Genomic DNA, 144179 nt, shown 5'->3' on the forward strand with positions numbered 1-144179 from the left:
CCCCCTCCTCTCTCACTGCCTAGTCTCTGCGCTTTCTGCTTACACACACATACACGCACACACACTCTCCTCCCTTAGCCTATATAAGCAGACAGCAGCTGAGCTGACCCCCTCCACCCTGCATACTCTCCTTTATTAAACACACAAAAGATATTTGTGCATCTTTAAAATACACGTTGATATCTTTGTCTATTTGAAAGTGAAACTTTAAGTAAAAGAGGATCTCTTTTCCACAGACAGAGTGAGCAATGTGAGTAGAAAGCCCCGCATTGTAGAGAGAAAGGGCTGAGTAGAGCAGAGAGCTGCTGCTTCCCATCCCCCACATTCACATAGCAAAGTTCTGCTGCTTTTGCAAGCGGTGATGGTGCGTTCAGGTGCTCCAGCCGAGGCTCGTGAACGCACACTGTCGCAGCACTCAAGTCCTTTCTGCTCTGAAATTGAACACTTTAATCCCTCATATGTGTTGGAATATGTTCCCTCATGGTGAAGCCTTTTTCTTCTTTCATTTTAAAGTTGATTTACGAAAATAAATCAAACAGAGGAGCAAGACAGCACACTATCTCTGCATGAATTAAGTGAACACTACTTTATGTATGCCTTTCCATGCAATCCCTTGCGTATCAAGAAACATGATGATGTTTGTATAAATATGGAATATATTCAACACTTTCCTGTATTTTGTTGAACTTGTATTATCTTATTCTGGAACATATCATGTGTGTTTACACCTCTGTTCCACTGAACCCCCATTAATCCACATGGTGATACTTTAATCAGTCTTCTGCACATGTTTTCATATTCCATTGTTGTTTGCTGCTGAAGTAGATCATATCCCTGTTCACCTACTGAGGCAATGAAGTGTTGCCTCTCACCTTACATCAGTGTGCCTCGTGTTATTTGTGTGTTTTGATGAATACTCCACACCCTGAACTGAGAAGAAATATTAGATTTATAATGTTTTATAAGGCCTGGTGTACATGTAAGTTTGTCCATAGGTGTTTCGTTTCTGACTCTGATTGTGATACTGGAAATTCCGACGGAACTTGAAGGCAGCACAAAGGCTGCTGCTGCTAGGAGAGCGCGAGGCAGGCAGGCAGAGAGCACGAAGAAAGGGGGTGGGGGGGAGAGAGAGAGAGAGAGAGAGAGAGAGAGAGAGAGAGAGAGAGAGAGAGAGAGAGAGAGAGAGAGAGAGAGAGAGAGAGAGAGAGAGAGAGAGTGTCTGTTCCTATTAGTTCTATACAGGGACTTTATGCTTCCCCCAAATCTCTTCTCGTTCTCGTGTGTTTGAACGAGATTTGACTTTTAACTGATAATATCGTGTGGCCCATTCAGTGTCACTTTTCTACCATCATTGTTTCTCTTTTTGTAGGCTATCCTTACTTCCTGCTCTGTGACTGGCTCAGTCCATCCCCCATCCTTCTTCCTTTTCTGTCCTCTCTCTCTCACACTCACACACACACTCACACACACACACACACACTGTTACACACACACAGACACACACACACACACACACACACAGACACACACACACACACACACACACACACACATACACAAGCACACCCACTGCACAGACATGTACAGGTTGTGATTTCATGCTTTCCTCTGCTGTACTCTCTCCTCTCATGTGCAGCACAGAAACAGTCACATACACATTCGCTCACTCCAACAGCAGAAGCTTATTTAGCTTCCGTCCTTTAACGAGCTAATAAGATAAAGTGCACACATTAATGTTACAAAGAGGAGCACACAACTCATGCATGAAGCGATTTTTGTAATCGGGATGGTTGAATAGTTACGGATGACTTCAAGGCACAGGAGTATGGTTAAGGAAAGGACATTTTAATGCTGTTAAAGTATGGCCACAATGCTGTTAGATGGAAGTTTTGTGTGTTATCACGAATAGTAAAATGTTGTTGTTAAGGCCAGAGATAGAAACTGAGGTGCATCCTTTTGTATTCCACTGCACAAAGCTTTAATAAGATGTATGAAGCATTCAGCCTCAAAGGTCTTAAATGAGTGACTAAGAAAAGCCTATTTTAAAAATATCAGGATACACAATTTTAAATCTAAATTTCTGTTTCAACCAATTTCTGTATTTCTTCTTACAGTTTTCTACGACTGCATAAACACTCAAATCAAAAGTATGACACAATTATCAAAACCTTACGCTGAAGGAGCAAAACATTGGCTCAGATCTGCACCACTATAAGCAAAATGTCAGCCTCACACTTTTTGCAAAACAACACACACACAGTGATTTATAAAACACTAAACTCATGTGTATACATTAGACACAGAAGTATATCACGATGTCACTTCCTTGCAATTCCAAAGCACTGAGGCTGTTTTCGAAACCTCCTACTATACTAGCAGTACGTACTGATTTGGCCAAAATTCAGTATGTAGTATGTGAACAAGAGCAAAATCTGCAGTATGCCAAAACTATCCAGATGTCTACTGATTCAGGAAAACTTCATAGTATGCATCGGATAAGCCTGCATCGCGTACTGTTTCCCACAATGCACAGCGTTCTCCTTTTTCTTTTTTATTCTTTTTGACGGTGGAACTCAGTTTTTAGATGCTGTAAAAATCACTAAATTCCATATAAACCACTTTCTAACTTTTTAAATCATGAGTGAAGCTAAAGAAGCAGTTTATCAGCTATCAGCTTGGTTGTTGTTTACTTCCGCTTTCTGAAACCGGAAATCCAGTGACGTCTGGCCCAGCATCCTGCAGACCAGATCCAACAGAACAGTCAGACTATACTAAATTCAAACGCAGTATGTAGTAGGCAGTAGGTACTGGTTTGTTGAAACAGAAATTTAGATTTAGAAGTGTGTATCCTGATATTTTTAAAATAAGTTTTTCTTGGTCATTCCTTTAATCGAAAAAAACAAACTGTAAGCATAATGCTTTCATTGCTCTGCAGTGATTAATCAGTCTCAAAATCACCAATACTTTATGTTTAAATCAATACTTGTAACTGTGTGAGCTCACTTTCATGCACATTAGATCCTCTATAAAGTATGGTGGCCCTGAAGGACGAAACAAATTTACAAAAGATGAAACACTTTTACAAAGTTGGTGACAAATTTACATTTTTGAAAACATTTTTACATTTTATAAATCAAAATTACATCAGCAAAACACTTTGACTAAGGCCAAAACAAATTTACATTTAGGGAAACAGATTTACAAAAGATGAAACACTTTTACAAAGGTTGAGACCACTTTACAAACAACGGAACACTTTTACCGTTAAGTCTGACTCCTTTTAGCTTGACTCTGTTTAGCCTGAGGCTATGTGGTCTGAGGCCGTTTCATCTGGATTCTGACACATGATGAAGGTTTTGTGGAGATATGATGGAGCTTTTCCGGAGACATGATGCTTTTTCAGCTGAGGTCTGACACCTCTATCTGAGACCCCAGGATGTCCTAATATGTAAACCATGTCCATCTCCGTTTGGTTTCTCTCCATCAAAGCAAACTAGATGACCCCTCACCCTGTCACTCCCGGATCTCTTCGGGTATTTGGTACATTCCCTTTCAGTAAAAATGAAATTTTAATTTGTTTCAGAAATGGTAAAAGTGTTCTGTCATTTGTAAAATTGTCTCCAATTTTGTAAAAGTGTTTCATCTATTGTACATTTGTTTCCTTAAATGTAAATTTGTTTTGGCTGATGTAAATTTGTTTTCCTAAATGTAAAAATGTTTTCCAAAATGTAAAAATGTTTTCCAAAATGTAAAAATGTTTTCCAAAATGTAAAAATGTTTTGCTGATGTAAATTTGTTTTCCTAAATGTAAAAATGTTTTCCGAAATGTAAAAATGTTTTCCAAAATGTAAAAATGTTTTCCGAAATGTAAAAATGTTTTCCGAAATGTAAAAATGTTTTCCAAAATGTAAAAATGTTTTCCAAAATGTAAATTTGTCTCCAACTTTGTAGAAGTGTTTCATCTATTGTATATTTGTTTCCTTAAATGTAAATTAGTTTTGGCCTTGGTGAAAGTGTGTTGCTGATGTAATTTTGTTTTCCAAAATATAAAAATATTTTCAAAAATGTAAATTTGTCTCCAACTTTGTAAAAGTGTTTCATCTTTTGTAAATTTGTTTCCTTAAATGTAAATTAGTTTTGGCCTTGGTCAAAGTGTTTTGCTAATGTCATTTTGTTTTTTAAAATGTAAAAATGTTTTCCAAAATGTAAATTTGTCTCCAACTTTGTCAAAGTGTTTCATCTTTTGTAAATGTGTTTTGTCCTTCAGGGCCACCGTAATAAAGGCTGTCCATGAGTATAAACAATGTTGTTATTAGACAGTCAGCTCAGTCCGGATCCAGTTTTCTCTGTGGAATCCAGTCCGGGTTTTTGTTTTCGCGCGACAGGTCGGTAAGATGGCTGTGTCTCGCGGAGCCTCGTGCTGGTTTGGTTGATTTCTAGCTCGCGCTCTCGTTCTGTAACAGAAGCCCCCTCCAACACACACACATACACACACACACACACACTCACACACACTCTTCTGTGGGTGAAATTCACTTCCCTCGCTCTGTATTTATATATTTTTGCTTCTTCAAACTTTCCCCTCTCTGTTTTAACTTTAAACGGAGTCGCGGTGGATTACCGGATACCGGTCCGGGCGGAGGGCAAAGGGGGGGATGAACCGGGACAGCGGGTACGTTGTTTTACATTTAATTGTATTTATATTCAATGGTTTTTCAGAGTTTGATTGTGAGTGAGTCGCCGTGCTGAGAGAGAGAGGCAGAGAAAGAGTGGAGGAGAGAGAGAGAGGGAGATCATGGCCGCTCAGGTTGCCAGCGTCGCCACTCTCAACACTAGCCCGCCATCCGAACTCAAAAAGCCGGATCGGGACCCCCAGGAGGAGTCGGTACCGGGAGAGAAACAGCATGAAAATAAGGAACCGGGACCTGACGGCGGATCTCCTGGACAGAAGGATCTGCAGGACGGGAGCGATGCTGGGAACACTGGGGGAGGAGGGGAGCCTGATCTGAAGAACGGGAACGGGAATCTGCCGGCCCGGGTTAATAATAATAGTAATCAGAATGAGACCGGCGGGCCCGAGGGGAACAACCATCCCGGGATGGGACACCACCACCAGGGCCCCTTTCCTCCTCCTCCTTACGGTTACAACCAGCACTACAGCCGGGCCCCTTTTCATCAACATGGCGGACAACAAAGCCCTGGCATGGCAGCTGCATCGGGGCCGGGCATGATGGACCCGTACCCCCCTAATTCACACGAACACGGCTACCCAAACCATTATAACAACTACAGCCCTTTCCAGAGCAGGACTCCTTATCAGGGCCAGGGGTACGGGGCCATGAATTCCCCGCGTAACAACCAGCCTCCGGCGGCTGGGGGGCAGCCAGGCAAGCAGCAGCCAGCAGGAGGAACCACAGCTATGGCTGCCTCTTACAATAATCAGAGGTATAACATGGGGACCCAACAACCCACCTCTACGCCTACTTTAAATCAGCTTCTGACATCCCCCAGCTCTGCCAGGAGCTACCCGAATTACCCCCAAGGAGACTATAACAATCAGGAAGGGGCCAATAAGGGACCAGGAGATATGGGTAGCAGTCAGTATGGTGGGGTCCATCCGGGTTGGCAACAAAGGAGCCACCATCCGCCTCCCATGAGCCCGGGAAACACTGGACAACCTCCCAACAGAAACCAGGTAAACTCCCCTCACTGCACTGACACACTTTGCAGAGTTACAGTCAGCCTGTAGTCCACAAACTGCTCTGTAGAGTTGCATATTGCATTGGACCAGCCATTGTCTATGTAGCAAGAGCTCTAAAATGGCTGCCTCTCTCTTTCTCCCAACACCACCCCCTGCAAGAGTATAAGACACAGAAACAGGCTGCAGACTCGCTCCAGAACTACTTTGTGAGTGCTGGGTAGCTGTGTGTGTCCCTGCTGGGTGCAGGGCAAGAGTTTGACTAAGTAGAGCAAGAGTTTGTCAGGAGAAAGTGTGTGTGCATGTGTGTGTGTGTGTGCATGCAGAGGGAGATATGGTGATATGTGCAGGCTTCTTCTTCTTCTTCAGCCTCACTGTAGATGAAAGTGCTGGTTTGTGTGAGGACCTGCAGCTCGCTATCAGAGTTGTGTCAGAGGCTGTCAGGGCTGTAAACAAGATGCAAATGACAGCGGTACCCGTTAGACAGTATTTGCATAATCATTAAGAAAAGACGTGTGTGTGTGTGTGTGTGTGTGTGTCGGGGAAATGCTGCACGCACAGAGAGGTGTACATGTGTCTCACAGTCCAGTGCATGGCAACAATTACCTCCTCTAAGTGTGTACTCGGATCAAAGTGTGATTGATTCATCCTGACGGAGGGGTTTCATTCATTGTGGCTCGGTTCGGCTCTCCTCCTCCTCCTCTTCCTCCTCCTCCCTGTTCCTCTCCTGCATGTGCCGCCTTGTAAACACGGCCCCGCTGGTTGGAGTTGGCAAAGTGCAGATTGCCTTTGCTTTGGGATTTGAATTATGGAGGTAAAATCCTGCTGTCAGAGCCAGGAGACAGTTGGTCTTAGGTTGACATGCGAGCCGAGATCTGATTGGCTCCCCATCCCTCCGCTCTCGGCCATTTATAATTGCATCTAATGGAAAGGCTGCAGAAAAACAGCCCCCCTCTGCCCGCACACATCCTCTGCTGTGTCCACAAAACAGTCTTTTAATGCTTTTTTCCTCTTTTTGAACATTAGAACAATATTACCTATAAATAAATATATTTTTTAAATTCATGCAATCATGCTTTTATCTTAAAATCCTCTTCAATTGAAGAAAAAGGACATTATTTCACAGTATTTGGATGTGTAGCTGAATATCTTCATGCACTGAAACCAGTGAGGACACATCATGTTCCCCGCTGCAGTAATTTGCATGTTGCCTGTAAACATGCAGCTCCACCACTGCCTTCACGTCTCTGATCAAACCTTCACCTCACATGTGCCGAGCAGCATCCTCTCACTCATTCAGAGTAGCCGTCCTCTCACACGCACCTGAAGTTTTTTTGTTCCTACTCTGAAGGTACAGCTCGTTCGAGCCCAGCTGACTCTGGTACAGCAGATAGAGTAGGTGTGGTCTTGTAGCCCGTTGTACGACTGTGCTTTCCACTGTTTCCAGATCAGGACTTGCAGAGACGCGTGTGCCAGATCGTCTCGTGGCCACGTGAGCGAGTTGGACTGGCTACTGCTGCTGTTGTGTTTACAAGCAACCAAGGTGTCAGCCTAGTGTCACTGTGTTTTTTACAGCAGGTTCATAATAGCCTCATTTACTTCCTCATGCAGAGAGAGTAACCATGTCAACAGTGCTTACCTGCACCTCTCTCTCTCTCTCCCTCTCTCTCTCGCTCAGTGATAACAGCCACATGGTTTGTGTTTTCACTCTACAGGTAATTGTCATGCACCTCAGGTAATAGGTCTGGATTCACAGTGAGAGACGCTTCATTTTGAGGCATGTGTCAATTTAATGAAACGTGGCATGTTGATCCTTTTTACTCTTTATCCCTAAAGATCAACGTTTTTAAGGAAATACTGATATATGATTCTAAAGACCGATACTGAAGCTGAATGTAGAGGTGAAAACATCCTGGATTATTAACTTGGTTGTGGATTAATTGAATATTTAAGCTGGAATGAAAACAAATATTATAATACTGATATATATATATACTGATCTGACTTTGTTACGGCTCGCATATGGATGCTTTTTAAAACAACAAAAACATGTTTTTTTAAATAAATAGTTTATAATACAGGCGCAAAGTGCATTCAGCTACAAAATGCATGTTTTTCTGATTTAACAAGATATTTATCTCTGGATTAAAAGACACATTTTTAAAAGAATCTGCTGTTCTATTAAATTAACAACAAACTTTCTACTCATTTCAGTCACCTGAAGCAGGGGTTCCCAAAGTGTGGGTCGGGTCCACACAGTGGGTCACAAGCATAGACTGTATAAAATATAGACGTAGTATCCGTGATGTCACCCATCTGTTTCTGAAGCGCTGTTTTGAGACCAATCGTCTGCAGCAGCCATATTGCTGCTGTGGAGCGATTGTGACGTAAAGAGGCGGGCTTTGAGCCTCCTAGCCAACAGCTGCAGTGTTCCTGCCTGTCAATCAAGTCAGCTGTACCTCTCATAATGGAAGACCCTTAATCTCAATATCTTTGAAATTGCAGCGTTAGAAAAATATTCACCCCCAGTACAGTGTGTGCTGATCAAGAGATGATCTATCCAGTCTACACTCGTCTTTTGTACCAGACTGTAAACATGTTTATTTCTGCTGTAAAGATCGTCTTCTTTGAATTGGTGTGTATGTGGTTTCTGGTACTTCCAGAGCCAGCCTCAAGTGGATCCTCGATGAACTGCAGTTTTTAACACTTCCGCATTGGACTCGTATTTTTAGACCGGAGGTTGCCGCTTGGTTGCGAGATGCCTCCCAGAATGTCACCGTTTTTTAAAGTAATCTAAAAAAGCATATTTTTGAATACAAAAAACGTCATTAGTTTTCTAGGGTCAGGGTTAACAGTTAGCATCAGGCTAATACATAACAGCACAGGAAACAGACACACGTGCATGTAGGTAGGCTCATTTTCTGCAGACGAGCTAATTGAAGTATGAAGTACGGGGTTGTGAGTCTTTGGGACTTTAATTTTGGGGGTCGCAGGCTTTAAAGTTTGGGAACCCTTGGCCTATAAGAGCAGTCATGCCCTCACTGTTCATTTGAACTCATTATTATGAGGTTTGAGGCACACACGTCTCTAAATAACATGATATCGTTAATGTTTGGTATTAGCTTGTTGATTTTTGCACATGCAGATTTGCAGACGTAGACCTCATTCTGATCTAACTGGATGTTATAGTTTGTGCTGCATGATTTAGTGACATTATAGTGCACAGTATTAACATTTGTGATATATTAATGGTGTTCTATGTCAGGGGTTCCCAAACTTTTCAGCACCCTAAATATAGGTGCCAAAGACTCGTGACCCCCACTGTCCCTCAAAGTGATTTAATGTGGCTTCATTTAGCTGGTCTGCAGAAAATGACCCTACCTATATGAGCATGTGTCTGTGTTTCCTGTGATGCTACTGATGCTTTTGATGATTAACTGTTCACTAACCCTAAACTTAGGAGTCATCTGGAAACAAAGAAAGGCAGAAAACTCATTACATTTTCTATTTTCAAGGTTTTATGTAAAGTTTAGCTGCTATTTTTGTCTATTTTTTACTATAATGGGTAAAATGTGCTATTTTTAGATCACTTTTGTCATTCAACTTTTTTTTCTTGCATTTTTTCAGTATTTCTTTGTTCACCACAAGTTATCAAATGATATAGAAGTAATCTGAAGTGCATTCACACTGACTACACTGTGACTTAAGGCACAATTATGCAAATACTATAAATATAGGAGAGCGACCAATAGAGGACAGGTGGGGCGCCATATCTCGCAAACGTTCTCGTAATGTTAATTCAGAAAACATGTTTTTTTCCCTCTGAAGTGGATGCAACACATAGATAATCATGATCTGCCCACCAATATTAACAATGACACATTTGAAACCAGCCAATGCTTCATGTTTCAAGAAGTTTGATGATGGCACAGTGCAGGAAACACAAGTGCTGATACTAATGCACCGTGTTTAGCAAACACCAGCCTGAAATCCAGCAGACCAACGTATCGGTCAAAGACTCCCTCCACAGATCAAACCTGGCTTGTGTGTTCAGTGAAATTTAGCATGAAGCATCTCGGACGCAGTGTTTGCTCCTTGCGTTTTAAGAAAGTCGATGCATTGTGTTTGAGTTCCTGGTTTGGATGAAGCCATAGACGGCCCATTAAGGACAAACTGTTCATCCAAAGGAGCGATTCCTCCACCACCTGTTGCTTGACGGTTTAAGGTGCAAGCCTTCACACATTTTGATTGCCACTTTGGTGCATCACAGCGGGGTAAATTGCTTCACAGAGCAACTTGGCACATCCATAGCTCTGTTTCAACGTCGGGAGAAGGTTTCAGATCAAAGCGTTTAGCACTAATGTCCAGATATTCTACAATCCACATCAGCTGCTGCAAATGTGTGATTTTCTACGTCAATCACAACCATCCTGTTATTCTTTATCATCATTTGCAGGAAGTGATAAGAGACGTCTATGTTTTTGGAATGCTGCTTCGCCCGTTTTTGTTTCAATCTGTCACTTTCTGTGTGCGGAGAAGTGTCGAACCCAAGGGCAGCTTCAACTTTTGGCGAACCGGGTGAATAGACAGCATCTCACTTAGTGTGGATGGGGAGCTTTTCACAGCTTCAGCTCATTTTTGGGCACCAAGACAGACATCTTTTTACAGTCAGTGTTTAGTCAAGCTGCAGAAATGTATTTTAATGCTCCAACTTTGTGTGTAAAGAAGGGAACTATCCTACACTTCTGAGTCTTTAAAGATAACCAGATATCCTCATTTATTCCACATGACTTATTTCAATCACTTCATTTGATGACTATATAAGTCAGGTAGAGGCATGTTGTATTATCATACATAAAGATGTCCTATTACAAGTCAGGGATGGGCATTTCAAGCCAAAATACTATTCGATAATCATTAGGGATGCAATGGTATCAAAGTCTCACGGTACGATATTGTCACTGTATTAAGGCCATAGTACTCAAATGTTCTAATCACATTTATTACCACCAACAGGGATTTTCAAGTGCAAAGAACAGTGCAGGCACATCCAGTGTTTCAAGTAACAAGCAAATCAAAAAAAACTTTTGGTTGAGTGTCTTTAAACTGACTGGAATTTTGTACCTTGGCTCAAGCGCGTTCACCAACCTTTTAAATCCCTCATTGTCCACCACTGAAAACTGCTGCAGGGGGATGATTCATCAAGTGTCTTCTCATATTACTTGTATTCCCCGACTCGTAGACGATCGCGGTCTGGCAGTGTCTGCAAACAGTTTTTTGCATGTCCGTCATGTTTTCTCCTCGATCGTTTTTGTTTACTGCAAAACCAAAATGCGTCCATACTTCTGATTTAAACCTGCAGGAGCTTCCACTAGTTTAAGTTTTTCCACCATCTCTTCCTGCACTGCGCAGGGGATCATGGGAGATGATGTTTGCTTCTCAGACCAGCCCACTCAATGGCGCCAGAAAAAAACTACACTAGCGGTAGTAGTGTCCATGTTTGATACCGTCGTATGGCACGGCATTATTGTGAGAATTTTTTAAACCGAAATACTGCAACATTTACAATACCTTTACATCCCTAATAATCATTGGCATCTATTCCACGATTACACACACACACATCTGTCCAGTTAAAGGCCGGTTTGTCTGGCAGTCATGTTAACCAGCAGCAGGATGAGGTGCTGCTAGTAGCGGGCACTGACGGCGTCTGTCTCAACCTTTACGTCGGTGTTTCTGTGACGCGCCACGGCGTGGCGTGTGTTTACAGTTTACAGCCATGCTCAGTCTCTGGAAATACGTGTGTAGTAGTGTGAGATCCAGAAACAGAAAATCACTGCGACTGTTGATTATGTTTTCTTCTTCTTTTGCTATTTAATGCAGTTAGCATTCTTCTTCTTCTGTTATTTAATGTAGTTAGCATTCTTCTTCTTCTGTTATTTAATGCAGTTAGCATTCTTCTTCTTCTGTTATTTAATGCAGTTAGCATTCTTCTTCTTCTGTTATTTAATGCAGTTAGCATTCTTCTTCTTCTTCTGTTATTTAATGCAGTTAGCATTCTTCTACTTCTGCTATTTAATGCAGTTAGCACTCTTCTTCTTCTGTTATTGAATGCAGTTAGCGTTCTTCTTCTGTTATTGAATGCAGTTAGCATTCTTCTTCTTCTGTTATTTAATGCAGTTAGCATTCTTCTTCTTCAGTTATTTAATGCAGTTAGCATTCTTCTTCTGTTATTTAATGCAGTTAGCACTCTTCTTCTTCTGTTATTGAATGCAGTTAGCATTCTTCTTCTTCTGTTATTTAATGCAGTTAGCATTCTTCTTCTGTTATTTAATGCAGTTAGCACTCTTCTGTTATTGAATGCAGTTAGCATTCTTCTTCTGTTATATAATGCAGTTAGCATTCTTCTTCTGTTATTGAATGCAGTTAGCATTCTTCTTCTGTTATATAATGCAGTTAGCATTCTTCTTCTGTTATTTAACGTGGTTAGGAAACAGCTTTAAGACGCTCTGTAGCCACCGTCTGGCGGGAATACTGTATTACAGTTAGGCACCGGTAAAAACGATGAAAAATTGTACTTTTACTTTCATGAGAAAATATTTGAACGTAACTCTTCCATTTTTACCAAGTGAACTAATATTTGAATATTCATATATTCAAATATCATTGCCCATTCCTATTGCACGTGTGATGTTTTTTACAGTCAGTCGTGCAGCTTCATTCATTTTTATTTATTTATTTATCATCTTGTTCAAATTTTAGTCACTTTTATTCTATTTTACTTATTTTATTTATTAAGTATATCATCTTATTTTCTTTAATGGTTTAATATTTTAGTGTGTTATTATTTTAGACATGATTATATTTTATTTTGGTGAGTTTAATTTCCTGTGTTGAGTTTTAACATCTTATTTTACCTCCAGTGTTTCCTCATTAAGATATAATGAGAGCGTTTCCTCAGTTCGTTCAGCAACTTCTTTTTTTATTGTTTTTTTATTATTGTTGCATATATTGTGTTCTTAGGGTCGTAGTGATTAGGGTCTTTTTAAAAATATCTTTTTCTTAGTTTATTCTATTTTAAGTTGTTTTTATGAACAGCACTTTGTGTTACAATGTCATTATAAATAAAGTCTGATTGATTGATTGATTCAGACGTACCGGTCATTAAAAAGTGCATCAGCGTTGAATCGTTGTTTGTTGTTTGAAAACAAAAAGAGAAGTGAAATGTTTTGGGTGTTAAATTAAAGGTACACACGGTGAGAAGGTGTCTTATCTGAGAGTCTCAGGGTAAGAAGTCTGTTGCCTGGTGGAGCTGTGGCTGCAGAGCCTGCTTCAGGTGTTGGATTACGATGGTGACAGAACTGTTTTACCTTTAAACACAAGCGGAGGAGAAGTCTGCTTTTAATTCATGTTTTAACACCTTATGCTTTTATTTCTTTTCAACTACAAACTCTTGACGCTTTCAGGTTTCTCATACTGACTCATGAGCTTTCAGAGTGGACATCTCCTCAGTCTAAGAGCAGTGTCCTCGGAGGTGATTGAAAGTCTCGGTCGTGAAGCACAATTAAAGAAAGTAGACTCTGTGTTTTGCAGAAGACAAACTGTCTGTGTTTGGGAGGAATAAGACTACATTGAAACTCGAGCAGGAGTTTTTCACTCTTTGTTTCAGAGGTGCAGGTGCAGAGAACACATTATCTTAATGGATATAATCCCAGACACGGTACCTGGAGGACCGGAGCTCTTACAAGGGTAAAAGATGACCTGATGGTTTCCTTTTTTGGAACCTGGGCTGTCCTCCACCAAGCGCTCGTTGTGATCAGACGAAGAGCTGACTGTGTGTAGAGCTGGGCGATATAGAAAATGATATTATCACAATACAATGTCAAATCAGTCTATCCATGATTAACACGACAAATATCAAATCATTATTTCATTTAGATTTAAAGGCAGATTTTTGCTCCTTAGTTTGTGTCTGGATTTAGTTTTCTGATGAGCTTCTTGAATCCATCATTTGTGACGGTGCTAACAGGAAGCAGGTCTTTAATGTAAAATGAGATTTTTGTGAAGTTTTAGTTTGATTCTTATTTTTCTCAGGTTAAGATTATTTGTATAATTTGATTTAAATTTACAACAAAGAATATATTAAATTGTGTTCTGTGTATCAGTTTATAGAGTATTGTTTTGAGTTGTGCTCTCCCCTTTAAGATTACTAAGGGTTACAGGCAGAGTGATGCTATTTCCCACAGTGCAGTGAATGCATCACGGTCGTTCGGTGTTCAGTTGTCCTATGGTCACGGTGGACATTAAACGTGTCTGAAATGCATAGCAGAAGTTTTCTCTGTGCTCTTCCTTTACCCACATCCTGAAAGTAGATTTAATGAAGTGTATGAAGTTAATAGTTAACACAGAGTCGACTCAGTGTCAGACTAACGACTCAGCTTTGAGCTGCTAGGTTTTCAGTTTTCTTCAGTGTCGCTGTCGCTCGTTTCAGCTGTGTAAACTTACATTCTGCTCCAAACGTCTTTAAGCCCCGCCTACCTCTCACCCTGAGACATGATTGGCTGTTCAACGCCGTCTTCTTCTTCTGTCTAATGTAATGTCAACCAGCGTTCAAGGCACATTAGCGCCCCCCCTCTCTTTCCAGTTGGGGGTGTAACTACAGGTTTAAATATATCAAATTTGTATCTAACATGTATCATATTTATTTTGAGAAAAATGATATCATGTTAATTATCGTTATGGAATTATCGCCCAGCCCTAACTGGGGGTGAGAAAACAAAGATTTTGATTTGGATGTTTTTCCCTTTTATTGATAGTGAAACTAACGAGAGACAGGAAGTAGGAGACATGCAGCAGGGAGTCGAACCAGGGACTCTGTACATGGGGCGCACTCTAAAACAGCAAGGCGTTATGATTTAATGTTCTGTGCCAAACATTTGATGATTTTCACCGTAATATACAACGTCATAAACACACCATTATCCTGACGTATCATGGGATACGATTATCACACAGGTGGCACCAAATACTGTGGTTAGGGTATCAAGTAACACGGGTTCCCAAACTTTTCAGCCCAGGACCCCCAAAATAACGGTGCCAGAGACTCGGGACTCACGCTGCTACTTAGGTTGGTTAAACATTGCTCACAGCCATGGGCAAGCACTCATAGGCCAATCCAAAAACAGACATTAAAACTGAAATACCATCATTTTATTTAATAGTTATTTTAAAAATGTTGAAAGCAGAATGTTAGTAAACTCCATGTTTTTTAGTCTGTAGCATCGATACGATATACAGGTTCTGATTTGCATTCATTTTTACTGATATCTTTATTTATATTTTTATAATAATGGATCAAATATACAGTTTTAGATATTCAGAAGAGAAAAAAAGGTTTTAAAGGAACAACTTTTTTGGATAGGATCTTGTGATAACCCCTGGGATAAAACACATTTGGTTGTTGGATCTTTATTTTCAGAGTTGAATTATTATAACCTGATAGTTTATATTAAATTGAAGCGTCTGTGTTGTGTTATTTACCACACAGCACTGTAGATTTTAGAGTTTATTAAATGTGTCTTCTCTCCGTTCATTGACAGCGACATGATGGTCCTTTTACTTTTTGTATAAAACACCAGTGATGCTTTCAATGGTTGATTCTGTACGTGGGCTGCTCACCTGCATCGGCCACCTGCTGACGATGAATTAATGTGTTAATTGACAGTTGGGTGAGAGCTCATATTATGGGCTCTCATAAACCGACACTCTGAGTTGTAGCGTGGTTGTTCTGGATGCTTTAACGCCAGGTGTTTCCCTCCGCCTCACACGTGGGAACGAGCCATCGGGGATGCCCTCTCAGCTCTGCAAGACTGACTTCCCAAATTGAGTTTGAATGAAATCATAATCGAAGACACTTTGTAAATATTTTGTTTGCGGAGGTCGTCCCACAGTTGAAGACATAATGAAAACACCAAAGCAGGGCTGTTAAATTGACTGCTGCTAATAAACGCAGGGCTCTGCGGCTGATATACGAGGGAAGCCCCTTTGCAAATTGGAAAGTGGTGTACAAATAAACAGATTCACAGCAGCTTCACTGTGTCAGAACTCCAGCACGACAGAAACATGGAAATCATCTAGTATTGAAGGGAGGAAAACGTCCCTCTATGCTCCCCTTTAAAGCTAATTAAAGCTCCAAACAGACTGCTGTGCTCTGATTTGGTGCAGCCTGAGTGAAGTGTGTCACTTCAGTTTGGTGACTCTAGAAACAGGGTTAAAGATCATTCTGGACATGTTAAAAGTTCATCACAAAGCATGTGTCTGACAGGCTGAAGCAGGGTTTTCACTGTAAACACAAGTAATGATTACTTCTGTGATTGAGTGATCTCACCTTTTCTCTGTTTGTTATTGTTGGAGTTAGGGGTGGGAATCGAAAACCGGATCCAACTTAGAACCGGTACCAATTGATCAATTCCATCGGAATTGTACACCTCAAACGTTATTGATTCTTCTTAACCATTCATTTCCCAGCATGACGTCATGTCACGTCACGCTATGTTGCATGACGTCACACACTGCGACGCAGAACTCTGAGAGATACCTCAAATATGCTGAAGCATTTGTCAACTCGGCCTCAAAGCTTGGTGTTCGCGTTATGCCGAAGTGGAGAGGGGTTCCATGTGAACATGTTTGTGTCGGGGACGCCTACCTCTCCCCGTTCAGAGTCAGGGCGCTTTCCCTCAGGTTGAGGGGCCATGTCCGGACTCAAGCGGCCGAAAATGAGGCACAGAGAGCGGGTAAAATACCTCCGTGATCACCCCTGGAGGAAAACCGTTTTTCCTCTCCAAATTCAAAGTCTCTCCCTCCAGGCTCGAGGGGCCACATCCGGACTCACACGGTCAATAATGAGGTCAACCTATTGTCCAGTATGTTCAAGTTGAATATGTTCATGTTCAGTCTTGTGCAGATATCATTTTGGAAAAATAAAAAGGTTCCTTTTGGTGTGGAGACTGTGTAGAACGACTTTTTCCCCCTCAATAAAATACTCAGGAATCGTTAGGAGAATTGATAAGGAATTGGATTGATAAGCAGAATCAACAATGGCATTGACATTGATAAAATCTTAGCAATTCCCACCACTAGTTGTAGTGGCTATTTGACTTGGTCAACTTTACAAAACTCTAAGAAAAAAAACAGCACGGGGCACGGGTAGAGTGGATAGTACACGGTGTCCAAAGTTAGCCCATGTCCAGCCAAGTATTCAGTATTTTGGTGGTTTATTGTACAACACAAAAAAGGCTCCTCTCAAACTAAAGGGAATGTCTTTGCCTTCAAATCTCCCGGTAAAAAAAACATTCATCTTCCCCGGTGTCCGCCCCTCCTATCTTACCTGCCCATCCATGTACACGTCACCCGGTGCAAAACTATCAACCAATAAAAGTGAGTAACGGAATATATTGATAACACCGAAGGCATCAAAGTTAATCCTAGAACTACCTTGAATGAAATAATAATAAGTAACTTGTTAAGGAGCATTTGTTGACAAATACCTGAAAATACCCCCGAGGGATGCAGCGATTTGAGATTTTGATGGTTTTTAGCTTGAGAAATAATCAGGATGATGAAGATTATTAAGTACTCATAATTTCACAGCATCCTTTAGAATTATTAGTTTTTTATATCTACCCTTTGAAACAGCAATAACACCGTGATTAGACGATACACTACAAAATCTGATCAGAAATACTCTTTAGTCGTCCTCTTGACTTTAAATTACTCCCCTCACTGTGTTATCAATAACTGAATTGCAGGTCATTATATTCCTGTGATCCTCCAGATGCTGCTTCATGTTTCAATCAATCAAACTTTATTTATATAGCGCCAAATCCCAACAAATGTTCTCCTCAGACTCTTTCCAAACAGAGCAGATCTAGACCACTCTATGTTCTATTATTAACAAAGACCCAACATCAAGACAGGATCAGATCCAGTCCCCTCTTCCAGACAGGACTCAGTCTGATCTCATCTTAATCCACCATGAGCAGAGCACTTTGCAGCATTTAGCAAGTTACAGTGGCAAGGACCAACTTCCTTTAACAGGCAGAAACCTCCAGCAGGACCAGACTCATGTTAGACACACATCTGCTGAGACTGTATGTTGCTTTTGACCCTTCAGGTTTTGCAGACCGGTGATCCGTCGTCTCTTATAACTCTCTGGTCATTCTTCATGTTCCTTAAATGCTCCATCATTGCAGACTTCCTTTGTTTCTTTAACATCACTGCTTGTTGGTCCCTCTGCCTTAGTTAGGCTGATGACGACAGAACACTAACTGTGCACGGAGTCTTTTTGATGAAATAAGCGTGACATGTTGATGCATGGTTAATAGTGAAACCGGTTAATTGCTGCGTCTCGCCTGGTCTCACTTATCAGAATAGTTGCAGTTTTGAAGTGACACAAAGTTCTCGTGTCAAACTACGACCTGAAGATGACTTTACCTAAAACATTAGCTTCAACAGATAAACACATCATGAATTAGCAACACATTCAACCTTAGTTTAATGAATGTAATCCACTTGTAAAGATTATAACACGTGGACTGATCCTGGTCTGTGCTTGAAGATGGATCTGAACTTTAGGACCCACAGAAAGTGATGCCCTTTTGGTTGACAGCCGGCCTCACATTCGGTGGATTGTTCAGTGAAAACAACGTTTCTAAGAAAACATCCAGCATGACTTCCAGCTTGTGCTCGGGCGCTGTTTGTTGGGGGTTGGTGCCGCGGAGAGAAGAGGAAGCCCAGGCGTTCAAAAAGGAAGTTCACTCTCAGCTCTTTAGCGTGCACTGCTGAGTAATGATTCTCCACAGGCCACATGGACAGCATGCTGCCTCCCGGCAACTGTGTGTGTGTGAGAGAGAGAGAGAGGGGATGGTTTGTGTGTGTATGAGGGAGAAACGGTGTCAGTGATACCCAGGGGAAGGGGGGGTGGGTGTTTTGTGAATGATCTTCGTCTGCCCCTGACAGCTGTGTGTATTTGTGTATAAAGTGCAGCAGTTACTTGGTAGTCGTTGGGAGTGTGTGTTTGTGTGTGTGTGTATGTGTGTCACTGCCTCAGGAGCCTCTCTGACCTGCTCTTACTCCTTGTGTCACCAGCCATCCGTCGTAGTGTAGTAACATCATCCCGCTCACAGCGACAGACAGGAGAACATTTAATCTTTCTGCTGTAAACTTTAACTTTTCTCTCTGAGATATTCTCCTGAAGAGTCCGGATTTATCCCGTCGAGGAGAAAACAACAGCGTGATAAAACAACAATGAAATATTTATCGACGTGATGAAAACCACTTGACACTTTTTAACCAATATGTATGGATCTACTGCCTGTCAGCAGCTTTTAGCCTGAACGCTGGACCATCAAACCTTAGCCATGGCCTCCTTGCTTTCTTTTCTACTCCTGACACTTTACATTTAATTTCAAACTAACATTTTAAAGACAAGAGGGAACCATTAAACACAGAAATGTCTTTCCTATGTGTTTAAAAAGATAATCTGCGTCCATATGACGATTTGTAAACATGATCTGCGTGCACACAGAACATAAACTGTACTGTAATGGATGTAGTATCTGTGACGTCACCCATCGGTTTCTGAGCGCTGTTTTAAAGCTGGTCATGTCATATTGGAAATGCTGAAAATGGTAAATGGACTTGTACTTATATAGTGCTTTTCTAGTCTTTCTGACCACTCAAAGCGCTTTTACACTACTCGTCAAATTCACCCATTCATACCCATTCACTCACTGATGGTAGAGGCTGCTACAGTGAGGGACCATTAGTAGCTAATCTCATTCATTCACATTCACACACCTCTGAACAACAGAGGGAGCAATTCAGGGTTCAGTGTCTTTCTCAAGGACACTTCGGCATGTGACTGCTGGGATCGAACCGCCAACCTTCAGATTGATAGACGACCGACTCTACCCACTGATCCACAGCCGCCCCAAACTGTCTAGCTAGTGTGAGGTAAAGAGGCGGGCCTTTTAGCCTGTTTGCGAACAGCTAAAGTGTTCTTGCCTGTCAATCAAGTCAGCTGTGCCCTTATTTGGGCAAAACTCGTAAGTCTAACATCTTAAAAATATAACGAGTTATAAATAAATCCATCCCTGTACAGTGTGTGCAGATAGAGAAATGAGCTCTTCAGACCTAAACTGTTTTTAGAACCAGGCTGTAAACATGTTTATTTCTGCTGTTAAGATCGTCTTCTTTGAATGGGTGTGTATGTGGTTTCAGGTGTTTCTGCAGTCAGCCTCAAGTGGACGCTGAATGAACTGCAGTTTATAACACTTCCACATGGGCTTCATATTTTAAGACTGGAGGTTGCCGCGTGATGCAGACCTGAGGAAAACTGAATGAATGCCAGGCAAGCGGCAACCTCCGGTCTAAAAATATGAGTCCCATGCGGAAGTGCTAAAAACTGCAGTTCATCGAAGATCCGCTTGAGGCTGGCCACATACACACCAATTCAAAAAAGACGATCTTTACAGCAGAAATAAACATGTTTACATGATTTTTTAAAACTTTTAATAACCCAGGTTGATTGGCTTTAGAGAGGAAGAGACCTCTGCAGGTAATGGAGACAGCATACTAACCTGTAGACTGGTCCTGTTGCAGCTCAGCATGCAGCCCTCTGGTCCTGTCTGCTGATTTCTCACAGATTGGTTTGAACTGGTTTGACTTTTGTTACCTGTGAAGCCTCCAAATGTTAAAAAGTAGAGTATTAAGCTCATGTTTTGTGATATTTCTGAAATTAAAGTTAATTCTCGCCCCCTTAAAGTGAAATCTATAAACTCACATAACTATATGCACATTGATGCACATTAAAGGAACTCTGAGCGAGACACAAGTTGCTCTCTGGACAAATGTCAGCGTTGGGCTCATGCATCAGGGCGTGCAGGAATGTAAAGGTAATTCATTTCTTTTGACATTTGCCTTCCAAAATGCTCCAGATTAGCATAGTAATATCCTCCTGCGAGCCCGCGTCAGACCACAGACTTCATTTACATGACGTATGGTGTGTGCGTTTTTATGGAATAAAGTGGTTAACCTTTGAATCGGTGCAGTTGTTGATGCTAGGAGGTAGAGAGTGATGCTTCGCCCCTGCTCTCATGCAGCAGCACTCACCTTTGCTCTCTGCAGGAGGAAACGGCTCGTGTATATAAAGAGGAGGCAGGAAGCGTGAGCATCTGAGGAACAGCTGGTTTGGCCTCTTTACGTCTTTCGTGGAACTCAATCATGTTGTCTGTTTTCGTAGGTCGTGCCTTCTAGTCATAGTTGTGCTTTTTTCTTTTTGCCTAACGCGCTAGTCCTGCTTTTTGTTTTTGATGAAGCCAAAGCTGTGGAGTGGGAAAGAGGCCGTGCAGACTCCTGCAGGCTGGTGGATCAATACACACATCTTGAATCCAGTGCACGTCTCAGGTTAGATCTTAATTCAAGAAGAACTGAATCATTTAAAGAATTCATGATGGATATAACTAAGGTGAAGGTGAGGATGGGAAATGCATTTTAAGTTATGATATGATACCAGATACACATTAGTGTTACTACACTCAATGTGATGATCAATCAATCCATCTTTATTTAAGACTCTTTCCAAACAGAACAGGTCTAGACCGTACTCTATGTTCTATTATTAACAAAGACCCAAAAACAACAAACCTCCAGCAGGACCAGACTCATGTTAGACACACATCTGCTGAGACCGTGTTGGAGAGAGGGATAGAGGGAGATGAAGAGAAAGAGAGATGATAGTGGTGAGACCATAGACTGTATAAAATATGGATGTAGTATCTGTGACGTCACCCATCTGTTTCTGAAGAGCTGTTTTGAGACCAATTCATGGCGGAAGCCATATTGCTTCTGTCGAGCCAGTGTGACGTAAAGAGGCGGAGTTTGAGCCTCCGAGCCAACAGCTGCAGTGTTCCCACAGGCAGCTGTGCCTCTCATTGGAAGACTAGTAATCTCAATATCTTCTAAATTGCTGCGTTAGAAAAAAAATCACCCCCCTCACTGTGAGAGGACGTCGTAAAAGGAGCTATCCAGACTACACTCGTCTTTTGTACCAGGATGTTCATCAACATCGTCTTTTTCCCATTCATGTGTATGTGACTTCTGGTACTTCCGGAGCCAGCCTCAAGCAGATCCTCGATGAACTGCAGCTTTTAACACTCCCGCATTGGACTCATATTTTTAGACCAGAGGTTGCCGCTTGGGTGAGACGGATAGTAGTTGTTGTAGCAGCTGGAGTCTGGCACGTCCACAGCAGCAGAGATCAAGAGGAACCTATGGTACAAGGGAGCTCAGGGCCTCCAGAAAGGTCTATGGTTAGTAACTTTAATGGGACAGGGAGAGTTAAAGTAAGTGACAGGCAGACAGAGGAGAGAGAGAGAGAGAGAGTCCAAGCCTACAGCAGCATAACTTAAGAGCTGGTCCAAGCCTGATCCAGCTCTAACTATAAGCTTTATCAAAAAGGAAAGTTTGAAGCCTGCTCTTAAAAGTAGAGAGGGTGTCTGCCTCCTGGACCCTGACTGGTAGATGATTCAAAAGGAGAGGGGTCTGATAACTGAAGGTTCTACCTCTCATACAAGACTGTAGGTACGATGAGCAGGCCTGCATGTCTGATTAACAGAAGAATGCAAATACCCTAAAAGGGGAAGTGCAGCATTAATACATGTTAATACACAAGTTCAAAGTGAGAGGTGCATATTTGATGTATCACTTGAGCATCTGTATCCGCCAATATCTGCAAATGATGTGCCGTGAACTGATGTCAGTAGCCAATGCAAAGTTGTACACCTAACGGTGGATTCAGAGAAGAGGTTACGTGTTGGTAGTTTTCAGTCACGTGACCAGCGTGAAGCCTGGAGGTCATAAAGAGTAAAATGACGTCTTCCATTGAACGCTCTGTGGAGCTGCAGCCCGTTAATCGTCCATCTCTTCAGAATAAGACATATTTATTTCACCTGTGAATATTTTCTTATTTTATAAGTAAAATTTTTCATTGTTTCTACATGTGCCTGGTTGTAACCATAGACTGTATAAATAATGGACGTAGTATCCGTGACGTCACCCATCTGTTCCTGAGAGCTGTTTTGAAGCCAATCAACGGCAGCAGCCATATTGGAAATGCTGAACTCAACCAGTCAGAGAGTGACGTAAAGAGGCGAGGTTTGAGCCTCCTAGCCAACAGCTATGTGTTCCTGATCGGGAGTCAAGTCAGTCATGTCCTTATTTGGGCAAAAACTCATAATCTTAATATCTTCTGAACCGTTGCGTTAGAAAAAAATTAGCTACGTAGACTAAAGCCGTTTTTTGAAGCAGGCTGTAAACATGTTTATTTCTGCTTTAAAGGCACTGTGAGGAGTTTTGAACTGGCTGAGAAACAGACTGAAACTGATACTGATGCCTCTTCATAACCTTTAAGAGCAAACAAGACCATCAGCAACAACACTGATGCCTGCTCTGTTGACATTTTCAATGCTTGAAACCGCTGTGAGGGGGTAGGTGTCAGACCGGATGATTGACATCTCACTTTAGAAACAGCATTTATTGACTGTTTTCATGGAAAATAATCAAATTGTGTGATAAATTTGACTGTTGGAAGTCAACAGGATAATGTTTTTGTACAAAACACTACTTTTGCATGTACAGGACAAGAGATAAGAGGTATCACTTTCAATCAATCAATCAAGCTTTATTTATATAGCACCTTTCATACAAATCAAATGCAACCCAAAGTGCTTTACAGCGATTGAAAACAAGAAAGAAGCAGAAATGAAACAATGCTAAGACATTTTAGTGGAAGATAATAATAATGATAATAATAAAACTAATAAAAATACAAATTAAAAATAAGAACAACATAAAAATAAAATAAAATAGAGACCAATGCACACCAAAATAAAATATGTGTAATTAAAATAAGTTAAAGCATCAAAATTAAGAAGTAAAAATAGTTAAAATAAATAGATTTAAAAGGTAAGGATAAGAGTTGAAAAATAAAACTAAGGCTGAAAAATATCAATAAAACTGAGTAGATAAATAAAATTAAATAAATGAATGAATAAATACATAAAAATAGAATAAGATAACAGTTAAAATTACTAAAATAATAAAGCAACATTTAAATCAATATTATAGTAAAAGGTAGGTAATAAATTGTTAAACCCTACATAAAAGCCAGACTGAATAAATACGTTTTTAGTTTACGTTTAAAAGTCTCAATATCTCCATCAGCTCCTCTCAGATCCTCTTTGTCCACAGGGGGCGCCAAAATCAATACAAATCAAAAGTTCCTCACAACAGCTTTAAAGATCGTCTTCTTTGGATGGGTGTGTATGTGGTTTCTGGTGTTTCTGCAGCCGGCCTCAAGTGGATTCTTAATGAATTGCAGTTTATAACACTTCCGCATGGGCCACATAGTTTGAGACCAGAGGTTGCCGCTTGGTTGTAATACGGTATTCCCGCCAGACGGTGGCTATAGAGCGTCTCAAAGCTGCTTGCTAACCGCATTAAATAGCAAAAGAAGAAGAAAAAGTTTGTGGCAGTTAGCATTCTTCTTCTTGTGTTATTTAATGCAGTTAGTAAACAGGTTGAAGACGCTCTAAAGCCACCGTCTGGTGGGAGTACCGTATTACATCCAAGCACCGGTGAAAACGCTGAAAAATTGTACTTTTAAAATAAGAAAATATTCAAAGTAACTCTTCGATTTTTACTAAGTGAACGAATATTCGAATATAATATAATCAGTGCATGTTTGAATGGAACAGTTTGTGCTTTGCAGACATGCAGACATGTTATTTAAAGAATTAGTCGTCAGATTAATGTATAATAGTACAAACCTGTGTTGGGTTTATTTGATTAAAGGTAATTAAAGGTCAGAAGTATGAATGTGGACTTCTTTACCTTGAGTTGGGTGTGACTCTGACTCCTGGAGCTCTTTAAAAGACCCCATCTATATTCTGAGCTGGCGTAAATAACTACTGTACATTATTTCAGAGGAGCAGGCCCATGTTTTACAGCAGCTTAAATGCCACCTCTCTGTGTACAGCAGTGTACCAGGCAGCCTGTCAGCAGCAGCAGCCCGTTTGATACAGAGCCATTGTTTTGTTTTGATTTGATCGGCTCATGGTTAAAATAAGAGCCGGCCGTGGTCAGCAGGGACAAAGTTACTCTGACAAAAGCCACATCAGAAAGGCTGCTCGGCGTCATTGTTTCTGGCCCGTGCGGCAGGTGACAGTGATTTATGCACCACAGACATATTTGAACTGTATCTGCTGCCTGACTGATGCAAAGTCGGGACTGGTTTTGTTGATGCTTGAAAGTGTGGCTGCAGAAACGGCGGTAACTGTTGTTGGCATGTTCCTCTCTTCCCCCGCTCTCTTGATGATTTGCATGGCCAGGCTCCAGTTCACCTGTTTAGTCTGTGAGAGCGCACAAATTAACAATCCCCACGGTCTCTCCGGTCCAGTTCAATCTATCGCTCATTTGTTTTTCACTGAGGCCTGAAACATCTCAGAAAAAGTGCCAAGTCCTTCCCTGCTGTAGTTAAAATGGAAAGTGGACAGCCCTGCAACAAAGCGTAAACTCCATCCTCCAAATAAATTACAACTTCATGATTCAGATAATCACGAGACATGTTTCCTCCGGCTGTGTGTGTGTGTGTGTGTGTGTGTGTGTGTGTGTGTGTGCGTGTGTCTTGACTATGTGTGCAGAGCAGTGTGTCTGACGTAAGTGTTGGAGTTGTGACTCGAACCATGAGGCACGCAGTGACCCAGCCAGGTCCTTAAGTGGCTTCGCCTCATTCAGTAGCCAGGGTATTTTTGGCATAGTAGTGAGTGACACACTTATCGTAATGGGTCGTCCAGGGTGCCAATGGTCAGCCTGAATAAGCATCCTTCCCGGCAGCCCTGCCCGAGCCTCGGCAACATGATGTAACCGATCACTGTCTTGCCTCCAATCCTGACAGGGGAGTCGCTGCCCGCTCACACATCAAGTGGCTTATCTCTGAGCGGGAGTGCAGGGCACAGAGCGCTCTGTTTACCTGAGCGGCCAGGTGAAGTGTTCATGTAACCCGAGCAGCACGGCCTTCCCCGCGCTGTACTCGCACTGCTTCCTTAAATAATCCACACTGCTCAGTCTTATAAAAGGATGTCGGCTAAGCGTGGCTGTGAGCGACACCCTGTGAAGGCTGGGTGTGGGGTTTTAGTTAGGATCATTCAAGCACTGCTTTGTCAACAGTATGATTGAATTTCCATAAAGGGAAGAAGAATCATTTGTTTTTGACTCCAGATGAAGAAGTCAGACTTTAGCATAGTGATGGGCGATGTTATCACGATAGAATATTTCATATCAGTCGATATTGATAAGTATCACCATAAATATCAAATCAGTATTCCATTAAAAATTAAAAAACAGTTTGTTAGTTTGTATCTGGATTTAGTTTCTGATGAACTTCTGGAATCCATCATTTGTGACGGTGCTAACAGGAAGCAGGTCTTTAATGTTAGGTGAGATTTATGTGAAGTTTTAGTTTGTAGATTCTTATTTTTCTCAGGTTGAGGTTATTTTCATAATTTGATTTCAATTTAAAACAAATATATATCAGATTATATTCTGTGTATTGGTTTATAGAGTATTGTTTTGAGTTGTTCTCTCCCCTTTAAGATTACTAAGGGGAACAGGCAGAGTGATGTTGTTTCCCACAGTGCAGTGAATGCATCACGGTTATTCAGTGTTCAGTTGTCCTACGGTCACAGTGGACATTAAACGTGTTTTCAGAAGTAGTCTCTGTGCTCTTCTTTTACCCACATCCTGAAAGTGTATTGAATGAAGTGTGTGAAGTTAATAGTTAATGTAGATAATAACGTAGCAGTAATCCAGATTTCTGTAAGCTGTGCTCTCATTTGTTCTCTGTGCTGTTGACGTCTCAGTGTGGACTTGATACCTAGCTGTAGTTTTTACCTCAACATCAGTGTGCTTTAATGTCTGCTTCATTTCAACGCCGCACTGATTACCTCCACCACACAGTGTCAGAGAAACCCTCTGAGTTTCTGTTGTGTCTGCTGGTTCAGCATACAGCATTTCCAGTTCAGTATTCCTCCTCCTGTGTTGGAGGATGAACATCTGGTCCGTGCTCCACCATTTCTCACCACATCGTGCAGCGTGTGCCTGCTGGCCATACTCGCCTCGTCTCACTGCCGGGAATCAGCCTCTGTCACCTGGAAATATAAGTCTGGCCTGACAGGTTGACAGCCTGCAGTCAGGGTGAATGTTCACTCTCATGTACTTCCAACCTCAACATCACACTGACAGGCCGGGCGGCAGCAGGCACCACTCTATTTTTTTTTTATCAGGCAATAACTGGACAGCCTCAGCAAGCTGCTCTGATCTACCTAAGAGGGTATATTTCTCTGGACCTGTCAGGACATCGCTGGAAACCAGTTAACACTCAGCAGATATGTTGTTACTCCTCTGTTAAAACTGGGGTTCTATTTATATGAATCCATCAGGTGCAGTCTTCATGAAGCAGTGAGTTATCTTAGATTATCATCTACAGAACAACAAATATTCTAGTTTAAGATGCAAGTCATCTGGAATCTGTGTTTGGGATCATTTTCTCCAACTAAACAAACATTTTAAAATTGAGGTGAACAATCTCCTTTTTCGAGGTGGTCCTTACATGATGTTATTCTTACTTGAGGTTTAATTTAGATCATTTTAGTTGTTTTAATGATCTGAATTTTTTTTTTTTTTTGAAAAGTTCAAAGGGTATAGAAAGTTTTCTGTGTGACAAATATACAAACATTAATTCATAAAAGAAATGTTTGTCCTTTCACCCTTCTCATCTTCTCCCACCGTCAGACTGAGACATGTCCCAAAACTTTATACAGGGGGAGAAATATTTACAAAGGTTTACACCGAAATTTAAATTCCAGCGAACCGACCGGTCTTCAGATGAGAAGACACTCAGAAAATAAACTGAGCACAATTCATTTAATTATAATAATAGTAATTATAATTATAATAATAGTAATTTGATTCATTGAGCACTTTTCAAAAGCCAGGTTACAAGGTGCTTTACATGGGCAGCCAAATAAAACAAGCAGGTCATAAATCACACAAGATCAAGAAATGGAATATATTTTAAAATGAATAAAATTCCTTAAACATAACTCTTAAGGAATACAGTTATTTTAAAATATATTCTAAAATAAAAAAAATCCTCTAAAAGAACTCTTAAGGAATAAATTATTTGTATAATTTATTATTTCAATAATAATAATGATTAGAATAAAAGAACATAAACATATAAATAAAATAAAATGATAATGATGAAATCAGCGTGTTTTTTTTTCAAACTTTATCCATCGAAAATTTTAAACATTTTAGACAGACAGTGTGAGACACAACATGAAGTTTAAAAATATAGAATAAACATCAATTGTCACATTTGAACGTCCACTCCCTTCCCCACCCACTACCCATTACAAGGCCATTCAACAACTACAACAAAATAATTAATAATTATAATTATATTAAATACAAACCAAAAAACTCATAGATAAATAAATGAAATCAAATACAATAAAAATAAACTATATAAATGTATATATAAATAAATGAATAAATAGTAAATAGTAAAAGTAAAATATAATAATATTATTATATCGCCCTGTGATAGGTTGGCAACCTGTTCAGGGTGTACCCCTAATGGGATAAGCTGTCAAGATAATGGATGGATGGATAATAATAATAAAGATATTAATAATAATAAACAACCAAAAAAAGCAATACATAAATGAAAAAAATAAAATAATTTTATTTATATATATATATATACACACACACATACACATACACAAACAAAATGTATTAATTAAGTAATTAAAATCCTATAAAATAATAATGATGAAATGGACGTGCCTTTGATCAGTCTGCAGAGGATGCATGTTCTCCTCTGTGGTTAATGTTTCTGTAACTTTGCTGAAGTGACGCTGTGAAATGTAAACTCTGTTCCTCTGCGCTCAGATTGAACAAACCTGTATCTTTTGCATTTGTCAGATCTCCCGTTGGCTGCTGATAATTGGGCGCTGGTTTTATCCCCCGTGCTTCACGTCTCTGAATCTTTGCAGGTGCAGAAAAAGGTTTTTGTGTAGCTCTGGTTCTTGTTTCTGTTGTTCTTATCAACCTCAAATAGCCCTGAAAAAAGAATCATGTTCTCCAGCATCTGGAGAGATGTGAAAGCTGATTTTGTCATCAGAGTGTGTGAGTTCCCCTCCTCCTCCTCCTCCCCCTCCCCCTCTTCCCTAAACATCTTTTGAATTCTTCTGAACAGCTGGGTGAACATCTGGGTGAGTAGGGTGCCGTTTCCTCTGCTCGGTGAGGATGATAGCACCGGCAGGCGCTGACTGCCGCTCCCTCTACCCAACCTGGTCCTCATTGCTTTCATCCAAAGTCATGCAGCGGTCAGCCTGAAGTTTGAACTCCTCAGGTTGATTCAGCAGGAAGGCAGACTAATTGCTTAATTGGGAAAACATGTCCTTTTTGCTTGTTTTTTCCCCCTCGCCTCTTAGCTCCTTGTTTACTCTAGCTCTCAGGGACAGATCTGGCTGTACTCTAGCTTCCTTTAAAAGCTTATTTAAACAAGTAATCTGGATTGTTTTAATGCTTTACGGCTACAGTCAGAGAACCACACTGCTGTTGGCTGAAGAGGAAGTCTTTGTGTTCTTAAATCTGAGCCCTACCTCTTTACTTTGCTTTATTCTCCCATATCTCGGGGTCTGAACGACTCATAAACTCCTAAATATGTTTGCATTTCTTGCATAGATTGCTTCAGCCAACAGCCTTAAAGGGGCTTTAAAGGTTGCAGCGTAATCCCTGTTGGCAAATGTGCCTGATCAAAGTGCATCCACTAGTAGTGTTTTTTTTCTTGCCATGGAACGGCTCATATTATAAAGAGTGAAACAACACCACACAAAGGATCACTTCAGACAAGTGACAGAAAACCTTCATCAAGCAGACGCAGCGGTTACATCACTCCCTTCAAAACCTTCTATAAAAGTCATTACACCTTGCAGGAGTCAGTCGTCACCGGCTGCCTCCACCACTTCGTTTGTGACGTTGATTGGAAAATGTTAAATTAAATCCAGCACAGTGACGCTGCATTGCAAACGAATACAAAAACTGATCAATCACTGCAGAGCTCAAGAAGCAGCTGCTTTGAAGTTTGGATTTGAAGAGTACAGTCAGAACTTTGAGGAGAGTTACGACCAAATTCCACCAGATCCGTGTCCGGTCTGTCTCTGATCCGTCACAGCACTTGATCAGGTTTCTATTCTAGTCAGTGTGTTAACTTCCACTGGATCCGCTCCATTCTGTCCGGCTGTGTCTCTGATCCGGCAGGTCGGAGCCCTCCGGATCAGATACACAAGACTTCTATTTTTGCTGGATGCCGGAGCTTAACACATCAATGTCAACAGAGCAGATGGAGCAGGACAGGAAGTCAGGCACCACAACAAAATGAAAACATCCGGTTAATTTTCAGAATAAAACACTCTGTGTTATAACCAGATTGTATTTCACTTAACTACAACAACAAACCATCATGATGAGCGGAGTCAGGCCTGGAGTCAACAGGTCAGAGGTTTTCAGAGGACCAGAAAGACAACATGAGGAGAGGAGGAGGAGGAGAATCCTTGCTGCGTTCTTAAAACGCAACCAGTGGGTGTTGACGGACAAGAGAGCACGGAGCCGGACCACAGCGGACAGACACTGAGCGGACACGGATCTGGTGGAAGTCCCGTATAATGTAGCGTCTGTTTCTTGCATAAAGATTTGCACCTTCATCAAGATCTAAATCCTAATCTGTAATGTCATCCACAGGGATTAAACCTGAGACTATTCGTCATTTAGACCCCAAAGTCTTTGGAAGTATTTGAGAAATATCCCAAATAATCAGGATGGTGTTCAGACGTTTCTGCAGCACTTTGATTTAAATACAGAGTTTCTATCTTCTATTGCTTTATAAATAAACATGCATTAGATCGCCTGAAGACGTTTTCATTTAGCAGAAAACATTGTTGTGATATTATTATGCTTCTGTTTCTTCATTTGTAAACTAGAAAATGATCCATGCATTAATTTGCAGAATAAATCATCTGGATTTGACTAAATGTGGGGTTTAAAACTCAGAGCTGATGGTTGTTTTGGTCTCTGAAGACGACTCCCTCCCTTTAAAGTCCATGTGCTTTATAGTCTGTGGAGAAAGTGGACGAGGAACCCTGTTGCTCTTCCTCGGGTAAAGTACTTAACCCCTCTCTTCCTCAGTGGAAGTGTTCAGTGCTTACACAGCGAGCGACTGGTCACACTGGGCCGCTCTCACTGTGATGTGAGAGTGCACGGATTCCCTTGAATCTCACCTCGTAAAGTTGACATTGGTTTTTAAAGGGGAGGTTATCCTGCCCCTCTCCCCGACATGTGATGTGTGTGACTCCACCACCATATGAGGGCGGCCTTAGCCGGCGTGTGTGAGCGCCGCTGCGTTGCGTGTCAAAGGGCTTTAACGCAGAACAATGGTGTGTGTGCCGAGCGAGGCCATGTGGCCGTGTGGCGGATTAAATTAGCAGCAGTTGTTTATCGTCTGCCCCCCCCCCCGGTCCATCTGCTCTGCTCGGCCCCGTAGACTCCAGCTCTGCTCTCAGGCACTGCTCCAGATCCCCCTCCCAATCCCACCCTCCCCTACCCCTTACAAATCCCTATCCCATCCCCACGTCACACACACACACACACACTCTTACACACACAGACTCTTGAATAGTTGCAATATCCACCAGCAGCCAGTCATGACACAATATACTCAGTGCAACCTCTTCTGCCAAGAGTGCTCTGGCTCTCCTCTATGCAGATTAGCCATGTGCTAATTGTGCTTATTTATTTATTTTTCTATGGAAGAGAGAAAAAAGGGGAGGGGAAGAGTTCCCTCCAGAAATTGATTAGATGACTGAGCAGGAAAAAAAAGCAGCGCTGTGTTGTGATAGTGCACGTTTCAGACTGTGCTGCCATGAGGTCGTCTTTAATCTTCAGGCTGTTGTGTGAGGAACAGACTCGTCAGGAGTTTAGAGGCCTTTAAATGAGATCAGATCGGCTTCTGAGGAGAGCTTCTTCATAAGAGTGGGTTACATCTTTTGTTTGGAAGCAGTGTTCATTTTGGCGGCTATTTTAGATGTAGTCTTAGACTGTGGACAAAGTGCCTGTGAGTTTTAGTCACATTTTAGTCTTTTCAGCCCTTTTTAGTTTTAGTCTAGTTTTAGTCGACGGAAACTCAAAACATTTAAGTCTTTGATTTTTGCCAGAACATTTCCTCTTTTTAAATAATCCATGTAGTCGATCTGATATCGGTATCAGGGTTGTACCGAGGGTTGCCAACTTAGATTTGTGAAAAAAGGGACACTCGACCAATTACCAGTTCAGACTGACCAAAAGAACATCAAATTTGATAAAACTGGTAAGCTCTGCTACTCCAGTCTTCTTCTGGTGAACCTTTTTGGTCCTAAAAGTTGCGATGGCTGCCTGTTTTTGTTTGTTCGATTCCTCAGCTCGATGCTTTTTTGTCTTTGCATGGATTTCCAATGTGTTTTTCCCTTCAGATTTTACAGAGATTTTCAACCAGACACAAAACGCATATGGCGGAGAAATAGTCTCCCTGGGTCGGCCGTACCCATACAAACTCTGACAGTGTGGCCCAGTCAGGATTGGAACTAGTGTATGATTTTTGTCATGCTGGAGGCTTGCATGCATTTGCTCCATCTCCTTCCTCGTCAGTCGTCTCTCCTCCTATTTCAAATGGAGATGTCAAAAGTTGGTGAATAGAAGACCTCAGCATGGAGTACGTCGGTCAATTCAGCTTGCTGTCTCTCTTCGGTCAAGTTTCCCTCCCTGCTCGAGCTGCTTTGAGCGCTAGGGCGCACATGTGACGTGTGTACGCATAGACAGGAAGAAAACAGACAATTTTAAATAGCCGCAGAAGCACGGGGGACCTTTCTAGACTACAGAACGAAGGAAATCAAATAAGGTTTTTGCATTTTCCCCAAAAAACGGGACAAATTGTGTCCCAGGAGAGATTTTTATTTTCCCGGGACAGCTGGTGAAAATAGAGAACAATTCTGGTACAAATATTAAAATTGTCAACATTTCACTCCTTTAACACTTTTGTTTGTGTAATATCTGAAGTGAAATAATTCAGCCTGTCCCTGCTAAAAAGGCAAAAGCAAACATTCTTGATGTGACCACTGTGACTGTATTTTGATTCTCTTGACTCAGGTACACATGCACCTGCAGTGACAGGCGCACTTGACAGACAATCAGTTCACGGCACTCTGAAATGCATCTGCATCTCTGATGACGAGGAGTCGATACAAGCTTACTGAATGTGTCTGATGTATCACCAAACTGGATTAAATCAAGCTGTAGACGCAGAGCTTTTTACAGTAATGGTTGCAAAAACGTCAAACATCAAATATTAAACAGACGTCCCCCGGTTGTGTCTTTGTCACTAACACACACCGGGTGGTAAAAATCCTCAATGAAGATGAGACAGATGCATGGAGGTGAGGAGAGCTGGTTCATAAAGCACACCTGCTGCAGGTAGAGACCAAGCTAACACTGAGCCCCTCAGATAATAACTCAGCCTGTCACAGGAAGTCATCACGCCATCTTTAAAGACGCACAGCGGGGGAAACATGGATTCTTAATGTCTGACGGTCCGCCACTAACGATTTTGTCTCGTTAACGAAATCAAAACATATGTTTGTCTTTTTTTTCGAGTTTTTATTATCAGTGAAGCACTTTAGCTCGTCATAGTCTCGTATTCGTCATAAGAAATGAGTCTTAGACGAACATTTATCGTCATAATTCTCGTTAACGAAATGAACACTGTTTGGACGAGAGTCTACTCTTTGTTTCAAAATGACTTTTATGAGGTTCGCTTCAACCAGGAGACGCGGTGCCTCAATCAAAGCATTACCAGGATCCACATAGACGGCTGTAGGACCTCTCTCTTCCTCTGATCCCCTGCAGAGCATGCATCAGGTGGTGATCAGACTCAAACAACAGTAAAGAGAGATGGTTAATTGATTATGAATGGCAGTAAAAATAAAAATGTAGGCCTCAAAATGTTTGATTAGCCCGCCCCGGTATCGCCTGTGAGGGGAACACTGCTGAAAAAGGAAGAAACAAACACGCCTGGTTTTGTTTGCGTCATATCACACTATGAGAGATTTGATTTAACATCTTTTTCTGTGTTTAAGTTTGTAAAGTGATGAGTCTGGTGACAACCAACCACGAGAAGCTACCATGAGCTATAGGTTTCAGTAGTCCAGGTCATGCTGTAGAGGCACAAACCCCTGAGAGTACCAGACTGAGCGAGAGTCAGATTATAGCAGGCGATTTCAAGTTTTGATCAGTGAGTAAGTAATGAGCTGTCTCTGCTCTCTGAAGTTGTTGTTTCACTTTGATGTCACACAGAAACTTCTGCTTTTGCGCATCGAATTGATCCGTCACTCCAGGAATGATTGTGATTGGTCGTTTCAAGGCAGTGCGATTCCCTGTAACTTTTAAAGGACTGAACAATGCTCAACGTTCTCTTGATGGTTATCAGATGGTGGGAGTTCCTCCTCATTCACCCATGAAAAATCAACTACAGTAGTACTATAGTTTGCCTAATGTGCTGTGGTTGTCTACACTGGCTGTTTGATTTAAAACAAAGAAGATCAGAGCCTAGAGGAAACATTTGTCCAGTTCTCCTCAGAGGGGTCTAGCTCATGGCTTGTTTCTGAAGTTTTTATCCTGCACGTTTACAGCTTGTTGTGTCGGGCCTTGATTGTTGTAGTTTGTGTTTGTTTGTTTTCATAAGCACAAGGACTCAGACTCACACTCTGCCCAAAAGTGCTGCATGCCTTATCATATTTCAACGCTGCTTATCTCTCCCTCACGACCTCTAACCCTGTTTTTTTTACTCTGTAGCATCAGAGACAAATCAGCTGCTGTGTGAGACCCTCAACACAGTAACACCAGGCTGATGTTGACACCAGCTTGGGGTTGTTAAAAAAAACAAAAGATATATAAGAACCAACTGTTCCCTTAAAGTGATATCAACAAGGCTCTTTGATTTCATTCTGATTACATTTAAAGCACCAACCATGTGTTGACCATAGACTGTATGATAAATGGACGTATCTGTGACGTCCCTCATCTGTTCCTGAGCGCTGTTGTGAAGCCAATCGTCGGCTGGTGCCATATTGGAAATGCAGAACTTAACCTAACTTCCTCTGAACTAGTGTGAGATAAAGAGGCGGGCTTTTAGCCTCCTCGCTAACAGCTACAGGGTGCCCGCTTGTCAATCAAGTCAGCCATGCCCTTATTTGGGCAAAACTTGTAAGTTTAATATCTTCAAAAATACACAGTTATAATAAAATGCACCCCTCGTACAGTGTGTGCTGATAGAGAAATCAGCTATTCAGACACAAGCTGTTGAACCAGGCTGTAAACATGTTTATTTCTGCAGTAAAGATTTTCTTGTTTGAATGGGTGTGTATGTGGTTGCAGGTGTTTCTGCAGCCAGCCTCCAGCTGAGCGTCTCTGCTGTGTGTAACACCTTCAGTCAGCTGATTCACATTGAAACATGCTTTAAATGTAAAACACCTCCCTGATAACTGAGCAACATGAGCCCACATGATGATTGTTCCACATGATAGAAAATCAAAACAAATAAAAATGTGTTTGAGTAAGTTCTTAACATGTTGACATCCGGAGTCCACCTCACATCTACAGATGCCACCATAGGCTGTGCTCAACCCGGTAACGAGCAGGAAGTGTGCAAAGGAAGTCTTCACACAAAAAGACTGCATCTTATTTAACAGTGCCACTTCTATTCTGTCTATTTTGAAAAGTAGTGTCTGATATTCCTGAAGACACAGAAGTGTTACCAAGCGGCAACCTCGGAGTCCAATGAGGAAGTGTTAAAAACTGCAGTTCATCTAGGATCTGCTTGAGGCTAGCTCCAGAAGTACCAGAAACCACATACACACCAATTCAAAGGAGATGATCTTTACAGCAGAAATAAACATGTTTACAGTCTGGTTCAAAAGATGAGTGTAGTCTGGATAGATCATTTCTGGATCAGCACACACTGTATGGGGGATGAATTATTTTCTAACGCAGCAATTTCAAAGATATTGAGATTACAAGTCTTCCAATGAGAGGCGCAGCTGAGAACACTGTAGCTGTTGGCTAGGAGGCTCAAAGCCCGCCTCTTTTTTTTTTTTTTTTAAACCAGATTCTTGGAAAACTGTCAGCCTGAAAGAAAAACCACATGCAAGAAATCAGAGTATTAAAAGTGATCTTTTTATGCAATCAGAGCAGTTCTGCTTTATTTTGGTTTGAGTTCCCGTCACATTATTAACAAATCACTTTTTTTATGCATCCTGCAAAAAGGAACACATGTTAACCAATATTGGTAGAAACATGAAATCTATTCTCATCATTGTTTGATTTTATTAGTCAGACAGTATTCTGAGAATTGTGATAAAGGGTATTTAAAGAGTCGTACAGCAGATTTTTAAAATAAGGTTTTAAAAAATCTTACTTTTATTATGTCAGAGTACTGAGACATGTCTACATACTTTATCAGATCTTCAGTGTTGTCTAGTAAGAGTTATATTAGGGGTGTAACGATTCTTTTTTTATTTTTATTTTTTTTATATATTTTTGGGGCTTTTTTTACACCTTTATTGATAGAGGGAGAGGACAGTGGATAGTGTAGGCAACTGGGAGAGAGTGGGGGAATGACATGCAGGAAAGGAGCCACAGGCTGGATTTTAGCCCGGGCCGCCTGCTACATGGGCGCACAACTTAACCAGTAGGCCAAGTCTGCGCCCGTAACGATTCTTTTTAACAAAGATTCGATTCCTATCATAATTCGTGGTTACCGATACGATTAAAGGACGATATTAGTTCATTTAGAACGATACGATCCAAAACGCTTCAGTGACCTGAAATCGATTCAGTAACTTTTTAGCCAAAAATTCAACCAGTGTCACTGTGACATAAAGACCTTGATACTGGACAGTCCTAGATTCCTGTTGTTGCCGTGATGTTTTTCACCCGAGCCGAGTTTTGTCCTCGTCTCTGACTAAACATGCTGGAGAGGCCTGAGGCTTCTGCAGAGCTGATATGACTGTGGCTCAGTGAGTCGGTCGTCTATCAATCGGTAGGTTGAGGGTTCGATCCCAGCTCTGGCAGTCACATGCTGAAGTGTCCTTGAGCAAGACTCCGAACCCCAAATTGCTCCCTCTGTTAATGTGAGAATGTGAAGGAATGAGATTAGCTAACAGTGATGGTCTCTCACTACATCGCAGCCTCTACCATCAGTGAGTGAACGGGTATGAATGGGTGAATGTGACGAGTAGTATGTAAAAGTGCTATATAAGTACAAGTCCATTTACCTTGTGCTGCTGCAGCAGGAGGAACATGCCTGGACGGTCGGCGTTGTGTGAAACCCCATGGCGCCTTAGTAGGTGGTTGGATAGATTTGTGGTGTTGCCGTGGTAACTTTACTTAACCTTTACATATCCTACAAACAGCGAGCGACTTATTTAGAACATCTCCGTCTTTGTAAAAGCCAAAGTGTTTCCACACTAGGGCTGTCAAAATTGCTCCAAAATGACGTTCGAATATTCAATCTAAAAAATCCCATAGGTTTGAACCATTCGAATATCTATATTTGCGCATTATGTCAATCACAGGTGGACAAACTAATACAAGGAGACATAACTACTTGTATATGTGTTTTTATTTAAGATATAACATGCCTAAAACATACCTACACTTACAAAACAAGTAAATGACCTAATGGTTTATTCCGTAACACTTTGAAGACCGTAGACCTCTCGCTCGCCCCCCCCTCTCTGTGCGTAATGCGCTGAGTGAGTGCTGAACAAGACTTGTGCGAGCAATTAAAGGTCCCGACTCTTGTCCCTAATATAGGCAGGCTTCATTCAGTGATTCAAGCAAATATTAACATTAACTGAAGTTAAAGTTAAAAATGAAAAAGTAGTCCACTTACATTCTTGACGCTAGTATGAAAAAAAAAAGAGGAAAAACGGCATTTTATCCCAGGGTCACTGATTGTCAGGCTCTTTTAGTCCACTGTCAATGTAGGGTCTTAGGCCTGACAGGTTGTTTGCCAAAACACAAACAGTCCACACGTGAAGAGGCCAGTGCCGATCTCTTTTTATTCACTATATTCCCAGCGGAGGAAAAGACGCGTTCAGAGCGCACTGAGGATCTGGGGACGGAAGGATTTCTCTCTGCCGTCTGCTTCACGCTGTGCATGTGGGACTCCTGTGACCTGTCCCTGACCCGTCATGCAGTGCGCCCACTCGCAAAGCAGCCACTGATGTGTTTTTTTCATCAATCGAATATTAATTTTCAGAATCGAATCTCCGTTTTTTTAAAATATTCGAATATATATTCGAATTTAGAATATTCGTTGACAGCCCTAGCTGGACCACAATGATGGATTGATCATTCCTGGCTCGCCGGTTTCTCCTCTGCCGTCCGCCATGCTGTGTTTTGTTGTCTTCTGGCGCGTGGTGATGACGTCACAGACAGGCAGCCTGAATTGAGTAACGTTTAACGTCTTTATTGTTAAAATTGAAAAAAAAAACCACATCCATATAAAGTCTGTGAGCTTAAATCCAATGTGTTATTTCCTAGTATGGATACAATCGATTTATTACCTTTAAAACGATGTTAGATCAATATATGTCGTCTGGAAGGCCAACTTGCCGAGCACAGATCGATGTAGTCGGATCATAGGAATATAAATCAATACATCGATGTAGATGAATCGTTCCATCCCAATCGTTCCATCCCCGAACAAGATGAGCAAACGTTAAAGGCCACTTGGCTTTAAGATGAAAAGTACAGTGATTTAGAGGCGAGTTGTGATATATTTGAAGAAAGCTTCAACGTGACATGTTTGGTTATGTACCTGAAACCTGTGTTAACTACCTTTAATTCTGCTCCTGCTATTCTTTATTTGTCTGGGTCTTGAAAGTCCTGAATTTCATTTTATAAAAAACGTGCAGTGACCCTGAATATTTTCTGACCCCTTTCATTCCTGTTTGCGTTCACCGATCTATTAAACCTTCATCCTCTCAGTCTTGTTCCTGTCATTTTTTCATCGCTACATTTTATTTGTAATTTTATTGGTTGAATCCTCAAATCGTGGGAAAATCAATTCTGAAGCTCAAGGTCTTTATTCAGCAGCAGCAGCCGAGCTTCAGCCTTGGTGTCGCCCTTTAAAAGAACCACTCTTTTTTTAACTAAGAGAAAGAGGAACGGAGCCTTCTATGGCAGTTCCTGACCTCTACACACACACACACACACACACACACACACACACACACACACACACACACACATATACTCTCAAAGGCCTCAGCCGACGCTCTCTGGGATCTTGCTGGATGTGTAATGGTGTGTCAGATGTGGACAACTTAAGCAATGCGAGGGAAAATGCTGGTAAACAGATCAATGGAGGCCCGAGCGCTGGAGTCGACTGCTCCAATGTGCAACAAACAGATGTGTTGACATGATCAAACGAGGTAGAGGAGTAAAAATGAAGACATCTGGCGCAGGTTTAACGTCCTGGATTCCCCAGATTTACACTTGGCAGCAGACCACATACTTTTAAAGCCATTGTGACATGTTGTGAATGTCATTACATAATATTGAGCATGTTTTTGGCAGGATGTGCACCAGTTTGTTCTGCACATATTGCTGTTTTATTGAATTCTGGATTTATTCCACAGTAATGTTGTAGGGGTTTTAGTAAATGGAGTGACAGAGCTTACAAATAAACAGGAGCAGCCGTGCACACACCTGAAAGGATCTTTCTTATTTACCAAAGTCTGGTGAAAGACTGTTTTTAAACTGAAAGGATGAGGTGATGGATAAAACAATGACAGTATGATTACAACAAACATTTATTATTGTTTAGTAATTGCTGATTTTTTTACATCTTGTTTTTTTAAGTAATATTTTTACAGAAGTATAAATTCAGACTAACTAAGACTAGCCTTAATTAGAGCTGGGCGATATTGAAAATGATATCATGATAAAATATTTCATATGAGTCAATATAGATAATTATCACGATAACTATCAAATCATGATTTCATTTTCATTTTAAGGCAGATTTTTGGTCCTTAAGTGAAAGTTGAAGACAGTTTGTCAGTTTGTATCTGGATTTAGTTTCTGATGAGCTTCTTGAATCCATCATTTCTGACGGTGCTAACAGGAAGCAGGTCTTTAATGTAAGATGAGATTTTTGTGAAGTTTTAGTTTGTAATTCTTATTTTTCTCAGATTGAGGTTATTTGTATAATTTGATTTAAATTTAAAACAAACACAAATTGTATTCTGTGTATCAGTTTATAGAGTATTGTTTTGAGTTGTTCACTCCTCTTTAAGATTACTAAGGGCTACAGGCAGAGTGATGTTATTTCCCACAGTGCAGTGAATGCGTCACGGTCAAGCGATGTTCAGTTATCCTACGGTCGCGGTGGACATTAAATGTGTTTGAAATGAACAGCAGAAGTAGTCTCTGTGCTCTTCCTTTACCCACATCCTGAAAGTATATTTAATGAAGTGTATGAAGTTAATAGTTAACACAGAGTCGACTCAGTGTCAGACTAACGACTCTGCTTTGAGCTGCTAGGTTTTCAGTTTTCTTCCGTGTCGCTGTCGCTCGTTTCAGCTGTGTTTACATTCTGCTCTGAACGCCTTTAAGCCCCGCCTCTCTCTCACCCTGCGACATGATTGGCTTTTCAATGCAGTCCTCTTCTGTCTAATGTTGGGTGGCAACTAGTGTGTTGCTCATTAGCGCCCCCTCGGGATATAATTACTTTTTATTCATATCAAATTTTTATCAAGCATTTTTTATATTTATATCGAGAAAAATTGTATCACAATAATTCTGGTTATGGAATTATCGCCCAGCACTAGTCTTGATGTAAGAAAACACTCAAAACTCAACCCAATTTATTCAACCCGGCTAATCACAGGACCGCACAGTCTGCAGGAAATCAATGGAGTGCTGATTCCTCACTGCTGAGAGTTAATCCAGACTCAGCCTACACACAACTTTATCTCCATTTTCTAGATCAACATACTTCCAAAGTGCACTGTGGTACGAGGTGCCATCCAGGTGGTAGAGCATTATAGCATTACAGCATTAGCCGGAGCTACAGCCCAAAGCTAGTCAGTCTGCTAAACCAGAACATCCCTTCTTCGAACACGCTTATCTCTGCTGAGACGCTCTAGCTCACAAGCTGACTTCAATCCTTCATCATTGCAAAATAAGTGACTCGATTTGAAACAATAACAAAGTAGTTGCAGACGGCTGGTGCTTAGTATAAACTCTGATAATCATGAGTCTTCTAGGGGAAACACAGGACTCATGATGCAAGTTAAGGTCAAGCAAAGAGAGTCAAGTCTTCATACTGAACAGGACTGAGGTACCCCTTTTCAACCGAGGCAGTTTCAGGGCCGGTTCAGAGCCGGCGCTCAATTAAGAACTGTTTTTTGGTGTTTCAACTGTGAGTGAACCGGCTCCTGGCTGGGAAAACCGGTTCCAGAGCGGCCCCAACTCTTTGCTGGTCTAGAACCGTGAACCGCTTACGTCAGGGGAGAGGGGCGGGGTTGCTGTGATCAAAAACACAAACCAAACGTGTTTCCTTCATTGTCCTGCAGCGAAAAAATAAAAGAGACTAATGGATTCCAAGACAAACCAGTGGTCGGTAGAGGATGCTGTTATCCACCATCGTTGGATGGTGGATAATGTTGGTTCGTGAGCTCAACCAGCTCTGAACCAGCGCGAGCACCAGCCCAGAAATACAACCCGGTACACGTTGGTCAAAAAGAGGTCAGAGAGGTGAGCCAGGTGAAGCCCTTCTTTCTGATCATCTTGTCCTATAACAGTGTTTGTCGTGAGATGCATCAGAGGAACATTTCAGGAACATCAATCCTGACTTTTCACGGGGCGCATAGAGTTAAACTCTGAACGTAGTGGAGCTGTACTCTCTCTCTGTGCTGAGCCGAGCTGTCAGACTCTTTAATGGAAAAGCGGGTGTAGAAATATTCTCACCGCAGCGAAATATCGACTGAAATTGGTGAGGGGAAAAAAAGGTTGATTGTTTTATGGCCCCGGTCATCGCGGGGAGATTTTGTCTAAATGAGAAATAGATTTTACCTTTAGTGATGCTGCTCTGTAGTTTGTTAGCATGCTAGTCATTTTTCATGTGGATGGGAGGACGTTAGTGGGTGATTCAGGCCTCGGTGGCACACTTTCCAGATGACACAGGAGGCTCCGTCTAACTGCTTAAGAAGCTCATTAGGAAAGAGATATAGCTTATTTCTGTCCAGCGGACGAAGTCGCTGCAGCTTCGTTTAGTTCCTGCTGTAATTGGACGAATGCACCTGTATTCTGTATTCTCATGTCGCCATGTTTAGGCTGAGCAGTGTGTCATCAATCAATCAAGCTTTATTTATATCGCACCTTTCACACAAATCAAAGGCAACCCAAAGAGCTTTACAGTGATTGAAAACAAGAAAGAAGCAGAAGTTCAATAATGGCAAGACATGTTAAAAAACAAAAAAGGATTTTAAAATAGAGACTAATGCACAACGACAACAATGAATTATGTGTAATTAAAATAAGTTAAAGCATCAGATTAATATTAAGAATATCAACAGTTAAAATAAATACATTTTAAAAGGGTAAGGATAAGAGTTGAAAATAAAATGAAGGCTAAAAATATCAATAAAATTGAGCAGATAAATTAAAATAAATACATAAATGAATGAATAAAATAAAATAAAATTAAGGACAAAAATATCAATAAAACTGGGTAGATAAATTAAAATAAATGAAATAAAATAAAAGCTAAAAATATCAATAAAATTGAGTAGATAATTTAAAATAAATAAAATAAAATGAAAGCTAAAAATATCAATAAAATTGAGTTGATAATTTAAGATAAATAAAATAAAATGAAAGCTAAAAATATCAATAAAATTGAGTTGATAATTTAGGATAAATAAAATAAAATGAAAGCTAAAAATATCAATAAAATTGAGTAGATAATTTAAAATAAATAAAATAAAATGATGGTTAAAAATATAAATAAAACGGAGCAGATAAATTCAAATAAATACATAAAAGAATGGATAAAATAAAATAAATTAAGGACAAAAATATCAATAAAACTGGGTAGATAAATTAAGATAAATGAATGATTAAAAATAGAGTAAAATTAATAAAATAATAAAGCAACATTTACATCAATATAACAGTAAAAAGTAAGTAATAAAATTGTTAAACCCTGAATAAAAGCCCGACTGAATAAATCTGTTTTTAGTTTAAGTTTAAAAGTCTCTATCTCTGTCAGCTCCTCTCAGATCCTCTGGCAGGCTGTTCCATAGTTTAGGAGCGTAGTGGCTGAAAGCAGCGTCAGTGTGTTAGCGTGGTGTTAGCGTGGTGTCAGGTGTGTGTGTGTGTGTGTGTCTGAATGCCTGATGAGATGTGATATTGGCACGTTGTGTGGTGTCCTTCCTTTAACACTGGGGTTAAAAGTGCATGAGAGGTCATAGGAGATGGTCTACCCGTGCCTCTTTCCTCGTCCCCCTACGGTGCGGTCGGTAATGACCCTGGGGAACATAGTAACACCCCCCCTTCCTTTCCTCTACACACATATACAACAAAACACACACACTCCTGAACCTGAAGGAGCTCAGGAGAGTGTGGCCTGGGGGAGGCTGGAGGGAAAACCTGGAGTGGAATCTGTTATCTTGCATAATGTTGGTTGACCGCCTCGACAGCCTGTTGATCCCCACACCCCCTCTCCCCCTGCGCCTCCAACACCTACAGGATCCCCCACACACATGTATTTTTACACACACACACACCAGTCTCCTGCTGAGCCCCCCCCTCACCCACCCACCCGACCTCCTCTTTCCCATTGCAGCACTGTCATTCATAGAGTGCCAAAGCCTGCTGCTTTATTAAAGCCCAGGAAGAGCAAGGCCTGGCCCAGGTTCAAACAGCAGTGCAGCTGGGACCTGTTACATTTTCGGCAGACTGCCCTCTCCGTCTCGCTTGCTATAAATAGCCCTGGTGGTTGTCTCCCTTAACCAAGGAAAAGAGGTTTTTTAAGGGGAGGGGAGGAAAAACACACACACAGATTAATAACCGTGGGAAGCAATGAAAGCTTTGTGTCTGCTGCCCGAGGTCAGCAGGCCAGGAGGTGTTGCTACTTCAAAGCCTCCATTGTGGCTCGTACTTTCAGACGCTGCTGCAGAGGGTTTGATGGGAGCACAAAGGGGGCTGCCAGTGGTGTGATGAGTGGATGGCAGAGGACTGTGCCAACCAGCCAGCTACCCACACAGCCCTGGAGTTTTTGTTTACTTGTTTGTTTGTTGTTGCGTTTTTTAACATTTACAAGAGTGCAGTGTCTTACAGGAACTTGAATATGGATGGGCAATGATTTTTTAAATATTCAAATCATCTTTGACTTTGTGAAAATTGAAGAGATACTTTGAATAATTTCTCATTTTAAAAGTACAATTTTCATTGTTTTTACCGGTGCCTGGTTGTTATACAGTATTCCTGCCAGATGCTGGCTATAGAGCGACTTAAAGCTGTAAGAGGAGAAGAAGAAGGATGCTAACTGCATAAAGCAAAAGAAGAAAACGTTAGCGACAGTAGCATCGATCTTCTCCGTTTCTGACGTTTCACACTACTACTCAAGTATTTCCAGAGACTGAACATGGCTGTGACATGTAAACACACACGCTACACTGCGTCACAGAAACACCGACATAAAGATCGAGACAGACGCTGTCAGTGCCGATACTAGCAGCAGGGTGATTATTTGATTAATCGTTCACTTAGTAAAAATCAAAGAGTTACTTTGAATATTTTCTCATTTTAAAAGTAAAGTTTTTCATCGTTTTATCAGTGCCTGGCTGTAATACGATATTCCCGCCAGACGGTGGCTATAGAGCATCTTAAAGCTGTCTGCAGAACAGAAGAAGAAGAATGCTAACTGCATTAAATAACAGAAGAAGAAAACATAACGGACATTCTTCTCAGTTTCTGAATCTCACACTACTACACACACATTTCCAGAGACTGAGCATGGCTGTAAAATGTAAACACACGCTGCGTCACAGAAACACCGACATAAATATCGAGACAGACGCTGTCAGCGCCCGCTACTAGCAGCACCTCGTCCTGCTGCTGGTTAATGAGACTGCCACATAAAGGGGCTGTTAATGGGACAGGTGTGTGTGTGTGTGTGTGTGTGTGTGTGTGTGTTGGGGGGGATTATTCAAATAATCGTTGAATAGATGCCAATGATAATCGAATAGTGTTTTGGCTTGAAATGCCCATCCCTAAACTTGAAGAGTAATCAAGATCTTGAAAGTAGGCGAACATGGTCTGGTGCTTGTATAGGTGCAGTCTTAGCTAGCAGAGTGTTTGTGCATGTGAGTAGGCAGGTATTCAATTAGCGCCGCAGACGGCCGGTTGAGGAATCACTTATCATATCGACTTTTACAGAGCTTCATGTATCCGTTAGTACTCGTCTCTGTTTTTGAGTGCTGTGAGGACGATCAGAGAGTTTGCAGTGATAATTCTAACACATGTGAGCGTCAGGACAAATCGCCTATACTTGCTTTAACTGTGTTTTTGTTGCAGTGGAGTGTGTTTTGGGGAGATTCCAACCATCTCATCTCTTATGTACACACAGCCTCAGACACTTTATGACCTTGGCTCCAGCTGTTGACAGGCAGGGTTACCTCATGTCAACCCCCCCCCCTCCCTCCCTCCCTCCCTCTTCCACTGTTCCCTGCCTGGCTCCCTGTCCAGAAAGGCCGTCTGGTAGAGTAACACGGCCTGCCCGGGCCAAGCCAAGGTCAGCCCCTCCAACACCAGCACCCCGGCCCCCGTCCTGACGTGGCGCCAGCTGAGGGGTGGGCCTTGCTCCAGCCTCCGCAGACACTTCCACTTCCTTAAGCTTATTTTCATAGAAACCCTCCCCGACGTCTCTGCCGTAACAGTATCCACCCACTGGCACAATGATCTCCTGGGCAGGGAAACGCTCCTGGCGGATGTAGTGGGCTCATTCATTCATTCATGGCCAATTTTTTCCTTTTCTAGTAGGAAAGTAAATCCACTACTGTTTTTTTTCCTCCCCCTTCTGCTTTTTTGTTCTATATTTGCTTGATTATACTCTGACTGCTTTCTGAGATGATGCGTGCACGACACACTCAAACAGTGGAGTCATTATTTGGGTTGGTTGCTGAGTAATGCTTTTTCAAGAAGAGCCACAAAAAAGCTTCCAAAATAACCGTGGCTATATTTGAACCGGGATCTTTTCCTGTCACATCACTGGAGTCTGAACAATGTCCCATCAGTTGCATCATTATAGAGCTTGTTAGAGCCTATTTGGGTGTGCGACTGCACAGTCTGATAGAGGCACACCATAACCCTCCAATCCAATCCATGAGTGACTGATAGACAATTATCTCTCAAGTCAAAGCATCTCTTCATTTATTCTGCAGCTCATCCAAACTTTCCAATTTCTCCCATGTGTCCTCTAGCCTCCAAGCCCGATGGACCAGGTGGGGAAAATGCGTGGCCAGCCATACGGAGGACCTAACCCGTACTCTCAGCAGCAGCAGCAGCAGCAACAACAACAGCAGCAGCAGCAGCAGCAGCAACAGCAGCAGCAGGGACCTCCAACAGGGCCCGGACCCCAACAGGGAGGCTCCTACCCAGGTCAGGGCTACGGACCTCCAGGCCCTCAGAGGTATCCTATGGGGATGCAGAGCCGAACACCTGGTTCCATGGGCGGCATGCAGTACGGACAGCAGGTCAGTAGTTCTGCTTTTAGGAAACTTTAGTACTCTCCAGGTTGTTTAGATCAGGGGTTCCCAAAGTGGGTCGGGACTAAGGATGTCAACAATTAATGGAATATCAATTATTTGATTGTTAAGAAATTACTCGAAACACGCAATTTTGTTATCAATTTTCTATCACGTGGAAGAAACATCATGTGGTCTCATATTTGGTTCAGTTATCAGGGAGGTGTTTTAACTTTAAAGCATGTTTCATGTGAATCAGCTGACTGAAGGTGTTGCTCACAGCGGAGACGCTGGGGGCTGCGGCTGAGTGACAGGTCTCCACGAGCGCTTTTTTTCTCTGCCGCCGGACTGATTATGACCCGGTTGCGCTCCCGGCTGACACCTGACCGCGTTCACATGCTTATTTTTCTCAATAAGAACGAGTAGACAAAAAAACTGGACACTGTGAGTCTGAAATATGTTTCTGTTCAGTTCCCTTGTTGAAGTCTGAGCCTTCACTTTTATGACTGTATGTCCACAGAGATTATGAACCTGCTCCACACGCTGATATTCAGTGTTTAACATTTTGAACACCTCAATACGATCCATAGATATTCAATACTGTCAGTTATAAACATTGTGTTGTGAGGGAAAATGTGATTTAGGGGAAAAAAAGCATTTAGCAGTATTTTTGACATGGAAAACATTATGTTTTTTTTAATGATTAATCCATAGTTGGATGTTAACATTTCCAAAGATTGATCATGGGAAATACTTGAAATTTACATCCCTGGTCGGGACCCCCTGGGGGGTCGCAAGACACAAATAGGGGTTGGTGAGATGTCTTCCAGGATGGGTTTTTTTTTGTAGTTATCTAAAAATAGTACATTTTACCCATTATAGTGAAATATTGACAAAAATAGTATCTAAACCTGAAATAAAACCTTGAAAATATTAAATGTAATGAGTTTTCTGCCTGTCTTGTTTCCTGATGACTCCTAAGTTTAGGGTTAGTGAACAGTTAATTATCAAAAGCATCAGTAGCAGCAGGTTAATTCATAACAGCACAGGAAACACAGACACGTGCTCATATAGGTCGGGTCATTTTCTGCAGACCAACAAATGAAGACACATTAAATCACTTTGAGGGCTGAAAAGTTTGGGAACCCCTGGTTTAGATCAATAAACCATGAAGTCAACGAAGGTATCAAACAAGGCCTAGATGAAAAATAATCTGACCTCACGTTTAATCAGATCTTTGCTAAATAAGCTCTCAAAACAGATTCAAGTCTAAAGGTCCAGACACGTCCAGAGTCAACTCCACTCTGTAGCAGTTTTCCTTTTTAAAGATATGCTCATTTTTTCAGCACATGGCAAACATACGACTTTGATGACTGAGATCCTCCACAGACAAGCTCCTGTAACAGTCCCTTTAAAGTTCAAAGTGCAGCATGTGACCAGGGTTCAGTCTGGGTTCAGAGATAAGTTGGCCAAGTTTCAAAAGATTGTGTCATGTTCAGACAGTCCAACCAGTCTGAAGGATCATGCACATGAGGTTTGAAATCACCCAAACATGAAGTCACCGTCTGCTGGGTGTGAGCTGAGGATCATAAACTGCTGTTGTGCTTTGAGACATCTAAACACACTGTTATTCTTCCTGCTTGTGTTAGTGAGGATTATTGTCAAACATTGACAGGGTGGCACCTCAGCCGCTGGTGCTAAAGGTGAGCTGGGAGACTGGCCTGCATCACCAGACCGAGGGTACAAGTTTGAGTTATGACAAGTTTCAAACAGGTCACCACAGAGTGAGACTTCCTGTCTCAAGGAGGACACCAACAGGGCGCTCAGAGAGCCTCTGGTACTTGGTCATGGTTTGAAGTCTGGACTAGTTAATAGGATTTTTACATCCCTGTTAGTTTAGGCAGTGGAGCGTTTATCTAAGCTGTGACTCAATGTTACAGGAATGGAGGCAGCATACAGTAGATACACTGACTGAACAGAGCAGTACACGGACGGACGTGTGCAAGAGTTCAGAGACGGTGATAATTACGACCCTGCATGAAAGCAGCATTGTCTTAAAGATTACTTAGTGCAGATTAGGGCTGCACGATATTAGCAGAAACATGCAATAACGTTGTTGAATACTGCGATGATGATATTACTTGCGATAAGTAAACAAATACTTAAGTATGCAATGTTAAATAGGGATGTATGGATACATTCAAACCAAGCCATTTATTAGCAGACACTTGAAGCTAGTTTGTATAGCAGTTTGAACTAGGGGTGTGCGGTAAACCGGTATCGTCACAGTCACCGGTATAATATGTTGCCAGGAAATGGATTTTGCAATACCATAATTACCGCGGTAAAGCGTTCTTTTCACATAATTTGGGCCAAGTAGTTGTATGTGGGAGATTTACTCAAAAGTGAACGCGCATACACTTTTAGTGTTTAATATTTTTATTGAGATTTGAATAACATACAACAATATACATCAGCAAAAAGAGGGAAATAAAATCCCCCAGCCCCCCCAGAACCAAACACCCCTTATCCCACTGTCACAAAAAGAAAAATGTCTGTAAAACACAGACATGTACAGTATATACAGACCATCAGTGTAGGAGTCCGCCAGAACATGAAGATAAGGATTCATTCTTGTACCCTTGTTGACGGTTTGTTAAAGAAATGTAAAAAAGGCTTCCAAACCTGATGAAACTTTCTTTCAGAGCCCTTCATTACATATCTAATTTTCTCAAGTTTCAGATGAAAAAGCACATCGTTAACCCAGTGTGATTTTGTAGGGGGTGCCGCATCTTTCCATTTCCGAAGGATCGAACGCGCATACACTTTTGAGGCCGGTGACACCGAGTCACTGACGTCGCTTACTAGAGGAAGTAAACATTTACCGGCGTGCAGAAAGCGAAACAGCGAGCCAAAACACTGCTGATCTGTGGTCCGTCCAGCCGCACCACCGCGCCAGCCTCACAATGCACTATGTTGATAATGACTGGACTCTACGCAGCACATGCCTCCTAACATATTTTTTCCCCGACGAACACACAGGTGAAATAGTTGCTCCGATCCTGGCTCCGATTCATTCATTCCTCAGCCTCTCTTTTTCCTTCTCTCTGCTCTGTCACTCACTCACACACTCACAAACACACGCACCTCCCTCACCCAATCACAAACCTGCTATCCTGGTCAGCACATTCAATGACATCACGTAAAACTGAACATCAACTAATTAACCAACATCATAACTAATTAATAACTAACTGTAGCAAACACCAAACAACCAATCGGTTACAATACAGAGCTGAACAGTTCCTAAATGACTTCTCTGTCAGGTGACATGCTTTTAGCAAATTCTGCCAACATACTGTGAACTGGAAATGTAAAAATAAGTGTGATGACCACTTGTCATCCAAAAGCCATGTGAAAAACAGTGTTGCATCAATACATTTAAGGATTTCATTAACGGACATTTTATTCACTGACACAAGAAGCACACACTATATGGTGGTAAAATAAGTGTAAAGGGTAAAAAACGGAATTTGGAAAAAAAAAATTGGATTTCATAGGGCACCAGGCATTAAGTGGTGAATTTAATTGCTCAACCTTTAATGATTATACACCATAGTTTTATTACTTAATTTGTTAATTCTGTCTTTGCCTGGTTCTACTTGACTTGAAAGACTAAATGAATAAATGGTTTTTGCTTGCGTCATCACAGCATTCTGTTTCAGACGTGTTGTTTCAGTGATAAAAGTCTTTTTTTTCGGTGGCCGAATTTTCGTTGCATCCCTAATGTAAACATAGTTTCAACCCAACTGCAATGTCTGTCATTGCAATTGTCTAAACATTTCTTTTCCCGCCAAGGGTATGAGGGTGTGGCAGTATTAGGGGGACAAGGTGTTTAAGTGGAGTACAAAACCTTTTTGGAGCCAACTTGACGAAGTTCGGACCTGTGTTAATTTTGGCGGCTATTTTAGATGTAGTCTTAATCTTTAGACCAAAGTGCCTGTTAGTTTTAGTCACATTTTAGTCTTTTCAGCCCTTTATAGTTTTAGTCGACGAAAAATCCAAACATTTCAGTCTAGTTTTAGTCACATTTTAGTCTTTGATTTTTAAAGAAACATTTTCTCTCTTTAAAATAATTCATGTAGTCGATCAGATAGCGGTATTGGGGCTACCAAGTGTTCAAATAGTCAATATTTCACTCCTTTAACATCGATGAGTAAAGGTAATAAGTTACCCCAAAAAATAGTACTCAAGTAAAGCAGTAGTTTTTCATGCTTTGTTTCTTTTACTGCATAAGTTAAGGAATATAAAGTTGCATGTACAGGTAGAGTTAAAACAACGTTCTGACAGGGTTAGGGTTAGAGTACACCTGAAGTCTGGTAGCCGCAGCTACTCGTGCATAATCAGAGTGAACTCCCTCAGCCAGGCGCTTCGCCCTTACACAGATGCATGCAGGGAATCCCACAGAGTCGAGTCTTTTCTTCACGTCCTCAGTCTGTGGTCTTGTGCCCATTGTGTGGTGTGATTATCTCATATTGGCCTGCCTGGTGTCTGACCGTGGACTTGATAAATGCCCTGCAGAGAGAAAACAGCTCCTCTCCTTTTGTCATGAATCCTCAGCACAGTGCAGCCACTTATCGTTGTTTTAAATGTCGGCACTATCTCTTGTTTTCTTTGAATCGGTGAGTAGCTGAGAACCTCCCAGAACAACACGTGGCTTTTTTTTCTCTTCCCTCTTCTCTTTTTATTACTGAGTTTCCTCACAAGGTCAGGGTTTTCTCCTTCTATGCTCCTTGAGGGTAATGAAACGCAAACGCTGTATTGAAAGGCTTTGGGCGCACAGGATCGGGGAGAATATGAAAAGCCTCGCATTGAAGTTCAAGGAGATGAAGTCAGAACTCAATTTTTATTTTCACGGCTGTAATTTAAAGCGATGCACCGCTGAATTCCTGCACTTAGTTGCTTTTCTCATGTGCTTTGAGTGATCAGTTTATAGCAGGAGCACGCGCTCTCTCTCTCTCTCTCTCTCTCTCTCTCTCTCTCTCTCTCACACACACACACAGAACAGTTGTCTTTCCCTTTTAATCTGAGTGAGATGAAGAGAGTCTGTGATTACTCCTCTGAGAGTGAATGGAAAAAGAATTCAAAGCGGTGACTTATTTGGTTTTTATTTATATATTTTACACTTTTCGAGAGGATCCTGTCAGAGCAAAGACTGTGTTCAGGTAGTGATTGATATTCCTCTGAGGAGCTCAGGATAGTAAACCTCAAATTACGGTGAAATCTTAGTTCAGCTGAAGAAAGCTGCAAGTGTTCACGTGCAGTTCATGTGTGCTCGGTTTGACTTACTCGGAAAATATAACCACAATGATCATTTCTCTGTGACTGTTACAGATATTTATCTGGGCGTCTAATATCAGAATGCTGCCAGCTTCAGGAGTTTCCTGATAATAATTATTTAAAGGCCCTGAAAATGTAAATGGAATATTTAAAATTCACATAGAATATCAAAATGTAATGTGTAATCAAGCTTCAACAAAAATCTGAGTGAAAATAAATATCCACAACACGGAGCATTTCTCAGGACAGTGAGGGCGTGGCCTAACTCTTTGATTGACAGGTCAAGAGAGAGTTCACAGCCTGCATGTTTGAGCCGTCTGACTCTGAATCTAAAGACATCAAAACTCCAGAATCTGAAAATGATTCATTTCCAATGGTCTCTGAGTGCTGAGTCACAAAATACTTCAGAATCAGGACTTCTATCATTTATTAGTTTTATCACTCCGTAGTCTCCGGGGCATCAGGACCATGGGACGCCCGGAGCAGAGGAGGCTGAAGTGTAGTATGTGCACGCCCGGAGCAGAGGAGGCTGAAGTGTGGTATGTGCACGCAGAGGAGCTCGGCTCCGGGTGTCAGACGGAGCTGTTTGTCTAAACTCTGAGCTGTTCAGGGAAAGTTAGTGGACCGGTCCTGGGGAAAGTTAGTGGACCGGTCCTGGGGAAAGTTAGTGGACCGGTCCTGGGGAAAGTTAGTGGACCGGTCCTGGGGAAAGTTAGTGAACCGGTCCTGGGGATAGTTAGTGAACCGGTCCTGAGAAAAGTAAGTGGACCAGTCCTGGGGAAAGTTAGTGGACTGGTCCTGGGGAAAGTTAGTGAACCGGTCCTGGGGATAGTTAGTGAACCGGTCCTGAGGAAAGTTAGTGAACCAGTCCTGGGGAAAGTTTGTGGACCGGTCCTGAGGAAAGTTAGTGAACCAGTCCTGGGGAAAGTTAGTGGACCGGTCCTGAGGAAAGTTAGTGGACCAGTCCAGGGGAAAGATAGTGGACCGGTCCTGGGGAAAGTTAGTGAACCTGCTTTAGCCACTCGGCCGCGGCTCAACTCAACCGTGTCCCAAAATTTCCCCAAATCCACCGCAGTTATGAAAATAGAAGAATGACATCAAGCTGTCATCTTCAGCGGTGGATGTGCAGACAGGGACACACGAGCACAGCTGTGCAAAGAGCAGAGAGACAGCTATACAGACAGATTACAGGCAGTAGGTGATTAGCAAACAAGCTAACAGCTAAGACAACACTGAGGGGAGCTGGCCAAGACTTCAGGAGACGGTCTGAGCAGGAGCGGAGTAGTTTTGTTGAACATGTGTGCACGTGACTCAGTGTTTCATTTCTGATTGGTTGGACATTTATTATGTAATAAATATCAGGTTAAACCAGCCCCCTTAAAACCCAATGTGAAAAGGTGTAAAAAAAAACTTAATTGAACATATTTGAAAAATGGATCGAAGTTGAGTACTAATATTTTTACATAGTTTTTAGTTTTCACATATGGTCTGAAATATTATAGGTAGAATGTTTTTGTTGATTTGGGTTCCCAGGGCCTTTAACACGTTTGAAGAGTGTGTTTATTTACACACATCTATAAGGCAGTGTCCTTTTTAAAGGTAAAATCAAACCTGTTAAATGTTCTTCTGCAGACACCATGAGGGGCTGTGAACCAAGCTGCCTCTGTTTTTAATCTGGGACTCTTCAGACCTCATTGTTGAAGATGATCCCCACATCTCTCCGTCCGTCTGAAGCAAACGAGCCATTCATTTCAGTCCATAAAACAGTGAATAATATGGTCATGTTAGAAATGGTTCTTCAGGGGCTGCTTGCTGAGCTGCTGCTAACTTCAGCTGTACTTGTTTTTCTTTTGAAGGGATAGTTCTGTCTTTCCGTCGTGAGGTTGAATATGTACTAATGAATAGTAAGTGTATTTACACAGGGGATCCCAGTCAGCTTGGCCCTTTTGTTTAGACGGAGGAACATATGTGTCTCGCCTTTGAACAGTGCAAACACATACGCTTTCTGAAGTGTTGAAAAATGTCTCAATGTTTACCTTTTATTTAAACTCAATGATCATCGAGGGTCGGCTCTCATTTAAAGTCGAGCAAGAGAAGAAACGGAGCGTGTATCATTCTTGAGCAGAGATTTGAAAATACAGAGGCGGACCAAAGTGTTCGTGTTTACAATGCATGGTGCATAAAAACAAAACGCATAGCTGGAGCGAACACTCGCAGACATCAGTGTTCGAGTCAGAGCTTCGAAGTGGTAGAGTTGACTCGGTTGATAGCCTAGCTTCCGTTCAGTTCCAGTCAGTTTCTCCTCGAAGGGGCCAAGCTGACCCAGATCCTCTGAGGGTGACAAATACAAACACCCAAAAAAATGACGACAACGATTATCTTCCAGATGTCTAATTCACCCTTTTAATTCCTGAACTTTGTCGCCTCGCTCTCCTTTGTGTGACCTGTTGTTGATCCAAACCATCATGTCTGTCCTCTTGTCTAGATGTCGGCCTACGGACAGCAGGGACCTGGCGGCTACAGCCAGCAGGGCCAAGGCTACTATGGTCAGCATGGACCTCCCCCTCATGCCGGCCAGCCGCAGCAGCAACCGCAGCAGCAGCAGCAGCAGCAGCCTCCATACGCCGGCCAACCCCCGGGCAGCTCTGGAACTTCTTACCCCCAACAGGGCCACCCGACACAGCCTGCAGGCCAACACGGGCAGTCAGGACCCCCATACCAACAATCCCAAGGCCCCCACGGCCCTGCTCAAGGTCAGCCTCCCTACAGCCAGCCCCCACAGTCTCAGCCAGGGCAACCGGCCTACGTCTCACCCCAGCAGCAGCAACCTCAACAGCAGCAGGGACCAGGTCCTCAAAGTCAGCAAGGCCCACAGGGCCAGCCTGGCTATCCACAAACCCCAGGACCAGGGCAGCCGCCACCGCAGCAGCAAACTCCACAGCAGCCGCAGCCGCAGCCGCAGCAGCAGCAAGGGCCCCCACAACCACAGCAGCAACAACAACAACCACAACAACAACCAGGAGGGCCTCCTCCTCAGGCCCAGCAACCCCCAGGACACGGCCAGCAGGGTCAGCCATCACCTTACTCGCAGACGCCTCCCCTGCAACAACAGCAACAACAGCAACAACAACAACAACAACAACAACAACAACAGCAGCAGCAGCAGCAGCAGCAGCAACAACAACAACAACAACAACAACAACAACAACAGCAACAGCAGCAACAACAACAACAACAACAACAACAGCAACAACAGCAACAACAACAACAACAGCAACAGCAGCAGTCACCATATCAGAGGTTCCCACCTCCTCCACAGGTAATATCAACACACGCTTCAGATCCCAGCTGGACTGACTCTGATGAACCTGGACTCTGACTCCAGGTTCATCCATTCTGTGATCTGTGTCTGTATCATCACCTCCTTTATGTTTCTATAACAGGAACTCTCCCAGGATTCCTTTAGCTCCCAGTCCAGCGCTCCTCCTTCCAACCAGCCCATGGCTTCCAACAAGAGCAGTCAAGATGACAGCATGCAGGGCCGGCCATCCAGTCTCCCGGTGAGCGTACTGTCCTTTCTTTTTACGTCACACTTGTGCTTTTCAAAACATTTTACAAAGACCAGAGGCAGACACGCAGGTTTCCTAGATGAAGCATTACAGGGACTTAAGTTTATTTCCATTTTTAGACATTTACTTTTATAATTTTTGACAACCAATGTGTGAACTCATCCTACTGCCATTACTTCCACCTTCTAACACCTATATACGCACAGATTATTTCACCAGAACAGATTTTCCAGATCTCGTTCAAGTTTGGTTTTGAGTGGCATTCTGTGTCATTCAAACATATTTTAATTTGTACAAAACAAACTGCTCCTGGGTTTGGACTTAAAACAGCCAAGTACCTAAAGTAACTGCAGTTATCAGTAACTCATTCTCATAGCAGTCAATACTAAACTAACATAAAGGACCAGTGAGGATAAGCTGGAGGGCTGGAAGTCTTTAAATTTGAGTCAGAGTGATAAGAGATTAAGACCAATACTGATACTGTTGTTGTGTCTGTCATGATGACCTTTAAGTTGAAATCATAAACTGACTTGAAGACGTGGATTGTGCTCTGCTAGGTGACAAAGCTCTGCTTCCTTAAACTAATCACTTTAAAAATATTCACTTTATTTTACACTGAAACTAATTCTCATGTGACCTGTTGTCTAAGTACGTTGAATTGTCTGTTTCCTGTGCTTTCAACTGAGCTACGGGTATCGTGAATCATGGATTAGAGATGCACCGACACTGAAAGTCAGGGTGGGGACAAATACCGGTGTTTATACCGGTGTAAAAAAGCTCATAACTGGCTCCAATATCCTTTTTTGTATTTGTATTTCTTCTTTGTTATTATTTTGCTGATTTTCAAAGAAGGTTTCACTTTCAGCAATGTGCAGTTTCTCTGCAGATGTATAGCTCTCTCCACCAGAACCATCTATTTGGTATTTGAGCTCAGCCTGCGGTAGCATTGAAAGTTGTGAGGTAAAGATGGACTCTGCCATTTCTGATACTGTACCTGCCCACGACCAATCAGCTGAGACTTGTTTCAACCAATGGAAACCTCCAGTCTAAAAATATGAGTCCAATGTGAAAGTGCTAAAAACTGCAGTTCATTGAGGATCCTCTTGAGGCTGGCTGCAGAAGTACTGGAAACCACATACACACCAATTGAAAGAAGCTGATCTTTACAGCAGAAATAAACATGTTTACAGCCTGGTTCAAAAGACCAGTGTAGTCTGGATAGCTCATTTCTCGATCAGCACACACTGTATGGGGGTGAATTTTTTTCTAACGCGGCAATTTCGAAGATATTAAGATTAACTACCAATGAGAGGCACAGCTGACTTGATTAACAGGTGGGAACACTGTAGCTATTGGCTAGGAGGCTCAAAGCCCGCCTCTTTACGTCACAATCACTCGACAGCAGCAATATGGCTCTCGCTGACGATCAGCCTCAAAACAGCGCTTGGGTGACATCACGGATCCTACGTCCATATTTATACAGTCTGTGGTTTTAACCCCCTTTGAGAAGTCAATCAAACCAGCACCTCATTTTCTTTATTTACTTAAAGTGCACCACTGTTTGCTTTAAATGCTCGATTATGACCTTAACGAGGGAGAATAGTGTTTAAAAGTGGCGCTGCTGGACTCATGCCTCCAGCAATTGGTTGCATCTTCTGGGTATAATATCATAACACGATATAACACCTCTCTCTGTGTTTAAACTGCTGTATTGGTGCCACTGATGTGCAGGAAGCAGCTCACTTTATAGATGAACTAAAGGTATTAAAAGTGTGTCTCATGCAGTGATTCCAGCCTCCTCCTGTGTCTGTCAGGCTGGACTTTAATATGCAGCATACATATCAAGAGTATAAATGTGCCATCTCTTGATTTGCCTCTTCTAAACACACACAACAAAGTGATGCCAAGGATGAGTTCAGTGAGCTCCAGCAGTGCAGGTTTCGAAAGATGTGTTAGAAAAAAGTGTGAGAGGGCAAAAAACGAGCGTTTCTGCCAGGAAGAGGATTGTTGAAAGTGAAGCAAATCTGGCTCCTGATAGCCCTCTGGCTAAGATAAAGGTGAGAGAACCCCTTTCCCTCCCTCCCCACCTCACCTCACCCCCCCCCATCCTCCTGTTAAAGAGGTGTCTCTCTCAAACACGTTGCAGTTTCCATGGCACTGTTTATAGGTCAGACTGCGGAGCTAACCTCATTCTGGGCCTCAGGGAAGGAGAGTGAGAAATGAGATCATTAATGAGAGAGAATGAAAGTGAGGGAGCGAAGTCTGCGGCGAAGGGAGGGCTTTGAGGGGGGGGGGGGGGGGGGGGGATTGAGGGATTGAGGGAGCGCAAGCAAATAACTTCAAATAGTGTGAGTGATTGGTTGGAGTGGGAGACGCTGAGAAGGAGAGAGAGAGGGAGGGATGAGAGGCAGTGCTGTCTATGCCAGTAGGGGATGCCCTCAGGATGTGTTTCCCTCCTCTTTTATTTATTTCTCTTATTTATTTATACATCTCTCTGCGGGCTCCACCATTGGCCGAGCAGGCCAGGCTGGGGCTATTTTTATTTATTTTCCTCCGACTTCTCGGGGATTCCCCATCGGTGCTTTGTGATTGGCTGTGCGAGGCTGTAATCTCGTTTAGGTGGAGATGAACTTTCTTCTTATCCTCCCTCCTCTTCGCCCTGTGCACATGACACCGTGTGCAGATGAGACCGTGCTGGATAAGAGCGTAACCCTGACAGACGACTGGACTCCTACAGGTGTCATGAGCAGATAGGCAGGGCAAGGCAAGTTTATTTAAAAAGCAGCATTCATACAAAGAACAATTCAAAGTGCTTTACAGAGTTAGGAACAATCAACAAAAACATACAGCAAACACTTCAAACATTTACATTTATATGCAGACAGTTATGTTTGATCTACTCTCTCTCTCTCTCTGTACTTCTGTAACTTAACATACATAGTAAATAGTGTTATTTATTTATTATTTATTTAAATTAGGAGGGATTATTATAAATAATCAGCCCCCCCTTCACTGCTCTGAAGTCCGTAACTTGCAGAGTCTTACTGTCCAGCCGGACACAGAACCACAACTGATCTTGTCTTAACAGAAATGAACCTTTAATCATTCGATTCATCTCAGAACTTCTTCCCAAGGATTAAGACTCACACATTGAATCTTTTCTGTGTCAAGTCGCAGCCTAAAGCTGGCTGAGACCTCCTGACGCCCCCGCAGGGTCCCTGTATGCCCAACATCTTATAGATCCAATATCAGGTTCATTCCATAAAGCCATACCTTGTCAGAAAATATCCAATTTAAAATATGACATTAAACAAACATAAGCATGAAAACATCAAATATTTTAATATATAAGATCAAATAAGAAAAAAAGGAAAATTAGTTTAAAAATGTCATAAAAAGGCTTGCTTGTTCAAATAAATTAAAAGTTTGTAGTAACAGAAATAAAAATGATGGTTGAAAGATGAGTTTGAATCATTTAAGGGGTGGAGTATGCAGCTAACAAGAGGAATGTTTTTTAGTCTGTTGGGTCTGTTTTTTAATTGTATATAATACACACCCATGTTAACTGTGGCACCTGAAAATGAAGACTTAAGTTTTGTATTATATTATCACACATAGAGGATCCATGCTTAATGAAACCTAACTGTATTGTAACAAACAACTGTCTGATGTCAGAAGTTCATATTCATCCAACATGTCTCCTTATTCTTCAGATTCAGAAGCACCTCTTTGTTCAGTTTGTTCTGCTAATTCCACAGTTTTCATTTTAAAATCGCTGTAAGCATTCAGAGCTCCTGAAACTGAGACTCGTGGAAATGCTGCTGACCGTGTTTCACTCTGAGATGTTGATGCAAACGCTCACATTTGCCTTCCAACAGGCCAACATCATTCAACATGTGCTCTTAGTCTTTTCTAATGCGCCCGTGTCTGTAACCTCCAGAAAATTCAAACGCTTTGGCTTTCAGACATCATCACAAAACATAGACGGTGTGTGTAATTCTGAATGACTCCAGGAATAAAATGTGCTTCACAAAGAGCTCTGAGAGCAACTCGCTGAGGGAGTGTAGTGTCTGAATTTGCATGAAGGTGTGTTGGAAGTGATATAAAAACTGTTACATTTGTGAACATGGAAATGTTTCCATCTCATGGCAGATTTCAAAACTTTAGCTGATTTGGATTACCCTGCAGTATTGTTCCTCCAGTGTGACTCAATATGAGTTTTATTTAACAGATTAAAGCTGGGGTTGGTAATCAGATTTAGATCCACTTTTTGTTATACTGGTTAAAATGATCTTTATGTCCTGATGGCAATCATTACTGTAAGGGCCGAGTTACATTCATACATGTTAAAAGTAAATAAATAATCAGTATAATTTAGGGTTGAAAGTCAATCTTTATTTTCATTGTGTAAGTTAAGTTATAAAATGTGTTAAAAGACAGCTAAAAGTAATTTGATTTAATTCATCTGAATTTTCCATAAAGTTAAAAGCAGTATGGTATTGCTGTGACTTAGGTTACTGTCACTGAGAGAGAGAGAGACAGAGAGAGACAGAGAGCTCTTTAGTGTTGTGGTAGGGTGAGGACTGTGGCAGAGAGTTGAGGATCAATTAAGGACCGAGCCACATGGTTTGTTACTGTAGTATAGTTCATTGTCTAGGAAAACTTGACTTTGAATAATCCAGTAAGATCGCTTAACAAAACTGTGGATTAAAGGAATTTGTTATTAGTTTTACTTCGAAGTCCTGTGGGAGTTTTTCCTCTTCAAGTGAACATAGACGAGTAAATCCAAGGCCTTTTGATCTTCAACCTACCACAAATACATAAAGTGTTCTTAAAAAAGAGGTAAAAAAAGCTGCAATCTACAGCCGGATTAACCCTGGTAACCCTGGGAAAACACCAACCAATCACTGCCATCAGGAGCCAAATGATGAAACCAATCAAATGCCCTCCTCCTGCACCGAGGAGGCGGGCTCCAAGCTCCAAGGGGAGGGGGGGGAGGGGTTAGATGGAGTCCTGAGGAAATGCTACATTCAAATACATGCTAGTTTTCCAGGACTACCAACCCTAGCTTTATTTAATTCATCTGAATTTTCCATAAAGTTAAAAGCAGTATGGTATTGCTGTGACTTAGGTTACTGTCACTGAGAGAGTGACAGAGAGAGAGAGACAGAGACAGAGAGAGACAGAGAGCTCTTTAGTGTTGTGGTAGGGTGAGACTGTGGCAGAGAGTTGAGGATCAATTAAGGACCGAGCCACATGGTTTCGTTACTGTAGTATAGTTCATTGTTTAGGAAAACTTGACTTTGAATCATCCAGTAAGATTGCTTAACAAAACTGTGGATTAAAGGAATTTGTTTATTAGTTTTACTTCTTCAAGTGAACTCAGACGAGTAAATCCAAGGCCTTTTGATCTTCAACCCACCACAAATACATAATGTGTTCTTAAAAAAGAGGTAAAAAAAAGCTGCTATCTACAGCCGGAGTAACCCTGGGAAAACACCAACCAATCACTGCAATCAGGAGCCAAATGATGAAACCAATCAAATCCCGCCCTTCCGTTCTGCCAGCCTCCTGCACCGAGGAGGCGGGCTCCAAGCACCAAGCTCCAAGGGGAGGGGGGGAGGGGTTCAATGGAGTCCTGAGGAAATGCTACATTCAAATACATGCTAGTTTTCCAGGACTACCAACTCTAGCTTTAAGAAGTTGTATTTCTTTAGTTTGACTCCAGAGAAAAAATAACATCAGAATAAAAACTTGAATAATGTGTGACAGTGGTTGAGGTACTGACCTCAGACTTTAGACTGGCTGTGCAAAAAATTGAGTCGCTCACCAGCAAGCTTATTGTCTGATTCAAAAGTAACTGCAGCACAAAGAAATGCAATTATGTAGCTAATTACATTTACATATTTGTATTATTTTACCGTCCTCCGTTTACTGCTGGTTTGTAAAAACAGCCGATTACACTTTTTCCTGTTAATTCAGAAAGAAGGTGTCCTGTTCTTGTGCTGGTGCATTGTCACGGATGATAGGGAAGTCTAGTTTTGAATAAGAGCCATGCTTTCCAGATTAAGATACAGCTGACGATAGGTAAGTGCAGAAAGAGCTCTTTAGGTTTCATTTGAGGGAGGAAAAAGGTGTTTATTTTGTAAGAACCTGCAGAGATTTGCACAGACTCCTTTGACTTAATCTGGCTTGGAACGCGTTTGAATCCCGATCCAACAGCGGCTGAGAGGTAAGCACTATTTAGCTACTTTAGTAGCTTTCACACGGAGCCAGCCAGACATCACCTCATCCAGAGCACAGATGGGTCTGTTTGAGCCAGGTGCTGAAAGCCCAGCGTCTGTTAGGCCGCTGTTGAGGTGGGAATAAAGGAGTACAGGAGGCTCAGCGCCTGCTGGAAGGCGCAGGTAGGAAAGCAACAGTCAGTTTGAGAAACAGGGCTGCGGAGGAGGAGGAGGAGGAGGAGGAGGAAGAGGAGGAGGGAGGGGAAGCACAGGCAGCCGTAGTGGAACAAGCTGAGCAGGTTGAGCTGGTTCCTGGCTCCAGGACACACATGCACAGTTTAACCGCTGAGTATTTACCATGCTGACGGTTCCCTCTAACTGATGCTGTCTTCATGGAAGTGTCTGTACACCTTCACAGTGCAGGCATGTAGCTGATGAGAATCTAGAGCAACCAGCAGTGAGTACAGCAACAGGAAAACAGTCGTCTTTGTGCTCAAATATTCCTCTCTCTTTATCAGAGAATGTCTCTCTAGGAAAGGAAGTGAGCCGAGAGGAAGGAGGGATTGAAGGAGTCTTTTGTATTTCCTTTATCACAACTCAAACATTGTATCTTATGAAAGGGACGCTTCATCTGTGTTGTAAGGTTACTCCTCTGAAGACACTTCCTCGCGCGCTACTAGCAGCACCTCGTCCTGCTGCTGGTTAACGAGACTGCCACACATACGGGCTGTTAATGGGATGTGTGTGTGTGTGTGTCTATAGATGTGTGTGTGTGGGGGGGATGATTATTCAAATAATCGTTGAATAGATGCCAATGATGACACCAAGGTTCCTGACAGAAGGGCGACAGGGAGACACCAAATTACCAAAAACACTGTGCCGTCCAGCAGATCAGGTTCACCAAAAACAATCATTTCAGTTTTCTTCTCATTAACACTCAAAAAGTTTAACTCCATTTATGATCTCACATCTCTGAGATCAATGAGGCTTTCATGGAGTCATTTGTTTTTCAAAACAGATACATTTGCAAATCATCTGCAAAACAATGTAAAGAGATCGTGTCGTGTTTTTTAACCCTCCTGTTACCCTCAAATGTACTAACATCTTTTATCCTTTATTTAAAGCAATTTAAACCTCCAGAAACTGATTGTGACCCAGGTTTATGTGTCAGATACTTTATATTTCTTTGTTGACTACCTAAATAGCCTTTAAATAAAACATATTTTAAGCATAAACACAATTTAAAGCATTCAGAAGGACTTTATTTTTAAAACAGAACATCAAACTGCTGCGAGTTTGTCACACTCTCCTCCGCCCTGCCTTGTTTCTATGTTATCAAAACGTATGACACAGGACTCATCATTGAATGTCTTTAGACACATGGTGGCTGGAAATATTATATCTCAATCTAAATGTTGGCGGTTCAATCCCAGCTCCTGCAGTTGCATGAAGAAGTGTCCTTGGTTATAGTGACCTCAGTATCATCCAAAACAACCAAAACAAATGTGTGTAAAATGTTGATATTTCTTATGTTATATACAGCTAAAACAGCCTGGGGTCAAATTGACCCCAAGGAACACCGATACTTACATTTTTACAGGAAACATATCAACATCTTAATATTATGTTTCACAGTTGTCCCCATTAAATTAGAACAAGTCATGAAATATGAAGCCAAAAAACGAGGTTAGTCATTAATTTAGAGATGTTAAACATTGAATGGGGTCCAATTGACCCCAAGGATAATAGGAGGGTTACAGATGGACCCCAGTGGAAGCATATATAAAGAAAACAGTACTGGCCCCAAAATAGAGCCTTGAGGGACCCCACAAACTAGAGGGGCCTCTGCTGAAGAGTGTTGGCCAAGGTGGACAGAGAAGGTTGGAACCATTTCAGGACATTACCTTTAATACCTAAACAAAGCTTGAGAAGAATCTGGTGATCAACTGTATGATAAAAGCAGTGCTAAATGTCTGGAAGAGCCCTTTAATAATCAAACTCAAAGTGACATGGTTGCTCAGCCAACAGATGAATATCAGGGAGTGAACTGATGTCTTAATCGTGTGGTCCATCATGTCTCCAGCAGACCTCTCTTTGCAGGCTCTGCTGTCATTGTCCGGCTCTTAAAGTCTCTGGAAGTGACACTTCCTGTCCACGTCAGCTCATGAGAACCACTCTGAGACCACCACCACCACCACCCCCACCCCTCTCCTCCCTCCCTCTCTCCCTCTCTGTACCACCTTCTCAAATCTCCTTGTCCGCGCTCCCACGTCTTTTGTACACCCCCTTTCTACGCTGTGGGACTAATCCCACTCAGGACCGCCCCCCGGTTGTGATGCTCCTCTTTTCTGATGTGTCTGAATGTGCTCCAGACTCGAGAGGAAGGTCACATGTTGGTCACACACTCGCAGTGGAGTTTGTTTTTTCTGTCCTCGAGTCTCCAGCCCCCCGCCCCCCCCCCCCCTCGCCATTTCCAAATAAGAGGTTTCATCTGGAGGGCTTTTATCTTGAAGGAAGGGCTGACTCTCTTTATTTTGTATATCTGTTAACATGATGTGATGAAGTAGAATCTTTTATTTATCAGCTTTAAATCCACTGCTGAGGAGTCCAGTATGAAGGAGTGTTCGGTGAGGGGCCTCGAACTGCAGAGGATCATCTTCCTTTCTCGATCTGGTCCTCGTCTCCCACCTTTAAATCCACCTCAACATTATTAGACCCCACCCTTTGCATGAATCCAGTCTTACCCAGCCCAGGGACCACCCACATTACAACAGCAGACCCCCCCCCCCCCTCCCTTTAATGACCTTTAATGTTATGTACCAAGCCTCCTGATCTGGAACCGAGGGATCCTCCAGCCCTGGTGCTGATCAACTCTGAGTCCCCCCTCCTGCAATCCCCATTCCCTGCTCAGCCCAGCCCCGCTCTGCTCTCCTCCTGCAGCTAAGCTTGTTTTTGCGACATAGCTCTGGAGCAATCAGCCTGACAAGGCCGGCCCACTTTTTTCCCTTCTCCTCTCCCCAGCCCAGCCCCCTCCTCCTCCTCCTCCTCCTCCTCCTCCTCCTCCTCCTCCTCCTCCTCCTCCTCCTCGCCTTCTTCAATATGAAACTGTTTTTTGCAGCATTTCTCTCCTTCTCTCTGTTTTTTTATATATATTTCAGTCTCTCTTGTTCCTCTTTCTATCTAAATTCTCTTTCGCTGCCTGCGCCCTCCACCCCTCCTCCTCCTCCTCCTCTTCCCTTCCTCGTTCTCTCTCTTCTCTCAGTAAATCAGCTTTCATAACGCTGTGCAGCGCAGCCTTGTTTTGCGAGGCTCTGACGCTGCCAGTATTCAGAGTCCGGGGCCGGTTTCCTGTTGCTATTCTGGGGCCCTTGCTTCCTGTGAGGACATGTCTTATTCAGATTCCAGGGCGCCTCTCACTCGCTCTCACTCGCTCTCACCCTCCCTCCTCCCCCCTCCCTCCTCCCTGCTCTCAGCTCGTCTGTTTCTCTCCCCCGCTCCCTCTTGCTCTCACCCTCTTTCTCTTCCTTCTATGTGATTTTTAATTAATGTTCTTGAGAAAATTCAATCTGCTGACAAAGTGTGTTGTTTTTGCGTTTGCTTCAGTGAATTGTTTCTCAGCTCTTCTCAAACCCAGAGCTCTGTTTTTCCTCTTTAACACACACACACACACACACACACACACACACACACACACACACACACACACACACACACACACACACACACACACACACACACACACACAGAGCACTCTCCCTCTCCCTCTTTCGCTCTCTCCGCTCGCTCACACACTCTCACACTCTCCCATGCCCCTCCCCTCTGCCTCCATTTCTGCTGGGCTGAGCTAGTTTTGCAGCACAAAGACTGTGGCTGACTGCAGCACTGTCTGTGCTCTCTCGCTCTCACTGGAACAAGCTGCTGAGGCTGGATGGATGAAGCCGGCCTCACAATGAAATTAACCCTCACTCTATGAAATAACCTCCATATTATTTCTCTCTCCCCTCCCCACAGTTAATTCTCTGTCGGTTGCTTTGGTGGCGCCCTCTAGACAAGCTGTGTGTATGTGTGTGTGTGTGTGTGTGACAGTGGAGGGGAGGGGCGCTGCTGCTGCTCTAGAGAACAGGCAGACTGGCTATAGGGGTCTGGAGTCCCCCCTCCCTCCCCCTCACCCCGAGGCCCCTCCAGCCCCCTCGCTCTCTGCATCCCAGCACCCCTCACCTCGGGCTGGGCAGCTGCCTGCCTCACTCGGGCATCTGTGCGCTGCCCTGGGACTCCCTGCTACTATTGTGATCTCTACAAAAGGCCCCCCCCATACACACACCATCTCCCCATTATTCACAGCAATCAGACCCCCCCTCCCCTCCCTCCCTCCCTCCACTGCCTCCCTTCATCTTGCTACGCACAGACTGCAGCAGTGTTTGTGTGTCTTGCACCCCCCTTTTTTTTTGTGTTCCCCCCACAGAGAAGCTCAATTAGGCAAATGTGGAGCGTTTAAAACAGAACTCTGTGCTCATTGATTAAGATTCATTGTTGGCCTTCCTTTTCTCTCTCCAGTCCCGTATCACTCAGGAATGCTCAAGCAGAGCACTATTGATCAGTGTCACATGTATTTTTGATTCTCTGGCAGACTTTTGGATTCTGCTGCTTCACTCTTTCATCTAGCACCCGTGTGTTTTTGTGTCCGTGTTATTATCCGCCCCACGTGGCTGCGGGTGATAAAGCAGCAGAGTAATGGTGATCTCTGGAGAGCTGGAGGTAGTAGACAATGTGTCTGTGGCACTGATACTCCACACTGGATACCCGACCCCAGGAGGGTGCTCCCTCCCGGCTCTGCTGACGTGATGACGTTTGTTGTCGCCTACATCTTGGAGAATTAAAAACTGAGCTGAGACGTTTCTGCTCCATCAGTTGAGCAGCTTTTGGACGATCTTCTCCACGGTTCACCAACGTGAGGATGGGCTCATGGGTGTGTGGTGCGCCTATAGGTGGCTCAAACTCTACACAGAGTTTGTCTTCAGTCTGAGCTGCATGTGAAACCCTGTAATGGCTGCTGCTGCTGCTGTATGAGGCAGGGGCCTGCCTTGCTTCTCCTCCTCTCTCCAGTTCTTCCCTCATAGTGGGATGGGAGTGCCCCCTTATGGTTGAGCTCAGCCCTGCAAACCTGGAGCTGGGGCTGTAGCTGCCTGTCTTCTTGCCTTCTGTGGACTTTAAAGAAGCTCCTTGTAGCTCCAGGATGCAGCTGGGACACTCCGGGCGGAAGCTGGGAGGTCAGGGAAACCTACCTGTCCGTCTTCTTCCTCAACACTCACCTTCCCCTGCCTTTATGTGGCGAAGCTGCCGCGTGGAGTCGTCACAGGTGGTTCCACAGCTTTGACAGGCTGAAGTTGAGTCTGTGTGAACACCTGAAGTCTGTCTGTTGTCGGAGCGAGCGGATTCAACACTTTGATTGCAGATAATGTGCCTCAGTGAAATCACGTTCAGAGGCTGCGCGAGAGAAAGAAGAAGAGAGACCCCTCTTAGAAAGTGTGCGGAGGAAATTTCACTTGATCTCCAGCTTAAAAGAGAAGAGATGACTTTTCCCATGACCCTGTTTCAGAAATCAAAAGCCCACTCTGCCCTGAATGAATGAGTGGTAAAAGCGCAGCGCTGAAGTGTTCTCAGTGACGAGATCCACGGCGTATAAACATCAACATCAGGGACTCGGGAAAGACGGCGAGGAAGCTCAGGGTTTGGATGTTTTGTGTTTGTCCACTCTCCATGTGTCTCCCAGGCCTCCTCCTCTTCCTCCGACCTGCAGGCTGTAATTAAAGCAGGGGGGGGAGGAGCACTGCTTTGGTGCGTCTGCGTTTCCTGTAACAATGACAGGCTGCTTCTTTTGTAGTAGCTGACTGCACCGTGACCCTGCCAGGCTCACAGGGAGGCCGCCGGGAGAGGGAGACAGACAGACAGAGGGATGGCAGCAACAGGGGGGAGTGAGTGAGGGAGGGAGGGAGGGAGGGAGGCTGTGTCGACTCCAATGTGTCAAACACGTGCATCACAGTAACCATGGCAGCCCTTGAGATGCAGCCATTTTTTCCTCCTCCTCCTCCTCCTCCTCCTCCCCTTCTTACTCCTCAGCTATCACCTCACCACAGAGGGATGTGTGAGCGTGTGTCTGGAGTGAGTGAGCTCTTTTCTTCCCTCCTGTATATTGTGTTCAGCATCTGGAGGCCTGAGAACGAGGAAGCCTGCCAACTAGGCGGCGGTTGGTGAAACCCTGAGGTATGAGGATGACAGAAGACTGGGTCAGGGAGAGTGTGTGACTGAGGGATGAACTCTGCACCCCTCCTCCTCCGCCTCCTGCTCCTCTTCTCTCCTTCCTTACCACCACTACCAGCAGATCTAGTTACACTACTGGCCAGGGTCACACCATCCAGATATGTTTCATTATCTCAAGCTGCTTCTTCTTCTTCTTCTTCTCTTCTCTCTGTTTCTCATGAGGTGCAAAAAAAGAAAAAGCAGCAGAAGAAGAAATCGGCTGGCTTGGCAGACTAATGGCTCTGGTCGGGCTTGATTGATTCAGTGAAGTAATCTGCAAATGGAATACATTAGAGCAGAGCAGATGACTCAGAGCAGAGAATATGGGAATAATGGGAGTAGTAAAGACTCTCTTCCTTTTTTCACCTTCAGGAGTCAGAAATGTGTTTTTGAAGGATTCTCAGGTGAATTTTTCAAAGCAGACTTTGTTTAAATCTGCAGTTTTAGCTCTTTCTAACCCTTAAAAACGACAACCAGTGCTCTGCAGCCTTCTCTCAGCTCTGAAGTTCCATGTTAGGCAGTGCTGTGAAAACACAAAATGGCTGCCATAGAGAGGAGCTTGTGGAGCTCCACAGAAAGAGTTGCAGCTCTCTGCTTCTCTCCACAGCACAGCTCGCACGTCCTCCCTCTGCCTGCACGCACAAACACGCCGTGCTGTTGTACGTTCTCGTGCTATCAGCTGTTTTAATTGTCGTGGTTTAATACTGCGTCCCCCTCCCCAAGCTCACAAACAACCCCCTCCTCTCAACACACACACACACATACACACACACACACACACATACACACACTCCAACTGTCCCTCAGCTCCTCCTCATGCCTGATCCATGTCCCCTTCATCATTCACCCTCTAATGATGAGCGTGTTGAATAGCAGAGCCACAGCAACATCCGTATCATCAGCCTCCCCTCCCCCCTCCCCCTTTCCCCCCTCCTCCTCCTCCTCCTCCCTCCTCTTCCTCTCCTCTCGCTGTCCGGCTTGTGCAGTCAGCAGAACAGGCTGGTGCTGTGCAGTATTGAGTCGGGAAAAATCAATGACTGCAGAGTGGGAGTAGGTAGGAGCTGGTGTGTGTGTGTGTGTGAGAGAGTGTGTGTACAATGTTTCTGCTTACCCAGGCTGAAGGATCCGAGCTGTCAGCTGCCAGATATTTACAGAGTTTGCCCTCTATGCTGCATACATACATTCATGTGTGGCGGATGCATATCAGAATAATTTAGTATGAACCCTCATTGTTGAAATGATTCCCCGTCAGCGGCTCGGAGGACGTTTGGGCTTCAACAGAAAGATTCAGGAAGTCTCTGAACTCTCTTTTTTGATTCTTTCAACCTCTGACTCTTTTGTTCTCACACTTTGTCAAAGTTTCTCAGTTTGTGCACATTTTTGTGTCATTAACTTTTCCAGTAGGCTGCTTCACCGTGCAGCCAAGTGTTTCCTCTTTAGCACAGGTTCCCAAACTTTTCAACCTACGACCCCCAAAATATTGGTGCCATAGACTCCCAACCCCCACTGTCCCTCAAATACCCCTTTTGGACAGAGGCAGTTTCAGGGCCGGTTCGGAGCCGGCGCTCAATTGAGAACCGGTTTACCGTGTTTCGACTCTGAGTTAACCCGGGAAAACCGGTTCCAGAGCGGCTCCAACTCTTTGCTGGTCTAGAACCACAAACCGCTTTCGTCAGGGGCGAGGGCTGGGGGAGCGGGGTTGCCGGGATTAAAAACACAAACCAAACATGTTTCCACCATTGTCCTGCAGCAAAAAAAATCAAAGACTAATGGATTCCAAGGCAAAGCAGCGGTCAGCCGAGGAGACAAGCTGCCGTTGTCCGCCATCGTTGTTATTGTGAGGGAAAGTTTGCGCTAGGGCTGCTGGGAAAAGCGGTCACGTAAATCTGACGTCATGACGTGCCTCTTCCACGGGCTCGAGCAAGCAGAAAAACAAACAGCCTTTTAAGAGATTCATGACTAGTATGCATTTGTAAATGATACATTTACAGATCTGTGTACAGGTGTGTGGATTCATGTACACATCTGTCAATCATTACCGTAGTTGTAGATATGTTTACACATTTGTAGATGTGTGTATGCCTTTGTGGATCATAATACACAGGTACAAATACTTTTGCAACAATAATAGCTCCATATGCAAGCATGTCTGAGTGTGTGTGAGAGCTCTCTCTAGCGTGGTCTCAAGTCATGCCTCGTACTTCTACAGTGACGTAACACGACGTAGAATCACACGCTGGGAACGAATGTTAAAGCATCTTGGATTCAGTGTGAAGCACAGAGGCGTAGTGGGGCAGATCTTTGTGTCAGTGTGAGTAGGTCTGAAGTTTGGGCTCAGGTCTCTAGCCACAGATGTTGCCCATGTCCCTTTTGAGGTTGAGTTATGTCAGCTGATGTCTGATTAGATTTGAGGATAAGCTCATGATATAACAATCGTTAGCTCCCCAAAAGTCTGTGCAGTACCTCAGATTCTTGGTGCAGTTTTTCCTCCCGGTGTATGGACACTCTGCAGTTTGTGTGTCCTCTGAAGTCATCCAGACTCCCCGGCATAACACCAGGACTTGACCCCTGACCCTCCTGCTCTATGGTCCGGGTCAAGGCCAGGGTTGTGCATTGATCTGCAGCATTTATGTGTGGCTGCTGCTGAGGTGGTCATCCTGGCGTCTGTTCCTGGAGCCTTCAGACGGAGCGCTCCCGTCAGATGACCGGTCTTGTGATGTCTGAGTGGAGGTGGGACGGTGCTGGTCGGGGAGAGGGGGGTATGTAGGTCAGCTGACAATGCTGCCTTCTGAAAAAAAGATCCCGCCATGGTTGTTTAAACAAGGAATGTGATGCTGTTTGATCTCTGCTCTCTGCTCCTGAGCGCTAAGATGTGAGCGCGCCTTGTCATGGCTGCGTCTTGTTCTGACCTCTTTTTACGTCTGTGAACATTAATGAGAATCAGGGAATGAAACAGTGAATGTTTCTCACCATGTGGAGCCTCCTGCTGCGTTCACGTGGACTTGGTGTATTTCCTGTGTGGGTCAGAAAGGCGTGCGTTCGTGCAGGCAGGAAGAGATGGAGGGAGGGCAGAGGGAACAGGATGGGGGAGGATTGTAGGGGTGAGTTCTGAATCAGCGTTCTCCTCCTGTCACTCCCTCTGGGGTTCCTCCATCAGGTCACGTCCCAAAAATAGCAACGGGCGCTGTTTCAAGTGCAAAACCGCCGGCTTTGGGGCTGCAGCCAGCCTGCGAGTGTGAGATTTCTATGGGAATAGTTGGCCACCTTCCAATGAGTGCTTTTTTTCCTCCCTCCTTCCCTCCCTCTCATTTTTTTCCCTCCTCCTCCGATGTGACTGGCAGATGAGCTTGCATTTCTGAGCGAGCACATGGGTTGCACGTGAGTGGCCAGTGTGTAAACATTCACCTCCTCACAAACATAATAATCTCCGGCTGCCTCCCTACCTTCCCGCCTGCCCGCCTGCCTGTCTTTGTGTGACAGCCAGCGCGGCTCGGTAACAACACCACATGGCATCAGAGCCGGTGCCCAGCACCAATTATTTCCACCGCTTCCCCAGATGACTTGCTTCAAAAATGTTTCCCTCCACTTTCTCTGTGCGAGCCGAACAAACGGAGCCCTCCCTGCCAAGACGGATCATTATCGGCGCTAAAGGATTTGAAAAGATGTAAAAATAGTTCACTGTACCCGGACATGTGTTCGTAACATAATAGGCCTGGCAGGCATGTATAAGAGAACAACAGACTCCCTGGGCTGTGAGGCCTCAGTGCATCTCTGCGGTCTTCATTTGACTTTAACGTGACTCTGACATCAGGAGCTTTCTTTATGATCACATCCTCATGGTTCACATTCCCCACATTTCTCTGCTGCTCTTGCATATCAATCAATCTTTATTTGTATAGCGCCAAATCACAACAAACGTTATCTCAAGAGGCTTTTACAAACATAGGAGGTCTAAAGCAGGGGTTCACAAACTTTTCAGCCCGCGACCCCCAAAATATAGGTGCCAAAGACTTGTGACCCCCACTGTCCCTCAAAGTGATTCAATGTGGCTTCATTTAGCTGGTCTGCAGAGAATGAGCCTACCTATATGAGCATGTGTCTGTGTTTCCTGTGCTGTTATGAATTAACCTACTGCTACTGATGCTTTAGATAATTAACTGTTCACTAACCCTAAACTTAGGAGTCATCTGGAAACAAAGAAAGACAGAAAACTCATTACAATTTCTATTTTCAAGGTTTTATTTCAAGTTTAGCTACTATTTTTGTCAACATTTTTATTATAATGGGTAAAATGTGCTATTTTTAGATAACTTTAAAAAAAAAAGACCCATTCTATTTGTGTCTCGCAATCACCCAGTGGGTCCCGACCCACACTTTGGGAACCTCTGGTCGATAGACCACTTTATGTAAAATTATCAACAGAGACCCAACACCAAGACAGGGAAAGACTCAGTCTGACCCCACCTTAATCCACCATGAGCATTGCACCTCGCAGTATTTAGACAGTTACAGCGGAGAGGAAAAACTTCCTTTAACAGGCAGAAACCTCCAGCAGAACCAGACTCATGTTAGACACACATCTGCCTTTCTCATATCTGAGAGTCTGATCCAAACTGGTCTTTATTTGTGCAGGAAGACAGCCTTGTGTTTGTCATATATCATGTTTCTTTCCTCATCCTGACCCGATCTTCCTCAAGCTGCAGAGGACGGATCTCTTTAGTCTTAAATCATCTCTCATGATAAAGAAGTCTGACAACTCTCACTGAGTGTCAGAGCCAAGAGCATTTAGCTTCACATTAAAATCAATGATGTCACTGTCTTTCTCTTGTGCACTGATTGTCATCTTTCCACCTTCAGGGATCAAGATTATGAAAAAAGCTGAGCCCAATTGAATCTTTCTGCACGTCTCTCTTCTTGTTCCAGGATCTGTCGGGCTCCATCGATGACCTGCCGACTGGTACGGAGGGGGCTCTGAGCCCAGGCGTCAGCACCTCGGGGGTGTCCAGCAGCCAGGGTGAGCAGAGCAATCCCGCCCAGTCGCCCTTCTCTCCACACACGTCGCCCCACCTGCCGGGCATACGTGGACCCTCGCCATCACCTGTGGGCTCTCCTGCCAGCGTCACCCCTTCCCGCACCGGCCCTCTGTCCCCTGCTGCTGTGCCAGGTAAACACAGAACACGAACCTGAACATGAAGTTGTTCTTTTGAATGGAAGCTGTTGTCTAAAAGTCACATGACTCAGCTTCATCTCTGTATTTCTGTGATTTCATAATTCAGCCCTTTAATTTAAATATTAATCAGAGGTTTTTTCAAAGTCCAGAATCATGCAACATAACTTATAAGAGGCTGTGTCCACTGACTCTGTATTTTGAGCTGGCAGCGCTCGTGACCTGAATTTCAAGGCGCTTCTTTCAGGCGCTTACTGTTGCTTGGTTACGCAACTTGTCCTGCGGCACTTCCGCTTCCGTTTGTAGTGACTGTAGAGTTTGTTTTCAAACGATGTGTGCCTCTTATTATCTCTCTTCAGCAAGAGGAAAATATGAACACAAGTGAGAGGAATTGACATTGCCGCCATTGTTGTTATATCAGAAGCCCCGCCCCCTTCTTAGCTTTGATGTCACTGATCAGGTCCAGTCCAAAAATGAAAAAAAAAAGGCTTCACACATCACCTTCGGAGGACAGAAGTGAGAAGAAGCTCACAGAATCCAAATTGCAAGAATCCCGCACACTGTCTGATGAAGGTCGATCAGCAAAACGCTGCCATCCATCTTCCATCTTATCCGGGGTCGGGTCGAGGAGGTAACAGTCTAAGCCAATTGACCCAGACATCTCTCTCCCCAGCAACACTTTCCAGCTCCTCCTAAAAAATCCTGAGGCAATCCCAGACCAGGCAGGAGATATAATCCCTCCAACGAGTTCTGGGTCTACCCTGGGGCCTTCTCCCGGTATGACATGCCTTGAACACCTCTAAAGGGAGGCGTCCAGGAGGCATCCTTATCAAATACCCAAACAATCTCAGCTGACTCCTCTCAATGCGAAGGAGCAACGGCTCTACTCCGAGCTCCCTCCGGATGTCTGAACTCCTGACCCTCTCTCTAACGGCTAAATATCACCAGATCCGTCTCCGGTCTGTCTTCGATCCGTCAGAGCTCCAGATCTGAGAGGTTTCTATTCTTGTCAATGTGTTAACTTCAACTGGATCCGCTCCGTTGCGTTCCGGCTGCTGATCAGGCAGGTCGGAATGCAACGGATTAGATACACAAGACTTCTATAAGACGCATCAATCTCAACAGAGCAGAAGGAGCGGGACAGGAAGTCAGGTTTCACTAAAACAAAATGAAAACATCTGGTTAATTTTCAGAATCAAACACTCTGTGTTATCACCAGATCGTATTTCACTTAACTACAACAACAAACTGTCATGATGAGCGGAGCCAGGCCTGGAGTCAACAGGTCAGAGGTTTTCAGAGGACCAGAAAGACAACATGGATGAGGAGAGGAGGAGGAGAATCCTTGTTTAAAGTGATTACCGTGGGAAAACCTCGGTCACATGACTCCAGCTGTCCGGCGGTCCTGCTCCGTGCTGCGTTCTGCAAACACAACCGGTGGGTGTTGACGGACAAGAAAACACGGACACGGACCAGACACAGATCTCGTGGAAGTCCTGTGTACGGCTGAGCCCAGACACCCTTTAGAGGAAACTCATTTCAGCCGCTTGTATCCAAGATCTTATCCTTTTGGGTCAAGACCCACACCTCATGACCATAGATGAGGGTTGGAACGCAGACCGACTGGTAAATTGAAAGCTTTGCTTTCCGCCTCGACTCCTTCTTCACCACAGCGGTTCTGCAGACGCTGCACCAATCAGCCTGTCAGTCTCACGCTCTATTTTACCCCGAGATACTTAAACTCCTCCACTTGGGGCAAAGATTCGCCCCCACCGCAGCTGATCAGGAAGTGACTTCTACGAGTGCAGCAGGTTATGAAGAGCGCTGAGAGCACAAATCAGCTGATGAGGCTGAACAGAACTTGGTTGAAACGAGGTGCTGCCAGTGGAAACAACGTTAATGGACACGGGCCCTTAGACAGCACTTGATGGATCATAGTTCTAATATTTAATGTGATGAGGTGAGAAGATGAAGAGGTTTAAGATCTTACTATGACCATGGACTCAGAAACAGAGGGTCAAAGAGCATGAGAACTTTAACCTCCACTTATGGAAGAACAATTGTTTCCAGAGATCTTCTGTTTCTTCCACCAAAGAGTGCAAACTGTGAGTGATACTCCGTCTGAAAACACCTAATGAGGAGGAATAATCTGAGTATCTGCTCGATGTGGAGACTTAGATGCTGTAAATCATCTGGTGAACATAAGAGATTTAGATTTTTAATTTAGCACTCTCTCCCTCTCACAAATACAACGGCTCACATTCATAATTGATGAAATGAGTTGCCAGATGGGAACATTTCTCTCCTGACATGATGCTAGTAAACCATCCCGAGCCGGAGAGAAACAGAAGCTCTGTCACTCAGTGTGGAGAGGAGTTAGACAAGACGCCACCAGGACGCTGTCGTAGTCTGTCTTCATTATTATAACTCCACTGTTTCATTCAGATGTGATAGCTTTATTATTTAAGGGTGAGTATGTCAGAATTCAAAAGACTGAACGTGTCAGATTATAGATTATCTGTGGGGTCTCATCCTGATCTGTGGTGTTGCTGTCTCCTGCAGGTAATCAGATGCCTCCCCGGCCGCCCAGCGTCCAGTCGGACAGCATCATGCACCCTTCCATGAACCAGTCAGCAATGGGCCAGGACAGGGGTGAGTCATGAGTCCCACTCTGCCGCCTGGTCAGATAAGGTGCTTCAAAAAGAGAAAAATGAACCGGTCTTCAGCACGGTGTGAGAAGTGCGCCTCGTTCTCAGGAGGTTTATGAGGAGAGTGTTTGCATTTGTATGCATTCCTCGCTCCTGTAAACACGGCCTGGAGCGGGAGCTTTAAATAAGAATGTGCTCCGAGTCAGGTCAAACCAGGGAACCGGGAGACAGACACTAAGTCCTGCTGCATGTTGGAGGAAGGTAGAGCGAGGGTCTTCACTCAGCGTGGTCATGGATTATGTATCTGAACATTTAGACTAGGGATGTAAATTTCAAGTATTTTCAGTGATCGACTTTTGGAAATGTTAACGATCAATTATCGATTTTATCATTGAAAAACAGTATTATCCTTACGTCAAAAACAAGGCCAATTATGTTTTTTTCCCCTAAATGATATTTTCTACAGCAACAAAATGCATTTAAATGACAGTATTGAATACGTTTACATGTTTAACACTGATTATCAACGATCAGGCTCATAAGAATATTCTCTGAGGACATAGTCTTATAATGTGAAGGCTCATAATACTAACAGAAACATATTTCACACTCACAGTGTCCAGTTTTCTGTCTACTCATTCTTATTGAGAAAAATAAACATGTGTTCAGGTGTCAGCCGGGAGGACAAACGGGTCATCATCAGTCCAGCTGCAGGAAAGCTCAGCCGGCTCTGATGTTGCTGCTCTGCAAACATAGTGTACTAACAATTCCCACCAGTCTGTTGGCTTTATATCCAAAGGTGTATCCACTGTAGTGATGGGTACCTTTCACATTTGAACCGATACGGTACCGATACCCGGTACCTGGGAATCGGTATCGGTACTCAACGGTACCAATCTTCGGTACTTTTGTGTGTTAACGGTAATGTTAATTAAAAAAAAAAAATCTAAAATTTGTTTAATTTAACATATTTATTTAATTTAAAATGAAAAGAACAGAAACAGGATTATATAGGTGATTAGATATATTAGCTGACACGTGCTCGTGGCGTCTAATTGTTCTTTCGGGAGTTTATCAATGAACACACGTGAATGTCTATGAACGGGAAAAGTCAGTTCTCACTCTCTTTCTAATAACAGGACACACAACTTACTTGTTGGGCATTCACGCACACAGGAACGGTTATAAACAGGGCAGGTAGTCGGGGCGAGAGGGTCAGTCTCAACCATAGACTGTAGAAAATAAACTTAATCCTCCTGCAGTTCTGCCTCACGGTGAGTGCGCGCACCCGTCAGCTGCAGGATCCGTTTGGCGCGCTACCACGCAGATGCAGAGAGCAGAGACGTCCACCCGGTCAGTCTCTGACTTTATTACAGGGTGAAAGTATGGAAAATCGCCTCCTCTTCCACTCCCTCTGAGTCACAGGGATGCGTTTAGGTACCGAAACATGGTACCGTTTGATTTTACGTGAGTCGGTACTCGGTAGTACCGACGGAATTCGGTCGGTACCTATAAAAGTACTGAATTCGGTACCCATCCCTAATCCACTGTCCTGTTTAAGTTTTCAACCTTTGTGTTCATGTCATTGTTGGCAGCAGTTGCGCATTGATCCTCTTTAAAAAGCACACGTGGAGACCTGACACATCGCCGCAGCCGCCAGCTGATTCACTTTGAAACATGCTTTAAACTTAAAACTCCCTGATAGCTGAACAAAGTATGAGACCACATGATGTTTGTTCCACTTGATGGAAAATTGAAAACAAAAATACGTGTTTCAAGTAATTTCTTAACATTCAATTTAGGGATGTAATCAATTAATCAAGTATCGATTAATTGATTATTAAGAACGTATTCAAGCACATTTTTGTTTTCAATTTTCCATCATGTGGAACAAACATCATGTGGTCTCATATTTGGTTCAGCTATCAGGGAAGTGTTTTAAGTTTAAAGCATGTTTAATGTAAATCAGCTGGTTAAAGGTGTTTTAAGTTTAAAGCATGTTTAATGTAAATCAGCTGGTTAAAGGTGTTTTAAGTTTAAAGCATGTTTAATGTAAATCAGCTGGTTAAAGGTGTTTTAAGTTTAAAGCATGTTTAATGTGAATCAGCTGGTTAAAGGTGTTTTAAGTTTAAAGCATGTTTAATGTAAATCAGCTGGTTAAAGGTGTTGCGCACAGCAGAGACGCTCAGCTGCACGTCTCCACAAGCGCTTTTTAAAGAGGATCAAGAGGATCAATTAAAGAGGTGGGAATTGCTAGTACACTATGTGTGCAGAACAGGAACATCAGAGCCGTTTGAGCTTTTCTGCTGCTGGACTGTTGTGTTTGTTGCGCTCCCGGGTGACACCTGACCGCGTACACATGCTCATTATTATACATTAGACCAGGTAGTCAGAAAACTGGACACTGGGAGTCTGAAGTACTTTCCTGTTCAGTTGTCTCATTGCAGCAAAAACACAATTAGTAGTCTGAGCCTTCACTTTCTAAGATATGTCCGCTGAGATTGTTTCCAAGAGCCTGATTGTTGATTATCAGCGTGTTAAACATGTTACCTGTATTCAGTACTGTCAGTTATATGCATGTTGTTGCTGTGGAAAATATAATTTAGCACAAAAACAATGTATTCAGCATTGTTTTTGACTGAAGAAATCTCAATGATTTTTTATTGGTCAATCAATAATTGATCGTTAACACTTCCAAAGATCAATCACAAAGAATACTTAAAATTGACATCCCTAAATCAATTAACTGATACTCTATTAAATGCTTGCATCCCTAATTTAGATGCATGTTTACTTTCAGTGATGTTGTTTCAGAGTTGTTTTGATGTTTAAGTAAGATACTTCTTCACAATCTAACTTCTTACTTAATAATCAGATATTTGTGCTCTGATGATAAAACACTTAATACAACATCTTTCAGATGTTTGGATATTTAAGTCCTGAATGCAGAATGTTTTGTGCCTCTGATAATGCTCCCTCTCATCTTCCCTTCAGTGTACATGCGTACCCCTCAGATGCCTCCTTACGGGTCCCCTGGACAACCTGGCTCTGCCTTATCTCCACGCCAGTCTTCAGGAGGCCAGATCCACAGTGGGATGGGACCATATCCCCAGAACAACTCCATGGGAAACTACGGTCCTCAGGGGAGCCAGTACGGTCCACAAGGTGAGTCTTCTGCTAAAGACTCTGGGTAGAAAGGAGAGCACAGTTTCAGTGCTTCGTCATCTCACGCAGGGTTTCTTCGTCTTCTTCAAACTCTGAGAAATATTATGAATGAGTGTACAGTTGTCCTCCTGCGAGCACCACAGTTTCATAGATAACCCAGATTTTAAAAAAGGGCTTTGAAGTTTCCTCTTCCTTCATATATTTATGAAATTATATCACTTGGCTTTGAAGTCTCAGATGGTTTCTGTGGGCTTTGAAGAAGTTCTGCAATGAGTCATAGCAGCGAGCAGCGAGGGCCAGATAAAGCTCCGCTTCATCCGGCTGCTTGTCAGAACAGGCAGCGGCGAGGTAAATTTAGAGCCGGACCGCTGAAATCTCGTCAGGGAGAGATGAGTAGAAGTCCTTTCACACATTTTTTAGTTTTAGACCAAAACACAGTTGAAAGACGGAGTAGGATGTGTGTCAGATGACTGATAGATACCAGGCTGAACGAGTGATTCATAAACACGGGTACCATGGGTGGCACATAGACTGCTTTAAGATGTCCTCAGAGTGGTTTAAGGCTAGGGTTGGTAGCTACAGAAAACTAGCATGAATTTGAATGTAGCATTTCCTCAGGACTCCGTCTAACCCCCCCCCCCCCCACCCCCCCCTCGGTGCACCTCCAAAACAACGCCCCCGCTCACATGCACGAGTGCCACTGATTAGCGACCATATGATGGTGACTGATTCAAAACCGGTCCTCAGCACATGGTTTGTGTTTTGCACTACGACAACTCATGTCTCACTCAGTGGTAAGAAAACACCAAAACATTCTCAAAGTGAAAGTTAAAAACACAAACAAACATGAAATGTACGCTCTGCAGGAGGCGGGCAGAACGGCAGGATGGGATTTGATTGGTTTCATCATTTGGCTCCTGATGGCAGGGATTGGTTGGTGTTTTCCCAGGTTTACTCCAGCTGTAGATAGCAGCTTTTTTTACCTCTTTTTTAAGAACACATTATGTATTGATTACCATCATGACATAAAGATCATTTTAACCAGTATAACAAAAAGTGGATCTAAATCTGACTACCAACCCCAGCTTTAAGTCTTTAACCAAATCCATAACATTTTTTTTAGACGCCTCTGTTCTGATTATCAAACGGGATCAGATTCACTAAAAGTCCTCAGACAAGACTTTTAAGACCTCTGAGGATGTGAGTCACAGACCAGCTGTTTCTCACCACTGCCATGCTGTTAACATACTCCAGCACATCCTACCAAGGATCCGTTAGCCAGTGGATAATGACTCAGATGTGTTGAAGACTGGAGGTACCAGAGCATCATAATGGGCGCTGTGTTTTGGTAGACTCCAGTCACAAAGGCGGCTGCCAGCGATGACGTTGCCAATGTTTTATTTCCTAATTTAAACCGGCGATATATCACCATCAAACGTTTATTTTAGTACAAAATGATCCGAGGATACACAGCTGCCAGCAGCAGAGCAGCTCGCTCTCCTCTCTCTGCACAAACACGCTGTGTCTGTCCCTCTGACACTTTCTTCCACGTCTTCTTCCTGCTGTTGAGTAGTGTGATTTAAACAAGCGGTAACCTAAGGTCTTAAAATATGAGTCCAATGCAGAAGTACCAAAAACTGCAGTTCATCGAGGATCCGCTTGAGGCTGGCTCTGGAAGTACCGGAAACCACATACACACCAATTCAAAAAAGAATTGTGGCCTCGCAGTCAGACACGTCAACATGAGCTTCTTAATCAGACAGGAAGGACGTTGATTGTAACAGAGTATTTCTCTGCAGCGGGGGAGGTGTTTGGATACCTGGATGATGTAACAGGAAGTCTGGGTCTCTGTGGTTAAACCTAAATCTGTGCACCTTTCAGGTTATCCACGGCAGCCAGGCTACACAGGGATGCCCAATGCCAACTACCCCACTGGTCCCGGCATGGGCGGCTCCATGAACCCGATGCCTGGTCAGGGCAGCGGAGCTCCTTATGGAAGCATCCCACCTGGCAGGATAGTCCCGGGGCAGATGGGCACTCGGCCCTACGGTCCTGCGATGGCCACGAACATGGGAGGCATGCCCCCTCAGGTGGCCTCAGGCATGTGTCCCCCTCCAGGCATGAACAGGAAGGACGGTGGCCCCATGGTGCACCATGGACCAACTAACTCCATACATAACAGGTGGGTGAACGAGACTCTGGCTGCATCAGAGAATTTAAACATGTTCTCATCGCAGTTTGCTTGATTCTGATTCATGAATGAGAAAAGTCTGAAACATGTCTGTAAATCAAACCTGTATGGGTACGATGTGGTCGATGTTATTGTTGTGTCGCCTAGTTCAGGGTAAAAGTGATCATTGAGTGTTTGAATGCTAAAGAAATGAGTTAGACAAAACAACACAAAGCAATAAGAGAGACAAAATGATGGGAGAGATATTCATTTAGTAAAGAGGACATTTTTTGGCAAGTGGCTTTTTCTTGTTTTTGCCAAAGAGCATCAGAGAGACGCTGATATTTTTGGACCGAGTCCGTTTGATTCTGTTATTTCTGGTATAGATCAGAGTGTGTTGGTTTTGGAGAGAACAAGACTTCTGCAGATTGTTATGCTCCCAATCAAAACATTATGAATGATAACTGAAGGGAGTTCAAATGGATTTTAAAAAGTGGAGCACCACAGAAAAGAACAAGGCTAATGTTAGCGGATCAGAGCTCCCCTGACGGCCAAATTCCACCAGATCCGTGTCCAGTCCGTCTCCGATCCGTCACAGGAGAGGTTTCTATTCTAGTCAATGTGTTAACTTCCTCTGGATCAGCTCAGTTGCGTTCTGGCAGCGTCTCTGATCCAGCAGGTTGGAGCCCTCCGCATCAGCTCCTATTCGGATGCCGGAACGCGACGCATCAATCTCTGGATAATCCCAGAGCGACAGTCGCTGGAAATACGTGTGTAGTGCTGTGAGATTCAGAAACGGAGAAAATCCAGTCTGGTCCTGCTGGAGGTTTCTGCCTATTAAAGGAAGTTTGTCCTTGCCACTGTAACTTGCTAAATGCTGCAAAGTGCTCTGCTCATGGTTGATTAAGATGAGATCAGACTTGGACCAGCTCTTAGTTATGCTGCTATAGGCTTAGACTGTCGGGGGAACTGACACACTGGGATCCAGTCTTTCCCTCTCTGTCCTCTCTGTCTGTCACTTACTTTAACTCTCCCTGTCCCGTTAAAGTTACTAACCATAGACCTTTCTGGAGTCCCTGAGCTCCCTTGTCTCGTAGGTTCCTCTGGATCTCTGCTGCTGTGGACGTGCCAGACTCCAGCTGCTACAACTACTACTCCCCAATATCATCTCTCTCTCTCTTCATCTCCCTCTATCCCTCTCTCCAACTCGGTATCAGCAGATGTGTGTCTAACATGAGTCTGGTCCTGCTGGAGGTTTCTGCCTGTTAAAGGAAGTTTGTCCTTGCCACTGTAACTTGCTAAATGCTGCAAAGTGCTCTGCTCATGGTGGATTAAGATGAGATCAGACTGAGTCCTGTCTGTAAGATGGGCCTGGATCTGATCCTGTCTTGATGTTGGGTCTTTGTTAATAATAGAACATAGAGTACGGTCTAGACCTGCTCTGTTTGGGAAGCGTCTTGAGATAACATTTGTTGGGATTTGGCGCCATACAAATAAAGGTTGATTGATTATCGCAGAGACTGAGCATGGCTGTAACACACCGACATAAAGGTGGAGACAGACGCTGACTGTGCATGCTACCATCAGCACCTCGTCCTGCTCTATGACGGATAATCACAGAATAGATGATGATTAACGAATAGTAGTGTGTTCCTACTGACGATACTCATCTTGTTACAACGCTCTGGTGTTTGCCATCACACATGAAAAGTTCCCCGAAAGGAGGGGAGCCTGATCCTTTATTTGAGGCCGTATCAGACGCTCTTCTGATATCGGCGTAGGTATCAAACTGACTCTAAGTGTCTTAATGAGACACAAGGGAGCAGCTGACTGTTTCAGGTCAGAAAGGCACTTTTGATTAAGACTCCAGAGCCTGAAGGAACTCTCTCCGTCATCCAGCTGAATGTGTGCGTGTCTGTTCCTGCTTCTACATGCCGGTTGTGCGACCATGAAAAATGATTGGTTCATCCCACGTGCAAGCCGGTGTGTGTTGTGTTTTGGTGCCTCGGTGTGCTGCAGAGTAGATGGCAGCGGACCAAACACTCATCTGTGAGAGAAAAGGAAAAAGTGGAGCGATAGAGAGAGCAGGAGATGCTCCCTGACATCAGTGAATCACATCTCTCCCCAGTGAGGATGCCAGCTCAGCCCACTGAGAGGCACTGGTGGGCTCAGACATGCTGGAGCCATATGACGTAAATTGCTTTCCTACAGAATGAGCTGAAACAAGACGAAGATATAAGGAGAGATTTATTACAGAATCAAAATGAAAGAAAAGAAAATAACTCTTGAACTAAACTCTCAAAGATTATTTTTTGTCTCAGTGTTTCACTAAACCATCCTTCTCTTCCACAGGCCTCCTACCTACTCTAACATGTCGCAGGGGATGATGGGGACAGGCTCTCCATACGGCCCGGGTATGAACAGCATGCATGGTATGATGAACCAGGGAGGACCGGGTCCGTACCCGATGGGAGCAAACATGGCTAACAACACACCTGGTGAGTGAAAGCTGCACGCAGACTGGAAGTCAGCCATTAAACAACGCTATAGACGAGTGATTTCTGATTTCTCATCCTCTTTTCTTCAAGGAATGGCTCCCAGCTCAGAGTTCGGCATGGAGAAAATGAATCCAGCTCCGAAGGTGAACAACAAAGTGGAAGGGACTCCCAAGCCGGAATCCAAAAAGGTTCGAAATCATCTTCATATGAGCGTGCACAGGAAACACACACTGCTTGAGACACTATGAATAATTAGATGCACATTAGCAGCATTTTGTCAATGAGATGAAGCCTCAGATAAGTTCAAGAGGAGGGAGGAGCATGGTGTATCTGAATGACGAGGTCTTGCTCCATTTGGTTTTGTTTGGTAGAGAAAAATTGGGTCAAATTGAGAAGTGATGGAGCAATTAACAAAACACACGGCAAGAAAATACAATCAGCTGACAGGCTATTTTAACTCTGCCATCCTCGGTCAAGGTGTTCAAAAGAAACCTGAGAGTGCAGGAAATTTAAAGAGATTGGATGCGTATTTGTGCAAAACACAAGCACAGACTTCTACACAAATAAAACGATCAGAGCATGAAGACATCAATCAAACTCTATTTATATAGCACCAAATCACCACAAACGTTATCTCAAGACTCTTTTACAAACAGAGCAGGTCTAGACCACCCCATGTCAAATTATGAACAGAGACCCAACACCAAGACAGGATAAGACTCAGTCTGACCCCACCTTAATCCACCATGAGCATTGCACCTCACAGTATTTAGCTAGTTACAGTGGAGAGGAAAAACATTCTTTAACAGGCAGAAACCTCGAGCAGAACCAGACTCATGTTAGACAGTCATCTGCTGAGACCGAGTTGTGTCTGGAAAGACGGATAGAGGAGAATAAGAGAGAGAGGGAGCGGTGATAGTGACAACAAAGGACAGTTAAAGGCTGATTTATACTTCTGCGTCGAATCGACAGCGTAGCCTACGCCGGAGGTACCTACGCAGAGGCCTACCCACGTAGCCGACGTGCACCTCCTTCAAAATAAAACTACGCATTGACGCAGACCACAAGCCCTGTGATTGGACCGCTCATCAGCTGTGTATTTCATCTCCTCCTCTCTATTCTTCATGTAATCATGTCTGTATGATAAACAGCAACATGTATCAGCTGTAGATTAACATAACACGCTCTGAAACTCTGTGGAAAAGGAAACAGAGATCGTAGCGGGGCGGGAACTATCCAACTTTCAGATACCCCTTTTGGACCGAGGCAGTTTCAGGCGCTCAATCGAGAACTGGGTTTTCGTGTTTCGACTGTCAAGAAACACGAAAAAAAACGGAGCGGCTCCAACTCTTTGCTGGTCTCAAACCGCTCATGCGAGGGACAGGGTTGTCGTGATCAAAAACACAAACCAAACGTGTTTCCTCCATTGTCCTGCAGCGAAAAAATAAAAGAGACTAATAGATTCCAAGGGAAAGCAGTGGACAGCCGAGGAGACAACCTGCCGTTGTCTGCCATCATTGTTGTTGTGAGGGAAAGTTTGCGCTAGCGCTGCTGGGAAAAGTGGTCACGTAAATCTGACGTCATGACGTGCGTCTTCCACGGGCTCGAGCGGGCGGAGAAACAAACAGGTGTTGGTTCGCGAGTTCAACCAGCTCTGAAGCAGTGTGAGCACAAGCCCGGAAATACAACCTGGTTCGCGTTTGTCAAAAAGAAATAACTGAGACCACACTGCCCTCAAGTGTTTTGGCCGAGAATTGCTGCGAGTCACGTACACTGTTTCTGGTGCTCATGTCCGCGTCAACCACTGCTGCGTAGGGGCGATGCAGAAGTATAAACATGACATGCACTAGTATATTACATCTGTTGATTTGATTTGATTTGGTTACTGAGGGATGTTTTTGTTAAAGACCTTGCGGTGAAAAAGAAAGATTTTAAATTATTTTTGATCTTGAGAAATTGAGTTCCTGTAAAAAAAAATGCCAAGCAGCACAGAGACAGATACTGTATGCTTTAATATCTTCTTTTGCACATCCCAGACTCTCCTTTCATGCAAGCATAACGTCCACATGATGAGGATTTGTTGCTCTTCAAAGCTTTTTTCCTTCTCATCATTTCATCCCATTGTGTCCTGCAGAAGTCAAGTTCTTCCACCATCACCAACGAGAAGATTACTCGTCTGTATGAGCTCGGCCCGGAGCCGGAGAGGAAGATGTGGGTTGACCGATTCCTGGCCTTCGCTGAAGAGAAGGCCATGGGCATGAACAACCTGCCCGCTGTCGGACGCAAGCCTCTGGATCTCTTCAGACTCTACGTGTCCGTGAAAGAGATCGGTGGCCTCACACAGGTAGTCATGACCTCCGCCTGGTTTTTATTTGAAAGTCAGAGTTTTTAAAAGCAGTGTATGTAAATCCCTATCAGGCTGTTTGTTCTGTGCAGCTCTGTGAGCCTCCTCCTTCCTCTGTCGCCCACCAGGTGAACAAGAACAAGAAGTGGAGGGAGCTGGCCACCAACCTGAATGTGGGCACGTCGAGCAGTGCGGCCAGTTCGCTCAAGAAGCAGTACATCCAGTGTTTGTACGCCTTCGAGTGCAAGATCGAGCGCGGTGAAGACCCGCCCCCAGACTTCTTCAACACCGACACCAAAAAGAACCAGCCCAAGATCCAGCCCCCCAGCCCAGGTGAGCATTGTGCCGTCCTCTGTCTCATCAGAGATTTGTATCAGTTTAACCCCGCTGCCCTTATATGGTCTTCAAAGACCGGCTGTTACTACATAATTACTTTAAGGATTCAACGAAGCGATGAACAACTACGAGCCAAGACGTCCTTTTCCGTGGGCTGCGTGTGATTAGCAACTTGAGCTCAGATCAAAAGGGAGCTAAAGTCGCTCCTCCAAAAGTATCTGCAAAATAAATGAAGTCATTCCTTGCTGCCCTTAAATCCACCGTAGAAGCACTCGTTCATCTGTTTCTGATGAGTCTCAGTTTCACTGTAAACAGGAAGTTACACATAGGGTTCAATATGGCTTATTTCAGCGGTGTGACCCCCAAAAAGAAAACATTTACTTTTAATTTAATTGTCAGTAACAAGATTTTTGTGAAGTTTTAGTTTGTGGATTCTTATTTTTCTCAGGTTGAGCTTATTTTTATAATTTGATTTAAATGTACAACAAAGATATATCAATTTTTATTCTGTGTATCAGTTTATAGAGTATAGTGTTTGGAGTTGTGCTCTTGAGTGATATTGTTTCCCACAGTACAGTGAATGCATCACAGCTGTTCCGTGTTCAGTTGTCCTACAGTTGCGGTGGACATTAAACGTGTCTGAAATGCACAGTTGAAGTAGTCTCTGTGCTCTTCCTTTACCCACATCCTGAAAGTATATTTAATGAAGTGTATTAAGTTAATAGTTAACGCAGAGTCGACTCAGTGTCAGACTAATGACTCTGCTTTGAGCTGCTAGGTTTTCAGTTTTCTTCAGTGTCGCTGTCGCTCGTTTCAGCTGTCATTCTGCTCCAAACATCTTTAAGCCCCGCCTACCTCTCACCCTGCGACATGATTGGCTGTTCAATGCAGTCTTCTTCTTCTGTCTAATGTTGGGTTGATAATTATCATTATCGAATTATCGCCCATCCCTACGTCAGATTATCACTGACAGGAGTCAGGATGTTATTCCTGCATGGATAAAAGTTTCTTGTACCAAAGTCTGACACGTTGTCTATGTAAAGATGAACTGTAGGCTGAACTGAAAGTTTAAAAGATTATGAACCAATGTTTAAAGTTTGAAAACAAAGGGATATGCTACCTCGAAGCTAGCATGAGCTGGGGCTCAGAAAGGAAACAGTTATTTAAAAGGAGTTCAATCTTAAAAACTAAATTTCACACGAGACAAATGAGACAATTTAGACTTTTTTCAGTTTCTCTGCAGTTCATCACCTTTTCTGTCTGCCTCATGTTACCTGTCCTATAAATCAGGGGTCCCCAAAGTGTGGGTCGGGACCCCCTGGGGGGTCCCGAGACACAAATGGAGGGTCATGAGATGTCTTCCAGAATAGATATTTTTTTAATCATCTAAAAATATTTTACCCATAATAGTAAAGATATCAACAAAGATAGTAGCTAAACTTGAAATAAACCTTGAAAACAGAAAATGTAATGAGTTTTCTGCCTTTCAATTTACCAGATGACTCCTAAGTTTAGGGTTAGTGAACAGTTAATTATCAAAGCATCAGCGCATCACCACATGCTCATCCCATAGTTTGGGAACCCCTGCTATAAATGACTATATTTTATTGTACCTTATTAATTACAGAGTTAAAAGCCGATCTTTAAACGGTTATGTTTCAGTGTTATTACATCAGAGGAGCTGTAAATGATGGCACTGTAGCTATAAGTCACAGAAGAGCACCAGATCATCCTCTGGACAGATCCACAAACACATCTCTACAGGGAATACTCTGGCATTTGCACGCAGCATTACGACAGACTCCCTCCGGTCGGTTTCTGTGTGAACGACGGCATGCCAAATCTTCCAATGAACTCTGAATGTTGGGTAAAAGTCAGTGTGTGAACTGGCAGTCAGTCAGAGGTTCAGAGGGGGAGGGGGGGGGATCTCAGGACGATGCGTCGCCTGGAAGCTGTTTGTTTTGGAGGGACTCTGGTTTTAGCTGCCAGGAGCAGCCACACCAGGAGCAGGACCACGTGTTGCTCCAGTCTGGCTGAGACCCAGGCTGTCAGACACGGGGCAGTGAGTCAACGGCGGGGTGTTGTTACAGGAGACATCAGGGTTCTTGTCAGCTGGCATTAGCCCCTCTAGTTAGAACGAAGGAAGAGCAGGAGGGGGAGGGGGGAGGGAGGGGGGTGTGGTGGCGTGGGGCGGGAGGTGATTTGGCGATAGTGATGCCCCGTCAGTGGTGTGTCCTCGCAGCCTGGTGCCTGGCCCAGGGCTACAGAGGCAAGGCAACACTCCCTGGAGATTAGTGCTGAGCCAGAAATGATGAATGGGGGGGAGAGGCTTGTGTGTGTGTGTGTGTGTGTGTGTGTGTGTGTGTGTGTGTGTGTGTGAGTGTGAGTGTGTGTAAAAGTCTGACTCTGTTTCTACCATGCTTTTTTTTTTCCATCCTCACGAGATATCCCCCTCCCCTCCCCTTTCCTCCCTTCATCTTCAGTGGAGGGAAATCCCTGCCCAGAGGGAGGAGGAGGAGGAGGGGGAGGGGGAGGTGGAGTCAGATAATGTGTGTGTGTGTGTGAGAGAGAGAGAGAGAGAGAGAGTGAGAGAGGCGAGAGGGTGATGTGAGAAAATGTGAATAACTGTGACCTGCCAGTGACCCTGCTGTTGTGTGTGTAAGTGTGTGTGTGTGCCAGTTTAATGAATGGGAACCTGTGAGTCATCAGACTGGCGTGCTAATAGTGAGAAGTCCTGAACCGGAGTTAAGGACGACTGCTGCTCTGTCACACACACACACACACACACACACACACACACACACACACACACACACACACACACACACACACAACATAAACAAACAATCACTCACACTCTTACACACACACAGACATACACACATGTCTTGCTGGCTCTTGTCTCTGCAGGTCAGGCTGTAATCTGTCACAGTCAGGGTTTAGATCATTGTTTCCTGGTGACTTCAAGACAAGCGGCAGTGGGTGAAGAGGAGGGCGATGGGAGATGAAGGGTGGGGGATTGGCGTGTTGAGATGAGCAGGAAGATTCCGTATTTTTCTGCTGGCTCGGCTCTCAAAAAGAGACACAAACTGTGTTCCTCTGTGCGGCGCTCAGGAATTTCTTAATGGGATTTAGGATTGCCAAAAGCAGCATGTGTTTCTGAAAGCCCCCCCAGCAGTGCTCAGCCTAACCACAAGACTCTCCCGCCTCACAATCAGACATCAACTTTTACTCCTGCAGTGAAGAGAAGAGGAGGAGGAGGAGGAGGAGAAGGAGGAAGCCATGTGCTAAAATCTTTAAACATAACAAACCTGAGGACTCTCATGTTCCCCCCTGTGCTCACTCAGTGTGTGTATCTTTGTTTTGCAGCTGGTTCTGGATCCCTGCAAGGACCCCAGACTCCTCAATCCACCAGTAGTTCCATGGCCGAGGGGGGAGACCTGAAGCCCCCCACCCCAGCCTCCACCCCGCACACACAAATGCCTCCGATGCCTGGCGTCAGGTACGAGTTGGAAGCCACTGTATTGTGTTTCTTAAGGTGCATTTCTACCAAGAGTTCCGGGGTCTTTCAGCCCCCAGAACTACTTTCCCCTGAACTAAAAGGTTCCTGTGCCCTCATTGTTGTCTGTGTTTTGACCGTGGGCTGAAGTCCTGGGTAGATTGTGCAAATCAGACCAGTGAAGTATGTAGAAAAAAAAAAAAGTAAATGCACTACACCACCAGACCAGTAGAGGGCAGTAAAACAAAGACGAATGCCATTCATCACAGATGACACCATAGAAGCAGACGGACAGGCAGGTATCATTATGAGCAACACAACAGTTAGCCTGTTAGCATGAAGAGACTCAGCTGGTGCTGTTTTAGATGGTGCTATATTTCATCACAGATGGATTCACTGAATCAACACGTGAGAGGAGATAAGCGCGAGTAGCAAAGACGTTTCAACACCACTTTAAAATCCTTTTGAACTCAAAAAGCCGTGGCAGAGATCGGCCGGTGTTTCGGTTTAAACAGCGACCCTGTTAACTGGAGACTCTCAGCCGGATGCATCCCTCATAAACGTCTTGAGACGATCATTAAATATCTGATGAGGATATTTTGAAATCTTAATAAAAACTAAACTAGTTTGCATTCCCAGGAACTCCCTCTGTGTTTCAACAGCTGTGTAAACTCCACAAACACTGACACGTTCAGCTGAAGGTCTCCACTTTACAGGGTCACTTTTAAAACCGTAACACGGTTAGAGACGCTTTCACGGTGGGCTGAGAGAAGACTACTGTTACAAGCTGCTAAATCAAGAGAATCACAGCTTCTTCTTTTGAAAAGTACACACACATACAAAAAAGATAGAACAAATCAAAACTAATGAAAGAAAGAGAAATCAAGTGAATCACAGATGAAAACACTGTGGTTAATCTACCAATCAGACATGTTCAGCATTGCAGGCCCTGCCCCCCGAAAGTCTTGGGACCTTTAAAAAGTACTACCCCCCAAGCAGGGGCTTTTTATGGGGGGATTATCTACCCTGAACTAAATTTAGACCCTGGGTCCACCGGTCGAAACGCACTTGGTTCCGGGATAAAGTTCCTCTGCTCGAAAAACTTCTTTTAATGTTAACAGCATCAGGAGTCGTCGCAGCGAAGGGGAAGCGATCCCTCTGGCGAAACTCGATCCCTCAGACAGGAAATAGAAATAAATACAACAAAAATAATGCTTTGGTTATGTAAGAGTGGGTCATGTTAATGCTGGGATCACACGGTCAGGCAGATGGTTGACAGGAAACCGGATATCATTCATTGGCAGAGAGCAGGTCAGGGAAGAAAGGCGAGGATAGCATGTTGTCCAAGTCCTCTCCATGTGACACAATTTACCTCCAAATCTCACCTACAGCAAACAGGCCCATACTCTGACGAAAGTGCAGATCTCCATCCACTGAGCATGCTTAAGATGAAACCACGTTCATTTAAAAGACTTTGAAATGTGCTGTCTCACTAGAATGATGACACAAATTCATATTCTAAATATTTTTCATATGAAATTTACTCTACTCAAACAATACAACACCACCATTGCAACATATGGTCTTGTGTGTTTTGTTTTGCAGTAATGCCATTCAGTCCGACTGTTTTTGTTTTCTCTATGCTGTTCAGGAGGTGTTGTCTGTTCACCATCTGCCTGAATCCATGTGAATGCAGTAAAACATAAACAACCAGCTGGATAATAAGTGTTAAAGAGGAGTACAGAGAGGAAGAAAGCATCAAAACAATTGCAGTTATGTTTCTCTTAGCTTTGCAATGAGACTGGAGTGAAGATGCACGGGGAAAAGAAGACAACTAACGTGAATTTCAAAACCAAAGTTGTGTGAATATTCTTTATAATGTAAAGTATAAAAGACAGAGAAGTAAACATTTACTGATACGAGCTGATTACAAATCCCAACGTCAAAGGTCAGAGTGCTCCGGTCTGCTGCACTTTGGATCGGTATAGATGTCATGATGCAGTTCAAGGCTCGGTTGACTGAAGGTTTGCTGTGTTTCTCTGCAAACTCTACGGTGGCCCTGAAGGCCAATAGTAATAGATATTTCAAAAGCACAAAATATGTTTCACACAACAAAAATACATTTCACAAGATACATTTAAAAGATCACAAATACATTTCAGAGATCAAAAGATACATTTCAAATAACCAAAATACATTTCAGAAAACACAAAAACATTTCACAGATCACAAAATACATTTCATGTAACCGGAGAGGGCAGGACCATTGTACTTGTTTGTGATTGGCTAAACCCAAGTCTGTCCGGCATCAGTCATTTATCATTTCCTGTTTACACTGGATATCACAATAGCAGAGCCAATGCGAGATTTCAAGTGTTTACCAGGATGGAAGAGGAGCTTGAGTTGATATATCATCAGCCATATCATCAGAGCTGCTGGGACCTGGACAACTGTTTGGATCACACTATATGTATGTCCCCTGCTGAAGTATTGCACTATCAACCCAGGCTCCTCTTCCATCCTGGTAAACACTTGAAATGTTGCACTTGCTCTGCTATAGTGATATCCAGTGTAAACAGGAAATGATGAATGACTGATGCTGGACAGACTTGGGTTTAGCAAATCACAAACAAGTACCATGGTCCTGCCCTTTCCGGTTTTGTGAAATGTATTTGTGTTTTCTGAAATGTTTTTGAGTTTTGTGAAATGTTTTTTTGTTCTGTGAAATATATTTTGCGTCTTTGAAATATGTATTACTATTGGCCTTTAGGGCCACCGTAAAACTCAGATCAGCAACATCAGTCTCATGAGACTCCAACGTAGACCTTGTACCTTTCACAGCTAGCTTAGTTAACTTAGGTAGCTGGTCAGGTCCTGTTGGTTAGCTCACAAGGAAAGAACATCAACGTAGAGATTTAGTCTACACCTCAGAAATGAAGTCATGTGGACTTCATATGAAAAAAGTCTGCAGTGTGGCTGCATGACCAATTACACATGACTAGACCCTGAGATGTTACCCGTGCTAAGGTTGTAGCATTAGCAAGCAGCAGCATGGACAGTCCTCAATATTAAACACGTTTCCTAGCTTAGACCGAACTGAATCAAATTAAGGGTTGGAATCAGGTCGGATCATGTTGTGAGGGAGAGATTTACGATCTGTCACTAACCCATCTCCTGCCTTCCCTCAGGAGTAGCGTCAATCTGCAGGATCCTTTTGCTGACGGTGGAGATCCGGCGTTCTCCAGAAGAAACGCCATGACTCCCAACTCACAGGGCTACCAGCCTGGGATGGGCGGCCCAGAGATGATGGGTCGGATGGGTCCCTATGAGTCGAATAAAGACCCCTTTGGTGGTATGAGGAAAGGTAATTCACAAAAAAAAAGCACTTCGGATGATGTGGTGGTTTATCTACAGCTGAGACTAACCATCGTTTGTGTGTTTCTTGAAGCTGGAGAGCAGTTCATGCAACCCGGACCCAACAGTGGGATGGGAGAGCAGTACAACAGAGGCCCGCCGGGTCCTATGGGCAACATGCAGATGGGTCAGAGGCAACAGTACCCTTACGGATACGACAGAAGGTAAACATTCTGCAGAGTTATTGACGAATCTGTGAAACCTACAAAGAAGTGTTTCAAAGGAAGGCTAAGATCAGACTAATGTTCGTCTATGTTAATCAGAAAGTGTCCAGAGGGTTCTTCAGCTTATGAGATTTAGATATAGAATAAAAACATGTGACTCAGTTGCATTATTTTTAAAAGAGAAGACGATTGAAAATTAAAAAAAAGTGAATTCACAAGTAAAAGTCAAATTTCTTTAATGCTGCTCATCATACTTGTCTGGATTTCTGCAGCTTGAGAAGCTTCTATGGGAGGATATGTTTTAATTTTTATGTTCAATCCTCAAGTTGTTCCTACTGGGATTGAAAAATACACGATATCCTTCTGACAGAGTAGTCAAAACTCTGAATATAGCAATTAATCTGTTTAAGATATCAATAAAAACAGTCTTCTCAGTTCATTGTTCTTAAACAGACGAGTTACTTAGTGCCTGGTTAGATCGGAATCCGGACAGTATAATCTAAATGTCCTTTCACACACCCAGTGAAGTCCAATCAGCTCATAAGTGTTTGTTTGTCTGTGGGGTTAACAGACAGGAGCCTGGTATGGGCCCTGATGGCAGTATGGGACCAGGAGCCCCTCAGCCCAACATGATGCCTTCAGGAGCCGACACAGGGATGTACTCGCCAAGCCGCCCTCCACAACAGCAACGGTCAGTTCCACTCTGAGCTCTTCACGCTCAAATCTCCACATTGATTCGTACATTTCCTGTAAATACAGTGAGCGAAATGTAACGCTGTGAATGTTTGTTGTTGTTTTCAGGCATGACTCCTATACCAATCAGTTCCCTGGCCAAGGGGCTCCCCCTGGTGGCCCGTACTCGAATCAACAGCCAGGAATGTATCCACAGCAGCAGCCGGTGAGAACATTTTGTTCAGCCTGTGCAGTTCTCTTCATCAAACTGTATTCTCGTTTTGATAACATGTCCCTGTTCAGAGATAGTTCTCCACAGTGTAATTATTAAAGTAAACTTCCTCAGCTGTGTTGGCACCTTGGTGAACAGGTGCATGTGTTTAATCCTTGGGTGATGATTGGATGAAGACGTTGTGTCGCTGATTTTAAAGCTGGCTGTGTTTCTTTGACAGAACTACAAGCGTCCTGTCGAAGGAGGATATGGTCCTCCAGCCAAGCGCCATGAGGGAGAAATGTACAATGTCCCCTACAGCGGTCAGCAACAGCCCGGACCCCAGTCCTCAGGGCCCCAGGGCCAGCAGGAAATGTATAACCAGTATAATGCATACCCAGGAGGAGACCGCAGACCACCGGGCCCACAGAACCAGTTCCCCTTCCCCTTCGGCCGGGACCGAGGACCAACTTCTGCAGGTCCCAACTCTCAGTCGATGCCTCCTCAGATGATGACGAGCTCCATGCCTTCGGGTCCTGATGGTCCCCAGGGCCCAATGTGGCAGGGCCGCAATGAGATGGGCTACCCCAACTACCCCAATCGGCAGGGCCCTCCTGTACCGGGTCAGGGCCCCGGGTACCACGGCATGAACCGCTCAGAAGAGATGATGTCGTCAGATCAACGCATGAACCATGAGGGGCAGTGGCCCGGTCACGTCAACCAGCGGCAGCCGCCCTTTGGCCCCGGGGGATCTGGACCTCCCATGACCAGACCCCTACCATCCACCTACCAGACTTCCCAGAACCACATTCCTCAGGTGTCGAGCCCAGCACCCATGCCCCGGCCCATGGAAAGCAGAACATCGCCCAGCAAGTCACCCTACATGCACCCGGGCATCAAGGTGCAGAAAGCCGGACCCCCTGTACCTGCCTCCCATATTGGCCAGGCCCCCGTGCAGCAACCCATGATCAGGCGAGATGTGGCCTTCCCTCCTGGCTCTGTTGAGGCCTCCCAACCCCTCCTGAAGCCCCGCAGACGGCTCACCATGAAAGATATCGGTATGAAGCTTTTCTATTGTTGCTTTCTGGGTCACGGTGTTTCTAAGAGAGCAGGATCAGCCGTGATCCTGATGAACCCGGTCCTCCTCAGTCGGCTCATATTTATTCTGTTTCATGGTCTCACAGGAACTCCTGAGGCTTGGAGAGTGATGATGTCACTAAAGTCTGGTTTACTAGCTGAGAGCACCTGGGCCCTGGACACCGTCAACATCTTATTGTACGATGACAACAGCATCACTACTTTCAACCTGTGTCAGGTAAGATCCACTAAACCAACATCTGTTGAGTGAACGTCACGTGGTGTCAAAGTTTAAAGGATTTGTGGTGACTTTCTTCTTCTTCTGTGGTTTTCTCAGCTGCCTGGGTTCCTGGAGCTGGTGGTGGAGTACTTCAGACGCTGCCTTATCGAGATCTTCGGCATCTTAAAGGAGTATGAAGTCGGAGACCACGGCCAACGCACCCTCATAGATCCCAACGCTGCCGAGGACTCTGAGGATGACATCCCCATGCCTGAGGGCGAGGACATGAATCTGGATGAAGATGATGAAGAGGATGAGGAGGTTGAGGACTCAAAGTCTAACCCTGATGCCCTCCTCCTGGTCCAGGTGAAACAGGAGGATGAGAGCTCACAGAAACACAAGTCTTCAGAGGATGAGGAAGAGGAGAAGGAAAGGGAGTCTTCTAACAAGGAGCCCAATACCTCTACCTCAGGGTCGTCCCAGGACCCAAACCTCCTCTCTGAGAAGCCTAAGCAGGCCAGCAAGTTTGATAAACTTCCCATCAAGGTGGTGAGGAAGAAGAACCCTTTCCTGGTGAACCACTCGTCCAAGCTTGGGCAGCGGCAGAGCTTTGACAGCGGCCTGATACACTGGAGCATCGGTGGTGGTGACACTACTGAACACATCCAGACCCACTTTGAGAGCCGGATGGAGGTTCTGAAGCAGAGGAAACACACGCAGACAGGATCTGAGAGCCGCAAGAAGGTCCAGGTGACCGAAACTGTCCCAGAGAACTCCGAGAAATCCAAGTCCAATGGGGAGGAGAAACCTCAGCAGCAGCAGCAGCCCCAGTCCTCCGAACCTCAGAAGTCTCCAGAGGAGAAGACCCCTCCTCCGCCTCTTCCCATCGGCGCCCCGGTCACTGCTACCATTGATGATGTGCTTTCTGCTCGTCCCGGGTCGGTAACAGAGGAGGTCGTTCGTGGAGGTGTCGAAGAGCAGAAAGAGAACGGCAAGTACCTGTTCAGCATCAGCCCAGACCTCCAGAGCCGACGCAACATCAAGATCCTGGAAGACGAGCCTCACAGCAAAGACGAAACGCCGCTCAGCACTCTGTCGGACTGGCAGGACTCGCTCGCTCGGCGCTGCATCTGTGTTTCCAACATCGTACGCAGCCTCTCTTTTGTTCCCGGAAACGACTTGGAGATGTCCAAACATCCGGGTCTCCTGCTGCTGTTGGGCCGCCTGGTGCTGCTCCATCACAGGCACCCTGAACGCAAACAGGCGCCCGTCACCTACGAGAAGGAGGACGAGGAGGATGAAGGTGTGAGCTGTGAAAGAGACGAGTGGTGGTGGGACTGCCTCGAGGTGTTACGGGAGAACTGCCTGGTGACTCTGGCGAACATCTCAGGCCAGCTGGACCTTTCTATTTACCCGGAGAGTATATGCCTGCCTCTGCTGGACGGCCTGCTCCACTGGGCCGTCTGCCCCTCAGCGGAAGCCCTGGACCCCTTCCCCACGCTGGGGCCTCACGGCTCACTTTCCCCTCAGAGACTGGTCCTCGAGACCCTCAGCAAGCTCAGCATCCAGGACAACAACGTTGACCTCATTCTTGCGACACCGCCGTTCAGCCGCCTGGAGAAGCTGTACGGCTCGCTGGTGCGCCTGGTCGGTGAGCGCAAGGTGGCCGTTTGCCGGGAAATGGCGGTTGTCCTGTTGGCTAACTTGGCGCAGGGTGACAGCTTAGCGGCGCGGGCTATCGCTGTGCAGAAAGGCAGCGTAGGTAACCTGCTGGGCTTCCTTGAGGACAGCCTCGCTGCCACACAGTACCAGCAGAGCCAGAGCTCCCTGCTACAAATGCAGGGCGGGCCTCAGTTTGAGCCCACCAGCGTGGACATGATGCGGCGGGCGGCCCGCGCCCTGCACGCCCTGGCTAAGGTGGAGGAAAACCACTCAGAGTTCACTTTGTACGAGTCGCGGCTACTGGACATCTCAGTGTCCCCTCTTATGAACTCCATGGTGTCCCAAGTGATCTGTGATGTACTCTTTCTGATCGGCCAGTCATGACAGCCGTGGGGAGGTTTCAGCTCTGCCTCTTCCCGTTCCCAGTCACACCCCCCCCTCCTTTTTTTCTGTATGTGTGTGTCTGTTGCGTGTGAGTGAAAAGAGCAAAACTGACTGTCCTTTTTTTTAATTTATGCAAAATCACCTCGGATTCCACTGTCTTTCTACCCCTGCTTCTCACTAAAGGAAGGAATATCATGAAGTAGCTGTGGATTTAAAGCGTCTGAAATAGAGAGATACTGACAAAGAAGAGCAGATCGGGACCCAGGCATAGGACAGAGAGTGCTGCCCTGCGGAAAGGACTTGTTTTTTAATGAAAAGAAAAATCTCCAGAAAAAAAAAAAGAAGAAACTGTAACCAAAGTTGCTGTCTCGTTTACAGTGAGTTTGGGGGATACATGTGCTCGCTTTCTCCCCCGGGGGGTTCGGCAGGGGGAAGAGGGCACGGACTAAACAATATTATGGTTCATGTTTGGAGGCTACATAGACTCACAGACTGTGGTGTGGTATAATTGCTGTAACTTTGGATGCTATATACTCAGCCCCACAGGAACCACATTATTGGCTGTGAACAGACATCTGTCATGGGAGGCCTGTGCAGTAGATTGTAGGACTTTTTTCTGTACTGTACACCTTAAAAACTGTAAACATACTGTAATAATACTGTTTCACACTGAGATACGCTGGCTTGGCAGCAAACTGTAGTTTTTAAAAACAGTTTTAGTTAATGTCGAGAGAGAAAACGGCTTTCCCCCCAAAGTATGGTGAACCTACAACACCCCGACCTCTTCTCTTTGTCCCTTGATTGTATGACTTGACCCTTATATTAAAAAGTCACCTCTTTAGGACTGGTCCTCAACTCTAGATGCAGTCCAAGCTGCAGTGTATATATGATGTACATTACACTTCTCTCTCTCTCTCTCTCTCTTACTCGACTTCTGTTGCTCCTCACCGTTTTTAATCTTTGACAATTACAAGTGTCCCCGCATCAAGTACGCCATGTGATTACTTGACGCCTACCCTCTCCGTTACTTAGGCGCCTCACCCTGCTCGTATCGCGCTCAGAGGGGGGTTTTTAGCTGCTGTCCAACGCCACCCCCAACAAACACAGCTCAAGTTTCAGTTTGTCTCCGGTCTGGGTGTAGAGAGTATAACAAAAATCCTGTCTGCGGTTCCATTTGAGCTCCTTCATAAATGACAAACTAGATCTTGATGAAGAAACCAATTTAATTTTGTTTATTTTGTTTATTTTTTTCCAGTGATGCGGATTCTGCATATTTGTATTTCAGATGATGTAGCTAAAACTTGATGTAAATTCCTCTTTTTTCCTTTTTTGGCTTAATGAATATCATTTATTCAGTATGAAATCTTTATACTATATGTTCCACGTGTTAAGAATAAATGTACATTAAATCTTCGTAAGACGTTTGTTGTGGATTTATTATTCCCCTTGTATTTGGTTGAGACAGCAGTTTACAAAGTGCTGAATTTTCCATTTGGCACGCACAGAGAATTTGATACGCCTCAAGCAGCGTGCAGAGAGTTCTGCTGATGGCTCTGATATTTACACACCGATACAGAGACACAACACACGGCCAGCTTATCAAATGCACAGCCATGTTTTCAATCCCTGCGTGGAGTGACACCTCACCTTGTTGATGCACGGTGGATCACACATGCAGATATTGACATGCGTACTTATGGTGAACAGACGGCTTGATACATACAGACAACATGGGGAAACATTGTTCATCTGCAGGATGTCGTCCCTAAATTTCCTGTTCTGACAGATTCACATTTCAGACAAACCGAGGAGGCAGGACTTTCAGCGCCTATTGAAGCTAATGTGCATGTATCAAAGCAGCCTTTTTTAAAGAAGTGAATAAATTCTTGCAGACTTTGGTGAGCCAGCGCTTATTTTGGAGGCAAAAACTACCATTTTATTTATTCCAGTTGTAGCCACTAATGGTGAAACCAAAATGCATCCCTAAATAAAAAGAAAACACTTCCAACTTGAGCCAAAAGTGTCTCTTCAAAGACTTCTCTCGTGTCTGTTTTTGGTTTTACTCTCTCTCTGATCTTTATTTGTTCAGGAAGTCTCTCCAAGATCAGGATTTATTTTTAGAGACATAAAAACAAAGAAATCCAAAGTCCCCACTTCCTTTTTACGACACAGAAGTAAATCTGTTTTAAAACATGAAGGCCTGTGGATCTCCTGAAATAAACCCAAGCATACGGAAAAGATCCTACGAGACTTAGAATGAACTCTGACACCAAGGTTAGGTATTTACATTTTAGCAGCACTGCATGGTAAACTCTGAGCGACGCATCAAGTTCATTTATGTAAGATGACTTTTTAGTATATATGATTTCATAAACCCAGTCCAACACAACACAGTGTTACAGTCATGCAGGTCATTAAGTTAATCGGTCACAGCAGTGACTCTGTAAGGGATAACGTGTGATGAGCTGAGGTCTCATCGTGACAGGATTCTATTTCCCATAACGACCTGATAATCATACATTACCCTGCTTATTACCCGGCTACTAACTTAAGATACAAACACATTGTTGAAAACATTGATTCAAGATTATTTTATTGATTTAAAATTATTTTCATTCATAACAATTGTATTTGCTCACTTCAGTGTTTGACAACACAACATATTCAATACACATCTTCACAAAATATAGTATACACTGTCCATGAACAAACAGGAGCAGGAAGAAGAAGAACTTCTAGTACCTGCCCCTCCCCTTAAGCTGCTGTTGGTAGGAATGGTGTAAAAAACGTTACTTTATTTCTGCTGGGTTTGGAGAAAAGGTCAGAATACCAACTGGTACTCATCTGTAAGTGAAGTCATTTGACATTATGGCAAAATCTCTGTGTTTTCCAGTGCCTCTATATCAAGCAATGTTATTATTCCCTTCATTCCCGTTATTATGGACTAATCAGAGCTACTCCCCAACCCTCTGTCCTGATTGGTCGAGTGGCGGCACCTACTACGTCGCCCCGATTGGCTGGGAAGCCACTACTTCCTCATAGACTGTAAATAAAAATGGACAGCGTTGCCCCGCCTCTTCCCGTTGTACAGTTCTGAAGCCCAAAAAAAATCCTGCTCCTGGGCGCCGCCATTGTGCAGCCAGAGCCTGTGAAGCCTTTGTAATAAGCTCCACCCTACAGCGTGACGTCACAAGACGCTGTGTGCCCTTTAAAGTTTCGTTCTCCGGTGGCTGTGAATCAAAGGAAACAGGAAGTAAAACCCCGTTTTTTAAACTTTAATAACTAACGAAAAAGAAACTTTTCAGAAAAAAGAGGCCTTGAACACAAAACAGTCAAATACTAACTACATATCACCACAGCATACGGATGTGAGAAACATTCGTACAACGTGTATTTATTTTTTAAAGTTTGACTGCTCCCCCATTCAAATGAATGGGGGAGACGGATTTTTTGACCTATACTGCAGCCAGCCACCAGGGGGCAGTCACACTGCTGAAAGCCTCACCACCAGGGCCGTATCCGACACACTTGCATAGGACACGCACAATGATCTTTTGTGGGCGGGGTTACGACAGCAGAGAGGGGAGGGGTAGTGTTGACAATCCAAATCTCTGTCAGAACCAAGCTGCAACCTCCGGTCTAAAAATACGAGTCCAATGTGAAAGTGCTAAAAACTGCAGTTCATGAGGATCCGCTTGAGGCTGGCTCCAGAAGTACCGGAAACCACATACACACCCATTCAAAGAAGACAATCTTTACAGCAGAAATACAGTCTATGCCAGGGGCGTCAAACTAATTTCAGTTCAGGGGCCACATACAGCCCAAGTTGATCTGAAGTGGGCCAGACCAGTAAAATCAGAACATAATAACCTATAAACAACGACAACTCTAAATTTTCCACTTTGTTTTAGTGCGAAAAAGTACAAGTACATTCTGAAAATGTTTACATTTCATGAACTATCTTTCTACAAAAACAGCTGTGGTATTTTTTGCCATGATGAGTCTCATAGTGGGCTGAATATTTTACTTTAAGCCCTGAAACTTGCTGCGAACACACCAAACACACAGGTTACCCATTCAGCTGACACAGAGTTTAATGTTTACATCAAAAGAACAGAGATTATAATAATGAAGAAGGTAAAGTTGACTATTATGGACCCCTCAGTTCCAGCAGGAACAGTTTGCTTGTTGGCCAGTGTTGTATGCAGGAGTGTAGTGCTAGTGTTAGTAGTTAGTGGGTCATCTTATAATGCTCTAAAAAGTCGGCATGAATCTCAACTGGATTATGCAAACACCAAGTCATCTATTTTCTCACTTTGAGGAGAAAAGTCCTGGAAAATCAGGTCTGCTCAGTCAGCACTTTGATTTTATGTGACCCTCAGAGGACAAATTTGAAATAGTAGTTACTTTTATTGAAAAATTATTCTCTGTAATTTTTTCACTTTGCAAAGTCATCCCGCCGGGCCGGATTGGAACCTCTGGCGGGCCGGTTTTGGCCCGCGGGCCGCATGTTTGACACACCTGGTCTATGCTCAGAACTGATGTTTATATCACGACTACCATCAGCAGCTTTAATCACAACATAATCTACCACAACACCAGGCAGCTAACTCGTTAGTAATCCCCTTCTCTTTTCACCAAACATCAAATTTAACAAAGAACACTGAAACAATCAAATACAGATTTACTGCATGAGTTTGTAGTTCCCCAAAGTTTAACTCCACAAACTGAAACACACATTTGCTTTAATGTAGTGCGTGCGTGGACTTTTGAAATTAAATTTCTGTCTAAGAGCCTCCTCATGAGACGTAAACACAAACAACCTCTGTAAGTTTTCAGGTTATAATCTGTTTCTGGCTTTAAACATAAATAATCATGTTTTAAAGTTAACTAGAACTAGATCTCCACTGGCTCCCTGTTAAGTACCGCATCTCCTTTAAACTCCTCCTCCTCACCTATAAATCCCTGCACGCCCTCGCCCCCCAAATACCTGACTGACTTGCATCAACACACTCCATCCCGGAACCTAGGGTCTTCGGACCTGGGTCTCCTCTCAATCCCCTGGACTAAGCTGAGGACTTTTGGGGACAGAGCCTTCAGTGTGGCAGCCCCCACTCAGTGGAACTCTCTCCCTCCTGACATCAGCCCCCCAACCCTGGACACTTTTCAGAAAGCAGTGAAAACGCACCTTTTCCTCAAGACCTTTCCCCGTTAGATAGTGCTGTCCCCACCTACACCCCAGACCCCCTACCTGACCCTGTGACGCGACCTTGGGTTTCTTGAAAGGCGCTATATAAATACCAGTTATTATTATTATTATTATTATTATTATTATTATTATTATTATTATTATTATTATTAATAATATTATTATTAATAATAATAATAATAATAATAATACCTAAGTTTTATATAGCGCTTTTCAAGAACTCAAAGACACTTTACAAGAGAGACAATAAATAAATACAATAAAGACATATAAGACAAGCAGACGACAAGGGAGGAGGTGGAATAATGAATGTGTGGGGAATGCCTGTTTGAAAAGGTAAGTTTTTAACTGTTTCTTAAATGAATGAAGTGAGTCAGAAGCATGGATGTGTGGGGGGAGAGAGTTCCAGAGGGTGGGGGTGGCTATGGCAAAGGCCCGGTCCCCCAAGGTACGGTGCTTGGATTTAGTAATGGGAGTGAGGAGGTTGGAGTCAGAGGATCGGAGGCGGCGGGAGGGGTGGTAGTACTGGAGAAGGTCAGTGAGGTATGGGGGGGCCAGGTTATTGAGGGATTTGTACGTATTATCATTATCATTTAAATTTCAACAAATGTGAGCTGATAAACAAAGGATCAGTATGTTCTCTAACTTTCACCTTATGTATAAGTCTGATTGCTCTCTTCTGTAACACACAGGGTTAATATTAGTCATATAAGTGTTCATACCTCCGAGCAACAACTAAAATGTGGAAGAACAAGTGAACATACAGAATAAGAAGAGAAGCCAAATCCAAACTGTCCTTGGCCCTGCTAAAGCACCAACTACACCATTTACACACTCTCCTCTTCATAATCTATATGTGGTCTCCAAGTCAGTTTATCCTCCTATATCTCTTTAAGAAATGTAGCTTCTGACACTCTTTCAATGTTAACACCATTTATAATCAAACTTATTTGATGATCCTTTTTTGTATTACCAAAAATCATAAACTTACTTTTATTCCAGTTCATGGATAACTTATTTTCATCAACCCACCTCTTAAAGGTGACATATCATGCAAAATGGACTTTTTAATGGTTCTTTACCTGAAATATGTGTCCCTGGCATGTCTACAAACCCCCCGAGAATGAAAAAAATCCATTCTGCCCCTGTTCTGATTTCTACACCTTTCTGTAAATGTGTGTGAAACGAGCCGTTTCAGACTTCAGTGTTTTTGTTACGTAACAACAATATCCAGTCTGTCACGAAGTCAGAGCTCGGAGCTTGTTCAGCCCATAGACTATATAAAATAATACTGAATCCCTCCTCCGTTTTTCATTACCTGCACAAATGTGTGCTAACAAGGAGCTTAGGAGGGAGGCATGCTAGTTGTAGGCTGTCTTAATAAACACAAAGGTCGGTTTTACTCCCCACGTCTGCAGATTTGAAGATCTAGTGGATGATTTTTATTTGTCATGGATAAGTGCTAGCGCTAGTTAGCATAGCCACATAGCTACATGTTCGTAGCTGTGTACCAAGACACACGTCGACATACTGATAAATAAAACAACAAGAAACACTAAATCTGTGACCAATCCTTCAGAAAGGTCCTGCTACAGGCGCCTCTCCGTCAGGATCAGATTCAGAGGGTTGAAGTAACGCGATCTCTGAGCAGCCGTGTATATTCAGCCAACATGTAAACATTAGATCAACGTGCTGGAGAGCCGAGGCACATCCACTTCCTGAGGGGGCGTGGTCAGAGAGAAAACAGAGTGTTCTGAGGAGGACTGAAGAAGAGGGTTTTTCAGGCAGACCAAAATCTGATTTCAAAGTGTTTTTTTGAGCATAAACTTTAAAGACATGTTTTGGGGACCTCTTAGACCAATATATATTGATGAAAAAAGCGTGATATGTCACCTTTAAGTTTGACCATTTCACACACTATAGTATCTCTATTTCTGTTTACAGTTTTTAAAAATAGTCCCAGTGATTCCACGTCAGTTAGCGGGCCATGCTGATGGATTCTTATCTGAGCGGGTGATTCAAATTGAAACTGTTGATGCTGTGCAGGTATAATACTCACCATTTTCACAAAGCAGCAATTGAACTTCTGTGTTCATGTTTTAAAGCCATAAAACCAAATGTTAAATGATGTGGGTTTGGGGCAGTCTTTTCTGAAGTCAATGATTAGCTCCTTGGTCTTATTCACATTAAGATGTAAGTCGTTTTTGTCACATGGACAAAGGATGACAAAGCCACACCGTGGTCAGAGTCAGGGCCTTGAAGAAGAGACAACAGAGCAGAGTCTTCTGAGAACTTAACCAGATACTGGCCCTCTTGAGAAGCTCTGCAGCTGTCTATGTACAAGATGAACAGCAGGGGAGAAAGGACACAGCCTTGAGGGGAACCTGTATTGGACTTGACATTTGCATTTGGCATATGTGGACCTTGACACGCGCTTGTACTGTGGGTTGACCTCTGCTTTTGAGGCATGAACCGTGAACACTAAATTGAGGAGGTGGCAGGTGCAGCGATGGTGCTTGGGTAGCTGGAATTCCAAGTAGTCATCTTCTTCCAACAGGGCTCCGGCATCAACAAATTCAACACCCTCAACGCTTTCCTCTTCTTCATCGTAATCACCATGTTGGCCACCATCATCCTCTTCTCCATCACCCTCTTCTACAGGTTCAGGATTGTTGTTCTCGTCAGTCTGCCCATAAACTCTGATGGCTCTCAGGAAGTTTGATCCGTTGTCAGTTGTAGTGCGAACAATCTTCTCTCTGATATTGAATTCTGTGTGAATATCATTTAGGGCACCAGTCAGGGCAGAAAAGGTATGTGACCCTTTAAGTTGCTTGCATGCCAGGGCAGCACAGGATCTCTGCATGGTCTGGGGGTTAAACCAGTGCGCAGTGACACCAATGAAACCGTGACAGTGTGCCGTCCAGCAGTCTGTTGTTGTTATGAACTCAATTTCACTTAGTGCAGCTTTCAGTTTATGTTTCATTTCAACCGAGGCCTTTGTGACCTTGTTTACAACAGTATTGCGTGTCATGACATTTGTATTTGGCTGAAGATGTTGCACAAGATCAATGAAGCCCTGTTGCTGAACAATGTGTGGCGGGTGCAAGCCTTGGCTATTTGGATACTTGGATATATAAGCCTTGGATGAATTTGAGGACTACTTTGTCCACACTTGCCAGGGACACTCTTCCAGTCTCCCACAGCTTGGTTTGTTTGGAGGGGGGGTCAAAGAACCTTCAGTGGATGACTTCCTTTTGAGGGCTGCTGAAGAACGTTGTGTACCTCTGTAGACGAGTGGGGTGTTTCTTCTGTGGAGAAAATGAATGCACAGGCACAGATTGAGATTCATATTACCGGAAACATTTGGGTTAAATCAGTTTGGGGCTTTGTGGGGCTCAACCCCTCACATACAGGCTGTGCCATTATGCATATTAGGGTACCACCTTGACCACCTGTCCATACTTTTCCCGTTGCTTTTTCCCTTTTTGTGGTGATACTCATTTGATTTGTTGTTTTTTTTACTGGCCCTTCCTCTTCCCTCTTCTGTCCCTTCCTCTCCCTTCGTCCACTTTCACTGCCTCAACCTTCACTGGAATTGAACCCAGAACCATTAGATTGGAACATAGCAAGCCTGACCACCACACCACAGAGCTGCTTGGATGAGCTCTCTTTTGTAGGTCTTTCCATTTCAGCATTTGGATAATTCCTTCAAAGGCACTGTTCAAACTCCAGTTTGAGGAAAGTTTCATTTCCATCTCCCATTGATGGTCACCCCCAGGATTAAAACCCAGGACGCTTGTATTGAAAATCAGCACACTGCAAAAAACTGAAATCTAAGTAAGATTGAATATCTCAGATAAGGGTGAAATTTGTATATTTTTTGCCTGATTTTCTCACTAAGCAGTTTTTATGTTTGTGTTTCACTTGTTTTGAGTGTTTTGGTCCTAAATGATCTCAGTAAGATATCACAGCTTGTTACTGAGATTGTATGACCTATATTGAGTAATACATGCTTGAAACTATTAACTGTTCCAAAGCTGTTTCATCAACACTCACAAGTATAGAACTGCTTTTTCAAAGTCATCAATTCTTATTTCAAGCATGAAATAAGAAATCATGACCTCGACACAATTGTGTCTCTTCACACAATTAAAACAAATGACAGCCAAATGTAATCCACTGTTTTATTTTCAATGAAACAATAGAAAATATGTACTACTGTATATTAGTACAGTTGGCACAGTACTGTAAACTGACACTTCATATTCAAACATTTAACATTTCAAACCGTTTCAAACTGAAATAATTACATTCAGATAAGTTCTTCCAAATTACAAGGCAGACAATGATCCTACATGATGAGAAATATATTCTTAACTTTTGTCTTTCCATCAAGAAAAGTGAATTAGGTTTTAGTATAACTTTGCTGGTTTCAAGAAATGTAATGCCGAGTGCATGTCATTATGTCAAGATTATGGTACTTGGGCGTGGACTTAGCCTGATGGTTAAGTTGCGCGCCCATGAAGCGGTTGGCCCGGGTTTGAATCCAGTCTGTGGCCTCATTCCCCCACTCTCTCCCACTGTCCTGCACCATCCACTGTCCTGTCCTCTACAAATAAAAAGTGTAAAAGCCCCCCAAAAATAAAAGATAATGGCATTAGTATTTACTTAATTTAAGAATATTTTTCAACATATTGAGAAAACAAGACTCATATTTTTTTATTTCTATCAAAACAAAATGCACTTGTTACCAGTGAAAATACACTAATTTTAAGGTATTTCTGGGTTCATTGAGGTTAGATATTTTTACTAGCAAAATTTTCTTGTTCTGTTGTCAGATAATTTTGCTTAGTTTAAGTAATATACCCCCAATTTGTGTATATTTTATCTTGTTTTTGAAGGCTGGCTTTTTGCAGTGCAGCCCTGTCCACTTCAGCACAGAGCTGATTGGCAGTGCATGCTTTTTTTTCCCTTTTCTTTTTTTTTATAGATTTTTATTGTAGTAGTTTAAAAACAAAGCTCAAGTACATTGTAAGGAAATCATTTCATTTATTTGTAGTTAATATGTAATAGTGGAAAAGTGAATATTTTACTTCCAAAGCAAAAAAGCCATGACCCAGCTGACCTGACTCCAAGACCAGAGGGTGTCCTAATATGTAAGCTACACCGTGGTATTATGGAGTATGAGGCTGCATTACATGTTTGTATCCTTTGTTGAAATATTACTTTATTATTTCCACCTCCTCTTCCATTCCTTCTTATTCAGTTTAAAATTTGTGCTGGGACTCAGCTGAGTAGTAGTTACAGAAACAGGAAATTACATCAAGCTGTCGGGTTCTATCCAATCAGGATCACCCTTACCGTTTTGTGAAACGTTGCTGTGTTTTATTAAATGTTGTGTTTCCTGAAGTGTTGATATGTTTTGCCCTTCAGGGCCACCGTACATAAAAACTCACAAAGACACGCTGCTGTGTGACAGTGAAAGAGAAAGGTGCAGGTGTTAGGGGCAGATATGTTACAGTTGAGGCCAAAATTATTAGCCCCCCTGTGAGATCAGATAACACCCAACAGAATGAACATCCATGTGCCCAAACAGTTCTATCAGACCAAAGGATGGACTTCCAAAACTCATCTTTACCTTTCAAATGTTTACGGGTAAACCTCAGTCTGGCTCTGATGTGCTGCTCTTTGAGTACAGGGGTTCTTCTGGGATGATTGTCCTGAAGCCCACTATGATGAAGATCCATCACAACTGTGTTCCTTCAAACATCATCTCCAGAGGAGGTCAGGTCAGAAACAATCATCTTGGCAGATGTCCGGGGCTTCTTGAAAACATCTTCGACTATTTTCCTCTCCAGAGTTCTTGAAATCTGACGTCGAGGTTTGTTTCTAACAGAGTTTGTCTCCTTGTATTTTGCAATGATGCAACTTACAGCTATTCTAAACACTGTAAAACACCTGGACATGACAGTACAGCCTTCCCCCTTATTATGAGCTTCCATTATCTTCTTTCTGAGCTAAAGACTGATTTCCATTGTCTTTGGCATGGTTAGTAAGAGTAGTCTCTCTCAATAATGTGTTCAAGTGCCCTGTTTGGAGTCCCTTAAGTGAATCTCAATGCTGATTGGATGCTCAGGTGTTGTTAGGAAGCCAACTGATCGACAGGTGTTGTTAGGAAACAAACTGACTGCACAGGTGTGGTTTGAAAGCAAAAATTCACAAGGGGGCTAATATTTTTGACCACCTCATTTTTCACTATATTTGACATAAAGCAAGTCTAAAAATGTATTTTACATTCCAAAATGTACCAAAGCTACTACAGAGCAACGGTGAATGTGATCATATGAAGTTTTATCAATGATGTAAACATTGGGCAGAATTTAAGGAAAATGTTCCAGAATTCCTGTGGGGCAAATAATTTTGGCCTCAACTGTAGCTATGGTAGGGTTTAACATGCCCCTCAGAGACTGGAGACATGATTTAAACTCGCAAATAAAGACTTGTGCTCATCTCTGATGCTAAGCTCCATTATAGCTACTGTAATGTCTCTTTCATAGACCAGCAGAGGGTTCTGTGCCTCAAACATCCTTCAAAGCAGCACCTGAAGCTGGCTGAGGTCTGAAGACATCTGTCACGGATATTTGGAAGAGCCATGACAAACAACCATAGCAGCTAGTAGTTTACTCACAGCAGCAACATACAGTGAGTAAAGAGAATCCTGATCCTCCGTAATTGCATCAACAAAGCGCCTAACAAGTCTTTCAGATCTCCTCATCCTCTCCTGTGTGTGTTTGCTTCCAACACACTGACACGTTCGAGGGCAAAGGATATTGTGGAAAGGATTCATTGAGACTTTGTCCATTTTTAATGCTTAAATGCTGATGTCAGCATAAATCCCAGCCGGCAAACACTAAGAGCAACATCAGTCAGATCCCAGAAAATGACAGCATACACAGAGTAGAGCACTGACACATTCAGGTGTATGGGTTTTTCTACAGTCTTTTCATGTGTCTTATTATTTCAGTGTTACTAAGTTGTATTTGTCATTCATTGATATTTTTGTATAATTTGTTGTTAATGTAGTTTGTATTGAATCTATTGCTTCAGCTGGTGTGACTTTGTACTCTGATATTAAAGTGCCCTCTAGTGGTAAGAAAGGCAAAGTACAGTGTAGCCCCTCATCAGAGCGATGTTCATTAACTCCATATACTCTGTGCTTATGTGCCTGTGCTGTGTGGTGTTAAATTAAACATGGATCAACTTTAAGTGCAGTCCCTAATTTAAAGAGCCTTCTCTGGCTTACAGTAGCATTTGATAATAATAAGTACAGCAGTTTTGAGGTGGAATGATCTGCCTATAATATCTCCAAATGCCTACAGAGATAACTCTCTCAGTACGCTAAACATGGGAAAAAAATGTGTTAGCTTAAAGCACTCGAACTGTGTTTATAAGGTTCAGTCACAGTTAGCATCATAATGTACTCTGATTCAAGATCCTGCTGACAGCCATGACCCGTGGCCATGGAGGCGGCAGGAGGTCAAGACGGGTTGAAATCGTATCGATGGTACAAATATCTTATGTAAGTAGGAATGGTAGATATTACTAAAATGTTGTTTTCAATTCCATAAAGGTTGGGATACCGTTTAAAACGTGGATGAATACAGAATTTGACTGTCATTTAAACCACATATTGGATTGAAAATACAGAAAAGACAACATATCATATGATGTAGCTGTTTCTAAACCTTTTTGTTTTCATTATTGTAATATTTTAAAAAGTTTAATATTCTTGACCTGGATTAATACCAAATTTTCAAGGACGTTTGTCTCATTTTTAAAGTTTTATATGGTCTTGCCTCCCCGCCACTGAGTGACTTCATCCAGAAAAAAAACAATGATGGACGGAGAACTGGGGCTCTAACCAAAGGAGACTGTAGTGTACCTAGGTGTAGGACTAAATTCAGTTAGATGGTGGTATCTGTAAGAGGAACACATTCCTGGAACAAGTTACCATGGCACATCAGAAACTACTCACTCCTTAAAAACCCTCACACATTGGTTAAAAACTAATCAGACATGTACCCATACCTAAATAGTGTTTCTTAATCTGATGCCTGTTCCTGGGGCTTTTTGTTCATTGACCTTCTTAACTGTGTTTTGTTAGTCCTGATATTGTCTGCCTGTGTTTTGTTAGTCCTGATTTGTCTGCCTGTGTTTTGTTGTCTTGATTTGTCTGCCTGTGTTTTGTTGTCTTGATTTGTCTGCCTGTGTTTTGTTAGTCTTGATTTGTCTGCCTGTGTTTTGTTGTCTTGATTTGTCTGCCTGTGTTTTGTTAGTCTTGATTTGTCTGCCTGTGTTTTGTTAGTCTTGATTTGTCTGCCTGTGTTTTGTTAGTCTTGATATTGTCTGCCTGTGTTTTGTTAGTCTTGATTTGTCTGCCTGTGTTTTGTTAGTCCTGATATTGTCTGCCTGTGTTTTGTTAGTCTTGATATTGTCTGCCTGTGTTTTGTTAGTCTTGATTTGTCCGCCTGTGTTTTGTTAGTCTTGATTTGTCCGCCTGTGTTTTGCTAGTCTTGATATTGTCTGCCTGTGTTTTGTTAGTCTTGATTTGTCTGCCTGTGTTTTGTTCGTCTTGATTTGTCTGCCTGTGTTTTGCTAGTCCTGATATTGTCTGCCTGTTTTGTTAGTCTTGTTATTTTCTGCCTGTTTTGTTAGTCCTGATATTGTCTGCCTGTGTTTTGTTAGTCCTGATATTGTCTGCCTGTGTTTTGTTAGTCCTGATATTGTCTGCCTGTGTTTTGTTAGTCCTGATATTGTCTGCCTGTGTTTTGTTAGTCCTGATATTGTCTGCCTGTGTTTTGTTAGTCCTGATATTGTCTGCCTGTGTTTTGTTAGTCTTGATTTGACTGCCTGTGTTTTGTTAGTCTTGATTTTTTTCTGTCTGTGTTTTGTTAGTCTTGATTTTGTCTGCCTGTGTTTTGTTAGTCTTGATTTGACTGCTTGTGTTTTGTCTGCCTGTGCTTTGTTTGTCTAGATATGTGTGAGTCTTAATCCTTGAGAAGAAGTTCTGAGATGATTGGAATGATTAAAGGGTTCATCTCGTTAATATAAGGCCAGTTGTGATTCAGTTACGGACTTCAGAGCAGTGAAGAGGGGTGATTATTTATAATAAACCCTCGTAATTTAAATTTAAAAACAAGACCCAACAGTATTTACTATGTACGTTAAATTACACAAGTACACAGAGAGAGAGAGAGAGTAGATCAAACATAATTTATAACATATAATATTTAAATGTTTGAATTGTTTGCTGTATGTTTTTGTTGATTGTTCCTGTTCTGTTTTTGTTTTTAACTCTGTAAAGCACTTTGAATTGCTCTATGTATGAATGCTGCTTTATAAATAAACTTGCCTTGCCTTGCCTAGATTTGTCTGCCTGTGTTTCGTTAGTCTTTGCTAGCTAACAGGCTAACAAGCTAGCAGGTAACAGAGAGTAATCTGCAGCTGGCTCAGCTAGCTAACAGACTAACAAGCTAGCAGGTAACAGAGAGTAATCTGCATCTGGCAGGGTTAGCTTGTTTCGATAGTTCAGCTAGCTAAAAGGCTAACAATATAGCAGGTAACGGAGTAATCTGCAGCTGGCTGTGTTAGCTTGTTTCAATGGCTCAGCTAGCTAACAAGCTAACAAGCTACCAGGTAACAGAGTGAGTAATCTGCAGCTGGCTGAGTTAGCTTGTTTCGATGGCTCAGCTAGTTAACAGGCTAACGTCGGTCTGTGTGTCTCTGAAGTCTTCGTGCTGACAGACTGAGGAGCACATAAGAGGCATGGAATGTAACTCGGGGGTACTTCCGAGACCGGGGTCTTTGGATTATCTACACTTCAGTGTTTACAGTGATGGATTAGCTTCCTTTCTCCATGACATGTCGACGTTTGCCCCCCTCAGCTGCCTCAGACCCGGGCACCGGTGATGCTGCCGGTCTCTGGACTGATGCCCCGGTCCTCGGAATTGGGACAGAGCGCTCAAACTGCGTTATTATAAACCATGAAAAACTGTGAGTACCAGCAGATAGACCCGCTGGCGCTTCCGACTCCAACCCCGACCCCTCCATCCCATCTTCATGAAGCAGAGAGCCAACAGAGAGAGGAGCCGAAGAGACCGAGGAGGAAGTGGGAAGTGTTCCCGGGGAAGAACCGGTTCTACTGCGATGGACGGATCATGCTGGCCCGGCAGAGCGGGGTCCTGCCCCTCACTCTGGGCCTTATTCTCGTCACATGTGGATTATTCTTTGTGTTTGAGTAAGTTCATGATTTATAAGTAGACTTTTGTCTCAGTCTTTGCTGTATTTTAAATATTTAATCCATAAATGTCAAGTTTTTGCACAGAAACAGCACAGCTACTCTTATTCGAATGTCTTTTCTTCATGTAAACAAAGACACACAAATGAAATCATGCTCTTATGTAGAGGTGGGAATGCTAACTGATGAGATACATACATCCACTATAATAATGGTAATACTATGGTGCACTGATTCTAGCAATGCTTGATCATTTCTTGAATCATGTCATGGGTTCCTCTGCAGAGACATTTAATAGTGACAGGGTGAGTCACAGGAGGGGATCTGTTAGAATAGGACATATCTTTGTCTTTGTAAATTGTGCTACAAAATTAAAATGCAACCCTTATCAGATGCATTAAAAGAAGGCAGTAAAAAAGTATAATACCAAGATGTGACATCAGCTTTACAATGATTGGATTGCATGAGTCAGGATGACCACATACTGCTGTATCTACTGTTTTAGAGACTCACAGTTGACAATATCATCTTCACCTGTGCCTCATTGATCTAGGACAACATACACAAATACACAGTGCATGCACAGATATGTGTGTACTTTTTATTTTATTTTATTTAAAGCTGGGGATTGTAGTCAGATTTAGATACACTTTTTGTTATACTGGTTAAAATGATCTTTATGTCCTGATGGTAATCAATACATAATGTGTTCTTAAAAAAGAGGTAAAAAAAGCTGCTATCTAGAGCCGGAGTAAACCTGAGAAAACACCAACCAATCCCTGCCATCAGGAGCCAAATGATGAAACCAATCAAATCCCGTCCTGCCGTTCTGCCCGCCTCCTGCAAAGCGTACATTTGATGTTTGTTTGTGTTTTTAACTTTCACTATGAGAATGTTTTGGTGTTTTCTTACCGCTGAGTGAGACGTAGTGCAAAACACAAACCATGTGCCGAGGACCGGTTTTGAATCAGTCACCATCATATGGTCATGAATCAGCGGCACCCATGTACGTGAGCGGGGGCGTCGTTTTGGAGGAGCTCTGAGGGGAGGGGGGGAGGGGTTAGATGGAGTCCTGAAGAAATGCTACATTCAAATTCATGCTAGTTTTCCGTGACTACCAACCCTAGCTTTAACCTTTACCAGCTTGGTCCCATTCAGATCAAAGATCTCTTTTTCAAGGGAGACCTGGCCGAGACAGTAACACAAAGTTACTGACACACAGAGAACCAAAGTACAATTTACAAGCACAACGTTTGTCGCTGAAAGAGCAATTACCTAGGAGGCATTTTTTAACAAGGTACACTAAAAACAACAACATCCTAACGATTCTACTTCCAGGTCTTTCATTTTAGATTCAAAACATTAAGTGACACCAGCTCCTTGAGTTTCAAGCTATTCTTTTTTTTAGTCATGGTGTATTTATTGAGTTTTCCATACAGACAGACAAATACAACAAAGACAATACAGAAATAATAAAGAGAAAACCTGACAAAATTAAATACAACTGGCTTCCAGACACAGGACAGCCAAGACAAAATGATATTAGAAAACAAAAAGCAAAATAAAGACAATAACAATTTAAAGGAGAAACATAAATAAATTACATAAAAATAAATTAAAAAGTGCACCAGATCGCAGAGTTGGTGATTTTTACAGAGCCATACCCCTTTTTATCCGTTAAGCGGTACTGTCAATCGTTCCACGTAGGAAATAAAAGGATACCATATTGTATCAAATTTCCCAGTTGATCCCCGTAGTGTGTGTCTTATCTTTTCAATTTTGAGAAAATACATCACCTCACAAATCCACCTGCTGAAAGTAGGAGGACGGTCACTCTTCCAATTCAAGAGAATGAGACGCCTCGCAAGAAGGGCTGAGTAGGCTATACGACTCAACTGCACTTTAGTCAGAGTGAGTTCCCCCGATTGCACCCCAAAAAGACCCAGAAAAGGACACGGTGTGATAGTTTGACCTGTAAGCTCTGAGTATACATCAAATATTGCAGACCAGAATGTTTTGAGGTTTGGACATGACTAGTTTCAAGCTATTCTGCAATAAATTCCACTGCTACTTTACACAAGCAAGTAAAAGCTTTAGCTGAGAGAAGCACTATCAGACTCTCCACATGTAACACGTGTCTCCTCTCTAGTAGACAGATTTTCAAAGAAGTTGCAGTCTTACTTTCAGAGAGCTAGAAGAGTCCATGTCCAGAGCTGTATAGGCTGTGTCAGAAACACATGAGAAATATGTGAGCAGAACGTGAGTTTGGAGGAAGAACAGAAATAGATTGCTCTCTTGTTGCCCTGTTAACGATAGTGTGATATAAAGACAACATTCTGTACATCAATCAATCTTTATTTATAAAGCGCCAGATCCCAACAAATGTTCTCCTCAGACTCTCTCCAAACAGAGCAGGTCCAGACCATACTCTATGTTCTGTTATTAACCAGTGGTGTAGTTCTCAAGTCCGACTCAAGTACCATTTTGCGGAAGTCGTGACTCGGACTTGGACTTAGACTCGAGCATTGACTGCACAAGGACTCGGATGATAGAGAGGAGGACTCGGGCTTATATATTGATATGGACTGTTTTAATGTTCATGTTAGATTTTGTATGGGGGATGGCACAAGCTTACGCCTGCATGCGCATTCATGTGACGTCTGCAAGGATTAAAAGACGCTACCAGCCGTGCATCTTTCTTTCAGAGATTTCACAGTAAACGCAGCGAGAGCAGAGCAACATGTTGGAGATTTAAAGCTAGGGTTGGTAGCATAGACTGTATAAAATATGGACGTAGTATCCGTGACGTCACCAATCTGTTTCTGAACGCTGTTTTGAAGCCAATCGAAAGCAGCAGCCACACTGTTTGATTCTGTCGAGCCAGTGTGACGTAAAGAGGCGGGCTTTGAGCCTCCTAGCCAACAGCTGCAGTGTTCCCACAGTCAGCTGTGCCTCTCATTGGAAGACTAGTAATCTCAATATCTTCGAAATTGCTGCGTTAGAAAAAAATTCACCCCCCTCACAGTGAGAGGACATTGAGAAATGAGCTATCCAGACTACACTCATCTTTTGCACCAGACTGTAAACATGTTTATTTCTGCTGTAAAGATCGTCTTTTTCCCATTCATGTGTATGTGACTTCTGGTACTTCCAGAGCCAGCCTCAAGTGGATCCTCAATGAACTGCAGCTTTTAACACTTCCGCATTGACTCATATTTTTTAGACCGGAGGTTGCTGCTTGGTTGGTAGTCACGGAAAACTAGCATGAATTTGAATGTAGCATTTCCTCAGGACTCCGTCTAACCCCTCCCCCCCTCCCCTCAGAGCTCCTCCAAAACAACGCCCCCCCCTCACATGCACGAGCGCCCGCTGATTCACGACCATATGATGGTGACTGATTCAAAACCGGTCCTCAGCACATGGTTTGTGTTTTGCACTACATCAACTCAACTCAGGGATTGGTTGGTGTTTTCCCAGCTTTTGCCATCAGGACATAAAGATAATTTTAACCAGTATAACAAAATCGAAATCTGACTCCCAACCCCAGCTTTAAGTATTAGTTTGATTGTAAATGTGAGATGTAGTGCTCGATCATGGGCTTGTCATTCTCTCCGTCACAGTGCAGTAAAAAGTGTGCTTCCTCTCCAGAGACTCAGACGGTGACTGAAGGAGCTGGATGTTAATTAAGATAGATTTCAAAGTGGATGTTAAATGTAGGCTCAGTCGTCTGAGACGGAGGCGGAGCTCTAAAACAGTCCACATGTGATGATAACTCCTCTTCCTCGTCTCCTCATGTTACAGCTGTCCCTTCCTGGTCAAACACCTGACAAGCTGCATACCTTTTATTGGAGGAGGCTTGTTTGTGTTCGTGGTTATCACCTTGCTCCAGACCAGCTTCACGGACCCCGGCATCCTGCCCAGAGCAACTCCTGACGAGGCTACAGACATAGAAAAACAGATTGGTGAGTGCACGCCTCTTCACTGTCCTCCTAATACTGTTACCTTAATCTGTCTAAATGTCTTGTGTGATAATGTATGCATCACCAATGTTCTTCTGGGCTGAGTGAGGTCCCTTTAGTTTGCAGGCAGCCCTCTTCTTTGCAGAGTTGAGGGTGAAATGCTCCTGAACTTAAACTGAAGTTTTATTACAGGGTAGTGTTGTATCAGTCTTTGCCATTTTGCTTTGCTTTGTTTACCTGTCTCCCCTGGGAAGCATATCTAACTCTCACAGATGAGGCGTTTTTAAACCGGAGGGACTTTACCCCTGAACTACGTGCGTTTCGACCAAGCGTGCCGGATACGGCCCTGGTGGGGAGGCTTTCAGCAGTGTGACTGCCCCCTGGTGGCTGGCTGCAGTATAGGTCAAAAAATCCGTCTCCCCCATTAATTTGAATGGGGGAGCAGTCAAACTTTAAAAAATAAATACACGTCGTACGAATGTTTCTCACATCCGTATGCTGTGGTGATATATAGTTAGTATTTGACTGTTTTGTGTTCAAGGCCTCTTTTTTCTGAAAAGTTTCTTTTTCGTTAGTTATTAGTTTACTTCCGGGTTTCCTTTGATTCACAGCCGCCGTAGAACGAAACTTCAAAGGACACACAGCGTCTTGTGATGTCACGCTGTAGGGCGGAGCTTATTACAAAGGTTTCACAGGCTCTGGCTGCACAATGGCTGCGCCCAGGAGAGGGATTTTTTGGCTTCAGAACTGTACAACGGGAAGAGGCGGAGCAACGCTGTCCATTTTTATTTACAGTCTATGGTTTCGACCGGTGGACCCAGGGTCTAACTTTAGTTCAGGGGTAGATAATCTCCCTCCTAAAAAGCCCCTGCTAGGAATCACTGGGACTATTTTTAAAAAACTGTAAACATAAATCATTTAAATCAATGAAATGATCTTTAATCAAAGTTTTTAACAACGTGTTTGTATCTTAAGTTAGTAGCCGGGTAATAAGTGGGATAATGTATGGTTAACAGGTTGTTATGGGAAATAGAACTTCAGGATGGACGAGACCCCTCCGTTTCACTTCATGGTCTCGTCTCATCCTGTCAGGATTCTATTCCCAGTAACTACCTGCTAACCATACATTATCCCTTAAATATCACTGCTTTTATTGATGCATGTTGAGCCTAGAACACCAAAGGAAGCCTAACCTGCCTGATGTATATACGCTGTCCTCTCAAAGTGAAGTCATTTTTCTCTGTTTCCACACGGAGGTGGACAGTTTCAGTAAAACTATGTGTTGTTGCATTGAAGGCTAAGTTTTGGAGCCCTGTGAGCATTAAAGAATTGTCCCTCCTGTATGATTTGTGGCGTTGTCCTGAATGCTGAGCTATCAAATGTTCTGGTTATTTTGCTTCTGAGACTTTGAAGGCTACTGTTTCACTCCAAACCGGCACCATATGGCAGACTGTACAGGGCCAGTGATTGTTCTGCCAGTTCAGAGTAATGAAGATAAAACTTTGACACATTTAAGAACCAAAATAGATTCTGTAAACAGTCCCGTTCTCCTGTCTCGTGTTATGAATGTCAGTTGGCGCAGGTTTCTGGAGAGAATGTGTCCGCTGAGATTTGTTATCCCAACCTGTCCCGGTTTCCTGCTTCAGAGCGGTCCATCAGTTCTGCTCACTGTCAGTTCAAGTCATTCCAACAGCATCTCTCCTTTTCATGTGCCATGCTTCACTGTAATGACTTCAGTGTCTAAAGTTGGCTTCTTGTGCACCTTTACTCCCACACATGACCAAAGTTGAGGTCACGGTGATGCAAGATGTTCATGTGATCCGACTGAACAGCTGCTGGTTCTTTTATTTGGGAAACAAAGACTCTGAATGTGAAACCTCAGGTGAGAATAAGACTGAACAACATGCCTGAGTTATTAAACATATGTAAGAAATGGTCAATGTAGAGGTCCTGATTAGTGCTGGGCGATATCATAGACTGTATAAAATATGGACGTAGTATCCGTGATGTCACCCATCTGTTCCTGAGAGCTGTTTTGAAGCAAATCGACGGCAGCAGCCATATTGGAAATGCGTAACCCAACCTGGCAGAGTGTGACGTAGTGTGAGCCTCCTAGCCAACAGCTATGTGTTCTAGGCAGGGAGTCACGTCAGTCATGTCCTTATTTGGGCAAAACTTAATATCTTCTGAACCGTCACGTTAGAAAAAAATTCACCCCCTGTACAGTGCTGATAGAGAGATTAGCTTCATAGTGCCAAGCCGTTCTTTGAACCAGGCTTTAAACATGTTTATTAATGCTGCAAAGATCGTCTTTTTCCCATTCATATCTATGTGGTTTCTGGTGTTTCTGCAGCCAGCCTCAAGCGGATTTTCAATGTATTGCAGTTTATAACACTTCTGCATGGGCTTCAACATTGAGACCGGAGGTTGCCGCTTGGGCGATATTGAAAAAGATGTTATCGCAATAAAATATTTCATACCAGTCAATATTGATAATTATCACGATAAATATCAAATCATTATTTCATTTAAATTTAAAATCAGATTTTTGCTCCTGAGTGAAGTTGAAGAAGTTTGTTAGTTTGTGACTGGATTTAGTTTCTGATGAGCTTCTTGAATCCATCATTTCTGACAGGAAGCAGGTCTTTAATGTGAAATTAGATTTTTGTGAAGTTTTAGTTTGTAGATTCTTATTTTTCTCAGATTGAGGTTATTTGTATAATTTGATTTAAATTTACAACAAATATATATCAAACTATATTTTGTGTATCAGTTTATAGAATATTGTTTTGAGTTGTGCTCTCCCCTTTAAGGTTACTAAGGGTTACGGGCAGAGTGATGTTATTTCCCACAGTGCAGTGAATGCATCACGGTCGTTGTTCAGTTGTCCTACAGTCGCAGTGGATATTAAACGTGTTACAAATGCACAGCAGAAGTAGTCTCTGTGCTCTTCCTTTACCCACATCCTGAAAGTAAATTTAATGAAGTGTATGAAGTTAATAGTTAACACAGAGTCGACTCAGTGTCAGACTAACGACTCTGCTTTGAGCGGCTAGGTTTTCAGTTTTATTCAGTGTTGCTGTCGCTCGTTTCAGCTGTGTTTACATTCTGCTCTGAACGTCTTTAAGCCCCGCCTACCTCTCATCCTGTAACATAATTGGCTGTTCAATGCAGTCTTCTTCTTCTGTCTAATGTTGGATGGCAACTAGCGTTTAAGGCTCTTTGGCACCCCCTCCATTTTAAGTGGCCGGGGGTGTAATTACATGTTTTTTATATCTAATGTTATCAAACGTTTTTCATATTTATATAGAGAAAAATTATATTGTGATCCTAAATGTTATCAAATTATCGCCCAGCACTAGTCCTGACAATGAAAGACTAACCATTGTCACTGAGGATGAGTGGATCACTGTGTTTGTCTCTCTTGTCTTTTCCTCCTCTGCAGACAACCCTGGAAACAGCAGCAGCTATCGGCCTCCACCGCGCACGAAGGAGGTCCTCATCAACCAGCAGGTGGTGAAGCTCAAGTACTGCTTTACCTGCAAGATGTTCCGACCCCCGCGCACCTCCCACTGCAGCCTGTGTGACAACTGTGTGGGTGAGCTGCAACACACACCGACACCCTGACATTTAGCAGGGATAAATTATGAATCGAGACCTCACAGGACTGCAGCGAGAGTCACTTCATCTCTCTGCTTCAGCCTGGACTCATTTGTTTCAATCTTTTATCCCTCCTTAAATAAAACTGAATAAAGGGACAGTTCAAAAATATGTCTTTGTTGTGTTTCTCTTCCAGAGCGATTTGACCATCACTGCCCCTGGGTGGGGAACTGTGTGGGGAAACGTAACTACCGTTTCTTTTACACCTTCATCGTGTCGCTCTCTTTCCTGACGGCGTTTATCTTCGGCTGCGTGACGACACACCTCGCACTGAGTGAGTGTTCTGAAACAACGTATCACGCAGCCTTACATGCACAGGGGTTTCATGCTTCACAGACATCAGGATCTCGCTCAAACACCAGCTTCCTCTTCTTGTTCAGACAGCCTTAGTGTGAGAGATATTCAGTCACATAGAGTAGTTCATAAGTCTGATTGAAAGAAGCCTAATGGACAATTTAATTTGCTGGTTTGTGTCTGGCTTTGTTTTCTGTCTCCAGTCGACCCCTCTTCAGATTGTTTAACTACAGATGTGAGACTCCACACACAGTCACACGTTTCACTTCTGATCTATCAGTGTTTCCTCTCTTTCAGGGGCTCAAGGAGGAAAGGGTCTTGTGTTCGCTCTGCAGGAGAGTCCCGGCAGATATCCTTTGATCACAAACGTGTGGCCCTGGGAACCCAAATAAACAAGCGTTCTACCTATGATATTTCAGACCATATGTAAAAACTAAAAACTATTTAAAAATATTAGAACTCAACTTCGATCCATTTTCAAATATGTTCAGTTACGTTTTCACACTGGGTTTTAAGGGGGCTGGTTTAACCTGATATTTATTACGTAATAAATGTCCAACCAATCAGAAATGAAACACTGAGTCAGGTGCACACATGTTCAACAAAACTAATCCGCTCCTGCTCAGTTAGCTTGTTTGCTAATCACCTACTGCCTATAATCTGTCTGTATAGCTGTCTCTCTGCTCTTTGCACCGATGTGCTCGTGTGTCCCTGTCTGCACATCCACCGCTGAAGATGACAGCTAGTTGTCGTTCTTCTATTCCCCTGACTGCGGTGGATTTGGGCAAATTTTGGGACGCGGTTGAGTTGAGCCACGGCCGAGTGGCTAAAGCAGTCCCGCATAGGTCAACTAACTTTCCCCAGGACCGGTCCACTAATTTTCCCCAGGACCGGTTCTCTAACTTTCCCTAGGACCAGTCCACTAACTATCCCCAGGACCAGTTCACTAACTTTCCCTAGGACCAGTCCACTAACTATCCCCAGGACCAGTTCACTAACTTTCCCCAGGACCGGTTCACTAACTTTCCCCAGGACCAGTTCACTAACTTTCCCCAGGACTGGTTCACTAACTTTCCCCAGGACCGGTCCACTAACTATCCCCAGGACCGGTTCACTAACTTTCCCCAGGACCGGTCCACTAACTTTCCCCAGGACTGGTTCACTAACTTTCCCCAGGACCGGTCCACTAACTATTCCCAGGACTGGTTCACGAACTTTCCCCAGGACCGCTTCACTAACTTTCCCCAGGACCGGTCCACTAACTATCCCCAGGACCGGTCCACTAACTTTCCCCAGGACCGGTCCACTAACTATCCCCAGGACCGGTTCACTAACTGTCCTCAGGAATCTGAAGTCGGTGACGACTCAAACATGCAGGCTGTGAACTCTCTCTTGACCTGTCAATCAAAGAGTTAGGCCACGCCCACACAGTCCTGAGAAATGCTCTGACCTGTAAAAGAAGATATTTTTGAACAGAGTGACTTCAGAGTTGTGGACGTTTAGTTTCACTCAAATTTTTGTTGAAACTTGATTACACATTACATTTTGATATTCTATGTTAATTTAAAATGTTCCATTTACGTTTCTAGAGGCTTTAGAGGTTTCTAAAACAAGTTGAGGAGAAGTATTTGTTTCATTCTCTTTTAATACACTGTTGATGTCCTTGACCCAACTTTTCACTGCAGTGGAGCTGGTGATCTGCTTCTTCTCAGTCTGGTCTATTTTGGGCCTCTCAGGCTTCCATACATATCTCGTTGCTTCCAATCTCACCACAAACGAAGACGTAAGTACTGATTGGGTTCACTGTGGGAGGGAAAGGGATGTTCAGGGTGTGGAGATTTATGTATTTATTTATTCATTTTTATGATATTTTTATTAATAACCTGTATTTAACCAGGAAATGCTCATTGAGATTAAAAATCTCTTTTCCAAGAGATTCCTGGCCAAGAATGGCAGCAGCACAGTTATAGAGTTACAATAGACATACACACAAATAGCAGGCGCAAACAACAGCTACACAACAAATACCTCCAGAAAAACAGCCTCCAAGTCATTTAAGGAACGCTTAAAAGCATTCAAAGTTATCAGACCACAAAGTTTCAGATGCTTCTGTAAGGCACTCCAGGTCGAGGAAGCAGCAAACCTGAAGGCCTTTTTCCCAAGTTCAGTCCTGACCCTCTGAACAGATAGTAATAAGAGATCCTGAGATCAAAGATTATGACTTCCTGAGCTCTTTTGTGTGATGTAGATGAGGAGGTACGAGGGAAGTAAGATGCACTTACAGATTAAAAGATGCAAATGTTTCTGCCTGCCTGACGACAGGGAAGACCATCCTACTCTTGGGTACAGCACGCAGTGATGAGTCATCATTTTAAAATTGGTGATAAACCTCAAAGCTCCATGATATACAGTATCCAGCATGTGCAAGCTTTTAGCAGAGGCGTGCATATGTAAGACATCCCAGCGCAGACAGAAACGAAGCAGCAACAAGTTTTCCCTTGGCTTCAAAAGAAAGGCAGGATCTGATTCTAAAATAAAAACATAGCTTTAATTTTAACCTTTTAGCGAGCTGCTAAATGTGAGGGGTAAAAGTTAAAGAATCATCAATTAAGATGCCGAGGTATCTTAGTGGGAAACAAGTTCAATCTGCATCCCCTCACGGGTGCATATTGACGGCACGTTTGCAGGCTTTGATTTTTTCTAAGAGAACAGCATGGCTTTTGTCTTGTCAGCATTTAAAACAAGTTTTAAATCATGAAAATTCTGTTGAATTGCATTAAAAGCAGTTTGTTAATGTGTCAAAGCCTGGTCTGGGGTGACTGCAGAGCAATACATTACGGCGTCATTGGCATAAAAGTGGAAATTTGCACTAAAAACATTATGATGTATCGTGTTGATATAAATAATGAATAAAAGGGGTCCTAAGACTGATCCTGATATGTATATATATATAGACTGAAATGATTTAAATTAACACTACAGCAGATAAACAATGTCAACAGGTTTGCAGTGTGTGGCTAACATGAGGATAGCTAGCTGTACCAGCTTTTGGTCCTCTTGCAGATTAGCATACCTGCTGGTTACACATCGCTCCAGTCGAGTTAACCAGACACAGCCTCATACAACTTAACCTCCACCTTCTAAATCAAAATATTCCAAACCTCCCCACGCTATGAGTCGCCATCTTTCATCTGTGCTCGTTTACATCCAGGTAGTATTCATCATCAACCTGAGCTCCAGCTCCAGCTAGTGGTGGGTGGCTACACTACAGCTCAGTCACAACATGTGCCCGTCCTACATTAGTACAAAAATAAAACCTTGTTTCGCTGATGAGTAATTTTGGTGTCAACTAGCAAATGTTTAACTGTATCGTTGAAAAAACAAGTACATGCTGAAAAGGGACGTTTCTAGTGACTTGAGGTGAAATTTAGTGAAACAATTTGGAATATTTGAAACAATAATTGTTGGTATTATCGCACTATTATTACATCTAAATAGAAAATGAAAAAATGTATACGAAACCAGAACGTTGAAATGCTGCTGGCTCTGAGTTTGTGTCCTGTGTGTTGAAGATTAAAGGCTCCTGGTCGGGGAAAGGTGGAGAAGATGTCACCAATCCATACAGCCATAGAAACATCTTCATCAACTGCTGCACGGTGCTGTGTGGACCCATGCCGCCCAGGTCAGTCTGTGAGTCTGTGTGCTCCATGCTCAGTGTAAACTCTGAGGGTTCATGAGATGATGAGATCAAGAGAGAACTCTTGATGACGTCTCTGTTTTTGTTTCTGTTTGTTCAGCCTGATCGACAGACGAGGTTTCCTCCCCTCGGATGAATCAGCCCAGACGGCGAGTGTGGACATCGAGCTGACCGCTGTGCCCGCTAAAAGCGAGATAAACGTGGTAGGAGGATCTCCCCCGCTGGCTATTGGCTTGCAGGAATCCCCCTCCCCTTTGCCTGCACCCCTCAGCTCCCATCACACCCGTTCCTCTGCCTGACATCTTTCTGCTGCCTGCTGAGAGCGTGGTTACCCTTAAATACCCTGAAACTACTTCAAAGTCACGGGTTCATCATTTTAAAGGCTGCTTTCTCAATGAGCATCAGCCTAATGTGAATATGTGTTCAGGTTAAAGCTCGCCTGTTCACTCTCATTGGAGTAAAGGAAGATTCTAAAACAAAGTGCAGAAGAAGCATCGCTACAGACAGGTCATAAAAATCACAAACCAGGGCCCGTATGCACATCCAGCCATTAGCTATGAAAATGGGCCGTTTGTGCTAATGGTAAAAATAAAAGGATTAGCGATATGCATGAGCCAGGTTAACGCCCCAACAAAGAATTACATTTAATGGAGGTAGACCCCACTATTACAGGTGCTGACGGCAGGATTACTACACCTGTTAGGCTGTTTAAAGGATGGAGGACATCGTGCTTATGTGTTACCATCTAAGACCAAATATAAAATGTAAATCAACTCATATTAGACACACATCTGCTGAGACCGTGTTGGAGAGAGGGATAGAGGGAGGTGAAGAGAGAGAGAGATGATAGTGGAGAGATGGATAGTAGTAGTTGTAGCAGCTGGAGTCTGGTACATCCACAGCAGCAGAGATCCAGAGGAACCTACGAGACAAGGGAGCTCAGGGACTCCAGAAAGGTCTATGGTTAGTAACTTTAATGGGACAGGAAGAGTTAAAGTGAGTGACAGGCAGAGAGAGGAGAGAGGGAGAAAGTAAGGATCCCAGTGTGTCAGTTCTCCTGGCAGTCTAACTAAGAGCTGATCCAAACAGTGTGCAGGACCTACGCACCTGTCCTATGAAGTAGACGTTTGAAGCCTTTTCTTCACTTCTGAGCTTTAAGCCGTCATCTTCACAACTTTAACAGAAAGTGGCTTGAAATGTTTTGCATCATGTTTTAACTAGAACATATGAACATGTACCTTTTTTAATTAAAGTCTGAAACACTGGAACATTTCTCTTGATATTCTGATGTCAAAATCAGGAGGAAGAATTAAATTTCAATTCTTTCTCAAAATGGCATTTTGGCTTTTTCTACACATTTACACTTTATTCTCAGAGTTCAAATAAGAAAAAGACAAATATTGAGAGTTCATATTCTCCATATTTTCACATTAATTGAAAAATGCACAATTTAATAGATGAAAGAGTGGTCCTTTCCTCTTCTCTTCATGCCTTCCCCTTGTTCTCTGACATAGAGGAACTTCAGTATGTATCTTGGTGATGTCTCGGTCCGTGCCTCAGTGTTTTGTTCCTTTGCTGTTTGTTAACTCAGGGTGACTTATGAGGAAGTGAGAGAGCAGGAGGTGAAGAAGCTGCTTCCTCCTCACAGAGCAGCTCAAGGACATAAAAAGACGTCCGGAGAGCTTTAGAGGAACTTTAGTTTACATATGGTAGCTGTGGTTCAGATAGAGCTTCAGTCTGAGCAGCAGCTGTTTGGCTCTTTGGAAACACGTTGCTCTTCTTAGTTTACATTGTGTTTTAAGACTGAACTGAAGAGTTCACTGAGAGGAAGTTTAATCTGGAATATGTTTGATTATGGAGTGAGGTGTTTTAAATGTTGTTTGGTGGAGTGGTAAGAAAATTCATCATTGATTCATCCTGCTCAGCTGTACTGACCCTCACTGAAGTGATTTAACCTCCTACTGTATGCTCTTTTGAAAACACTGACTCATCTAATCACCTCCTGTCTCTCTCCTCCCCCTCCTCCCCTCCTCCTCCTCCCCCCCTCTTCCTCGTGCCTCCTCAGTGCACACAGGGAACTAAAGGTCTGCTGGAGTCGGCCACACTCTCCCCTCTCATCTCCACCTCGTGTCCTCAGGGGAAACCTCAGACGGCTCATCCCTGCCCAGACATCAGCCCCGCCATGAACCCTGACCCCTCACCTGAGGTCTCCACCAGTTGCGGGGCACGCCATATCATCATCTCCCACGGCGACGTCTCTCCGCCACGTCACAGCAAGACTCGCTCAAAGAGGAGTAAAAGAGCGGCTTTGCATATTCCTAACCCGGCCTTCGATGTCCCGGTGTCCCCTACCTCTCCGGACTCTGGCCCCGGCTCCAAACCCAGGGTCCACAAAGGGTCCAGCTTTGCTTCTTTGCACTGACTGACAGGAATGACGTCGTTCTCAAGCGGAAACACACTTTGTTTGAAGCTTGCATGCTGTATAACAGTCACAGTACAAGTTTTATAAAGTTCAAATGTTCTTTATTATTTATGGATCTGAATGCTGGGTCTTGTTACGTGTACCAGGATGATAATCACAGAGATGTGTTACTGTGTAATCAGTGTGGAGGTAAGACACAGAGCAGAGTCAAGTTATTGTGGAGGTAGAATAGTTTACTACATCTCTCTGATGACGTTCCTGTGAAACAGGAGGTCTACCAGCATGCTACATACATCACACGCTGTTTAACAGTAGCTTGATGTATAAAGTCTAAACTGCAGTAGCTTGAAAGCTTCATATGGATGCTAAAGTTTGCAGTTAGTCTCAATCTGTAAAGGTGGAAGTTAAAGGTTAATCCAGCCCAGATCTATAGAAGTCACATGTGTTATTTCTCCAACATGGTTTATAGCATGAACGTGAGCCAGTTCCCTCCTTCAGCTGAGCAGCAGAGGACAGTTTGTACCAGTGATGTCATGGTGAGAGTAGGGTTGCAAAGGGGTGGAACATTTCTGGTAAATTTCCATGTGAAGTTAAGCCTGAGAATTATGGAAATATTTCAAATTAGAAACTTACCATGGGAATTATGTGAATGAACTTTGAATTGTGTGTAATTTAATGGAAAGGTATCATATCCAAGCATAAATATTTGTTTTGTTATAAGCAGACATCCATCCAAAATAATACACTAAAACAGATTTATTTGTAAGTAGAACTTTATCAAGTGTTAAATATTTTATTCAACAATCAATTCTTTCATTGAAGAACAAAAACATGAATGTTGAGTTAAATATTACTCATCCCTCCGACCCAACCCATTCAAAAATTAACAACAATGTAATCCCAACAAAGTCCCATTCAAAATGTTAAATGAAAAGCATCTTCCCTCAAGCTTCTCAAGCCTAGCCTCTGCATTTTTGCTTAACCCTTTCAGGCAATGGGCCTCATCTTCCTGGGTCTCATCAACATCCTCCATGTCCACTTCCTCAACATCCAACTCCGACTCTTCCTCTTCAGTGTCACTGTCCAGCCTTGTTGAGGATGGCTCTGTGTCAGGCTCAAAAAGCCTCAGGTTAGCACGAATACCAACCAATTTTTCCACTCTCACATTTGTCGGCCTGTTACTGAACAAGGACCAGTTGCGCTCTGAGGCAGCTGATGATGGTGGGATCAGGAGTATGAGTGAAGCTATAGGTGCAAGGGCCACAGATCCACAAGGTCCCTTCCACCAGGTGGTCTAAAGTATATTTTCCCCAACTATATTTAAGTTCCATATTAAGAGCCAACTTTTAATTTAGTAAATTCCTGGTTAATTCCCGTTTATTCCCATGGAAAGTTTCCAACTTTGAACATTCCCAGAATTTTGCAACCCTAGCAGCTTGTAACAGTAGTCTTCTCTCAGCCCACCGTGAATGCTTCTCTCCCGGTGTTACGGTTTTAAAAGTGACCCTGTAAACTGGAGACCTTCAGCTGAACGTGTCAGTGTTTGTGGAGTTTACACAGCTGTTGAAACACAGAGGGAGTTCCTGGGAATGCAAACTAGTTTAGTTTTTATTAAGATTTCAAAATATCCTCATCAGATATTTAATGATCGTCTAAAGACGTTTATGAGGGATGCATCCGGCTGAAAGTCTCCAGTTAACAGGGTCGCTGCTTAAACCAAAACACCGGGCGATCTCTGCCACGGCTTTTTGAGTTCAAAAGGATTTTAAAGCCGTGTTGAAACGTCTTTGTTACTCGCGCTTATCTCCTCCAAGTTTTGTGACTGGGTCACAGAGCGGAGACTTTAGCTTCCAGTATTTCTTAAATGAATAAAATCACATAAATAAGAGGGAAGCAAGTTTAGAATCACCTTATAAATAAGCACATGCAAGATATGATAAGATATATATTTGCCCACAGCAGCTTTGATATTAAAAGATTCAACACGATAACAATTAAAGCCAAATGAAATATTTAAACATGACCGTACAAAGCAGTAAAAAAAAAATCTGTTTGATAAAACAAATTACAAGATAGTATTGATGATATATTGTGAGATTAACCCTTAAAAAACAAGAGTCTGCTCCCTAATTTTGGGCCTTAAAAGTCAAAGCTGGCTCACCTGAAATGAAAGCCTTATCTCAACATCATTAATCAGGACAAAAAAAACACCTCCCTCTCCTGAGAGACTTCAGTGTCTCGGGTCAACAGCTGATGGGTTTTAAAATCAATCAATCAAATCCCAACAAATGTTCTCCTCAGACTCTTTCCAAACATAGAAGGTCTAGACCGTACACTATGTTCTATTATTAACAAAGACCCAACATCAAGACAGGATCAGATCCAGTCCCATCTTCCAGACAGGACTCAGTCTGAGCTCATCTTAATCCACCATGAGCAGAGCACTTTGCAGCATTTAGCAAGTTACAGTGGCAAGGACAAACTTCCTTTAACAGGCAGAAACCTCCAGCAGGACCAGACTCATGTTAGACACACATCTGCCTGGGCCCTCGGTGGTGTTCTCTGTCCGACATGACACAGAGCATCCACACCAGTGTTTGATGAAGCTAAGATGAAGGACTGAGCACTGGAGTCACGTCATGAGTTGACCCTCGACACTTTGTGTTGAAATCATACATGTGAATCCTGCTTTGGGTTGGAACCCCCCTTTAACTCGACACTTGGAGCACAGTGATATGAGCGTGTGTATCTGTTGTATTGGTGGTGTTTTATATAGATGGCAGGGAATGCATCTGCATGATAACAACTAAAGATATATTTTACTGTACACTATTTATTTACATCCATTAAAGGTCACAAACACCTGATAGATACTTTCCCACTCATGAAGCTGTGATATGGATCCCTGAATATGTGGTTCACCTGAGCAGAAGCAGTGTTTGCACATTGCCTGTGCTGCACCCAGGGAGCGCCACCCAAATATCACATGGGGCCCCTTCACTGAACTTCTGCATATGTTCTTATTTTTCTGAGCATAGACATATATACGAAGACGCCGCATTGACTGGCTGAGCCGTACGTCAACTATGTTGAATGTGGCAATCAGTAAAGATGTGTGCACACATATACGTAGAAACATGCCTCCTGATTGTTGTTACATGACCTCATCGGTGTAAATTTGACTTATTACCATTAGAGCTTTCCAAATATATGCAACAAATGTTTAGTAGAAGTCTCCACAGCCTGAACATTAACTTTAAAAAACTCCTTCACTGCTTAAACATTAAAACACCGGGACATCTGTTAAACATACTGACTCATTTGTTTAAAAGTGGTGTGATTTATTTCACATACAGCAGCTGTCTGTTAAAAAGGTCAGTATGAATAAAGTCATCTTAGATTTTAATCACTTTGAAGTGTTTAGTGTTAATTATAACCGTCCTTTCATCCTGTATTTGAAAGAGTAAATCCCTTCACTTGTTCAATCGGTTTAAATGTCTCAAGCACTTCGTCCTCATGTGATATAAACATAATATATGGACAACTGACTTTAATATGATGCAATTTAAAAAACAATATTCCTCAGCGTGGGCATTTAAAGGCCACAGAGCAATGGTATGAAAAAGAGAGAGAGGAAACGGTAATGAAACGCACCAACAGGCTGAAACATAAAATTAGAATGATGAAATATTTAGAGCAGGTTATGGATACAGGGGATCAAACTAACAAGAGTCAACAGAGCTGTATGGAAGTAGACTAACACTGGTTGAGTAATGTGATCACAATGAGTAATGTGATCATAGTGAACGTTTTTTTTCATGAAATGATATTTTATACAATTTAAAATTTGTCTATAATTTCAAGAATGTAGTTTATCATTCCACTGCTAAAAAGCAGACTCACTGCCAGCTGTAGGCTTTTATTCAGTTTATAAACAGACTTTACATTTTTTTCTTTTTCTAAATAGTCGTTACTTTTAGTCCTTACATTAGTTTTAATCCATAATTGTAAAAACAGTTGATCAAAATGAGTTAATGCAACGGAACATGTCTTTCTTTCATAAACCCACAGTTTCCACATCTACTTTCATTAGTTCACGGCAGACACGCCACATTCAATATGGCGAACGTGCTGACGTATCGGAGCAGCGGGGAAAGCACAGTCAATGCGGCGCCTACCTATATATGGCTATGTTCACACTGCAGGCACAAGTGGCCCAAATCCGATTTTTTGGGGGGTCAAGTGACCAGGTCAGATTTTTTAGAGGCAGTGTGAACACTCAAATCTGTTTTTTTTTTTTCAAATCAGATTTAGACCACTTCCATATGTGGTCCTGAATCAGATACAGATCTGATTTATTCAATGCGACCTCAGTGTGAACGGCCAAGGTGGATTTGATGCGCATTTGATACTTTCACGTCACTTTATAGCGACACGGTAGTCTTGCAAAAATGGAGGATAGCAATGATGGAGCAAGTCATTGGAGGGACAGCGAGGACTTGGACCTCATAAATATAAATAATAAATATACCTTTCAAACATATTCGCGGCCACAGCTCAGCAAAAAGCCAAAACAATCAATTTGGTTCTCTTTTTCTTTTCACTTGACCTCCTCCTCACCTGGTCATTCATTCTCCGGCTCCCACTGCACAAAAACTTAGTAACAAAGGTGAAAATGCTGACTTCCTCCATGTTTATGTTTGTGGAACAGCTGCATGTGACGTCATTGTTACTGATGTTTTGCGCATGCGTTGCAGTTTCAGAGCCACAAAGAGTTCACACAGGAATCAGATACAGGTCACATTATAGATGGGAATGTGAACAGGCAAACAAAAAATCGGAATTGAGCATTAAGCCTTGCAGTGTGAACGCAGCCTAAGTCTATGTTCCTGAGGGCCTCTGTCACCCTTACTCCTCCCTCACACAGCACCCCTGGCTGCACCACTTCCTGTTGTGTTATCATTATTATCATGCACTGATTTTTCTGACTTTCTCACTCTGTCTGCTTTGACCGATGTGTGAACATGTTTGTAAAGAAGACTGCGTTGGTTTTTCTCAGGTGGAAATGTGTATGAAGTATCCAGAATGCAAGTTCTATGTGACATGTATCATGTTAAACCACATTGTGACCTGATGGCAATAGCTGCACAAAAATGCAATGATCCAAACAATCATCCCCATCCACACGTGCACATGTGTACATGCACGCTGTCTGTAATTAGTTCACCTCAAGAATCTTACCAATAGTGAAGCAGAATCACCTCTTGTGCGACACTTTCTGTGTGAACAGTCTTCCCAACGTCCTCTGAATACAGGAGAGAATGAATGCAGCTGATGCATTTCTGAGTGTAAAATACTGTACTCATATGAGCTGTAAGGTTATTCAGCCAGGGCTCCTTTCAAAATAAAGGACGAAGGAAATAAAGGCAGGAGAAGTGAAGAGGCTCAATTTGTTTGTGTTGCACCCAATTCTGCATTGTACCACTAGATGGCAGTAATGACATATAAACATGCAGCTACAGCTCATCCATTCACTCTCACACATGTACTAAATACTCTGCATATCCAGCAGCAGGACTCTTTTTTTAGCACTGTGCTCCTCTAATTCAACCTCTTTTTCTCTTCTTCTCTTTGTCTTCCTCCTTTGTAATTACATGCACTAAATAAAGGAAGTCGATACAGTCTGTTTCCCAGGATTGTATAACTGAGAATAAAACGAAAACAATGATCTTTTTAAACTTTTTGTCTCCCATATTGTGAAATCCAAGGAAACAATGGCTCAAAGCAAAGCTGTAGTCAGGGAGCAGACAGGTGGATTTAAACGCAGTGCAGTGGTAGACTTGAGGTCAGAGACGGGGACACGTGACTTTTGGTTTGTGGTCTGAATTCCACAGCTGACTGTGAAACTGTGGATACAAAATGAATCTTGGTCTTCTTCCAATAAGCAGCTTTCTTTTATCAACATAGTCTAGCTGTAAGGGTGGTAGGCTTCTCTTAAAAGTTAAATATGTTCATAGATGTGCACAAGTCATTCATAAAAGAGCAACACTTACTGCCCCCAAACTAACTCATATTTGTATAAACAGTTTAACACTTTGATCAACAGCTTGGTGAGCTAAGGTGTTTTCTGACCGGTGGACCCAGGGTCTAAATTTAGTTCAGGATTAGTTAATCTCCCCCCTGAAAAGCCCCTGCAATGCAATGGTGGTGCCTGCAATGCTGAATGTGTCTGATTGGTAGATTAACCGCAGTGGTTTTATTCCGCCCTCTGTCCACAGTAACATCACACACATCTGTGATTCACTTGATTTCTCTTTCTTTCATTAGTTTTTATTTGTTCTATCTTTTTTGTATGTGTGTGTACTTTTCAAAAGAAGAAGCTGTGATTCTCTTGATTTAGCAGCTTGTAACAGTAGTCTTCTCTCAGCCCACCTAATAATGATACCTGCCTGTTCGTCTGCTTCTATGGTGTCATCTGTGATGAATGGCATTCGTCTTTGTTTTACTGCCCTCTACTGGTCTGGTGGTGCAGTGTATTTACTTTTTTTTTCTCCATATGTCACTGGCCTGATTTACACAATCTACCCAGGACTTCAGCCCGCGGTCGAAACGCAGACAACAATGGGGGCACAGGAACCCTTTAGTTCCGGGTAAAGTAGTTCTGGAGGCTAAAAGACCCCGGAACTCTTGGTCGAAAAGCACCTATAGTGACCAAGCAGCTGGAATATCTGAAAAGTTCATTTCTCCATTCATGCACACTCTGTGGTGGTTGAATTTTATTATGTCATTTGTTTTAAGATATTATGTCTACAAGTTTTGCATAGTTGGACTTAAGGTGTATTTCGACCAAGAGTCCTGGGGTCTTTCAGTCCCCAGAACTACTTTCCCCTGAACTAAAAGGTTCCTCCTCCATAAAACGCACGTAGCTCAGGGGTAAAGTTCCTCCGGTCGAAATGCCCTTATGAAGAGGCCGCATAGCAAGAAGGTTCCTGGTTTGAATCCCCCGCCTGTCTGTGCAGTCAGCATGTTCTCCCTGTGCATGAGTTGGTTCTCTCCGGGTACGCCGGCTTTCTTCCACAGTCCAAAACATGCTCACCAGGTTAATTGGTCACTCTAAATTTCCCGTTAGCATGACCATTAGACCATACTCTATGTCATTTATTAACAAAGACCCAACATCAAGACAGGGTAGGACTCAGTCTGAGCTCATCTTAATCCACCATGAGCAGAGCACTTTGCAGCATTTAGCAAGTTACAGTGGCAAGGACAAACTTCCTTTAACAGGCAGAAACCTCCAGCAGGACCAGACTCATGTTAGACACATATCTGCTGAGACCGTGTTGGAGAGAGGGATAGAGGGAGGTGAAGAGAGAGAGAGATGATAGTGTGAGATGGATAGTAGTAGTTGTAGCAGCTGGAGTCTGGCACGTCCACAGCAGCAGAGATCCAGAGGAACCTACGAGACAAGGGAGCTCAGGGAAGGCATGAATGGTTATCTGTCTCTCCATGTTTGCCCTGTGACAGGTTGGCAGCCTGTTCAGGGGTACCCTGGTTTCCAAAGCTCCAGCCCCCCATGACCCCAAACAGGATAAGCGGTCATGCCTCGTAGGGTCCTCTGGATCTCTGCCTTAGAAGTCCTGCTGCTGTGGACGTGCCAGACTCCACTATTCTAATAATTTTTCTTTCAACTGAAATAAATCAGGTTGTAACGTGTCCTGACTTTCCCCAAAAATACAGGTCCATTATATAATTCTATACATTACAATTATATATTAATATTTCATCTTGTTAACTTAAATTACCAAGCTTTAGTGTGAATTGATTTTAGGATATGTTGAGCTTTCTAGTGGGACAAATGATGTCCCATCTTGAAAGGGTTAAAACTGAATGTTCTATGTAAGTGTAGACAGTCTTTATAGTGTGTCGTATGACACACAAATGTCAAAGTAATCTCATGTGACTATCAGGTAACAATGAAGGAAAGCACAGGGCGGGTTGAATTCATCCCACACACCCTCTAATTACTCCGAGTGGGGGATAAAGGGTGCATGTCACATACTGTGACATCGCTTCAAAGATCATCTCATGCTCATTTGTGGTTGCACGCATGCAGCAAATGAAGAATGGCAAAGGATGACTTACACTTCCATGCTTCAGGCTGCCTGACAGGCTGGCTCTGAAAACATACTTTCTACATGTCTCTGTCTGCTTCTACACTGTACAAACGAAAACTTAAAATTGTTGGCCTGAAAATGATTTTTTTTGGTTAAGTAAACAAAAAATGTTTAATTTTGTTTCAAACTAGATCAAAGTAGTTATCTCAGCTCCCTGTATTTAGTCTGTAAAGTTGGTCTCATTTCATAAGTTAGGTTGTCAAAACTTGAAATTCTGGGTTTGAGGCTCGGCTAAATTATTAGAGTCTGCTTCAGTCAAAGAACGGGGTCTCCAACTCAAATCTACAGGGGTCTTCTACACTTTCAATTCCCCACATGTGGCTCCATCTCTCCTGTCCTGTGTGGATTTGATCGCCCCTAAAGGTGAGTATTTTGTTTGAGTATTGTATTGAAACTCTAGCTTTACAGTTGGTCAGTTGATGGTGAGTTGATTACTGGTTACTGTCACTTTAATTTGTCTAGTCAGTTTAATAAGGCATGGTCATTACTAATAGTTAGCCGCCTTGAACATTAGCTAGCTACCTTACAAGTGTGAAAACGGTGCAGTACCATGCAGTAACATTTAGGGACATTTTCTGAACAAACAATAATAAGTTGGCACAACTTTCACTTCTTAGTATGTAGAACTCAAAACTTGAAGTTGCACTACATATGAATGATAAGTTATCTCAACAAAAACTCATCAGTTGGCTTAAATGTAAGATTTCTAGTTAGCCTCAAAACTCAAAAATCTAGTGCAGACAGTTGCCTTGAAATTTTGAGTTTTCACAGCTTTTTCTGGTATTTATCTGATTTTGTGTTATTGAAGTTATTGTAATAATTTATAAATAAAGTTTTAACCATTCATTTTACTTTCCTTTATCTTGTTTTAGCCTTGTATTATTCTACCTGTTGCTGTTGTTCTCTGTCCTTCTGTTCTTTTATGAAACACACACACACACACACACACACACACACACACACACACACACACACACACGGGTAAACACATACCTCCAAGGAGAGAAAGGTATTTTTGATGTTATCCTGTCTGGACAGCTACGATAACTGCAACATAACTTGTTTACCGAAACAGCCTGTGACTAAAACAGATGGAATTACCAACCTGTCAAGATGCCAAGTATCAAGGAACTCTCGCTCTGAACATCAACTCATCAGCAGTAAAACATCTTAACAAGGTTTCCTCCAGCTGTCTCACTGGTGCTCTACCTGTCTGTCCTACATGTGTGCAGCTTACGAGGGAAGCAGGGCTCCCCTCTCTCCATACGCGCCGAGGAATGTCAGGACAAATTAGATTGCTGCCGGCCAAAGGAGTCTGCCATGTTTAATGAGTTCCTCCAAAGAACAAATAAATGTTTATGGAGAGCCGCCGCTTAACATCCCCGATCTCCCCTTCCTCATCTGCTGTTTGACTGTGTCATGAAAACACAGAGCTGTTGCCAAGGAGATTCCCCCCGCTCTTTAATGTGTGAGGTCTTTGTCCGTGCCGTAGGCTTCAGGTTAAAACTTTTCATCACCCTTCACTATACATTCACTTCTTGGCACTGATAACATCTCATCAGACGACGTGACCAGCTCTTATTAAGAGGTCCAGGCCTTCTCTGACGGCCTGTGTCAAAGTCAAGATCAAGGGCAGAGACGGGAACATCTGCACAGCTCTGTTGTGTTGAGCTAACACTGCACTGTGTTTAACATGCTGATGTGTAATTCATGTTAAAATCTTTCAGTTTTACATGCTTTGAAAAAATAGAAACCTTCAGATCATAAAAACAGTTTCAGGGTGAGCACCCTAACCCGGGACCTCCACCAGATCCGTGTCCGGTTTGTCTCATTGTTCTCTCGTTCCTCAACACCCACTGGTTACGTTTTGAGAACGCAGCACGGAGCAGGACCACCGGACAACTGGAATCATGTGACCGAGGTTTTCACTGATCAAGGATTCTCCTCCTCCTCCTCTCCTCATCCATGTTGTCTTTCTGGTCCTCTGAAAACCTCTGACCTGTTGACTCCAGGCCTGGCTCCACTCATCATGATGGTTTGTTGTTGTAGTTAAGTGAAATACTATCTGGAGATAACACAGAGTGTTTTATTCTGAAAATTAACCGGATGTTTTCATTATGTTTTGGTGCCTGACTTCCTGTCACGCTCCATCTGCTCTGTTGAGATTGATGCGTCGTGCTCTGGCATCTGACAAAGATAGGACTCTTATGTATCTAATGCGGGTGGCTCTGACCTGCCGGATCAGAGACACAGCCGGAACGCCACGGAGCGGATGCAGTGGAAGTTAACACATTGCCTAGAATAGAAACCTATCAGATCTGGTGCCGTGACAGATTGGAGACGGACCGGACATGGATCTGGTGGAAATTGGCCGTAAGAGTGTTCAAGCTTTGCATTAACATGATTCGGAGGACTCTGGCCTGCTTGATCAGAGATGCAAAAAATATGAAGTTTTCTTGAGAAACATTGCCTATTGTCAAAAAAACTTCATATATTTTTATTACAACTTGATCTTATATGTTAGGAATACTCTATATTACTCAGCAGGGCAAATTAGTTTTTTACCCTGAACTTATATCTTTATGTTAGCACAACTAAACAGCAAGAGTAGTTAAAACTCAAAATAATTCATGCAACTAGCTCACTTATCATTCTAAGTTGAGAGAACTGAAAAGTTTTTACAGTGATGGATTTTTATATGTTTTAACAAACTGGTGGTGTTACCACAGTAGCGAACAGCCTTCATACACACGTTGCAGTTTGCTACATTTTCAGTGACAGCTGTAAAATAGCTCCAACAGATGCTCCTCTAACTTTCAGCCATCACGGCATGCAATGCATGTCTGATTGGCACCGTAAGTGTGTGTGGGATGCGTGATGTGTTTGTTCGTTGTTTGAGCACACAGGACAGCAGCAGTGGAGAAGCAAAGTGTTTGTTCAAGAGAACAGAACGTTGTTTGCACAGACAGCTGTACTCTGATGAAATGGATAAAACCTAGAAGAGAGAAACTGAAAACTGACTGGTATCGATCCTATTGACGCTAGAATCGATCTTCAAAAACAAGGCGTAGTATCTGTAGTATCAATGTTTTGGGATCAATCCGCCCACCCTTAGTTTGTATTGCAGAAGCTACTGCAGATGCTTATGTTTTTACCAGCAGTTGCCAGCTTAAATCGTACTCCAGATTCCAGCTGCAACAACTACTACTATCCATCTCATCACTATCTTATCTCTCTCTTCATCTCCCTCTATCCCTCTCTCCAACACAGTTTCAGCAGATGTGTGTCTAACATGAGTCTGGTCCTGCTGGAGGTTTCTGCCTGTTAAAGGAAGTTTGTCCTTGCCGCTTTAACTTGCTAAATGCTGCAAAGTGCTCTGCTCATGGTGGATTAAGATGAGATCAGACTGAGTCCTGTCTGTAAGATGGGACTGGATCTTATCCGGTCTTCATGTTGGGTCTTTGTTGATAATGGAACATAGAGTACGGTCTAGACCTGCTCTGTTTGGAAAGAGTCTGAGGAGAACGTTTGTTGGGATTTGGGGCTTTATAAATAAAGACTGATTGATTGATATAAGAAGCCTTGATATGCAATTTAATGACACAGTTCAGGTGGTTTAGAGATCTGACACTATGTCCTAACTGCACGGGGAGCAAACGTCAGCTACAACATCAGTCTAAGTACATTGTGTCCTACTGCCGGCTTCACACCTTTCATTCCTGACGCTCACAGAGACATGGACGAGGTAGACCGGATTCAGTTGAGGAGTGACCAGCAATGTTGATTTTCCTTTAGCATCTTGCTCAGCAGAGCTGGTCAGCTTGTCTTACAAAATAGAGATGATGGTGCATTGAGATCCATGTCTGAGACTGGAGTGTGGTTCCCTGACTTGTGACTTGGTAGTCCTGTTTTTCTGTTTCTAAAGTGCAAACATAGCAAGATAGAAATCTCACACGTCTCCAGCTGGCCTCGGAATGGTTTGTTTACATGACGTAAAAGAAGTGGATATTACACCGACACACTATGCAGTCTGTCGCTATGGGATGCAACATAACATCTGTCACTTGCATGCTGTTACGACGAGCTGTAATAAGGATGCCATCTTGATGAGGCACATCCATCTGACCACAGCATTCTTCATGTAGGGCGGTGAAACTTAGATCCGGCTGTCTGAGCGACTCAGTCTGCTGCCACCTTGACCCAAAACTAGATCAGTAGAAGAACTGGATGGACTCCTGTGAAGTTATACTGCTTCATGATGTGTCTGAAGCAGCAGCTCTGCAGTGACGACTACAGGTCTCATATAGAAATGTATTGTATGCTTTCAATGTTCAATCAAACAGCAGACTTGTAAGAGGTGTAAATCAAGCCATGATCACTGAAATCTGATCTTACAGAGTTTAGAGTTTCTATAATTCCTTCCAGGATGTCAGAACTCAGCATCTGAGAAATTTCTTCCTGAATTATCATTCGCCAAGTTCCTGCTGCTCTCCAGCTGTGCTGTTACCGTCAGTGAAATGATCTATCCATGGCAGGAACATAGCATGGATTATTTCTGTTTCTTTTAACAACCATCACATGCAACTCATTTACTGTTGTCGTCTGGACGTCATTTCCTTTTGTTTTTCCCCCCGCTGAATTACTAACATGTTGAGTGGAATTTTACTCTGCAGCCTAAGCTGAAGTGAGGAGATCAGAGTGAGTCCATAGCTGCAGACAATTTTCTCATTTCACGTCACTGATGAATCTTTTCAACACCTTTCAGAGACCGTCATGTCTCTAATGATAACCAAGTGTTCAAGTCTGTTCTTGCCAAAAGGCGAATCCAATTTGACTTAAAGCTACAATAAAATGGTGATCAGTACATCAAGAAAAGATTCAATCCATTTAAGTTAAAACAGGAAAATAGTTTAAAACAATGTCAGATCTCTGTCTCATTCAACTCAGTCTGAAATGATTCAAATGAAAGGTTTAATGAGTTCTACTTCCTAATCCTTCAAATAAAATCAATACTAAGTTATTTATCATCTGATATTCCATCCAGAGACTGTATAAATAATGGACGTAGTATCTGTGATGTCACCCATCTGTTTCTAAAGAGCTGTTTTGAGGCCAATCGGCGGCGGGAGCCATATTGCTGCTGTCGAGCGATTGTGAAGTAAAGAGGCGGGCTTTGAGCCTCCTAGCCAACAGCTACAGTGTTCCCACCTGTCAATCAAGTCAGCTGTGCCTCTCATTGGGAGACTCGTAATCTCAATATCTTCAAAATTGCAGCGTTATAAACAAATTCAGCCCCTGTATGTGCTGTTAGTACTCACAACTGTCATTCTAGCATTATCCAGTTGTACTGGTGACACGATATCAAAAGAAAAGTTATAACACATATAAAACTGTAACAGCTCTACTGTTTGTTGAACGTGTTCAGTGTAGATGTTCTTAATTCCTACAGTGTTGACAGTCAGTGAAAACATCAGGAAGGGGGCAGGGGTGTTAGAGAGAGTGCAAGCTGGAGAGAGGAGAGACAAGAGGAGAAGTTCTTCATTCATTCAAACATTGATTGTTGTTTTGTTGGTTGTCGTGATCACGGCCGACAGTGACCGGTTATTAAAGATCAACATGTTCACGACTCGACTCTTCATCCCTACAGCGTCCGGACAGACGCTACAATACATATACATTTTCTGTAGGACTTACTGAATGTCATTCATTCTTCTGCTTGTCAGAGCCCCCGTGGTGAGAGCTTTTTAGACTCTGATCCGGACTACAGTCCTGAGCAAAGCACCTCATCGGGTCAGAGGGGACAGGCCCGAGGTCGAGCGAGAGGGGCAGTCAATAGAGTCAGGGGAAGCAGAGGCAGGGACAGGGACTCGGAGTGCACACTGGGGAAATGTACGGCAGGAGGCGGGCAGAACGCCAGGACGGGATTTGATTGGTTTAAAATTTTGGGACCAAAAAACGGTGATTGGTTGGTGTTTTCACAGGTTTACTCCGGCTGTAGATAGCAGCTTTTTTTTTGCCTCTTTTTTAAGAACACATCATGTATTGATTGCATCAGGACATAAAGATCATTTTAACTTGTATGACAAAAAGGGGATCTAAATCTGATTACCAACCCCAGCTTTAAGAGATTTTAAAACACTCAGTGACAGAACTGACCCAGTCTATGGTACAGACAAGCTAAGTTGTTATTTTTAAGTCTGTATCGCTTTAAGAAGCTTTTATTTTGGTATTTTTGCTCGGCGGCAGCGTGAATTTGCATATCAGATAAATATTTAGGATCACAGAGCAACATTTAACATTTATATTTAACATTTATAATTATATTTCACATTTATATTTATATTTAACAATTAGATTTATATTTAATATTTAGATTAATATTTAACATTTAGATTTAATGTTGCATATTTATATTTAACATTTAGATTTTTATTTAATATTTACATTTATGTTTAACATTTAGATTTAATGTTGCATATTTATATTCAAAATTTATATTTAAAATTTACATCTAATATTTATATTTAACATTTATATTTATCTTTAACATTTATATTTATCTTTAACATTTAGATTTAACATTACACATTTAGATTTAACATTTATATTTATATTTAACATTTGGATTTAACATTGCAAATTTAGATTTAACATTTAGATTTAACATTTAGATTTAACATTTGGATTTAACATTGCAAATTTAGATTTAACATTTAGATTTAACGTTGAACATTTGTATTTATATTTAACATTCAGAATTAACAGTGATTTTAACATAATATATATTTCACGACTAAATTAAATGTGAAGAAGATCAAAAATATTCCTCTAAATGTGATAAAAAAATGACTTTTAAAAATTCACTTTACATTTTTAGCCCCATACAATGGGGTCTAAGGGCTCAATAAATAAACTGTTGTACTGTAATGTGGTCTGTGAATCCTTGGTATGGAATATGTAACCACACCAGTCGGGTTACTCCTTAATTACTGTTGACACCTCAGGAGTGCAGCGCTAGCCTTTCTTCTTTAACAATAACTTCACAGCTCAGTCTTGACACTGATTATCTTGTCTGCTTTTGAAGGCCATGGGTTTCAGGTACTGAAACAATCTAATAAGGTAACAGAAAAAAAAGATGTTTTGAATAATGAAATGTTTTATTTTGTGTCTCAGTGACCCGTGTGTACCTCTCATTTCAATCACATTGTGCTGTCTTTAAACTGTAAACATATCAATTCAATTCAATTTTACTTTATTGGCATGAACAAAGACATGTTATTGCCAAAGCACATAAAATTCATACACATACAGTCCATATATATTCATTACATATTATATTCATCACATATTATATTCATTACATATATATATATATATATATATATATAAATATATATATATATTAATGAAATATTCTTAATATTACATATTTTATACACATTAATGAACGATTACCCATACAGCATATCTCAATGTCCTCACTCGATGCGGTATGCTCATAAAACCTTCACCTAAAATCAGATATTATGGGATGGTGCGTCCCTCAGGCTGTGACAGGCAGACACATATTTAGCAGCCAGAGGAGCTGCTGACCCTTCCCCAAGGAGAACTGACAGTTTCTCTTCTGGGGCTAATGTTGGGAAGTTTCTTACTATTGTAGTAATTTTCCTGTAGTGGGAATCTCTTAGAAAAGAGAACTTGCTACAGTGGAGGAGGAAGTGCATCTCTGTCTCTATGTCCCCTTTAGAGCAGTGAGCATATCACCCTCTGTGAATCTTTGCTGTGAAAAATGTGACCAAAGAATGTTTCCTCAATTTCATCTGACACCAGAGGTTGAGTTACACTTTCTCAGTGTCTGATGGACAGGCTCGTAAAAGTTCATAATGTGCGTATCATTTTCATCTTTGGGTTGATATTGAGTCTGTGGCTGTCACTGGATCAGCCTCTCAACAAACAATGACACCACTTCTGCTGTTCATCCCCCTGTCAGAATGAAACTGATCACCGTTTAAGAGACATTAAACCCAAGCACTCACAAGTACGCTGAATTAGTTCACACAACTGCTTCCTCATAACATGAGTGTGTTAGATTTAGCTTATGCAAGCATTAGCTCAGCACAGACACTGAGCAGCTGAGACAGAGACATTTTAGACAGGTAGCTGTTTTTTCATAAATTTGGATTAAAGGAAACACATTCATGCAGGGCACAAACACACAAGCTGTTTTGCTGTTTGTTTGTTTTTTAAACAGAATGTAACTAAACTGAAAGTCCAGTAATGAAGATTGTGTCTGCTGTGTGTGTCAACAAACAGCCTGTCTCTTTCAAGAAATCCAGAAAACTACCAAGCTTGGGAGAAACTTTTTTTGGGTGTGAGTAGAGTACTTAGCTTTCGTCTGTCTTAGCTACCTTCTGCATAGGAACATACAGTATATGAGAATGTATACAAGAACATAGGCTATTGGGCAGTGACAAGACATCACCAATAATCAGGTAACTAGACCATCAAATTTGAAGCAATATGCCACTGACTGAGCTACCATATAGAGATACAAACAGGTCGGTGACAGGGTCATAAAAAATGTTGATCTGCTAAATTAATCCTTCTCATCATGTGCATTTTATTCAAATATAAACCAGAGCAGATGCTTGGCAAGTTATATTTTGTACAAC

At 43.0% G+C, this 144179-nt stretch overlaps 2 protein-coding genes across 5 annotated transcripts; both read left to right on the forward strand.

Moving 5' to 3' along the window:
* Window positions 1-4370: 4370 nt before the first annotated feature.
* On the forward strand, window positions 4371-99219 carry arid1ab (AT rich interactive domain 1Ab (SWI-like)). Of its 4 annotated transcripts, none has more exons than XM_034704401.1 (20): window positions 4371-5695; window positions 46471-46743; window positions 54560-55393; window positions 55518-55634; window positions 73088-73328; window positions 75894-75983; window positions 78974-79144; window positions 81026-81326; window positions 83667-83812; window positions 83903-84000; window positions 85947-86156; window positions 86285-86489; window positions 89862-89994; window positions 93180-93355; window positions 93440-93569; window positions 94141-94260; window positions 94371-94467; window positions 94694-95510; window positions 95637-95767; window positions 95867-99208. In XM_034704401.1, the coding sequence occupies exons 1-20, from the start codon at window positions 4796-4798 to the stop codon at window positions 97793-97795; spliced, it is 7119 nt and encodes a 2372-aa protein (XP_034560292.1). In that variant the 5' UTR covers window positions 4371-4795; the 3' UTR covers window positions 97796-99208. The 4 variants fall into 4 exon arrangements, with proteins under 4 accessions (XP_034560292.1, XP_034560294.1, XP_034560291.1 ...); XM_034704403.1 differs by having other exon boundaries at window positions 4372-4672; XM_034704400.1 differs by having other exon boundaries at window positions 4392-5695; window positions 55518-55640; window positions 95867-99219.
* A 13213-nt stretch (window positions 99220-112432) lies between these two features.
* Window positions 112433-133061, forward strand: zdhhc18b (zinc finger DHHC-type palmitoyltransferase 18b). The gene is made up of 9 exons (XM_034705694.1): window positions 112433-113301; window positions 117103-117263; window positions 120706-120858; window positions 121057-121194; window positions 121512-121563; window positions 122895-122997; window positions 124787-124896; window positions 125012-125114; window positions 126977-133061. The coding sequence occupies exons 1-9, from the start codon at window positions 113048-113050 to the stop codon at window positions 127331-127333; spliced, it is 1431 nt and encodes a 476-aa protein (XP_034561585.1). The 5' UTR covers window positions 112433-113047; the 3' UTR covers window positions 127334-133061.
* Window positions 133062-144179: the final 11118 nt, after the last annotated feature.

The sequence above is a fragment of the Notolabrus celidotus genome, chromosome 16, assembly GCF_009762535.1.
Source record: "Notolabrus celidotus isolate fNotCel1 chromosome 16, fNotCel1.pri, whole genome shotgun sequence".
NCBI classification, from domain to species: domain Eukaryota; kingdom Metazoa; phylum Chordata; class Actinopteri; order Labriformes; family Labridae; genus Notolabrus; species Notolabrus celidotus.

Bases quoted from the DNA above. Each gene is read 5' to 3' on its own strand.
- arid1ab (XM_034704400.1), top strand. From the start codon at position 4,796: ATGGCCGCTCAGGTTGCCAGCGTCGCCACTCTCAACACTAGCCCGCCA. The intron at 5,696-46,470 runs GTAAACTCCCCT...TGTGTCCTCTAG, and splicing joins AACCTCCCAACAGAAACCAG to CCTCCAAGCCCGATGGACCA. The intron at 79,145-81,025 runs GTGAGTCTTCTG...TGCACCTTTCAG, and splicing joins GAGCCAGTACGGTCCACAAG to GTTATCCACGGCAGCCAGGC.
- zdhhc18b (XM_034705694.1), top strand. From the start codon at position 113,048: ATGAAAAACTGTGAGTACCAGCAGATAGACCCGCTGGCGCTTCCGACT. The intron at 121,195-121,511 runs GTGAGTGTTCTG...CCTCTCTTTCAG, and splicing joins GACGACACACCTCGCACTGA to GGGCTCAAGGAGGAAAGGGT. The intron at 124,897-125,011 runs GTCAGTCTGTGA...CTGTTTGTTCAG, and splicing joins TGTGGACCCATGCCGCCCAG to CCTGATCGACAGACGAGGTT.